The sequence below is a fragment of the Lissotriton helveticus genome, chromosome 8 (genome assembly GCF_964261635.1).
Source record: "Lissotriton helveticus chromosome 8, aLisHel1.1, whole genome shotgun sequence".
In the NCBI taxonomy this organism is placed as follows: Eukaryota; Metazoa; Chordata; class Amphibia; order Caudata; family Salamandridae; genus Lissotriton; species Lissotriton helveticus.
Window position 1 is genome coordinate 316,177,784 of NC_136069.1, and position 144,179 is coordinate 316,321,962.

Consider the following 144,179-nt stretch of genomic DNA (forward strand, 5'->3'; position numbering starts at 1 on the left):
TCTTGGCTAGGCCAGGAAGGATGTCTGTTGCACAGTGTCGTTCAAAAACATTATTTGTTCAGGGATAATGAAGGCTCGAAATAAAGCTTCTATTCCCTGCAACTGACACTCTTTTGTGCCCCAGACAGTTTTTGTTTCAATGTTGTCACTCAAAATGTCAAAACCTAATGATGACTGCTGGGCATAAAATGCTGCAGAATACAATTGCTTATTATTAGTCAACATACTTTCATTCCTGTCTTATTAACATTTTTAAAGTAAAATGTTTCTGCATTTGAGACATTAAAACCTGAGAAGTATGGAAATGTTTCATAGAATGTTTTTGAACTGCCTTTTGGTGGCGTAGGACAATTTTCCCATTGATTGAAAGTATAAACATTTCTAGGGTTTGCAGATTTGTGCAAATAATGATTATAACAGTACATTTGTTCATAATCTGATGAACCTTTTAAGTACTCATGTTTTGTCAATTTTGCTGACATCTCTAAGTCTGACATCATATTATTAACAGTCTCAAAGTCCCAATCATCAGAAAATGTGCTGGGTGAAACAAAGTCACTCAAGGAAACCTTGAATTGATGTGGAATCTTCAGCAGCTCTGCAGGGCCAAAGATGTCATAATCAGTTCTGTCCCATGCTATACCACCAGGTATAGGAACGGCTGTGATGTTCGCTGATGTCAAGTCTCTTTGTTCACGATGAGATGATTTGTGTGGCTTGAGGAGCAAGCTGATGTTCTTACTTGTTGTGTCCATTTTACTATATTTTTTATTTATCACCATTCCCAAACTTAATACAGGAATTAGCCAGACTAGGAGAAAAAGTATGCCTAGCACAATCCAAAATTCAACCCACGGTGAAACAAGATAACTTTTTTCAAGTTGCTGAAAAATTTCTGTTACTTGTTCTTTGAAAGTTCTTTTTGTTGGCGCCGTTTCAGGCTCACTCGAATTCTCGGAAAACGTATCAAAGTTAATGAAATAGCCAGAGGCAGTTCTGTCAATGGTAGGTATTGCATCAGGATTACTTGAAATCACTGGAGCTACTGGATCCCTTGTCATGTTAGTATAGTTAGATGGTATATCATTGTTGACAGGTCTTTCTTGATGAATTGTTATTTGGGTCTCAAGAGGCACAAGTTCCATGGCTTTATTGCTTAGTCCTTCTTTTCGCACTGCAGATTCCTCAAAGGTGATGAGTCTCTCAGTTTGAACCTCTTGGATAGTAGCAAGATTTGGTCGTCTGCTACATCCCTGGAGTCCACTGGGCCTACTGCTTATGATTGGCCACATGATGTGGTTTTACCAGGTCGATATACTCAAATGTGTTCTCCTTTCTTCCAGCAAGGGGCGGCAGTAACACTGTTTTTGATCCGTGGATTGCTAGCACCGGTACTGGTTGTCTGTAAGAAGGCCCGAATTCCTTCTTATCCACAATCTTTTCGCTGACTAGATCTCTAATCTTTGGAATCCAGGCAGGCCTTGCTGGGATGGGTGGTTCCCCTTCAGTGGTCGTTGGCTTCTGTAATTTGTTGCTTTGACTTCTCCTTGTTTCATTTAAGTTCTGCAAAACAGCCAAACGGTCTTTGATATCAAAAGGTTTTTGTTCTACCACTGAAGTGTGATGATCAAGGTCCTGGACAAGCATTCTAGTACCAAAAAGGATTTTGTATGGAGTGGTTCCACCGAGAGAATTTCTTGGCAGATTATTTAGACTACGTTGGACACTTGGTCAAAATGTAGCGTGCAGACTGCGTATGTGCCGATAAAGACTCGCAAATCTTTTATAACAGTTCGGGCGTCAGCCGAGCGATGAGGCCACATCCAAATGAATCTTGAGCATGAATCCACTGCAACCATGATATATTTGTAGTTACCATCCCTCTGTGAGGGACCACAGTGGTCCAGATAAACGCATGCTAATGGTTTATCTGAAATTAAAAGGGGCGTCTGCGCCGGGCGTTTCACTGTTGAAACCTTCATCTCTTGGCAGATTTCACATTGCAAAACATAGTTTCTAGTCTGTTTCATCATGCGTGGCCACCAGTATCTTTGTTTTAATAATGACACTGTGGCGGAAACACCTGTGTGTGCAGAGGCGAGCCCTTCATGTGCTGCTAAAATTAGTCCTAATCTATGTTCCATGTATGGAATTACTCTATCCCCCACTCCAGGGATTCGAGCAAAAGGAACAGAGTTGGCATCAATTATGTATGAATATTCTAGTGGATATTTTTGAGGTAACGCTGCACCGCTGCCTTTGCTTGTGGCATTGACAGCTACCATTATTTCGCCATCTATTTTAGTTTTTGAACGAGTGATTGCAGCTATGGAAGCCGTTTGCACAGCTGCCTTCGCAGCTTCATCAGCCAATGAATTTCCTTCAACGTGAACGCCATCACGCTGATGATTCAGTGTATGGATCACGTGAGTCTTTTGTAGTTCTTTCTGTAATTGAACTACTTGTTCCCAAAGCAACTTATGCTTGCTTGTGCCACCTTTTGCGTCTTTGAAACCGTTTTGAATCCAGTTCTGCAAGTATTCATTGTAAGATTGAACGCAGTAATACGAATCGCACACTATGAGTGTGGGGAATTTGCGATCAGTATTTTCAAGCACCATCTTGAATGCCTGTAGTTCAGCTTGCTGAGCTGTACAATCTCAGAGAGATTGTGTTTTAGTGACCATAGGTCGGAATTTACCATCGTGCCAGCAACCTTTGACAATCGCGCAGCGCTAGAAGCTTGTTTACTCCCAATTGCGGGCTGTGCTGATCCGTTGGTATAAATTATACATTCGTATTGTTCTAGAGGCAGAATCTCAATGGGCAGAGGACATTCTTGTTTGCATTGTAGAAATTCTTGAGTTTTCAAATATGGGTCAAAAACATATTCAACGTCTGTTGCAGCAAGAGAGTTAACCCATTGTATCCATCTTGTATGTAAAGCCTTTGCAATCGGAATGCTTTCTTTCGTCACTGCCTCTAAGGCAGGTACAGGGTTAACAACCATTATGAGTTTACCCTGTGCGAGGGCTCTCTCTTTTGCTACTGCAGTTTTAACCGCTGTCAGAATTTTTTCTGTTGAAGTGAATTTCATTTCAGCTTGTGTGTACAAGTGTGATTTATAAGCAATTGGTACTTTTTCACCTTTATTAAAGGTTAAGTACGTGAATCTGCATCTTCCTGGAATTATTCTGATTACAAGATTGCGTCCGTTTACGCGTGTGTGTAAATGTGCTGTTGCTAACATATCTGTTTGCACTGAACGCAAAATTCCTGTGTGTTTTTGAGTCCAATTAGTTTTTTTTAAATCAGGTTTGATTAATTCGTAGAGAGGTTTAACCCTTTCTGCGTAGTTTAGAATCTAAGTTCTTCCGAAATTCAGGAAACCTAGAATTGACTGTAAGTTTTTCAGCATTTTTGGAGGTTGGAGCAGTGCACACTTTTCTAAAAAGTTGGCTGCCAGGCTTTTGCCTTCACTTGATAACTCGTATCCCAGAAAAAGGACGTTGAGGTGGGCAATTCTTGATTTCTTAAAGATGAATTTATACCTTTCAGAAGCGAATCCAAGTATAATGGTATTCACTCTGTTCAAGTGCCTGTCCAAGTCATCGACATAAGATAATGCCTCATCATCATACATTTGTAGTAACTCTGTTACTCTAGCTGAAAATAACCCTGGACAATTCTTGAATTCCTGGGGGAGACGACAGAAGTGACGCGGTGTCCCCATAATCGAGAAAGCGATCAAGTACCTGCTATCATGTGTAATGTTTTGACAGAAGAAACCGTTAGAAATATCTAATGTGGTTTTATATTTTTTACGCACAATGTTATTCCTTAGTGCTGCACTGTGTGCATTTTGTACTGCAAAAGTTTTGCAACAAGAGTTTAAATGTCTGTAATCTAAAACTAGATGATATGTATTGTCTGGTTTGGAGACAGGAAACAAAGGATTGTTCATTGACGAGGTGCATGTTTCAATCACCCCTTGGTATTCAAGTTGATCTAATGTCTCCCTGACCTGTTTTTTAGCTTCTTGCTTAACTGGATACTGCCTCTGTGCAGTTGGTTGTGTTTTTAACTGGATTGTATGGTGAAGAGAATCCTCATCCCATCCTACATGATTTTTATACAATGCTGGAGCCTGAGCTTCAAGTCATTTTCTGGCATAGGTGTATTTTAAGTGAATTGGAACATGATTTGAGAAGGCTGGCATAATGATGTCTTCGCCATGTGGGCACTCCCTGACAAATTTTGGTGGCCAGTTTTTTTTCAGCTAGAAGAATGTCATAACCCTTAGAGAGCTTCTCCCACAAGAGTGCTCTTACTTTCCTAGTTATGTCCCCCTCCCTCCAGAGCGTTACTTCATATAACTTATGGCGTACACTAACCCTGGTATCAGCTCTTTCAACTTGAATGTACTCATTCAAGTCCACTGTCTCCAGATGATCCTTCAAAATCTTGCGAGCTACGGTGACTTCTGCTGCGCTGTCCAGCATTGTCTGGCCCACTCCCGTTTTTGAGTTGTGTCCTCAAGATCCTCGGCATGTCTGATTTTTAGACCTGCTACCTTCTTTTTGGTGAATTGGGTTTTCTTATTTTTTGGAACGTGTTGATATTCTTTAGACTTCACGCATTCTTCCTTGTGTTCTGACTGTCCTCTTCTTTCCGATTTTGTGAGGAAGTCTGAAAGGTACGAGAGGAACGTGTATCAGTATCTTGATATCTATCGTTTCAGAGGATTCCTTTTGAGGTGACCTTCTTTGGGACTGAGAATGCTTCTCTTTAGAAGTTTGTTTAGAATTCTTCCACTTCTTTTTAGGAGTAGTGTGAGTATTTTTAATAAAGACCTTTTCAGGACTTTCTGTTAGTTGGGGTTTGACTGGTTTCCCACCCAAACTATCTCTACCTAGTTCTTCAAAGGATTTTTCAATTATTCTGGCCAGTTCATATGGTTGCTCAGTTGCATCAAATTCTCTTAATTTTTGGCGGATCGCCACAGATGCTGCCTCACCTTTAATATTAGCTAATATTATAGCTGAATGTCCGAATGAGGTCGCACACTGCTCTTCACCCGCTGATACCTACTACATCGACCATCATGCTCCGGGGTCACACGCTGATGGGACGAGCAGTGTGCGACCTCATTCGGAATTAATATTATAGCTGAGACCTGTTTGAAATCTCTCAGTAATTTCATACCCAGATTTAAAGCAGGCTCTTCCCCCTATTCATTTTGAATCTGTTTCAGGACATCTGGTATAACCGCCATAGACGGAACCCCATGTGTTTTTGTGTAGATTGCAGTAAACACTGTACCACAAGTGTCACAGTACTCCAGGTGTGGTGTGATCCCCATTGGTGAACAGATTGTTAAAATTCTGTGTTTCTCATGAGGGGTAGTATCGGGAAATACTGCCTCGATTTGAGTAATTCTTTGAGCTATCCAGAATGGAATTTGTTCCCTTTTTGCGGGCAACTTACCAATGACTGATTGTATAGTTTGTGGTGTGATTTTATTTGTTTCCCCCTGGTGAGGGGTTTGTTGTGGAATCCTTATAGAAGGTTGGACTGTTACAGTCCGCATCACATATTGAACCAATTGTCTATGTATTTTGATTAGTTGTTTTAGTTGAACTAATTGTTCCGTGTCTGACATTTCTTCAATGGCAGGATGTGGTGTATAGCTGGCTAGTACCGGCCATGTTACTCCTGGTCTACCTAGTGGACCGAGCCTGGTAATGTGATTTTGATGTTGTAGGGCACCTTTAAACCAGAGCGCATGCTCTAGGTATGTTAATGGAATTTCAACATCCTCAAAAGGAGTGTATTCCATTGGTTGTTCCTCTACTTTGTAGAAGTGAAACACATGTGATACTGGATTTGCTTCAGGGAAGAAAATCCATGAATATAATACTTCTGTCTTCCGATATTCATGTGCCTCTAAGACAAAAATTACCCTACCACCTCTTGGTGATAGGCCATTTCTTATAAGCTTTATAGTGATGGTTTTCCTTAAGTTTTCCGGGATGATGATAGCATCCGGGCCAGTTTCTTGGAAACCTGTAACGTCTAAGCCCGGATGAGTTGCAGTTCCTGCAGCTCCACCGGTTGCGTTATTGCCGTTGTTATTCGACATTGTTTAATGAAAGTTTGCAGAGCAAGTTTCAAGGAGACAAAGATAAGGTGCACAATATTTTGGAACACTTTATCCTTCAACGTTGAACAAACCAAAAACTAATACATAGGATTTTCGTCCTACTCAGTTATGGCAGACATTTAATCCTTTTACCCACTCCAGACATCTATTGGAGTATTTTAAGGGAAAAAGAGGTCTCTGTGAAAAGCACGACTGAGATACTCTAGTATCTAGCGTTAAATTAGTGCCTTACCAAATGTTGGGCGCCATGTAGTGTAGTTCCTATATTCCCAATAGATTCTGCGCATTGGAATAATATATCCTATAGATTTGACGTAGGACTTATGTCTACTAGGTCTCTATCGAATATATTAGACTTAATTGTGAGTGCCAGCTAGCTCAGAGATCACTAGAAACTTTCTCGATTAAACAAGAAGGGATTAGTTTCAGACAACCACATAAACATGACAACTTTGTTTCCCCAAGGATAAACGTATCTTCAGAGTCGTGGAAACAATAGATAGATATTTTACTCAGTCAATCGTGCATGCTTCGTTTTATCAGAGGTGCAGAGAAATAGTATTTATTGAAGTCTTCTTTCTCATGCAAGAAAAGTGAACTGCTACAATCGTAATACAGGCTGCACAGTATAATGCGTACAGCGTGAAGAGTATTATAAACTAATACTGTAAAAGCATTGTATGGTTTCTAAACCATAGATAAATACATACATAAATAACAAAGGCTAAAAGTACTCAACTGGTGCTTCTAAAATACGCCTATCCCACTGTACCTAATCTAAGTCTAGTATGAGGGAAGAAGGCAGTGTGGTGTAGCATAGGTTTAGTTTTCTTTACCAAGAATCTATCCAATATTTCTCTTAGGGTCTAATCAGCTCCGTACCTTGGTTTTAGAATGAAGGAGTTCTGGTTTCTCTGTCTTAGGACTCGATTTCCCAACACCCCGCGAGGGGAGCTTGGAAATACTGGAGCTGGATTCTCAGAGACAGAAAGCACAGCTTCTCGATCAGTGCGTCAGCTGGAGGGTCGGCCTCCTTCAGCACTAGCTGTAGCGAGCTGCGTCGGGCAAGTAGATAGTCGAGCTGCATAATAACATCATCAAAGAACCCTAAGGGAATGGTAGTTGTTTGAAAACTCCATGAGTTCTTGGACAAATCAATATTCAAGCAAGGGGATGTCCCTGACTGCTGAAGCCGATTTTTCCAAGAAATCGTTGTGGCTTTTTGGAACGGGTGGAATTAGCCATGCCTGTATTTGGACTGCATGGGTTATGTCTAAATAGGGTTATGATTTCTATGCGTATATAAGGACAATGTGAATTGAACCTATATAAGGGCATGAATCGGGAAATTTCGCTCGGATCCTAAAACGCCATACAACAGGGTGGTAGGCCCAAACCAGGAGCCCCTCCGAGACCCCTAACAGCCAGAGTGTTTAACTTTCGAGATCGAGACATTATCCTGCAGACGGCGAGGTACAGTCCCCCCTGAAAGTTGATAACTATGAAGTCGCCTTTGTTCCGGACTTCACGGCCAAAGTTCAGGCCCAACGTTGTAGCTTTCATGCAGTGAAAAGAGAAATTTGCGACCGTGAAGTGAAGTATGCAATGCTATTTCTGGTGAGGCTGAGAGTGGAATCTGATGGCAAAACGTGGTTCTTTGAGTCACCGGAGGAAGTGTGGGACTGGATGGAAAGATGGAGCAAAGCTGGAAGCCAAAGAAGAGACCGTGCTGGCAGATCTGGCCAGCAAAGGAGCAGCCGTACAGAGGCGCTGGGTAACAGTTCGGCGGAAAGGGGCAGTCCAGCCACGGAGCAGGAATAAGACAATCATTGTGGGACTTAGACATCGTCGGACCCTGCTCGCAGAGAAAGTGTGGTGGGGAAGAGACAGGATTCCAGATACGACCTCATACAGGACACTGATGGTGGGCGCTGGTGATCTGTCAAAGTATTGTGGACCTCACGGACGTGTTCCACCCAAGATTCGAGTGATTAAGTAATGTGGATGGCTAAACTCATAAATTGTGATATGTATATGCAGGGGAGGGACTGACTGACCCCTTGCATTTTCAGCATTCTGGGGGGGAGAGAGGCACTCTGCCATGTTTGGGAGTGGGTAGTTTTAAATCCACGGGCAGTGGGGCAGGGAGGGGGGACTGGGAGGAAGGGGGGGTGTTTTTGCGTCAAGTTAAAATGTAAATGTAATGTTTTGCTATGTGATGATATTCATGTTGGCTTCGGAAGTGACAGTCACGAGTATGACAGAGTTGCTCTCGCTGGCAAGCTGCGCCATGACGTATTTGCCGTACTGTTGACCTATCAGGTTGTAGATACTAGCATGCTATGGGATAGGGGTTGACAGGGAACTAGTACTCTCTGCCCTATCTTGGAACATCAACGGATTGGGTGACAAAATAAAGAGGGGTATTGTTCAACAATGTCTAAAAAGACAGTCCCCGGATTTTGTGCTGCTGCAGGAAACCCACTTGGTGGGTAATAAAAGCAAGGCTCTTAGTAGGTGGGGATACAAGCTCCTGGTTCATGCTGACTATACCACTGGCTCTAGAGGTATGTGTATCCTGGTTAAAAAAGGCAAGCCCCTGATTATACAAAAGACATGGGCAGACCCGGGGGGACGGTTTGCTGTGGCCAAAGCCCAGTCGGAGGGGAGAGCTCTTAATGGATCACTGACTAAATATCGAGGGACAAAATATAGACTACCCAAAATATAGATTCCAGAATATCGACAGACAAAATATCGAATTCCTATCTACAAACAGGTAAGTACCAAAATATTGACCCCAAAATATCGTTTATATATATATACATTGTAAAAATATCGAATTTCTTAAAATTAATGTAAAATGAAAAAAATATTAAAAATAAATAGCTAAAATATACTTAAAAATACTTAAATTACCTTAAAATTATTAAATAACTAATTTAACTTATATAAAAAAATACAATAATATCTGTTAAAACATATATATATATATTAACATAATATTAATAAAAAACTACACAATATTATTACCGTAGGATAGCGGAGGTGTAAAATTTACTATTCCCACTCCTAGAAGTGCAACAGTAGGGAAAGCGTTGGATAGCGTAGGGGTAAAAATTACTATTCCCACTCCAAAGAGTGCAACAGTAGGGAAAGCGTTGGATAGCGTAGGGGTAAAAATTACTATTCCCACTCCAGAGAGTGCAACAGTAGGGAAAGCATTGGATAGCGTAGGGGTAAAAATTACTATTCCCACTCCAGAGAGTGCAACAGTAGGGAAAGCGTTGGATAGTGCAGGGGTAAAAATTACTATTCCCACTCCAGAGAGTGCAACAGTAGGGAAAACGTTGGATAGCGTAGGGGTAAACATTGCTATTCCCACTCCAGAGAGTTCAACAGTAGGGAAAGCGTTGGATAGCGTAGGTGTAAAAATTACTATTCCCACTCCAGAGAGTGCAACAGTAGGGAAAGCGTTGGATAGCGCAGGGGTAAAAATTACTATTCCCACTCCAGAGAGTGCAACAGTAGGGAAAACGTTGGATAGCGTAGGGGTAAAAATTACTATTCCCACTCCAGAGAGTGCAACCGTAGGGAAAGCGTTGGATAGCGTGGGGGTAAAAATTACTATTCCCACTCCAGAGAGTGCAACAGTAGGGAATGCGTTGGATTGCATAGGGGTAAAAATTACTATTCCCACTCCAGAGAGTGCAACAGTATGGAAAGCGTTGGATAGCGTAGGGGTAAAATTTACTATTCCCACTCCAGAGAGTGCAACAGTAGGGAAAGCGTTGGATAGCGTAGGGGTAAAAATTACTATTCCTACTCCAGAGAGTGCAACAGTATGGAAAGCGTTGGATAGCATAGGGGTAAATGTTACTATTCCCACTCTAGTGAAAATAAATTAATATAATTCACATAATTATCAATCAATCAATTAATAAAAATTAATTATCAATCAATAATTAATTAATTATCAATTAAAAATTAATTAACCATTTGTTCCAAATAAATACCAATAAATTAATTAACATATTTAATTATTTATAATTAAATTCCTTCCCACCCTATTCCCCTATAAACCTACAACCCGCTACAGAAAATAAATTAATATTATTCACATAATTATCAATTAATCAATTAATAAAAAATAATCATTTAAGGATTAATTAATTACCAATTAAAAATTAATTAACAATTTAATCAAAATAAATATCAAATAATTAATAAACATATTTAATTAATTATAATTAAATTACTTCCCACTCTATTCCCCTATAAATTCACAATCCGCTACAGAAAATAAATTAAATTAATTCAAATAATTATCAATTAATCAACTAATAAAAATAATTATCAATTAAGAATTAATTAATTACCAATTAAAAATTAATTAACAATGTATTCTAAATAAATACCAATTAAGTAATTAACATATTTAATTAATTATAATTAAATTACTTCCCACCCTATTCCCCTATAAACCCACAACCCGCTACAGAATTAAATTACACAATAATTAAATAGCATAAAATTAATTACTTAAAATAAATTACAAAAATATGTACACTTTTCACACATATACTAACATAAAAAACACTTTAAAAATGTGATATTATTAAAAATTCGATATTTTTAATAAACTATATTATGTACTTCCATATTTTGACTGTCTATATTTTTAAAATCGATATTATATTACTTACCTTCAAAACGATATTTTTGATGTCTATATTCTGTCCATTCGATATTTTGTCCATTCTATATTTTGGACTCGATATTTTGGTGTGTCTATATTTTGGAATCGATATTTTGACCGTTTACCCTCTTAATGTGGTTTCAGTGTACCTGCCATTGGCACTGGGTAAGGTGGCTCTGGCAGACCTTGGTAAAGTGTTGACCGGACTCCCTGAGGGCACCTTAATAATGGGCGGAGATTACAATATAACTATGGATGATATGATCGACAGATACCCACAGAGACAGGGGGCAAAACCAAATGACCTTATGGCAGAATTCTCTGCGGCAATAGGCCTCTCAGATGTATGGCTGGAGTTACAATTAACAAATTCCAAGTATACCTACTTCTCTAGTGTACACGGAAGTCTTTCCCGTATCGACTACTTCCTAACATACACGGCCCCCATAGGTAGATTTAGGCACCCTCAGATGTTGCCCAGAGGCATATCAGACCATTCCCCTGTTGGGATTGAGTTCACTCACGGGGAGCGACAGACCCGAAATACTATAGTTATTAACCCATGGCTGTTGAAAATACCTGACATTAAAGAAGAACTCTGTATACAAACAGGGAACTGTCTGGCTGAGAATCTGGGATTGGTAGACTCTGCACAAACTATATGGGAGGCATATAAGGTGGTCATAAAGGGGTATGCTTTGTCATTAAAAATGAAATATATAGCGAACAGGCGCCAGATATTGGTTCATTTGGAGGAGGAACTCCAGGGGCATGAGGCAGAGCACGCAAATAACCCCTCAGGTGATACACAACATAGATTGAAACTGAAACACGACGAATACAGGCTCAAGGCCCGTGAACTACTCAACATAGGTTGTATGAACTGGGAGATAGGGCCGGGAGGACTCTGGCATGATTGGAAAGGAGGGAGCAGGGTACAAGGTGGGTGCCTCGCCTAACGTCACCAAGCGGGGAAGTCCTCCAGCACCCCGAAGATATCGCGGAGGCATTTGCAGGTCACTTCGAAAAACATATATATTCGCCCTCCACCGGATAAACGGCGGAGGACTCACGTCAGCTTTTGGCGGATAGTGATGTGCCAGCTCTCTCGCAGCTCGATAGGGATGCACTGGACGTGGATCTGACAAATGAGGAAATTCAAAAAGCTATTGGCCATATTAAGTCGGGGAAAGCGATGGGGCCAACTGGCACCCCCTTGAGTTCCTCAAGGTCATGGCCTCTCAGATCGTCCCACATTTGCGGGCGATGTATGAAGAAAGTTATGAGAGGGGATGTCTGCCGGCAGACCAACATGTTTCTAGTATTGTTGTTATTCACAAGACGGGGAAGCCTGCGGACGACTGTTGCTCATACAGGCCTATCTCGCTGATAAATGTGGAGGCAAAGGTCTTGGCGAAAGTACTTGCCACGTGCCTTGGAACGGTGATCTCCTCCTTGGTACACCCAGATCAGTCTGGTTTTATGCCAGGGAGAAATACGGCTCTTAACATTCGCCGACTACATAATGTGATGGCACGCAGGGACTTTTTAAGGGAAGACGCAGTTATATTGTCCTTGGATGCCTCCATGGCATTCGATTCTATTGAATGGCCATATTTATTTGAAGTTCTCACAAGGGTTGGACTGGGCCCTAAATGTATAAGATGGGTGAAACTGCTATACACTGACATACAGGGGCAGGAGAGGGTTAACAACTATACATTCCGTATGTTCACACTAAGAAAGGGCACAAGACAGGGATGTCCACTATCCCCATTGCTGTTCTCACTTATGCTGGAACCCCTGGCGGCCTGGATCCGTCGAGATGTGATGGTGCGGGGCTTCTGATGGACACTGGAATGTGAGGTCAGAATATCCTCATATGCCGATGACATATTGCTATACCTTGCCTCCCCATACAAGTCCATACATACTGTTCTCTACTATTTTTGTAAACTTTGGGAAGTACTCGGGTATGCAATTAACTGGGGTAAGTCTGAGCTGTTTGTGTTACATGGGCAGTTCCCCCATCTCCCCAAGGACTGCAAGCTAGTAGTCGCAGTGGATGGATTTAAATATTTGGGAATCTTTGTTACATTAGACCCAGCTCTCTTCTACAGCCAGAATTTGGGGACCCCACTGGCCAGGCTGCGAACCGACGTCAAACACTAAAGTTCGCTCCCTCTGTCTTTAGTGGGCCGTGGTGCCCTTATTAAAATGTTGGCGATCCCGCGATTTCTATATATTCTCCAGAACTGCCCGCACCGAGTTCCGGATGCGTACTTCGTAGCGGTTGAAGGGGAGGTATGCACGCTGTTGTGGGATGGTAGGGCCTCTAGATTCACTCTACAGAAACTATCAAAAGGGTGGTACCAAGGAGGGATAGCGTTGCCTGACCTCAGGTTGTACTACTGGGCCTCTCAGTTGGTGGCCGTGAGTAGTTGGATATATGCCCAGCCAACAGACCTGGCCTATGCCCTGGACAGATACCAGATGGATCGCTCGGGCTATCTGGGTGCCTTATATTCCTGTACCAAGAGACAGAGATATGTTGGTCCAACACTGCACACAATACACATCTGGCATCTGGCAAACTCGCGGTTGGGATGGGTTAACGTGCTCACCAAGGTAACGCCATTATGGTATACTCAGAAACTAGGCATGCTGTGCTATCAACCAGGGTTTGATGGGTGGGATATGATAGGCATCTCGGTAGTGAAGGACTTGATTAAAAAAGGGGAAATACTCAAATTTGAAGATCTCCAGAGGATCTACCAGATGGCTCCGGGAGAGGTATTTCGGTACCTGCAAATAAGGCATGCCTTACGGGCGGCCTTCCCGAGTGGCGACGACATACCGCCTCTGGAGGATCGCTTGCTCGATGGGCCACTGCAGCCGAAAGCAATATCCTTGACGTACAAAAAACTTAGTAATAATTTACCGGAGAATTATGGCAAACTCAAGGAGCAATGGGAGAGAGATCTGGGCAGATTGAAGAAGAGGATTTGTGACTGGCTCTTATGTCACCTAGGGAAGCGGCCATCACGCTCAGATTTAGACTGATACAACTTAGGATTTTACATCGGTCGTATATGACGGGGACAACTCTTGCCAAAATAGGGGAGAGGCAAGATGACCTGTGCTTGAAGGGTTGCAGGCTGCCGGCTACCTTCTATCACATACTGCGTGAATGCACGCCGGTATGCGGTCTCTGGGAGAGAGCCACGAATCATATGAAATCTGCACTGGGAAAGACGGTGGCCCTGACATCCCGCCTGGGCCTGCTAAACATATGGGCGGACTCGGACCTGACTGAGATTGAACAGCAACTGGTGACGCTGGGGTACACGTTGGTAAAAAGAGAACTGGCTAGGGGGTGGGGGGAGCGGCACCACCTGCTGTATCAGTATGGCTGAAAGAACTGGATAGATGTATGATTGCGGAGAAAGAAGTATTTATAACCAGGGGTGCCCGAGAAAATGGGATAAAAAATGGTCGAAATGGAACACCTACAGGGGAGAGTTTTGTGTATCACCCATGGTGGAACTAGAAATGCGCAGGAATGTGGACAGAGACGTAACTTCTTAAAATGTCAACTTTCTCAACTTCTGTAACATATATGATGATGAGTGTAACTTGCTAATAACATGTGTCAATACTATATGATTGTCTGTCACAAACCTTTATCAATAAAAACAATTAAAAAAAATTAAAAACCTTAGAAATTCACTTACAAAACCAAAGGTTACAGGGACGTTATAGTTAGCAAATAGATTTCAAATATTATAGTCTGGAAAATGACTAACATGTTTCAGGCAGTTTTTAAGAATAACATTATGTTTGTGTTTGGATATTTGCCTTTATGTAGTTCCCAACCATACAAGATAATGTTTAGCAACATTTGGCCTAGCTTTATGAATGCGATGCAACATTCCTATACTAAATCCTTTTTGAGCTATGAGGAGGGACATCCAGTGACTTTGCAACAAGTTGAGCGGTCAGCTTCTTACTTCAGATATGGATTTTAGCTTCTTGCCAACAAACCTCAAATATCATATAATGTGTCCTTGGTCTGGCACTAGTGGTATCAAGTCAGCATTATCAAGGAAAGCTCTCTTCCATCCCTCGTGGCCCACATCACACTAGGCTTTTCTTCTGCAAACTAAAACACAGCAAAATGTATGGTTTGAAAAATAGGTGTATTCCTCTGAATTCAGATTGTAAACACCAAAGTTCCGATTCACTGCCTTTATTTTATAGTTGATAGAGTAGAACTACAGTAGCAACACTCACATACTACAAAATGTAATATACAATCCTATGGCCAGAGACGTCTGCCTTTTGCTACCACTGTCTTTTCTGTGTAAAGATCCCCACGACAGCAACATTGAACTCCTCACACATAGGAATACGTTTTGGTAGTGAATGTGAGCGGACCAGGGGAAATGTGGAAAAATGGGGAATAATTACTCAGCAAGGTGAGGGGCTTCAGGAAATTTAGGGAGGATTTTGGGAGGGATAAGCTGATACAAAGAACAGACACACAAAAGACTAAGGGCCTGACTAATATCTTGGGGGACTGGTTACTTCATCACAACAGTGATGTATTTGCCGTCTGCTGAAATATAAATCCCATGGGATATAATGGGATTTATATTTCAGTGGACGGGATATCCATCACCGTTGAGATGGAGGAACCAGTCTGCCAAAATCTAAATCAGGCCCTTAGTTTTTTGTGTGTCTATTTCACACTAAAGACTAATTGCAGGTCAGAAAATACTCTTCTAAAGTTACTACTGTTCTAAACAGTCAAAACAGACTCAAATGTTTTCCATCCCAGTCCTGGAGTAATTCAGGCACCACACAAGGCCAATGTAAAAAATTGGAGGACATAGCACCAAAAAGCGCAAAGCCTTAAATGTGGATATCTGGTTGTGCAGAACCGGGATTAAGTCACAAGTTCAGGTCGACTGCTTCAGAGAACAGGCCAACTACAAGGACCCAGTTAGGCCTGCTGAAAAAAGTGCCTTGTATTCTGGTTTGCAGAGTGTTGCGAGGATCCGCATCGAAGATGTGTCGCGCAATTGAAGTGATGCATGAGTTCTGGGTTGTGGTGAGGCTACGATGCGAGGCCCTGCACCTTGTAGAGGATTCCGTTGACGAGAGCTTGTGATGCGAAGACTTACATCGAGGATGCATTGTGTAGTTCAGATGATGCATCCTTTCCAAGAAACTGTGAGCCTGTGATGTGGGGTCTGGCGTCAAGGCTGTTGTCAATAAGGGATGTGAGGGCCTGTGATAAGGATGCATCATGTAGCAGCAGTTCCAAAGAGGCTGTGGCCGCGATGCAGGTCTTTGCAATGGGTCCAATCGATGCAGCAGCGGTGATGTGTCGGTTCTGCTCTGGGTAGCACCACGCAGCAGAGAAGATGCGTCGCTTCCGCTGGATCCACAGAGGCCGTAGACCACCTTAGGCCCACTTACAAGGATCCAGGACTGGGGTAGCACCACTTGGCAGGGTAGACTCACATCTGCTTGAGTCCAGGTGCTGGGGCCAAAATTGTTCTGACCCTAAGGCTCAAGTAAGGAGACCAGCCATGAGCCCTTTTAGCCCCTCGTGTGGTCCTGGTTTCAACAGATGCAGGCCCAGTCCTTCTCACCCAGGCAGGAGGGCAGCAGGCATGAAGTCAGCACAACAGGACAGCTCTCCTCTAGAGCAGCAGTCCAGAAGAGTTGCAGTCCTTTCAGCGGCACAGCAGTCCTTCTTCCTGGCAGAGTATCTGGCAGAAGTGTACTGAAGATTTAGTATCTGAGATCTAGTATTTATACATAGTTGTGCCTTTGGAGGTGGGAAGAATCTTCTATGGGCATGCCTTGAAATGCACAGGTGCCCTGCCTTCCTGGCCCTGTCTCCAGACTAACTACAGGGGATATGAAGCCCTTTGTGTGGAGGCAGGACAAAGCCCATTCAAGTGTAAGTTGGCTGAGTCCAGCTCCACACGCTCATCCTGCCGGTGATGGCCTATCCAGGCACACCTCAGGGCAGTATTGTGTGCGGCTGACGAGGAGGAATACACAAAGCCCAGTTATCAAGTATACCCAGTGATGTGACCCAGAGACAGGCTAGAGACACCAAATGGCTAAGGCAGTAAAATGCCAACTTAAAGTTTGGGCTGGACTGTTCCTGTGGGGAACAGGTTCAAGACTGATTTGCATTGTGGGATGGTAGGGCCTCTAGATTCACTCTACAGAAACTATCAAAAGGGTGGTACCAAGGAGGGATAGCGTTGCCTGACCTCAGGTTGTACTACTGGGCCTCTCAGTTGGTGGCCGTGAGTAGTTGGATATATGCCCAGCCAACAGACCTGGCCTATGCCCTGGACAGATACCAGATGGATCGCTCGGGCTATCTGGGTGCCTTATATTCCTGTACCAAGAGACAGAGATATGTTGGTCCAACACTGCACACAATACACATCTGGCATCTGGCAAACTCGCGGTTGGGATGGGTTAACGTGCTCACCAAGGTAACGCCATTATGTTACACTCAGAAACTAGGCATGCTGTGCTATCAACCAGGGTTTGATGGGTGGGATATGATAGGCATCTCGGTAGTGAAGGACTTGATTAAAAAAGGGGAAATACTCAAATTTGAAGATCTCCAGAGGATCTACCAGATGGCTCCGGGAGAGGTATTTCGGTACCTGCAAATAAGGCATGCCTTACGGGCGGCCTTCCCGAGTGGCGAGGACATACCGCCTCTGGAGGATCGCTTGCTCGATGGGCCACTGCAGCCGGAAGCAATATCCTTGACGTACAAAAAACTTAGTAATAATTTACCGGAGAATTATGGCAAACTCAAGGAGCAATGGGAGAGAGATCTGGGCAGATTGAAGAAGAGGATTTGTGACTGGCTCTTATGTCACCTAGGGAAGCGGCCATCACGCTCAGATTTAGACTGATACAACTTAGGATTTTACATCGGTCGTATATGACGGGGACAACTCTTGCCAAAATAGGGGAGAGGCAAGATGACCTGTGCTTGAAGGGTTGCAGGCTGCTGGCTACCTTCTATCACATACTGTGTGAATGCACGCCGGTATGCGGTCTCTGGGAGAGAGCCACGAATCATATGAAATCTGCACTGGGAAAGACGGTGGCCCTGACATCCCGCCTGGGCCTGCTAAACATATGGGCGGACTCGGACCTGACTGAGATTGAACAGCAACTGGTGACGCTGGGGTACACGTTGGTAAAAAGAGAACTGGCTAGGGGGTGGGGGGAGCGGCACCACCTGCTGTATCAGTATGGCTGAAAGAACTGGATAGATGTATGATTGCGGAGAAAGAAGTATTTATAACCAGGGGTGCCCGAGAAAATGGGATAAAAAATGGTCGAAATGGAACACCTACAGGGGAGAGTTTTGTGTATCACCCATGGTGGAACTAGAAATGCGCAGGAATGTGGACAGAGACGTAACTTCTTAAAATGTCAACTTTCTCAACTTCTGTAACATATATGATGATGAGTGTAACTTGCTAATAACATGTGTCAATACTATATGATTGTCTGTCACAAACCTTTATCAATAAAAACAATTAAAAAAAATTAAAAACCTTAGAAATTCACTTACAAAACCAAAGGTTACAGGGACGTTATAGTTAGCAAATAGATTTCAAATATTATAGTCTGGAAAATGACTAACATGTTTCAGGCAGTTTTTAAGAATAACATTATGTTTGTGTTTGGATGTTTGCCTTTATGTAGTTCCCAACCATACAAGATAATGTTTAGCAACATTTGGCCTAGCTTTATGAATGAGATGCAACATTCCTATACTAAATCCATTTTGAGCTATGAGGAGGGACATCCAGTGACTTTGCAACAAGTTGAGCGGTCAGCTTCTTACTTCAGATATGGATTTTAGCTTCTTGCCAACAAACCTCAAATATCATATAATGTGTCCTTGGTCTGGCACTAGTGGTATCAAGTCAGCATTATCAAGGAAAGCTCTCTTCCATCCCTCGTGGCCCACATCACACTAGGCTTTTCTTCTGCAAACTAAAACACAGCAAAATGTATGGTTTGAAAAATAGGTGTATTCCTCTGAATTCAGATTGTAAACACCAAAGTTCCGATTCACTGCCTTTATTTTATAGTTGATAGAGTAGAACTACAGTAGCAACACTCACATACTACAAAATGTAATATACAATCCTATGGCCAGAGACGTCTGCCTTTTGCTACCACTGTCTTTTCTGTGTAAAGATCCCCACGACAGCAACATTGAACTCCTCACACATAGGAATACGTTTTGGTAGTGAATGTGAGCGGACCAGGGGAAATGTGGAAAAATGGGGAATAATTACTCAGCAAGGTGAGGGGCTTCAGGAAATTTAGGGAGGATTTTGGGAGGGATAAGCTGATACAAAGAACAGACACACAAAAGACTAAGGGCCTAATTAATATCTTGGGGGACTGGTTACTTCATCACAACAGTGATGTATTTGCCGTCTGCTGAAATATAAATCCCATGGGATATAATGGGATTTATATTTCAGTGGACGGGATATCCATCACCGTTGAGATGGAGGAACCAGTCTGCCAAAATCTAAATCAGGCCCTTAATTTTTTGTGTGTCTATTTCACACTAAAGACTAATTGCAGGTCAGAAAATACTCTTCTAAAGTTACTACTGTTCTAAACAGTCAAAACAGACTCAAATGTTTTCCATCCCAGTCCTGGAGTAAGTCAGGCACCACACAAGGCCAATGTAAAAAATTGGAGGACATAGCACCAAAAAGCGCAAAGCCTTAAATGTGGATATCTGGTTGTGCAGAACCGGGATTAAGTCACAAGTTCAGGTCGACTGCTTCAGAGAACAGGCCAACTACAAGGACCCAGTTAGGCCTGCTGAAAAAAGTGCCTTGTATTCTGGTTTGCAGAGTGTTGCGAGGATCCGCATCGAAGATGTGTCGCGCAATTGAAGTGATGCATGAGTTCTGGGTTGTGGTGAGGCTACGATGCGAGGCCCTGCACCTTGTAGAGGATCCCGTTGACGAGAGCTTGTGATGCGAAGACTTACATCGAGGATGCATCGTGTAGTTCAGATGATGCATCCTTTCCAAGAAACTGTGAGCCTGTGATGTGGGGTCTGGCGTCAAGGCTGTTGTCAATAAGGGATGTGAGGGCCTGTGATAAGGATGCATCATGTAGCAGCAGTTCCAAAGAGGCTGTGGCCGCGATGCAGGTCTTTGCAATGGGTCCAATTGATGCAGCAGCGGTGATGTGTCGGTTCTGCTCTGGGTAGCACCACGCAGCAGAGAAGATGCGTCGCTTCCGCTGGATCCACAGAGGCCGTAGACCACCTTAGGCCCACTTACAAGGATCCAGGACTGGGGTAGCACCACTTGGCAGGGTAGACTCACATCTGCTTGAGTCCAGGTGCTGGGGCCAAAATTGTTCTGACCCTAAGGCTCAAGTAAGGAGACCAGCCAATGAGCCCTTTTAGCCCCTCGTGTGGTCCTGGTTTCAACAGATGCAGGCCCAGTCCTTCTCACCCAGGCAGGAGGGCAGCAGGCATGAAGTCAGCACAACAGGACAGCTCTCCTCTAGAGCAGCAGTCCAGAAGAGTTGCAGTCCTTTCAGCGGCACAGCAGTCCTTCTTCCTGGCAGAGTATCTGGCAGAAGTGTACTGAAGATTTAGTATCTGAGATCTAGTATTTATACATAGTTGTGCCTTTGGAGGTGGGAAGAATCTTCTATGGGCATGCCTTGAAATGCACAGGTGCCCTGCCTTCCTGGCCCTGTCTCCAGACTAACTACAGGGGATATGAAGCCCTTTGTGTGGAGGCAGGACAAAGCCCATTCAAGTGTAAGTTGGCTGAGTCCAGCTCCACACGCTCATCCTGCCGGTGATGGCCTATCCAGGCACACCTCAGGGCAGTATTGTGTGCGGCTGACGAGGAGGAATACACAAAGCCCAGTTATCAAGTATACCCAGTGATGTGACCCAGAGACAGGCTAGAGACACCAAATGGCTAAGGCAGTAAAATGCCAACTTAAAGTTTGGGCTGGACTGTTCCTGTGGGGAACAGGTTCAAGACTGATTTGCATAGGCCTGGGTCCAAACTGGAATGGCATGGTGAGAAGCAAAATGAGGGATTTAGGCCCAGTCTGTGTACTGGAGGTTAATGTTTGGCATTGTACAGCATTCCGTCCATCAATTGTTCTTTTTGCATTTGTCACCCCAAGTGGGACTGGTATGCCCAGATTTAGGTCCTTTGCTTGCAATGCCACTGGAGTCAAGCTAGCATGGCTGATGAAGGGTGATACACCGAAACTGGTCCAAGGATGCTTGTTTCCAATACAGAGAGGACCTGGCCTGGCAGTTTGGGCTGGACTGTTCCCATGGGTAGCAGAGTCAGGACTGATTTGCATATGGCTGGGTTCAATCTGGAATGGCATAGTGAGCAAATAAACTATGGATTTATGCTCAAATCGCTGTACTGGGGGTGAATGTTTAACATTGTACAACTTCGGTCCATCAATTGTTCTTTTCGAACTTTCTCAAATTGACATTCGCAAAAATGTAATGAAAGTCTGACTTCACTATACGTTAGAAGTTTTCATTACAATTCCAAAGACATCAAACATGAACTGGTTAACTGCTCCCATTTGGAATTTACAGGTTATTAAATGTGATAAGGTAACTCCAATGCTATCCTAAGGGAGAGGTAGACCTCCCAGTAGTGAAAAACGAATGCAAGAGTTTTTTCACTACCAGGACATGTAAAACTTAAAAGTACATGTCGAACTTTTTAAATACACTTCACCCTATGAGCTATCCAGGGCCTACCCTAGGGGTGACTTTTATTTATAAAAAAGAAAAGTTTATTCCTGGCATAAGGTTTATTTTGCCAGGTCGAGATGGCAGTTTAAAACTGCACACACAGGCTGCAATGGCAAGCCTGAGCCATGTTTAAAAGTGCTACTTAAGCAGGTGGCATAACCAGTGCTGAAAGTACACTAGTAGCATTTAATTTACAGGCCCTGGGTACACATAGTGCCACTTTACTCGGGACTTACAAGCAAATGAAATATGGCAATTGGGTATAAGTCAAAATGATCTTATTTAAAGGAGAAAGCGCAAGCACTTTAGCACTGGTTAACTGTGGTAAAATGCACACAGTAATAAGGCCAGCAAAAAAGGGTTGAGAAACCAGGATGGTAAAGGCAAAACGTTTGGCAGTGACCCTGTATAAAGGACCAAATCCAACAGCTAATCAGTGGCACTGTAACTCACTCCTGTAGATAGCAATGGAGGCAGGAAATTATATATATATATATATATATATATTTATATATATATATATAAAACAGCAACTCCTCTCGTATATCAGTTGGCAGCGAAGAACAGGAGCCTAGACCCTTGATCACATGACGCGTTTCACAGTTGTTGGCCAGCTTTTAAATCATTTTTTTGCATTTATCTTAAAGTGACAAGTGCAAATTGGATGCAAGGTACATGGACATAGTAAAAATACTGTTGCAAGGGCGACTGATTACAATTCAAAAAGCAATATTGTTCAAGTATGATGTTATAAATATCTTGTTATTAAAAACACAATTGTCATAAATACATTTTATAGACAAATTTGTTATGTTTTTAAAATGTCAATGCTTAATAGATCTAAAACAGCCACTATTGCTAAAAATCTTAATTATAGTGGTATAAAAACTCTTTGTTAAATGCTCTTAAAATGCTGTGTGTAAAGTAAAAGCATGGCTAGTTCATAAAACATCACGGTTTAAATACCAAAAGTCACCACTAGGGAGATTTTTTGAAGTTTGATACACTCATTTCAGAGATCCAATATTGTTGCTAAACTTCAGAAAAAATGTTGCTATTCGTTAAACAATATTGTGTTTGCTAGATATATATTGCCCATAGCTGTGCAATCATTATACCAATGATAATAGTTCTCTATTAGAAAATCATTGCGTTATTCAAAAAAGTGCAAGTGCAAAATTATTAAACATATGATGTGACGTGTGTAATTCACCTTTGTGTAAAAAAGCGAAAACCTATACAATTAACTGTGACGGTTATAAAAGGGGGCTATTTGCAATTTTATTGATACCGTGCTATGACTAATATTTAAATCACAAAAGCTTTTGTCATTGTCAAGTATCAGAGGTAGGTATAAAGATCCTCTGTCCCATTAAGACCCAAGGCTGCTTACTGTCCAATTCCAGGATATATCTAATTTCTGGCTTCCTGAGGTCCTTTTCCCTACTGCCTGCTCTTTTGTTTGGTGGCACACAGAGCCAATTAGAAAATATGTAAGATCTTTGGGATCTCCACTGTTGGAATCCTTTTTTTTTTAAACCTTTATTTTTTGATTTTATACAAGATACAAAAAACAGAAATCCCCCCCACCCACCACACAGGCATCATTAAAAAACACAGTATTACATCAATCGATGGACTCATTATGGCATTCTGCTTAAAAAAGACCACATCTGTAATCAAGGAAGTCCGTGTCACTGTTGGAATCCTTAAAGTGATGTGCCACTGGGTAGGCCTGATCGCTATTTTTAAAACCCTGATGTGCTGGAGTATCCTTTTGTGGCTCTGAAGGATAGTACTCCTTACATACCGTAGGCCACACAGACACTCCAGCACATAGGCCACATATTCCGACTTGCATGTCAGGCTTCTGTATATGGGTTTGTCCTGGTCACTGAAAGGTGTTCTATTGGAGGATTTATTGACCCAATATTGACACGCATTGCGGGATCTGCATTTGAAAAAGCCCTTTCGTTGTGAAAGCCACTTGGTTTTGGTATAGTTCCACGGATCATTGTGGACTAACTCGTCTCTCATTGAAGGAGCTTTATTATAGGTGATTGCTGCCCTAGTGGGTAGTAAATGGCCTATAGTTGGATCGCTTAAAACAAGGGGCCAGTTTTTCTTGATAATGTTGTTGATGGTTCTCGCTTGTTTACTGTAACCAATGATAATTCTGAAGGTTTCAGAATTTTCATAGTTGTTTGATTTAATGGGTCTAGTTCTATTTGACCCTGTCTGTGGTGTTAATAGAGATTCTCTTTTGATACTGTTGCTTTTAGATATCGCAGTTGAAATTGTCTTTTGAGAGTAGCCTCTGTCAAGAAACATTCTTTGACTGGCTAGTTGGGCATCAGTAAGGCATCGTCATTGCTGCAAATGCGTTTTAATCGGAGCATCTCACCATAAGGTATACTTTGTATTAGATGTTACGGGTGAGAGCTCCTAGCATGTAAAACTGCATTTTCAGCTGGTTTTTTGCGATGTAATCTGGTGGCAATTTTCCCTTCCCTGATATAAACCTGTACATCAAGAAAGTTGACTGCTTGATCACTTACGGTGGCTGTGAACTCTAAATTGAGGTTGATAATATATAGGTTTTCAATGAATCTTTCCGCCTGTGGCTGGGCTCCCTGCCAGATGATGAAAAGATCATCGATATACCTTAGCCAAAGCCTGATGTTTTTGGTGACTACTTCCTCATGTTCTTTAAATAGGACCAGCTCCTCCCACCATCCCATGTGGATACATGCATAACGAGGGGAGAAGCTGGCCTCCATGGCTACACCTTGTAATTGTTGAAATAAAGTATTCTGGAATATATAGATGTTATTATTCAAACAGAATTTGACCATATCTCTAAGCATTTTACTGTGATGTACAAACTCAGGTGGTCTCTGATCAAGATAGTGTGTCAAAGCCTTCATACCATCTTTATAGAAGTATAAAGTGAGGAAACATCCAACGTAATTAAAAGATAATCATTGTTACACTCACAATTCTGGATTTTTTTATAAAAAATCTCCAGTATCCCGGATGTATGAGGGTAAATATTGTAAAAAGTTTTGAAGGAAATAGTCTACATATACGGAAGTGCGCTCCAGGAGGCTGTTTCTTGCTGAAATAATCGGTCTTCCTGGCTGTTTGGCGGGGTCTTTGTGTATCTTAGGGATAAAATACATGATGGGTGTTACTGGATGATCATTCCGCAAGAATATATATTCCTGTTGCGTGAGTAACCCTGCGTTCTTCAATTTCATCCTATATGTATTGTATGAAGTCCTATGAGTTGCCTGGTCACATTTGTGGTTACATTTGTGATAACATTGCCTATCCAGGAGCTGATTCATTGCTTCTTTAATGTAGTCCGTTTTGTTCCATAAGACTAGATTATCAGAGTTGCGAATAATCAATTCCGTGTTGGATTCGAGTTTTGTCATCAGTGAGTGATATTGGATGTCCGTTTTGTTTTTCTTTGTTCTAGTCAACCTCTGAACTTTGTGATTCAGTTTCTTAATCTCACTCACTATTTGCTATTGAAATATTTCGATTGCGTCGCTAGGCGTGATTGGGCTGAAGCTGGAGCTAGGTTTTAAAGGTGTTGCTTCAATACCCCGATCTTTTTTGTTGTATGGAGGGGCATTTTATTCTTCAAATTGTATGGAGGTCATATTTTCATCCAACAATTCTTGCATCGTTTGGAGAGCAGGCATGTCAGTTACTGTAAGGCCGAAAGGAGGAGACAGCTGTGGAAGTGTTTCTTGTTGTTTGCTAATGTTAGTCTCAAGGGATTTATTTTGTAAGAAGTATTTTTTAACTTTTAATTTTCATATACTTCTGTAAATATCCATGCGAGTTGAAACATAATTAAAAGAACTTTCCGGACAGAATTAAAGTTCTAACGATAATAATTGCTCCTCCGCTTTGGTCAAATCGATATTTGCCAGATTTATTACAGTTGGACTTATTGTTGAGTCTGTCATCTCCAATTCCGGCATGTTTGTTGTCCTCGTTTTTTGGGTGCGCTTGAATTTTGCTGCTGTCCTCTCTCAGCGTTTTGTAGTTGATTTTTTACTTAAGATTTCATTTGAGTTCTGGGGAGCAGGGTTTGCCTGTGCTCCCAGCATAAAAAGTCAACTTTTTTCACCAGTGACATTTTGACTGGTATTTGTTGTGCAGCATGACTTCGGAAATCTTGTTCCGTCTCACTCTCTATCGCGGAGCTGAGATCCGAGGTAGGAGCTGCATCTGTTTGAGCTCCCCCACTTGTCATATTCGATTTTGTTCCCTGGGGCACGCCATATTTAGAAGCCTTGATTGAATCGAATTTTCTCGCAAATGTAAAGTGCGACCACACTCATATATATAGGTATCGGACAGCTCCGGCCCGCCTCCAGTGCTCGCCAAGCCAGTGGCTGCTGCCAGGCGCAGCTCGTGACTTCACGGTGGAGCCGCTCTCATTGCACAGCGGCTCACAGCCCGGCGGACACCTACATGGGGGGCTCGAACGTTATAGGGGACCCAGGGAAGGCCTTGTGGACTATAAATTCACCCCAGGCGCAACCAACCGCCACCCTGCACCTTTGACATTAACATTTCTGAATCACATGGGCTGGATTTCTGCTTGCTTACCCACACATAGTACATACCCTAATTTGATGGCTTCTGGGAACTGTAGTTCATTTTGCTCTGCAGTGTGTACACGGACATGTGATCTGGGGCAAGGTGCACTCCGACCAATAGGAGTGGAGCAACCATTCAAAGGAGCGGGTGGAGCAGCATCCTGTTGTTTAGCGGCATCCGAAGACGGCTGTAATGCCGAAATGCATCATGCCCGAATTTTCCATTAAAAGTTTTCCTGGATTCCCCTGGGCTTCATACTTTTCTTTATTGGAGGAGTCTGCGGTGAGATATATATATATATATATATATATATATATATATATATATATATATATATATATATATATATATATATATATATATATATATATATATATATATCTCAATATATATCAATATATATATATATATATATATATATATATATATATATATCAATTCAAAAGAGTTGCCTGCTGTAAGAAGAGCCAAATATATGTTATTTAAGAAAATATTAATCAACTTTATTGAAAAAAAATGACTTTTAAATTATTTTAAAAGCAATGTAAACTATTTTTTGTAAATTAATTAGATATATAACTTTTAGTATTAAATCTTTTATTGAAAGATTGCAGCACATAGATAAACAATATCATCAATTGCAGCCATCACATCACCCCCAGTAAGACAAGAAAAAGAGGGCCTACATCAGAACTTTAACAGACAAGAAAAAGTAAGATCAGACCAACAAAACCCCCCACCCTTCCCTACCCCCCACCCGTGTTCTAAGTCCACCATCCATAACATTCATACCGTTGCAACTCTCAGTCTGCCTTCGGATGCTCAGTATTAGAGAGGCGAAGTGCCCGGAGGTATCGAGGACACGTGACCTCATGGAATTCCGAGGCCAGTAGGGACAAGAAAGGCTGCCATAGCTCTGCGTACCTGGACCCCTACCCTGCTAAGGTCAGGGAAGCTTTTTCATCCTGAGCACATGCCACAGTCGGTGAAGCCAGCCATTGAAGGTAGGGATGTGTGCGGTGCGCCAATGTGTGAGGATATTTTGCATTGCAGAGCCCAGTGTGATAGCAATTAGACGGCCTCTGCGGGAGCGCAGAGGATATGTGAAAGGCTTCGGGAGTCCCAGGAGAACATATGAGGGGAGGCACTGGATCTCAGAATCAAAATGCGCATCTACCTCATCCAACACCTGCTTCCAATAAGCTTGGAGGTGCACACAATCCTAGTCGTCTCTTTGGTATGATGAGTGGTATGATCCATCGCGTGGAGACGCTGCGGGGTGTAGTACCAATAAGTTGCTATTTTAGTGAAAGTGTCAGTAAGCCCCATGTGGTACGCGGAATGCCTCACCCTATAAAATATACCCTCCCACTCCTTACGGCTAAGTGTCCTACCTAACTCCCTTTCCCAGCGCGCCTTGCCAGCACTATAGGTATGGGCATACCTAGCCAGTAGCATTTTATATAAATCTGAGATTAATTTTTCGTCCGTCGTGCGGGTAATCAGCCAGCGTTCATAGGGCAGGAGGTGCCTATCGGCCACCAGGCGGACATGCTCACTAAGTGCCCAGTGTCGCACTTGAAGGTAACGCAGTCTCTCAATCTCCGGCATCCCATGCGTTTGCTGAAACTGAGTGAAAGGAATCATTCCCTCCAGTGAATACATGTGAAAGAGGAATCGGCAACCTGCCGGTCGCCACCTCTCATAGGCCACTGAATTGGTACCCGGTGTAAAGTCAGGGTTGTCCATCAAAGGGGTGAGTTGTGACGGAAAAGTAGTAAGTTCGTGTTTAAGATTAGTTTGGTCCCAGACTTTTAGGGGCACTCGCGTAATGTGGGACATACAAAGATTGGGAGGACGATGCTGTTTCCTGAGAAATGGAATTTCCTGTAGGTGGTGTCCGGCCACGGCTTGATCCTGGAACAGCCAATGTTTCTCGGACTCCCATCTACTCCACTCCACTAAGAGACGCAATTGAGCTGCCTGGAAGTAGAGCAAAAGGTCCGGTTTCCCAAGTCCCCCGCCCTTCGGTGGGAGCATCGCCAGTCTTAGTTTTAGTTGCGGTTTACGCCCATTCCAGATGAACTGGGCCAGTTCCGCTTGGGTCTGCTGTATCCAACCCGGTGGTGGCCAGAGAGGGATAGTGCGAAATAAATATAAAATCTGGGGAAGAACAGTCATTTTGACTGCAGCTATATTGCCCAACCATGACAGCGGGTAGTGTTTCCACCGCCCTAGTTCCCGCAGAATTTTCTGTCGCAGCAGAGTATAGTTAATAGTGACTGTATCGGAAAGTGAGGGGGCCAGTTGAATCCCCAGATACGGGATAGCCCCTGTTGCCCATTGAATGGGAAATGAGCTTTGCAAGAATTCTCGGGTGGATGCGCCCAAAGATTGCTCAAGGGCCTCCGACTTGCCCATGTTAATTTTGAAGCCGGAGGATTGTGCAAAGAGGTCCAGATCCGCAAGACAGGCAGGCAGGGAGTCCCGTGGGTTAGACAATGAAATCAAGACATCATCAGCGTAGAGGCTGATTGTATGAACAAAGCCCCCACATTTGATCCCTGCCACCTGCGGGTTAAGCCGCAGTTTCTGCGCTAGGGGCTCCAGGTAAAAGGCGAAAAGGAGGGGCAACGGAGGGCACCCCTGCCGAGTGCCCCTCTCAATGGGGAATCGAGGAGACATGTGCCCATTAACTCGAACCACCGCCGTCGGAAACCTGTAGCAGTTCAACACATATGTGCGGAACTTTGCACCCAAACCCGCCTTCACCAAGACTTTCTCCAGGTAAGGCCAATGCACCCTATCGAACGCTTTTTCAGCGTCGATAGATAGCATTAATAATTCTCCACTTGTAAGAGTCGCTCTCTCAATAAGGTGCAGAGCCGGCTTAGTATTGTCTGAGGTTTGCCGTTCCGGGATAAATCCTGCCTGTCCGGGTCGACCAAGCCACCCATATGAGGCTCAAGACGGGCTGCCAGTATCCCCGTGTATAACTTAAGATCCACGTTAAGAAGCGAGATGGGCGATAAGCACCACATTGCGACTTATCCTTCCCCGGCTTAGGGATTACAGCTATGGAGGCCTGTAGGAGGTCTCCCGGTATTGCCCCAGGCTCTGAGAAGGTGTTAAAATGGTGCGTGAGAAGTGGGGCAACTTGTGTACAGAAGGTCTTATAGAATATGGCCGGAAAACTGTCCGGACCTGGTACCTTGGCTACTTTAAGGCGCGAGATGGCAGAAACAACCTCCTCCAGCCGGATGTCACGCTCGAGATGCTCAGCCTGCTCCGCCATGAGGGTAGGTAGTGGGCCGGAGGCAAGAAAGGCCTCTGCATCCGAGTCCCTCAAGGGGGAACTGGTATAGAGGTCAGTATAAAACTCACTGAAAGCCGTCGCGATGCCAGGGTCGCCAGACACGCACCGGCAATCCGGTCAAAGTATTTCCCGAACCATTTGTTGCTGGCGAGCCTCACACAATTTGTGAGCTCCCGCACCTATCCCCACCCGTATAATAGGCATGTTGGAGTCTCAGCGCCGCAAATTCCGCCCTATCTTGATCAATTGCTGCCAATTGCTGCCTCACTGCCTTAAGTTGCCTCCATATGCGCGGAGCCCCTGTGCGCAGGTGCATTTGCTCCAACTCCCTCGTGCACTGGCTGAGTTCTCCCCGTTTGCGATTACGCTCAACATTATCTGCCGCTGATATTGCAATATGTCCCCCCGTAGAACCGCTTTCAATGCTGCCCATTGTGTGGCGAGTGTGGTGTCTGTGTTGCTGTTGTGATTAAGGAAATCCGCTATGACGCACTGTATTCTTGTGACTACCTCCGCGCGGTGTAGTAGAGTGTCTCTAAGTCGCCATGTTCGCTGTGCGTGCTGAATTGGTGGGAAGGCCAGTACTACGGTCACCGGGGCATGATCAGAGAGGGAAGCAACCCCAATCTCCACCTCCGTTGCCAATGCCTGCAGGGAAGCCGACGCCAGCAAATAATCCAGACAGGCGTATGTTTTGTGGGCATTAGAATAATAGGAGTATGAACGTCTCTGAGGGTGAAAGCTGCACCATAAATCACTAAACCTAGGTCACGAAGATGGACCAGGCCCTCTGACGAGAGAGCGCCAGTTTGCGAGGAGCGCTGACATGATCTATCTAGAATGTTGTGAAACACCAAATTCAAGTCCCCTCCCAACAGAATGTGATGGTCCGGAGTGACGGTAGCATCAGTGAGGGCCGAGTGAAAGAACCTCTCCTGACCCTCGTTAGGGGCATAGATTGAGCCAACAGTGAACACGTGTTCCCCCAGAGCAATCTGTTATGTCAACAGCCTCCCCTTTATCTCAGCCTCCTTCTGTATGATCTTTCCCTTAAATCTCTGGGCCACCAGAATAGCTACACCTGCTGTCTTGTTGATGCTGAGGAAAAATACTGATGCGGGAACTTTCGGGATCTAAGGCGGTGACAATCTTTCTGCAAAAGGTGCGTCTCCAGTAGAAGACAGATGTCTGCCTTTGAGTGCTCTAAACAAAAAAGGACTGCCCTGCATTTCACCGGGTTAGTCAACCCCCTCACGTTCAAAGTGAGGACCCTGAGATCCGTGGACATCTACCACACCCTGTGGAGAGGAATCTAAAGGGCCGCACTAGCGCAGCAAAACCTAAAAAACAAGGGCGCCAGCAGTTCCAGAAGGACCAGGAGTTGAGCTTCATTCAAGACCCCAAGCATACGGTGGACAAGGAACACTAAACCCTCCCGCCTCCCGAAAATAAACCCCTCCCAACATGAAACCCAAAGTTCAAGAGCACATTGTCCATCATCCGTAGGTGATTGGGAATATACAGCAACGGGGTCATCCGATCAATTCGCAATAGCCCTCCCCGCCGCCGACGTCTAGGGCAAGAACACAAGCAAGTAAACAGCCGTAAGAAAAAGTAACAGGAAGGTCATCTGGAGTGAGGCGAGGTCAGACCAGATAAAACTGCCTCCACTGCGGCGTGTTGCCCATCTTTAATCTCGGCTGTAGGAAGCTTCCTTAAGCGGCGCCTTCTGCCCTTCTGCCGCCATCGGGGTCTAGAGTCCTCTGGTTCCACGGTATGCCCTGCTGACTTGTCCTCTTCAGCCGGGGGGTGTATACCCAGCAGGCGGCATGCTTCCCTCAAAGACCGGAGCTGGTGGAGTTTATTGTACAGTTTAAACACCAGGCGAAAGGGGTGGTCCCAGCTGTAGGAGATGTTGTATTGCTGTAAGTACGCTGTGACAGGTTTGAAGGTTCTGTGCTTCTGCAAGGTAAGTGCAGACAAGTCCTGGAATAAAACTGGGGATTGATTTCTGAAAGACAGGGGGTGCAATTGCCGTACTTTCTGGAGGATTTCTTCTTTTGTGCGGTAGTCCTGCACGCATGCCAAAATGTCCGGTAGAGGAGCCGACGGTGAGCGCGGGGGACCTACTCTAAGTACTCTGTCCAGTCAGGGTTCTGACTCCAAATAGCGCCCCAAAATGTGATTGAAAAGTTTGCTCGTGAATCCGAACAGGTCCTTGGTATCATCGGCCAGCGTAACGTCCCGTATCTGGATGTTGTGGCGACGAGAACGATTCTCTAAAACTTCCAGGTGCGTTTGTAGATCTACCTGTTGGTTGTAGATCCGCAATATCTCCTGTTGCAGCGCCTCTATTTCGGTATCTCTCCCGTCACTCTTGGTCTCCAGCTCTCCCACTCGCTCCCCTATGCCATCCATATCTCTGCGCACCTCTTTAATCTCCTCTGAGAATTCCTTCTTTAAGGTATGAAATTTTTCTCTCAGGGTAGTAAACGGCGATTCCAAAAAAGCCTTGGTGATGGGTTCTGAGCCATCCACCTGATCCGAGGCGGGGCGAGCAGCGCTTGCAGCCATGTCTTTTGGTTGCTGACTCGCCTGGGCCTTGGCAAACAAGTCCTTTACAGTTTTATCTTTGCGGACCCTGGCGGTGGACATATCGTTCTCTGTGCACTCCAGGAGTCACCTGCCAGGCTCACCCCTCCCTGGTGCCACTCAAGAGACCAGGTAAGCTGCTCACTCTCCCCAGCAGTCCTTCACGGCCAGGGGCTCCACGACAGACCTGCTCTTGGCACCAGGCAGTGTGCTCCCCGTAGCGCTGCAATTCAGCCCAAAGGGCCACAAATCCACCACCTGGCACTCCCCAAGTCTTCTGGTGAGCCGACCCCACCCGGGTCACCACTCAATACACTGAGCCACACCACGAGGCACTCCGACGCTCACCACCGGCCCGTCATTCGTCTCCCGTTACCTCGGGAGCAGCAGTCCGCTCCTCGAAGCTGTCCAGTACCTCCACCACTGGTCGCACTACCCTCCCAAGGCTGCCAGCCTCGCCTCCCAGATTCTAGGCTAGGCCGTCTCCACCAGCCGCCACACCGTCGCCGTCAATTCACCCAAGGCTACTGGTGCCTGCCTCCATGGCCCCCAGGAGGTTCTCCAGGCTCAACGGGTCGCTCAGAAATCATTAGAGCTGCCTCCACTCCCGGCCGCCGACAACCGCCACTCACATCCAAGGCAGAGCCCCCAAAGCGAGATTCCCACGAAGCAGCGCTTCCACTCCCCACACAGCCGTCTAACTCCTCATCCTCAGCTGAAAGGGCTGAATACACCGTCCAGCAATCAATGGTATTCCAAGCACTGCCACAGTCCCGTACCACTCAGCCACCCGCTGCTCTCCTTACCGGTATCACCAGGGGGCCCCCTGCAAACAAGCTCCACAACATTCCTGGGTCCCACCGTGGCCCGCTCCGTCAACAGGCAGATCTTGCGGCGGGCCCGAGCGCGGGCCGCCGCCAACCAGTGCTGCGGTTTTTAACTCAGGCCTCGTCGTTCTGGGCCTCTTCCTTCAGCAATGGCACAGTCAGAGTCCACGACTATGCCCGCACAATCCGGGCGGAGGGGCTGCCGCAAAATGGCAGCTCACCTCTGCCACTCCAATGCCGTCAAAGGATCTCGCCGCCAGGAAAACTCCAAGGCTCCCCAGGCCGGGCGACCGCTCGGAAAGCCGGGCCCCCGACACCAGTTCCCTGACACCGCTGCTCACCGGTGGCCGGAATGCGCCGTGGATGCTGCACAGTCCATCGCCGTGGACGCTGCACAAGATGGTGGGCGATCCGGGATTGTCGCAAGGCCGCAGGCCCCGTCCGCACGGGGGGGAAGGCCTAAAACACCCTCTCTCAGCAATTGCCGCAACGCGGCTCACCGTTCCAGCCACCAGTCTCCGGGGCACCCGCTCGGCAGGGCGTAGGACGGCGCGTCCGGTCACACGGCGCTCTATCTGAGTGCCCAGGCCTCGCAAGTCGTTCCCCAGCCACCGCTCCGATCCACTGGCCTGTGAAAGCAAAAGGAGCCTTCCGGGAGCCGGTCACTGAGCCAGAACTGCTCCTGCCAGGTCCCGGGGAAACACCCCACCAGCAAATAGGGCCGACTGCAGCAATTACGGCCGTTAAGCCGGTGCTAATATAGGCCGTCGGCGGGAGCTCCAGAGCAGGACGTCTGCTAACGCCGCCATCTTAGCCACGCCCAGATGAATAACTTTTAAACAAGTTTAATAAACATAAAATGAGAATAAAAATAATGTTAGTGAGGGTGAGTGACTTTAAAAAACAATATTGTATACAAATTAATGTGTACACATGAAATGAATGAAGGAGCCGAAGATGACCCCATGATGGGGAAAGCTTTGGGGCGCTGGGACAGCACGGGAACCAAAAACTATGCTCTAGCTAGCTTCTTATTGAACTGCTCCGATGCAGAGTTGCTGGAAGAATTGGAACAATTATCTACAGGATACAACAATGGAATCAACACGTTGTTACCAAGATTTATAGCAGATTGCAACTTTCCAACTATCACCATTCTTACATCTATCAATTCAACCTTAGTGACTGTAACTAATGCCCTGACATGGCAGTCCAACTAATTAAAACTGCAAATTGATTTAATTCAATCAGTGGCAAATTCGATACCAATATTGACTCACACATCCTCATTCTTAAATCAAACGTATTAACACTCAATCAACTTTTCACCAACCAGAATTGTTCTTGTATGCTGATTGTCGATAAATAATGTACTCTTCTGGAACTCCTGTTGTTCCCTTTGGAAAACCTAAAGAACATAATCCTGCACAAACCAACAAATGTAAATTCAGCAAACCTAAATCAGGAACCTACTAGTACTCAGTTGCTCTGGCAGAAGAGAAGCCCCCTACTTGGCCTCAAATGTGGAGGCAACTATAAAGCACACCTGCCCCATTCTGACAGCCCCTCGGTCCCTGACATTGATCATACAGGCTTTGATACAGACATCAGACCAGAGGCTTCACAACGAACACTCACAGCAAATCAGGCACAGCCCACTCTGCATGAGCAGAAACCACTCACAAGAAGGTAAAAAAAGGCTAAAGAAAAACAGAAACTTGCAGATACCACTGGCCGGAACTTGGGCCCAGTGGCCGCAAAATCTCTTAATCAGAGCTCTCTGCAACGACCGAAAAAATACCCAATGTTGGGCAAATAATACACAAACTCCAGGCAAAGCAATAGCAAGGCCATCACCTGTAGACGTACTTGTAAAGCGCATGTATGTAGACGTACTTGTAAAGCGCACTGATACTCCTGAGTGTCCTGGCGCTGTACTCATACCGCTAGGGAACCCTTCCTGGTTTTTCCCCGTGAAATGTCCACTCCTGGGCATCCCCAGGGTGCAACCAGGCATCCCTAGAGCTGTAGGGGGCCGTTGTGGAGACTAAGCAAGCTATTGCCAGAGTTGCAGCGTGGGGCCCATGCTTAGAGTAGGCACCGAGGCGAGAAATTAGGTCCGAGGAATTATGAGCCCAAGATCTGCCAAGACCAGCCAAGGCAGAAATTGAACCCTGGTCCCGGGCCAGACCTCTGCATCAGGGTCTGCCGCTCTAACCATTGAGCCCCACTTCTCCACCATTGAGCCACACTTCTCCACCTGGTACTGGGACTTCAAATGTATGTTCAGGAAGGGATATAAGGTTGTGACGTCTGTGGGGCAGGATGCCCCTGACACCTGGCAACTGGTCAACTTTAAGAATGGGGGACCGAAGACGGAGAACATGGCGGCTAGCAGCAGTAGCTAGTCGGGCGGCTCCGCAACTCTGACGGCATTTTCACAGCGTCTCATTGTGTTTTCCACGGCAGTATATTTCCCCGAGTGTCGGAATATGTCTAAAACAACTTGGGCATTTGCGAGGGCTTTTACCGGTGCAGCTCTGTTTTGTTAAGGCGTTTAATGCATCGCGTGGTACTGGGAAAGATCTGACAGCCTGTCCCTCGGCAGCCTCCGGCAGTACGTGGTACTCCGCAGCGCTCTGCAGGTCAGACTACACTTCCATTGGAGTTTTCTGTGTTTCCTGTCTTTTCTTGGATTCGGCGGGCTCCCAGGGCAAGTTCCTGGTGGATAGGAGGACCTGGCTGGAGCAGGCAGCAACACCAGGGCGGAGGCATTGTTGTGCACAGAAAAGAAGGTGAGGAGGTTTCAAGATTTCGGTGTGGAAGCCGGGGGGACCCAATGGTTTAGAGCCACGGTAGAGGTAAGGAGAGGGCGTAGTGCAGTTTCTAGAATCTCACATGCAGGCAGAGGCAGGGGGGTAAAATACACATATGGACTACAAATCCCAGAATCCACCAGGGCAGAGAGTCAAAAACAGGTCGATAGTACTTCACCGACTGGAGCAACAGAGGAATCATTTGATTTAAGAGGTGACTTACAAGGTCCACACGGTTTAAGATATTGTTTAAGAAGCAGGAAACAAGACGAGGTGGTATCCTAACGCTCAAAATTTTCAGCTCCGGCGAAAAAGGATATAATACTCCCAAAAAATAAGGTGCCGCTTTCTATAATTAAACCACCCCTCTCCACTAAAGCTAAGGGAAAACCGAATAAGAGGAAAGATGGTTTAAAAAATTCACCCCTTGAAGTTCGCTAAAAATAAAATAAAGCCCCCTCCGTCACTTAAACAGTACTTTAAGGTGATACCTCCTATTCTGGAGGTAAAACCATTAACTGAGGGTCTTACCTACGCAGACTCTAATTTCCCAGAAGGCCTTTTGAGCCTTAGTGGCCCAGGAAGATATAACGGATAGGCAGAGCTCAGGGATAAGTGACAACTTTCCTAGTACACAAAGCGGCTCAGCAGCAGCTAGCGATGAAGACTTATCTTCTAAGGAAAACAAGGACACCCTGTTAATTATGGAAGAAAAGATCTGTCCGGATTTAATGCCAGATAGCTTGGGTGTTGAATTATCGGAGGAAGATGAAGATGATAAGATCCCGAATGATCAGTCGGTGTTGCGAATTCTGCAGTCTTTAAGTCAAGAAATGAGGAATGGGTTCAAGGTCTCTCAGAAAAATCAGCAAGAAATTAAAACGCATTGCGAAAAATTAGAGGAAAAATTTGAGGCATTAGCCGCTAGAACGACTGACTTAGAAGCTACAGTCACAGACTTGAAAAAGTTAACCTTGCAACACACAAAGAAAATAGACGATATAAGACAAAGGGAGCAGGGATACCAGGAAAAACTGGAATCAATTGAAAATGCTCAAAGGAGAAATAATCTTCGCCTCCTAAAAGTACCAGAAGGGGCAGAGGGGGAAAACATCGCGGAGTTTGTAGCTAAGTTAATCAAACAAGCCACAGTAATTGAAATGTCAGAGCAGGACATAATTAAAGACATACAGAGAGTACACAGAGACCCATATAGATTAAAACCAAATAAAACAAGGCCAAGAAAGATTCTGATTCATTTTTTAACCTACTCCCTGAAAGAGGAGATTCTAAACAGGGCTTTAAAGAGCAATTCCCTTTCAGCAGAGGGGATCACTTTTCAAATTAGATCAGACGTCTCCTCAATCACGGCGCCCAGACAGTGGGAGCTAGGCAAGTTACTTGACTCATTTAAACAGCAGGGCGCAACGGCACAGCTGCAGTTCCCGGCATCTTTAAAGATTATGAGAGTATTTAAAAGAGTGGAGGAAGCAGAATTTTTTTACTACAACTAATCTCAGATTCTGCTCAGGAGGCTGGTGTGGTATAAAACATTAGTTTGTTTTGGAGTTCTTGAGTGCCTATGTAACTCTTTCGCTTTATTGTCCCTGCAACTGAAGTGAAAATGTTATATAGGTATACAGTCAGATAAGAGAGGGGAAATTAAATCATATATAAAAGAGACAAATACATTATATAAATATGTAAATAGGTCGTCTGAAGTCAGGAGGGGAGCCTCAAGGCCAGAGTAGGGCAAAGTAGAAGAAGGGGGGTTCTCCAGGGGAGCACTAGGGAGGGTAAAGGGGAGGGTTGGGGGAAGGTGTGCACTGGGTAGGGAGCATATGGGAAAAAAACACAAAAAAAGTCCGAATCGCCTAATTGTTGCATTACATCATAATTTCCATCCACGAAAGAAGAAATGGCAATGTGTAAGCTAACCCAGGATATATATTTAAAGGTCTTAACGTGGAATATAAATGGTTTAAGGGTAGTTCATAGACGAGAGAGGATTTTTCAATATCTGAAAGATGCACCAGAGCAGGTCTTTATACTCCAGGAAACTCATCTCACAGAGGCAGAGTTGAGGGAAGTCTGTAGCAAGAAAAAATGGATCCAAGAGGTGGGTTATACCTTTCAGCAACTAACCATAAGAGGGGCAGCTATTCTGGTTAAACAAACCCAGCCGTAGTAGTAGAGAAAACTAGAGCTGACAAAAGGGGTAGATGGGCTATAGCTACGATCAAATTCCACTCCCATAAATTCACTGTCGCGGGGTACTACGGCCCGAATTCGGATGACCCCACTCACTTAGAGAAATGTTGGAAGAGCTGTTAGAGTTCAAGGACCCCCTAGTTTTAGCGGGAGACTTTAATCTGGTCCTGGATCCCCAAACGGATAGAACTTACAGAGCTAGTTTTATGTACAACTCTAATGCAAGGAAATTTTTGGTAGACGCTATGCGCCAGCTAGGGTGGATAGATATTTGGAGAAAAAAATGGGGATCAAAAAAAGTGTATACATTTCATAACAAGAGGTTAGGCCACAAATCAAGACTAGACTATTTCTTAATCGCAGAGGAGCTCGAGGATAAGGCCAAGGAGGTTAACCATGTAGGAGGCCACCTCTCAGACCATTCAGCTGTCTCTTTAGTGTTAAAGCTCCCGCGACAGCAACATAGGAAGAGGTGGACTTTGGACCAAACCATTTTGTTAGAGGACGATGTGACAAAAAAATTGATAGAGGAGTCAGAGAACTTCTTTGAGCTGAATTCAGGAACCGCCCCAATTGAAGTTGTTCGGGATGCTTATAAGGCCTTCTTGAGCGGGGTGATCCTGGCTATTCAATCTACGAGGCAAAAAAGATTTAGTGCTAAAGTATCTGAAATAGAAGTAGAAATAGTGAAGTTAGAACAAGATCTATTAGCTCAGAAACATAAGTCCGAATCATCTCTCATACAAAAATTAGCACTATGTAAATCTCAATTGGAAGAAGTTTTGGATGCTAGACTCCGGAAGCGGTGGCAAGTTAGCTTTCTGGCACGTTTTGAATACGGGGAAGCGAGTGGGAAGCTGCTGGCTTGGAAAGTTAAAAAAGATCAATCTAGGAATAGAATTAAAGAGGTGCTGTCCGATATCACGGGCCAGATTACAGAAAATGCTTCTGACATAGAAGAAGCTTTTTTTAACCACTTTGAACAAGTTTATAAGGAGGATTTGTCTCCTCATGATGCCTCAATTGAAGCATGGTTGGAGAAGTATGCAGTTCGGAGACTTGAGGATGAAGCAGCTAAAAACCTAGATGGCAAGATAGATCTGAGGGAAGTAGTCGCTGCAGTTAATACAAGCAAGAAGGGCAAGGCTCCAGGTCCTGATGGGCTGCCAGCAGAGCTCTATAAAGTTTTGTCCCCAGTCATCGCCCCAGTCCTTTGCAGACTGTTTTCTTCTATTTATGACGAGGGAGGGAATATCCCCGCGTCTTGGAATGAGGCAACTGTGGCGTTAATTCTCAAACCGTCTAAACCTGGGGCACTATGCGAATCTTACAGGCCAGTCTCTCTGCTGGATCTCGATTACAAAATCTTTGCCGGGATCTTAGCAGAGAGACTGAATGGTGTTGCGGATAAATTGGTGCATGGGGATCAGAAGGGGTTTGTCAGAGGCCGATCTATTCAGAATCTGATCCAACCACTAGCGGGAGCTATAGATACAGCATCTATATACAAATTGCCCTTGGCTATTATCACACTCAATGCCGCTAAGGCATTTGACCGTGTCAATTGGGTCTATCTAAGCAGAGTATTAGAAAAGTGTAATCTGGGAAAAAAATTCTGTAGAGCCATATCTTTGATATATCAGCATCCCACAGCCAGAGTATTGATTAATGGGAATCTATTAGCTCCTATTTGTATTAAGAGAGGGACAAGGCAGGGATGTCCTCTTTCTCCCATGCTTTTTAATTTATACATTGAGTCCCTGGCGGAGAAGATTAGGCAAGATACGAGCATTGCGCCTTTTAAATTTAGAATCTGGGTAAAAAAGTGTCATTATATGCGGACAATATGATGATATACACGTCGGATCCAGTACGGGCAATCCCGTTAATATACACTGCAGCAATCCATTTTGGTCAGCTCTCTGGATATCAGGTTAACCAGCCTAAAACAGAATGTATGCTCTGGAATGTGGAAGCTCAGCTCCCTATAGTAAAACATGAGATAAGATATCTAGGAGTTCAAGTCACCCAGGACATCGCAAAATTAACGGATAGAAATCTAGATAAAGTGAATAAAGAAATTACCGATTCATTAAAGGGATGGTCTCTGCTTCCCCTCACACTAATTGGAAGAGTGAACATTATAAAGATGATGCTTCTCCCCAAATTGATTTTTCTGTTTCAGAATATACCCCTAGCCTTCAATGAAGCGAAGCTTAGACAAATTCATGCTAAATTTAACTCCTTTGTATGGGCTTCAAAGGAAATTAGGATTTCGTGGAGGAAATTGAGCAGGAAAAAAAGCAAAGGCGGCTTGTGCGCCCCGGATATGAAGATCTATGCATGGACTCTTCTACTTAAAGCGGGGATTTTGCTTTTTAATAGCCCAGACAGATCAGAAGTAGGCATAATGTTTACGGAAATGCTAGTAGGAATCCAAGGGGGATCAAGTGGTTTCCTATATAAATATGGGGACCCACGCTTCTTTAAAAAAGTACGATTGAAGATGCTGAGAGACATGGCTTTTACTTGGGCTAGGATAAGGAAGGCCCTGAAACTTACATATTATACAGCCAAGTCTCCTATATGGGATTCTCCTGGTTCTCTAGAGTGGACTAAAGACAGTCTCGCAAAGCCATTGGTAGACGCGGATATTAAGTATTGGTATCAGCTAATGCTTGAAGGATCGCTTATATCTTGGGAAGAAATTTCTAATGCGACTAATAATAACTTATCTAAGTTCAAATACTTTCAAATAAGGAGCTGGAGTCAGGCTGTAGGATCACAAGTAGGAACAACCAGCGACTTAGAAGATTTGCTTCAAGGGAAGAACAATCCTTTACTGGGCCATTTTAGAAGCAGAAGACGGCGACTTCACCTTGCCAGCTCATCTGTGGGGAGAACAGGTCTCAGGCGTCGATTTGGAGAAGTTATGGCAAGTATCTTTTGACATACTACATACTACAGTTTCTCTCGCCAATTTAATACGCAATCACTTCTTTTCTCTTCACAGAGTCTATTGGTCCCCTGCTAAGCTTGCTAAATTTTCGAAGAACAGTATTCCCTGTTACCCAAAATGTAAGATGGAAAAGGCAGATGATATTCATATGTTTTTAACATGTTCGGTCTTGCATAATTACTGGTGTGCGGTATCTGAAGGTATGGGAAGTATGTTGAAGCTAAACATACAGGTTAGTACTTTACTTATATTTTTTGGTATTTCTTTGAACTTTGAATTACTCTCTCGAGATGTCAACAAGTTGTTGTTCTATCTAATTATCTTAGCTCGAAGAGAAATCTGTAAATGGTGGATAAAAGATACCGCACCAACATATTTAGAGTGGATTAATTCAATTAAATATACCCTGAAATTAGATAGTATAAATTGGAAGAGTAAAAAACATTTTTGGATCCCGTGCATTTCCTGGCTGGACAAACTTTAAGAACAAGGTCCAATGATTATGCCTTTTTGTGGATTGATGTACCCTAAGATCAGTTCCATGGTGGTCAGTTAGATGAACTGAATTGATTATTATGTCAGTTGGGTATCTACAAAAAGCGCTCCCAATAAGATCTTCGAGGTTTGTAAGTTCTCCTGGGTATAACTGCTATCAGTGGATGGCAATGGTTGTACGAACTTCGAGAATATCTTAGGCGTATGAGGACTAAAAAAAAAAAAAAAAGAATGGGGGACCAACTGAAGAATTAGTCAGCAAGTCCCATTACCAGTTACTAACCACCTGACTAACATCGTAGACAAATCTACTCCACAGTGTTTTAGCGTACAGAGCAACAGTACTTCTCAAGGCAAATCAGTCACGCGTACAAATAAAAATCAACACACATTCACAGAGGTACATCTACAGGAGGAAAGCCCAAACCTTACCGCACAAAGAATACGTTACGTTAAAAATATTTATACCGCGCGCGTTCACCAACGGTTTCATGGCGCTCTTTGACAAGATACGGTTGCCAGGGAGGAGGGGTTACTCGAATGCTGACTGGAATAGCAGAGTTTTTAGCAGTCTGTGGAAGCAGTCATAGTTGGGGCAGAGACGAAGTGCCGTTGGAAAGGAATTCCAAGTGAAGGAGGCCAGAAAAGAGAAACTCAGTCCTCCATGCTTTTTCCGTCTGTATTTGGGTACCGCAAGGTAATTGAGAGATGTTGAAGGAGAGCTCTGTGGGGGATGTATCGTGTCAGGCAAGATGAAATAAAGGCAGGGGCTGAATCGGAGAGGGCCTTGAAAACGGTACATCCAAGCTTGAAAATACAGCGTTTGGAAACAGGGAGCCAGTGAAGATTGCGAAGAAGGGGGGTAACGTGCTGATGTTTGGGCTGGCGAAAGATCAGGCGGGCAGCTTGATTCTGCACTAGTTGCAGCCGGTGGAGGTGGAAGGCAGGGATCCCCGCATACAGAATATTGGCATAGTCGAGTCTGGAGGTGATGAGAGCGATGATGACAAGAATCAGGGCCTCTCTGGTGAGAAACCTACTGATTTTGCGAATCCGCCTAAGATGAAAAAAACAGGATGAGGTGACTGAATTAATTTGTGGTCTCATCGAAAGATCTTCAGAGATGATCACCCCCAGACTCTTCACCGTGCTCACAGGAGTGGGTGCCGTCCCTAGAGATTGAGGCCAAAAGGTGGTGTTCCACGGATTAGTGGAACCCCCCACTAGTACTAGCTCTGTTTTTGTGGGGTTCAATTTCAGTTGACTGTGATACATCCACTCTGCAATGGCCAACATGGTGGACTGAAAATTAAGACAGGAGAAAGGGAGGGAGTCGATGGGAAAGATTAACTGAAGGTCATCTGCGTAGTTGAAAATTGTGACCGGGGTGTTTCGGAGGGAAGCTAAAAGGGGTTGCAGATACAAATTAAATAGTAAGGGTGATAACGCAGAGCCCTGAGGGACCCCGCAGGTTAAGGATGAGTAGGATGCAGCAAAAGTTTATAGGTGGACTGCCTGAGATCGGTTGTCGAGAAAAGATCTAAGCCAATCGAGGGCTACCCCCTGGATGCCAGCATTATTGACACGGTCGATCAAGATTACATGATCGACCGTGTCAAATGCTGCCGACAGGTCCAACAGGATAAGGGCCTGTGAGATGTTTTTGTCGGCACCTTTCCTGAGGGCATCCATGACGGCTACTATGACCGCCTCGGTGGAATGGAGGGGTCTAAAGCCAGCTTGTTGGGCATCCAGGAAGGAGGATTTCTCGACAAACGAGCTAAGGCATCGGGTTACATGCATCTCCAGGATCTTTCCTAGGTAGGGAAGGAGGGAGATGGGTCTGTAATTGCTTAAAATTGTGGGATCCGCGTTAGTTTTTTTTAAGATGGGTAGAACAGCTGCCTGTTTGAAGGAGCGAGGGACTTCTCCAGTAGCTAAAGAGTTGTTGAGCAAGGCTAGTGGGGGGCCAGGGCAGGCCAGAAAGGCCTCTCTCAGAATCTGAGGGGGGCAACAGTCATTAGGTGAGCCTGAACTAACTTTGTGGAGCAATGAGGAAAATTCTTTTAGTGAGATTGGCGGAAACTCTGTCAGCCGACTGGTGTTCATGGGGGGGAGAGGAGGGGATAGAGGAGATGAAGGAGAAGGAATGTTGTTTTTAATGATAGAAATTTTGTCAGTGAAGTAAGAGTTGAGGGAGTCGCATAAGGATTGGGTTGTTTGGGGTTGGGGTGTGACCCTGTCAGGGAGGGAGAGCTCGTTGACAATGGCAAAGATGTCTTTAGCTTTGTTGTTGGAGTCCATTATCTTATGGGAAAAGTAGGCGGTTTTAGCTGCCAAAATCGATTTTTTGTAAGACTTTAAGGAATCTACAAGGACGATTCTGAGCTGAGGATCGTAGTTGCACCTCCAACGGCGCTCAGCTTGTCGGAGAGCAAGTTTGTCCGCTTTAAGTTGGTCAGAGAACCATCGCTGGGCGTCATGAGGGCGCTTGGCTTTAATTGTTTTAAAAGGGGCAACTTTGTCGCATGCACGGAGTAGCCATTCTTCGAGGTGAGCAGCCTGATCGGCTACCAAGATCGAGGGTGTGGGTGGAGAAGAGGCCAGTAAGGTATGAAAATCAGCCAGATTTGCTTTTTTCCAGTTACGAGCAGAAAGATTCTTGACAGGGGGGGGAGGACAGAAAGTATGAAGATGAAGATAAAAGGAAATGGAGCAGTGGTCGGACCAAGAACAGGGAAGAACAGAGGGAGGGGAAATATCGAGATTGGACGTCCAGACTTGGTCTAGGATGTGGCCCTTGTGATGGGTGGGAGTATGAACGTGCTGATGAAAGTTCATACTAGTTAAAAGCTCAGTAAACTCCGTAGAAGACTGACTTTCGCGGGCATCCGATGGCCAATAATTGAAGTCGCCGATAATCATGATGTTAGCATGATTAATCGCGAGTTGCGAAATGAAATCGCCGAATAGTTGGGGGAAGAGAGGCATGTGTTCAGGGGGCCTGTAGGCAAGAACACAAACAAAAGCGGACTTGGCTGAGGAAAATTTAAGGGAGAGGCAGTCAGATTTGGGAATAAGTATCGCAGTCAGCTCTGTAAATTTATGTTCAGAGCGGATGATGGCCGCCACACCGCCGCCGGTCTTCCCGGCAGGCCGGTTGGCTTGCATAATATAATATCCAGTGGGAATAGCTGCGAGGATATCGGGGGCTGAGTCCTCGGTGATCCACGTTTCAGTAAGGAGGAGAATATCAATGGCGCTCTGGTGTAGTAGTTGAAAAATCTCCAACTGATGGCGTATTAAGGAGCGGGTATTCAGGTAATACACTAGTAATGAAGCGGATTTCTGAGAGGGGGAGGGGTAAGGGGCTGGGGAGGAGTCGTGAAGGGGAAGAGTGTCTAGAACATAGGTGTCGGAAGGAATCAGAATGCCACAGAGTTAAGTCTCTGGAGGTCAGTGGAGGAGTAAGTATAAAAATGGGCAGTGCGACAGAGCCCTGGGCCCGGTCGGCCGCGGACGGGCGCAGACGGGCTTGACTTGTGCGCGACTTAGGCGCGACGTCGGCGCTCCCGCTGCGCTCGTCCGCTGCGCTTCCACCATACCGCCATTATATACTGGAGGTGAGGGAACACTAGACCGCTAACCTGCGATGAGTAGGTGCAGGGCGGAAGTGTTGTCGCGAGCAGGAAGTGACGCTCCTCAAGCTGACCCTCCGCACAAACGGCAAAAAGCCGGGGCGGAACGGGGCCACGAGCGAGTAAAGTACAGGTAGGAATGCGCTTACAAATGTCACAGCGTAAATACACAAATAAAGTTTTAAATGAAGATTTCCAACGTGCTATTAAAATCAGCAACTTTTAAAATTCAACAGCATCCACAAAAACACTCATCCGCAGCCTACATCGCCGCGTTTGTCAATGGGCAGGAGCTGGAAGCGAGAATTAAATACCACCAGGCTCGGCAGCACTAGACCGCTAACCTGCGATGAGTAGGTGCAGGGTGGAAGTGTTGTCGCGAGCAGGAAGTGACGCTCCTCAAGCTGACCCTCCACACAAACGGCACAAAGCCGGGGCGGAACGGGGCCACGAGCGAGTAAAGTACAGGTAGGAATGCGCTTACAAATGTCACAGCGTAAATACACAAATAAAGTTTTAAATGAAGATTTCCAACGTGCTATTAAAATCAGCAACTTTTAAAATTCAACAGCATCCACAACAACACACATCCGCAGCCTAGATCGCCGCGTTTGTCAATGGGCAGGAGCTGGAAGCGAGAATTAAATACCACCAGGCTCGGCAGCACTAGAACGCTAACCTGCGATGAGTAGGTGCAGGGCGGAAGTGTTGTCGCGAGCAGGAAGTGACGCTCCTCAAGCTGACCCTCCGCACAAACGGCACAAAGCCGGGGCGGAACGGGGCCACGAGCGAGTAAAGTACAGGTAGGAATGCGCTTACAAATGTCACAGCGTAAATACACAAATAAAGTTTTAAATGAAGATTTCCAACGTGCTATTAAAATCAGCAACTTTTAAAATTCAACAGCATCCACAACAACACACATCCGCAGCCTAGATCGCCGCGTTTGTCAATGGGCGGGAGCTGGAAGCGAGAATTCAATACCACCAGGCTCGGCAGCACTAGACCGCTAACCTGCGATGAGTAGGTGCAGGGCGGAAGTGTTGTCGCGAGCAGGAAGTGACGCTCCTCAAGCTGACCCTCCGCACAAACGGCACAAAGCCGGGGCGGAACAGGGCCACGAGCGAGTAAAGTACAGGTAGGAATGCGCTTACAAATGTCACAGCGTAAATACACAAATAAAGTTTTAAATGAAGATTTCCAACGTGCTATTAAAATCAGCAACTTTTAAAATTCAACAGCATCCACAACAACACACATCCGCAGCCTACATCGCCGCGTTTGTCAATGGGCGGGAGCTGGAAGCGAGAATTAAATACCACCAGGCTCGGCAGCACTAGACCGCTAACCTGCGATGAGTAGGTGCAGGGCGGAAGTGTTGTCGCGAGCAGGAAGTGACGCTCCTCAAGCTGACCCTCCGCACAAACGGCACAAAGCCGGGGCGGAACGGGGCCACGAGCGAGTAAAGTACAGGTAGGAATGCGCTTACAAATGTCACAGCGTAAATACACAAATAAAGTTTTAAATGAAGATTTCCAACGTGCTATTAAAATCAGCAACTTTTAAAATTCAACAGCATCCACAACAACACACATCCGCAGCCTAGATCGCCGCGTTTGTCAATGGGCGGGAGCTGGAAGCGAGAATTAAATACCACCAGGCTCGGCAGCACTAGACCGCTAACCTGCGATGAGTAGGTGCAGGGCGGAAGTGTTGTCGCGAGCAGGAAGTGACGCTCCTCAAGCTGACCCTCCGCAGAAACGGCACAAAGCCGGGGCGGAACGGGGCCACGAGCGAGTAAAGTACAGGTAGGAATGCGCTTACAAATGTCACAGCGTAAATACACAAATAAAGTTTTAAATGAAGATTTCCAACGTGCTATTAAAATCAGCAACTTTTAAAATTCAACAGCATCCACAACAACACACATCCGCAGCCTAGATCGCCGCGTTTGTCAATACCTACCACAGACCCCTGGTTATGCATCCTACAGCTAACCTTGCAAATGCAACTAGGTGCCATTGCCCATTTTCCTTCATCATGTAACACCGCACAACATCAGACAAGTCACTCCCCTAGAGCCACATACAGTTCGAGGGGTGGCCCTAAATCTCAGCCTTCAGATTGTGGGACCCTGAATGAAACAGGACCACCCAGTCCAACTCACGATCCTGCTGTGCCTCAAACTATCTTTTGTTCATAGTATATTTCTAGAGGGGCAAATTATATTTTAAACAGAGCAGACGTTCTTTCCCTGTTCCAACATATACCTACCTTATAACATCTACTATCTGAGGTCATTCACAGAGTCCAGTTAGAGCCTTCTTGGCATCACACGCTCTCGGAGGACACTATAGTTACCTGGCGATCCCCATCGCACATGACCTTGGTACTGGAGGATAGACAAACATTTAAAAAATGGGGTATTGACAGTTGTGTGATAAAACCACAGAAATATATTAACATATTAGATAAATCCAACCCATCACCACCCACAGTGCACCCGCGTACAAGCATTTTGATGAGCGCACATAGTTTGGTGAACCACAGCACGCTGTAAGACTCCAACATGCTGGTCAAGTTCTCTCAAGACCATGAAACTTTGAGCATATTGTTCGTGAAACCTCCACTGGGGAAAACTCATGACTGGAGCTGGTTGGAAGCAAGTCTATCAGACAAACCCACAACACTTACCTAATTCACTTTAAACATATGGGGCAAGCCGTCATCTGGGCCTTCTTACAGGGTCGCTCTCAAGAACCACGATATGACAAATAAATCAGATCTTATATTAATATCTTGCAAAATAGCAGGACTACATCATATTTCCTCGCATCCCGAGGCTATCCTGTTTATAATGAGTGCTGATAACAAAAGCCTACAGGAAACCCGAGTGGCTGAAGCAGTTGCCTTACAGGGGTTTCACAAATCAAGGAAATCAGCTTTGAAATATAAACACTTTGGGTGGGTCTCAAACTGCTTGTCAATTTACATTTCCACATTACTGAACCATGTCTTGAGCCCAATTGGAACAGATAATCCAACACTTCAAGCATTAATACTCAAAGGAATATCGGCAGAAAACAAATGCACATCTTACTGATTAAATTATCTAATCTCGACCAACAACAATCTTTTGACACACAAACACCCCCCAAGCCCAACTTCACTGGCAAAATGATTGACTGCCTATCCACTGATACTTTATTCACCTTGCATCCTTCTCATTTTTCACCAAGATAGACCAACGACTACCATTCAGGAGCACCTGGACACTGGATTATGGGTATGCAGTTTAAAATCTGCAGGATAGTGACAACTTTCCTCAAATAGTAGCAAAGTGCCTAGCTACACCTCTGCTCTTAAAAGCAATGATCTCCCTATACTGCATGTAAAGGTAGGAAATGGAAACAGGGTGACCTCAGAAATACGGACGTCTCAAGGGCTTAAACAGGGATGCGTGCTGGCCCCCACTTTGTTCAATCCTTACACAGCAGACCTTGTCCTTGCATTATCGAAAACCAGATCTGTTCCGTCAAGGATTGAGTTCTAGAAAGAACCTCTATTACAGTACGCAGATGATCTAATCATCTTGGATCACACCAAAATAGGTATCCATCAGGCACTTGACCACCTGAATCTTTACAACCAAAATATCAAATCGAGGGCAAATGATAAGAAAACTAAGGTCATGGTTTTGGGCAAATACAAAACCAAACTACAGTAAACATGGAGACTTGGCTCACTAAAATATGGATTATTAGGAGAATGATTTAATGAAAAGGCAAAGTTAACACACTTGACTAAGAAAACATCAGTGGTTATATTTGCTATATGTAAACTTAACAGCTGACTATATAGTCCTACAGCCAAAGGGATCTCAAAAGTTGTTCAAGCAAAGTTACAGCCAGTTATTTCTCATGGACATCAAGTGTACCCAGGGGAATTTTTCACCACCATTGACAGACTGCAATGGAAACCTTTCAGAAGAATGTTTAACCTGCCAAGTTATGCATGGCAGTCATTACTGCAATTAGAGTTTGGACTGAACAGTCAAAGTTTAGATTGCAAATATCAATCATTAAGTATTTTACCTTGTTGATCGCAGCCAAACCTGGATCCCTCAAGGAAGGAAGTCCTTCTCAAGTTTTTTAGGACATCAGAGAATCCTTGGTCAACATACTTAACAATTGTGGCTAATGACCTAATCATTGAGCTTGAGTGACTAACAGCAACATACTCACCTCAAGCGATTAACATGGTTATTAAAATACAGGTTCTGTCCAAGGAAGCTGATCTGGAAAAGATTTAGAATGCTCCATACACCCAATCATTAATATACTCTTTTGCTACACTAGAGAAACAGTCCTACTTAAAGAAAGCCTTAAATAGAAACTGTACACAGTTATTATTACATGCTAGATCAAAGGTCTTGCTGATACTTCAGAATCTATTCCATTTACCAAAGAATCTGGACCCAATTGCCTGCAGGTTTTTTGACTGTGGGAGAGATCTATGCTACACTTTGTATGTTGCTGCCAAGAATTTCTAACTGTCCGTCGCACTTTGCTGAGGCCGATGTTTGTATTCGCTGACCATCTCAACTTGAGACACTGTCTCCAAACCAATCGACCGACCCTGCTAGCGCGTTTTGGCAAGTTTGTAAAACTTGTGCATATGGCATGAAAAAGTTAGAAAAAATGGTTGCTACCACAAATCTACATTTTAAACTCTTAATTTTATGGACTTTTTAAAATTACTTTTAATGTTTTGCTTTTACTTTATGATAGTATTTAAATGCCTTTACCGTTTTTTCGATTATTATGTATGACCTTATTGTTGCTCTTTAATCATGATGTATGCATATTTTTAATCTAATGCATATTGCTTATTGTACCAATTTCTAGGAAACAATAAATTACTTACTTACTTAAAATATATTTAAATTAGGTTATTATTTAATACACATTTATTTTGAAGAGTCAATGTGTATTTTATGATTTCTAGGTTGATAATAAATATGTTTAATTAATTGGCATTGTACATTAAAATATTTTAGGGATCTCCACCAACAGGTGAAAAGTTACTAATAGTAACTCTACACTAGTAAATCCTGTTGTTGGAGGCCCCTCCCCCTCAGTCAAGGAGGTGGAGAAATGTAAGCCTATACCTTAGTGTGAATCACCATTCGGAAATGGTGGATAGCAAAAAAAATGTAGTGTTTCACATAGGTGTAGAGGTAAATATACACATGAGTATGCAGTATCCTGCATTTGGTAATGTTATGTATTTTACTGCTCCTGCTCAGCCTGGGCCTGTGATCTGTGCCCAATAGAATGTTGGAGTCTGATGATGCCTCGGAATGTTGGGATACTGGGAGCTGAGGTGACAGTTAGGCATGGGCTGAGCAGCTGACAGGCTGCTCCTGGTGGGGCTCTGACTTACAACTTAACTACCTTATGTCCTGAACCTTACTACTTGTTATCTTTATGAATAAAACATCCTGAATTACAACCTACTTGCGTGGACATTCATCACTACATTTATTTGGCGACGAGATGGTGACGTACCTATGTGGAACAAGCGGATCTAAGGTACATGGCGAACACAGGTGACCTGGATGGCGCAATCTACAGAAACTACGGTGGAAACAAGAACAATGTGCACAAGAAGAGGTATCCACAGCAAAGGAAAAACTGCGTACTTGAAACAAGGATGTTCTACACAGAAAAACTACAACGACAAAAAGGAAGAATTATGTTCCTCACAGAAAACGAAAGAAGACATCAACACAAGTAAGATGAAGCATAACGCCGTTGAGCCCCACCAGTGTCCTCACCACCGGACAGCTCTAGCCCAGGCGTTCTGTGCTCATCTACATTACGTACTTTACTCTGGTAACATCTACTGCTTGTCCTGTCAAACACATCAAATCTACAGGCAGACAATTAATCTCAGTCACTGGTCCAGTCCCAGACTCACAATCTACGACCTTGTGGATTTACAACTACAATGTACCATGTAATGGAGTCATGTTGCTATCTACGTTGTGTGATCCTGTGCACATCCTGCTGAGTTGGGGTTGCTGTGTATTTTCACGTCAGAGTGCTGAGGGGGCAACTTCTAAGTCAAGTCAAAAACCACTTTATTCGATTTAGTTAAAAATCATAAAAGCATACTACAATCAATTAAAAAAGGCAATTCGATTTCATAAAAAATTACATACAGCAATAACAATTTGGTACACAGTTTAAAAACAGCTGAAAGAAAAAGGTAATTATTAGCTAAAATTACAGGTACAAAAGACACATTTCATCCTCCAGAGCAAACCCCCATATTACATTTGCAATCGCCTCATCCTAGTCCTAACAGCAGCAACAAGATAGTTAGCCACGCTGAACATAACCAAAGGTGAATCCAACATTTGGAGATACAGGAGAGCTGGTTTTGCCTGAAGAAAAGCTTTGTCCTTCAATAAAGGCACCAAATACTTCTGTCTGGGCATATTGTAAAAATGGCAGAACAGCATTAGGTGCATATTATCTTGCAGTGAAAAATTGTCACAATTACACACAGGTGCATCCTCTTGCTTGTACCAACCATGGCTGTCACAAAGAACCGTATAGATCTGGTTAAACCGGAATTTTACCAGAAGCCACCTATGAAAAGGGATGTTTACTAAGGCAAGATACGGTTGTAAAGTTAGGCAAGTAATAGTCAAATAATGGGCTCTAACCGTGGGCTTTATAAGTTGGTGTTCCTCTCTCTCCAAGGTCTTCACTTTAGAGAAATTAAGCTTAACCCAATCAAGATCAGATTTTTTCAAACCCAGAGGGGCGGAGAATATCTCAGGACGTCCAAGTTGCAAAGAACACTTAGGAATGTATGACAGCCAAGCAATATCTTTAAATTTGTCCAGTTTTAAACAGTCCATCAGTATTTTGTGATTTAGACCTAGGTTGTTATTGATCCAAATCCTAATCCATAAAAGAATAGGTGCCATTGAAAGGATATCAGTAATATACCCTATACCAAGCTCCTGATGAACTGAGAATGTGGCTGTCGATTGGGAGAGCCCTAGTATAGACCTAAGGAACTTATTTCCTCCCTTTGGATGGTTTCACTATTCACATATCCCCACAGACCTGAACCGTACCTGGCTATTGCCAAAGTTTTTGCCCTGTACAAGCTTAATAATGCACCGCTCGGCTTACCTCCGAGTCTCCTAGAAAAACTTAAAATTGCATTTGCCGAGCTCCTCACCGCTTTGGTTTTGGCTGTAATTTGAGGGAACCAGCTACCCTTAGTATCAAAAATTACACCAAGGTAAGTAAAAATTTTGACATTAGTGATCACTTCACCATTACAATAAAACGATTTGGTATTGTTTTTGACAGCCCCGAATGCCATAACATGAGATTTAGAATTGTTTACCACTAAATCAAGTGAGGACATAAATTCGCTAAATGCATTTAAAAGTCTCTGCAGGCCTAAAGGTGTCCGAGCTATTAAAGCAGCGTCGTCCGCGTACAGGAGAACGGGGATGCGAGTATCCCCTGCACACGGTGTGTCCAAAGTAGCAGTTAAAAGGTTTTTCTCTAATGAATTTATGTAAAGAGTGAACAGCATGGGGGCAAGGATGCAGCCTTGCCGTACACCCCTGCTCGATTTGAACCAGGCTGTGCGATTTCCTTCTTGGTCCATCCTAATCGATGCCTTTAAGTCTTTGTGGAGTTCAGCCAGAAAGTGTACAAGAGGAGGATCAAGTCCCAATTTTAACAGCATGGACCACAGCCGAGCTCTGTTGACTAAATCAAAGGCCGTGGACAGGTCCATAAATGCAACAAAAATTGACCCCTTTGTTGCCGTTGAATATTTTGAGATTATCAAATGACGATTTAAACATTGGTCCTCTGTACCTCTTCCTGTACGGAACCCATACTGGGCATCTGTTAGAATGTCATTTTCCAAGGTCCATTTGTTAATTCTTACCAGCAAGACTTTGCCCAGGACCTTCATGGAGGAATCCAACAAGGATATGGGTCGGTAACATTTGGGGTCGCTTCTTTGACCTTTTTTAAAAATAGGGACTATGATTGAACAAGCCCAGGTTTTTGGCAAACCCCCCTCAAGTACGCAGTTAAAAACATTGGCTAATATCTCTGCCCACATCCCTGGATTTGATTTATAGAAATCCAACGGAACCCCGTCTGGACCGGGAGCTTTATTTACAGCTGAGCCTTTTATTGCAACCTCCACTTCAGTTTTACTGAAATTTAGCTTGGGTAGAGAAGTTGAAAAACAAGGTGAAAAAGATGTCTCAGCCATTTCATTTGTCCCGTATATGTTAGAGAAATGTTTAAGCCACTCTGCTTCAGGGATATTTACTTCAAGATCTATGTTATTTGATTGGGCAAATAGGGGATTATTAATTATAGACCAGAATTTAGAGCTTTGTTTGAAGGTAGTAGAATCCATTAAAGAATCCCAAGCTTCCTCTTTGATGACCTTTTTCCGAGTCTTAACCGCCACAGCATAATTCTTTCTCAATTGTGCCACCAGTGCCTTGTCTCTGGGGGAATGTTTAAGCGCTTTCAACAGAGCGGAGTGTGCCTTGGAGCATGTGTGATCAAACCAACCAAAAGCTGGGGCAGGACCCCTCTTTGGTCTAGCTGTAAGCTCTTCTTCCACTCTAGCACAAATAGCCTCAAAAGCACTAACTACCTCCTTCCCCCCCATATCTAAATCCCTACATGTCACAAGTTCCATTGCCATATTTTGCTCAATTAGGCCTAGAAAGTCATCAGGGCAAACTTTACACCATTTGAGACGCCTTCCCTGGTCTTTACTCCTTACATCCTTCACAGAGGTGGCCCTCAAGGCCCCTTTGCTTAGACCAATGGAAGCGTCCATGACTAGCGACACCGGGTTATGATCACTGAACCCGCTTACTATGGCATTATAAAACAATACATAGCGGAGAAGACCCGGGGACATAAAAATATAATCAATGATCGATTCACTTCCCCTCGCGTTATAAGTGACCACACGATCCTTTAGGTCTGAAAACCCTGGTTCGAATAAATCATTAGATGATAGCAAATCTTCCATTGCTACACCCTTAGGGCTGTGCTCGAAATGTGGCAACGTCGTATGATCTGGGCCAGTATCATCCTCGATCTGACAATGTAGCCCACACAAATGAACATTAAAATCCCCCATCAGTATGAGTTGAACAAAAGTGGTTTGTTTTGACATATAATTAGTTAAAAAAGAAGATAAACCTTCTAGAACAAAGTTTGGGGGACCCCCCTGCATAGAATTGTAGCAGTTTATTGGTACTATCTTATTATTATCTGCCTGGTTGATTTCCACCAACTGAAAATAATGTGAGGAGCTGGGGATTTCTTTAACAATACCTGCTATGTTGACTGAAACTAGAAACAACAGGCCCCCTCTATCCCTTCCCACCGTGGAACTCTGCGCTTTGACAAAGAACGATATATAGCCATCCACCCAGAAAGCATTATCTCTTGCCCAAGTTTCCTGTAAGGCCACTATATCATGTTCTTTTAACTTTTGTAGCCAAATCGGGTCATCCTGCTTAGCGCGTAAACCCGCAATGTTCCAGGAAAGTAGCCTGATATTCCCCCTGCCCAGATCTAAAGGGTCATTATCGGGTGCGGTTGCTGTGTTACATGATGGGTCAATAAAAACATTATCGTTACAAGGGGCATTCAAGCTTTTATGCTTATGCTCTAGTCAGTCAATATCTATTTGATTTGTTAGAGCCGAAAATCTATTCGACAAGAATAAGTCGTTGGTAGGGATATTCCTTACAATATTAGCTGTGCCACCAACCCTAGGTTGCTTTGTCATCCATTGGTTAACTTGTAGAGGTGAAATAAGTTTGTCTTCAGCCCATACATTATTAATATGCTGTGACATAGTATTCTCTCCGCCACCTGACATATATACTGGGGGATAGAAATAGCCAAGGGGCATCGCGCGTACACCCTTGCCTACTGGGTCCAGTGGGGAACCATCCCAAAAGAGACGGCTGGAGACATTTCTAGATTTAAAATTAACTATTACACAGTCTCCTGCTACACCTTTCTTAGTTGTGCCCACCCAGTTAACCCTTCTTCCTGTCAAAATGTTGTCTGCGATATTACTTTCACCCGTGCGCGGAGGGAGAGTCTGCTCTTTGTAGCGCCTCCGGGCGCGAAGAGTGCGGGCGGCAGGAAGTGCCCGCAAAGCTCGCTGGGAGCTGTAGTCTCCAGCCGCGTGGTTGGAGCTGTGGCGGCGAGACTACAGCGTTCCCCACCCAGGAGCTGGCGCTGGAGCTGCTGTCGGCGTGATGGCGTGCTGGCCGGTAAGCTCCTTGCTGGATTGTCCCCCCGCTCCACCGAGGGAGCGTCTGCTCTTTGTAGCGCCTCCGGGCGCGAAGAGTGCGGGAGGCAGGAAGTGCCCTCAAAGCTCGCTGGAAGCTGTAGTCTCCAGCCGCGTGGTTGGAGCTGTGGCGGCGAGACTACAGCGTTCCCCACCCAGGAGCTGGCGCTGGAGCTGCTGTCGGCGTGATGGCGTGCTGGCCGGTAAGCTCCTTGCTGGATTGTCCCCCCCTTCTACAATTCAAAGATTTCATAATTCACCCCATGCATCACCTACAGTGTTCTTGTGCTTGGGAAACGCATATCTGCTGTAAACTCTGAGAGACAACGTTTGAGGTAATCGACTCTTTAGACACTGTTCATGACTTTCACTATAAAGGACTGCCTACAACTGTCTGTGAAAATGTTCATACTGTGGTTCATTAGGATCTAATTTTCACCACCCTCTCTGAAGAAAATGTTGTGTGTGTCTTTTCTTCCTCACCCCTTTGAACTGGAGGCATTTTGCACCCTGTCTTCATTTCGTCAGTTTCTACTTTATGAGATATTACCGGTGGGCAAGTCATTTCTTTGTTGAATTTTCTCACACCTCCGACACGGAGTCTTTGGTCGTTTAACGGCTGCTTTGTGTTAGTTTACATGCGTGTGTAACTCACTTCAGACTGGATACCGCGCGCCTCCCCATCCGGATCATCTGTGATGTCATACAGACCTCCGCTGTAGTACTGGCAAAGTTACACAGTTTAGTGCTTGTACGGGCCTTGAGCCACCCGGCGCAGGCGTCAATACGTGCCGCCATCTGAATGTTATCTAAATCAGCCAAGGAGAAAGAGACCCATGGCCATCCTCTACTCTTAGGCAAGAGAATGAGGAGCACTGTAAATGGGACTGTGGCCTATAGTGTGAAAGCCCAAGAAAGGACCACCCCCGCGTAGAGGTACAATGCAGTGCAGAGTAGAAATGGGTCAAAACCCATAAGACGCCTTGTGTGAGGGTGAATATGTAAAAGTAAATGGGACTGTAACCCATAAGACGGTCCCCTGTGTAAGGAAGAGAACCGTAAGTATCCGGTGTAGGCACGTACATGTGCATCTTTGTCTGTAGGGCCCCATATATTCATATACTGTGGAATGTGTTAATGCATGCAAATGGCTAAGTAGGATTGCAATATCTCTGTATCCAATCTGAATGTTATGGTCTTAGACCTGAGCTTACATTTAATAATTGTGGGAGTTGAAGTATTTGCTTACTTGAGTTGCACAGTTTATACTTATTTGTAAAATGAAAGTCCAGTACTGCGTGCTGTTTTGGTGTACACATGGCAATATGTAAAACGCTGAATGTGACATGTTAGCCCTGGACAGATGCATGCACTAGTATCAGTGCTGCATATGTATCATTACAGCAAAGAAACTAAAAATGGAATTAAATATTGAGCTAGAATTAGATGGAAATTTAAGTTTCCCGTACCAAGTGTATGTATTACATGGGTGTTGATAAAGAAAAAACAAAGGTGGTGATGGACGGAGCGTTGACAATACAAACACTCACCCCCAGTCAACTGATCTGGGTTTAATCCATCACCGTTCTTTAGCTCACTCAATATTTAATAAAAAAATACTCAATAAAAAAAATATATATATATTTCAGTTTTTCCGGTCTGAGTAGATCCTGAATCTAGCTAATCACAGCTACTTTGTGACAGCAGTGGGAAATAAAAGTTGTTTTACATGGGTGTTGATGCCATGCTATTTTCTTGAGATCAAACATAATATTCTCTTCTGAGTGACGAAAAACTATGTGAAAATGAACAGTAAGCCAATTAATCATTTGTCCATCTGTTGGTCTCTCTATGTAAACGTCTTGTAAAAATTCAGGCTGTTGAACAGTTTCTGTCGGTGAGTGAATATTATTAGTGGAGGCCCAGATGTGTGGGTACGTTACTGAGCAATCCTTAATGTAGGCTAAGATTTGCCTTCGATTTATCACATACCCATATTTCTCATGAAAGATTAAGAGCTTTGTCTCACACAGGCTTTCACTTTTCCGAATCACTATAAAAAGCCCTCTTATTCTGTTAGGTTTGCCTCAAAGAGAAAGCCAGTAGCATGTATAATAATAATAATAATAATAATAATAATAATAATAATAATAATAATAAAGTAATTTGTAGAGCGTCTAGTTACTTCTAGCGAAGTGTCCCAGCGCTAGGGTCTCACTCATCAAGAGTCCTAAACGATTCAGCAGGCCACCTGAACATCCAGGTTTGTAGACTTCTGCGGAACAATATTTTAGTTTTTCCGGTCTGAGTAGATCCTGAATCTAGCTAATCACAGCTACTTTGTGACAGCAGTGGGAAATAAAAGTTGTTTCACACTACTGTGGAGTCAAAAAAGGAAGCCGTGCTTATCCTGTGTTCCCCACCACGCCCCTGTCTCCAGAGACCAAAGTGAGGTGGAGTTTGGTGACTGGCGGTCTCCCCCGCCTTCCCCGGCCTCTCTGAAGTCTCCACAGACCTGAGGGAGACAGGCGAACCCGCGTGCTGCTGTCCCTCTGCCAACCGCCACACTCTTCTGTCCGCGCCGGTCTCTGCAGACCTGTGATGAGATTGGAATTTCAAGCCGCGATGACAAAGCTCTCAGAGGGCCTGTCAGCATGGCGGCCATATAGTCTGCAATATAGAAAGCATGGGTATGGAGGAAGGGGAGCGGGAGGTGCAGAGGGCTGATGGGGTGGTTGACAGGAGGCCAGGTATTAATGTTTTATATTTGGGTGCAGGAAGAATAGGAGACAGAGTGGTGTGGGTGTGTGTCAGGAAAACAGGATTATTTTTCAGTGTGATTGAGGTGAGGGGCAAATGGAGATGGCAGGAGGCAGAGTGTTATTTTATGTTACTGAGTGTAACGTTTTTAAAATGTGGGTGGTGGAGGGCAGGGTTGGCCAGAGGGTGGGGAGGTGGGTCCATCTGTTGCATGGATGCTTTTATGTCAGATGTTCTTTGTGCAGGGTTATCAGTAGGTCTAGTTGCCTGCATGCCCACACATCGGTGCATGTGCCGGTCAGAACCGATAAATCTAGTGGTATTTGCATATCATTGTTTTTGTGTTGTAGTGTGTGTGTGCATGGATGTCTGTACGCGTAATTTTCTGTATGTGTATTCACCTGTATTTGTGACTAATGTCAGCAGTGTATGTGACTCTGTAATTTCCCTTAAGACAGGAATTGTCAAGGTTTCTTTTTCACCAATAAGAGGGAAATCTAATCTGAATGACAAGACGATAAAAGTATTCTAGAAAGGTACATTTCTGCTTACACTTGCATTTATGGGAGGAGGGGCTAACGTTAGCACTTGACCCCTAATTGTATCAGTGAGTCCAAGATTGATGTGATTGACTTTTAACTTTTTATTAAAGCCTACTGAGTGAACCAACACATTACGTCCTGTTGTGAGTTGATATGATCCACTTCTCTTTCATATTGTATTTATATTCTTTCAAGCCTTCTCTCTGCCCTTAACAGGATATTCATTATCAATGTTTGCACATGTCCTCCTCTAACCTCTCAGACCTTCTTGTTTGCTTCATATGGCATCCCTCTGCATTAATCCATTCCGCTATATCTTTCAGCCAGTCATCTATTTTCGGGCACCGAGGAGAGGGGAACATCACTTACAACGCAACTTTTACCACGCAGTGCTTTTACATCGCAGCTTTTACAACACAAACCATTACAACGCATTGCGCTGGGGGGCGCTCTAGGATAGGGAATATATTTAATTTACTATCCAACACCTTCCATACTATCCCCGGGGACTGGAGTTGGAATAGTAAATTAAATAAATCACTATCCAGAGCCTAAAAGCACTATGCGTTGTAATTGTATGCGTTGTAAAACTCACGTTGTAAAAGCATGCAATGTAAAAGCATGCGTTGTAATGTCGTACATCCCCGAGGAGACAACCACCTCATTACAATTCTGCATTTAGCCAGTGCTAAACCGATGTTGAGGAATTTCCTGCTCAACTTTTTTTTCTTACAAGAAGGGAAATGGCCCAAAAGACAAAGAGTCATCTCCCTGGGGACCTCCCACCCCGTAACCAGGTGGAGCCTATTGACTATTGAGCCCCAGAATCCATCTACATCTGGGCACCTCCAGATCATGTGTAGGAAATCTGCCCCCTGCATCTAGGGCAACTTGATGATTTCTCAGGGTTTATGGAAGGAAGCCGCTTAGGCGTCAGGTAGACCTGATGTATTATATTGTATTGGAGTAGTTTAAATCAGACAGTGGTGGATGTGGACTTAACCCCATCTGTATAAGTTCCCAAGTGTGTGTGTTAAGAGGCAACTCCAATTGTGACTCCCATTTATCCTGTACCGAGAGCACTGTTGTGGGGGTATCCTCCCTTAGTGCCCTATAGAGGTGGGATATACGTTTTACGGGTAAGTAAACATTTAAATAAATAAAACGAATTTCGTTGAGTACACTGCATCCCAAAATGCGATGCAGTGCGCGCAATGAAATTCGTTTTATTTATTTAAATGTTTACTTACTTGTATAACTCCGTAATCCATACATTACTACCCCCACCCTGCCCCTCCCCCTCCCCACGTCACCGCCCTGCATTTACTCCCACTGCCGGGCAAGGCTGCATGCAGACTATGTTAGGCATCCACCTTGGTGCTTTCGATCCCATGATTAGCACATCAGGGAGTGAGCATTGTCCGTTCAAAATCCCAGTAACCTGCGTTCCCAATTTTCATGGTCATCCAAACAATGGATTGCATGTTGGAGTTGCAAGGCCAAGAAGTAGTACTCCAAGCATGGGACCTGAAACCCACCACTCCTCCAGGTACGTCTCAATGTTGCTAAACTAACCCTCCGTCTCCCTTTATTCCATAGTAGCTCCATTATCAGTTTATATAGGACCGTAAAGACATGTCTCACAATGTCAAATAAGGTCCCCTGGAAGAGATACAAACATCTGGGCAGAATTACCATTTTAGTTAAGGCTATTTTACCCATTAAGGATAGCTGCAATGTATTCCAGAATTTTATACGATGTTTCAAGCTTTCAATAATCCTGACCCGATTCTCCCATTCGTAATCTTGTGCCCCATGAGTGACCGGTATCCCCAGATAATGGACCATTTTGGTCTCCCTTGGGAGATCCAGGAGAGGCATATCTGTTTCCTGTTTAAAACATGGTTGCTCTCAATGTTGCACTATGTTGAGTTTCTTAATTTCCAATCTTATCTTGAAGCCATCTCTCAGGTTGTGGTCCTGGTGTTCATATAAGGAAGAAGGAACAACATCACTTAATCCACGTTTACATCGCCAGAATCTTGTATGGGCTGGAGCAATTTTCTTACTTTTATGGGTCAGTTCCACTCCAGGCCCAATCCCATCAGCTGCGGGGTCCCCCAGGGCGCCTCACTGAGCCCCACTCTTTTCAATGTCTATATGTCATCTCTTGCTGACATTGGAAGGAAGTGGGGCATCGGCATCTGCTCTTATGCGGATGATACGCAGCTGATGGTGACTATGGACGAAGGGCCTGATATAACTAAAACCAAGCTACATGACTGCCTCTCCGAAATGGCCCAGTGGATGCATGCCCACTGCCTAAAGTTGAACACAGGTAAGTCAGAGATTCTGCTGTTTGGTGGTGCCAAACGTGTATGGGACACCACATGGGGGCCACCCTCACTGGGGTTGGCCCCCACCCCAAAGCAACATGCCAGGAACCTGGGAATTATCATGGACGATGACCTGTCCATGAAGGATCACGTTTGATCCCTTTTTGGCAAGGGCTTTGCCATTCTAAAACTCCTAGCCAGGATATTCCCATGGATACCCCTGGATTGCAGACGCTCAGTCACACAGGCCCTACTGGTCAGTCGCCTGGACTATGGCAATGCGCTATTTGTAGGGATGAATGAACATCTGTCTCTCTCCTGCAGGTCCTGCAAAATCTGGCGGCCAAACTCATCTGCAACAAGGGCAAACTAGACTCGGTATCGGAACGCTTAAAGATACTCCATTGGCTACCGATGCGTCAGAGGGCCGCCTTTAAACTGCTTAGCCATGCCCACAGGGCTCTACATAAAACTGGCCCCACAATTCTTCAAGGTAAAATCGAATTCTATGTCCCCACCAGGAACTTACGTTCTTCTCAATCAGCTCTGGCTAAGACGAAACGCATCTACAAGGCTAGAACAGGTGGTCGCTCCTTTTCCTACCTGGCAGCAAAAAGGTGGAATGAGCTCCCTGACGACCTGAGACATACCACAAACTATCTCCAGTTTCGAAAAAAACTGAAAACCCACCTCTTCCCCAAACTCTAGCCTTTCAGCATCCGCCATCAGTATTTACTATCTGGTACAAGCGCCATGATATCCCTTGGGATGAGTGTTGCGCTCTATAAAAACCGCAAATAAATAAATATTGTAAAGAGGACATCGGAGAGTGATGTGCTGTATGTTTAGACATTAATCTATTTTTGCTTTACTTTACTCCTCACATCTTCAATGTTCGAAGAAAACTTTTGGTCAATATTTATATGTGAATGTACTCCAAATAAACTAATGTTGTAGAGGCAATTAAAATGATGTAATATTGAAATCTTGCTTTATTATTGGCCCACAACAGGCAAAAATCTAAATGGGAATACTCTTGACAACACCTGAGATGCTCCTCATCACATGCACAACCCATGCATGACTGTGCCTTGGTTGCAGGTTAAGCCAAAGAACTAGAACAATGTGACACCAACTAACAGATTGCTTCTGTGGAAAATATATCTTCTAGTACACAGCAGTTGTTTTTTCTGAATTGTGTGATAAAGAAATATCTAAAGTTTCAGGAATAGTTTCAGGAGTAAACATAGAGCTGTATTCTAGGTTTGTGTACCGATTTGAATGAAAAAACACCTGAGAGAATAACATTTTCTCTCAAAGACCATGCACCAACTCCAGGTAGGAGTTCAGTATGACATTGTGTAATCACCTTATGCAAGAATTTGGATTACTGGATGACTGGGGTATGATCCCTGGTCAAGCAGCAAGCAGAAGTCTTGTCAGGGTAAGACACAATTAAACCTCAAATTAACCTGTGCAAATCCCTGTGGCAGCTTGACACACAGCTGTCAGGCTTAACTTAGAGGCAATGTGTAAAGTATTTGTGCAATACTTCAAACTGTAAAAGAGTGAAAACACACAACAAAAAGTAGCCCACAACCGTATTAGAAAAATAGGGCGATTTTTAATATATAAAAAAACCAAAAACAACAAAAATCCAATTGCTAGAACCAGAGATATTGAATTTGAAAGTTCTTATGGAAAATAGCACCAAAATGCATAAAGCGCCAACTGTGGATATGTGGTTGCGCCGGACCCGGACAAAGTTGCAAGTTCAGACTGACTGTGAGGGAGTGTTGGCTGGCTACAGGGACTCAGTTAGGGCCAATGAACAGTGTACTGTAAACCTTGGCTTGAGGAGCGTTGTATGGGTCCCGGTTGAAGATTGTGTTGTACAGCAGAAGTGATGCGTCTGTTCTGAGATGTGGCGTGGCTGCCGTGCGAGGCCCTGTTGCATCAGCATCGAGGATCCCGTTAACATGGGCTTGTGCTCTGAAGCCCGGAGTCAGAGATGCGATGCACATTTGGGGTGATTTGTCGGGTCCGAGGAACTGCGAGGCTGCATTGTGGAGTCAAGCTTCATCATCAAGGCTGCCGTGGAGGCCCTGTGCCAAGGATACATCGCGCAGTGACAGTTCCTTAGGCGATGTGGTCTGTGGCCGTGTTGCAAATCTTTGTGATGGGTCCAATCCAAGCGGCAGTGGCGAGGCATTGATTTTGCTTGAGGTTGCTCCGCACGGTAGAGGAGATTCATTGGTTCTGCTGGATCCACACGGGATGGCAAAGCACCTTCAGCCCCCTTCCAAGGGTCCAAGACTGGGCTGGACCTCATTGGCAGGGTAGACACACAGATGACGGAGTTCAGGTTCACATTCAAGGTTGTTGGAAGCCTGTTAGGTCCCAGGGGCTTCAGATCAGAAGGCCAGCTATCTAGCCCTTGAAGTCACTCTGGGTTTAAGTGATGTAGGTCCAGTCCTTCTCACCCAGACAAGAGGACGGCAGGTCAGCACATCAAAGCAGGAGTCCAGCAGAGTACAGTCCAGCAGAGTGGCAGTCCTTCAGTATCACAGAAGTCTTTCTTCCTGGCAGAGGATTCACTGGTCCAGAAGTGTACTGAAGTGGTGGTATCTGCGGTCCGGTATTTATACCAAGTTATGCCTTTAAAGTGTGGGAAAAGCTTCTAAATGTTTCCATTTGAAGTCCCCTGGCATCCTGCCTTCCCTGTCCAAGCTCCGGATGAAATATGGGGGTATGACGCCCTTTGTGTGAAGATAGGGCACAGCTTATTCAGGTTTACATTGGGCTGTACCCAGGTCCTCCCTCACATCCTGCCAGTGATGGCCCATCCAGGCACACCTAAGTTCCTTATTGTGTGTGACTGTTTAGGAAGGATACACAAAGCCCAATTGTCAGCTACACCCAGTCATGTGACCAGAGACAGTCTACAGGCACTAAATTGGTAATGCAAGAAAATGCCAACTTTCTAAAAGTGGCATTTTCAGAATTACAATTTAAAATACGACTTTTCCATAAGTTAAGATATGGCAATGGAAAATCAGACACCAAATATGGGCTGTTTATCCCTTCCCATTTAGAAATTACACTTATAAAATGTAATAAGGCAACTCCAATGTTATCCTATGGGAGAGATATGTCTTGCAGCAGTTTCTCACTACCAGGAAATGTAAATATGTCCTACTTTTGAAATACATTGCACCTGGAGAACAACAAGGACCGCAACACCACCGCCCTGCTGGAAAACCTCGCCAACCTCGGACTCAAGCAACTGGTCAACACCCCCACCCACTACGCCGGCCACACGCTTGATCCCGTCTTCTCTTCCAGCAAGTACATCACCTTCAGCCACGCCACCGGACTCCACTGGACCGACCACAGCTGCGTCCACTTCATCTTCAAAAGATCCACGACCCACCACCACCCGCAACAGGTACCTCACAGGAATAGGAGCAAGATCACCGCAGACCAGCTCACCACCTCCCTCAGCCAGAGCCCACCCGCCAACACAACGGACCCCAACAAAGCAGCCCGCAACTTCACACAGTGGCTGACCGCCTGCGCCGACGACCTCGCGCCACTAAAGAACCCTCCCAGCAGACCCAGAAGCAAGAAGGCATCCTGGTTCACCGACGACCTCAAGGACTCCAAGAAGACCTGCCGCACGCTCGAGAAAACCTGGCTCCTCGACCGGACCACCGACAACATGACCGCCCTCAAACACGCTACCCGCAAGCACCACCAGCTCATCCGCACCACCAAGAAGAAATCCCTGAAGGAACGACTGGACAACAACGCCCACGACAGCAAAGAGCTCTTCACTATCGTCAAGGAGTTCTCCAACCCCAGCACCGGCACCAATGACATCACTCCGTCACAAGACCTCTGCGACTCCCTCGCCTCGTTCTTCCACCGCAAGATCGCCGACATCCACAACAGCTTCGGCGCCCCACCCACGCACCCAACCGTCGAACCAACGCCCCCCACCGCCACCCTTCGCACCTGGACCACGGTGACCAACGAAGACACAGCCCACACGATGAACACCATCCACTCCGGATCACCGACCGACCCCTGCCCACACCACGTCTTCAACAAGGCCGACTCCACCATCGCACCCCAACTCCGGAACATCATCAATGCCTCCTTCAACACCGCCACCTTCCCGGAGAGCTGGAAGCACGCCGAGATCAGCGCCCTCCTAAAGAAACCTACAGCGGACCCCACCGATCTCAAAAACTTCCGCCCCATCTCGCTCCTCCCTTTTCCTGCTAAAGTCATCGAGAAGATCGTCAACAGACAGCTGACCGCCTTCCTCGAGACGAACGGATCCCTCGACCCCTCGCAGTCCGGCTTCAGAGCCAACCACAGCACCGAGACCGCCCTCATCGCAGCCACCGACGACATCCGGACCCTGCTCGACAAGGGGGAAACAGTGGCCCTCATCCTCCTGGACCTCTCCGCTGCGTTCGACACGGTCTGCCACCGCACCCTAGTCCAGCGCCTCAGCAACATCGGTATCCAAGAGAAGGCACTGGAGTGGATCATCTCGTTCCTCGCCGGAAGAACACAAAGAGTCCGCTTCCCCCCGTTTCGCTCCAAGGCCACCGAAGTCATCTGCGGCGTCCCGCAAGGATCTTCACTCAGCCCCACCCTCTTCAACATCTACATGAAACCTCTCGCAGCCATCACACGCCAGCACAACCTCAACATCATCTCTTACGCCGACGACACCCAGCTGATCCTCTCCCTCACGAGAGACCCCGACACCGCCAGAACCTGCCTACACGAAGGGATGAAAGACGTCGCCGAGTGGATGAAGGACAGCCGCCTGAAACTGAACTCGGACAAGACGGAAGTCCTCATCCTGGGATCTTTGCCCTCCGCCTGGGACGACTCCTGGGGGCCCCCAGCACTGGGCACCGCACCCAAGCCAACCGACCACGCACGCAACCTGGGCTTCATCCTGGACCCCTCCCTCTCGATGACCAGACAAGTCAACGCCGTCTCCTCATCGTGCTTCAACACCCTGCGTATGCTTCGCAAGATCTTCCGCTGGATCCCGACCGAGACCAGGAAGACTGTCACCCAGGCACTCGTCACCAGCCGACTGGACTACGGAAACGCCCTCTACGCCGGAACCACAGCCAAACTACAGAAAAGACTCCAGCGCATCCAGAACGCCTCCGCCCGACTCATCCTGGATGTCCCCCGACGCAGCCACATCTCCAGCCACCTGAGGAACCTGCACTGGCTCCCCGTCGACAAGAGGATCACGTTCCGGCTCCTCACCCACGCACACAAGTCTCTCCACGACCTGGGCCCCAAGTACCTCAACGACCGCCTGACCTTCTACACGCCCACCCGCCAGCTACGGTCCACCAGCCTCGCCCTCGCAGCCATACCACGCATCCGAAGAGCCACCGCCGGAGGAAGATCCTTCTCTTACCTGGCTGCCAAGACTTGGAACTCCCTCCCCATCCACCTTCGGCTGACCCAGGACCATCTCGCCTTCAGGAAACAACTCAAGACATGCTGTTCGAGCAGTAGCATACCCCTCCCCACAAGCGCCTTGAGACCCTCCCGGGTGAGTAGTGCGCTATACAAATGGCATGATTGATTGATTGATTATGCCCTCTGGGCTGTCTAGGGCCTACCCTAGGGGTGACATATGTATTAAGAAGGAAGGTATTGGCCTGGCAAAATGTTTATTTTGCCAGGTTGAAGTGGCATTTTAATTTGCACACACAGGCTCCGCAATTGCAGGCCTGAGACATCCTTAAAGGGATACTTAAGTGAGTGACACAATCAGTGCCACAGCCCCACTAGTAGCCTTTAATTTACAGGCCCTGGGAACATTAAGTGCCACTTTACTAGGAACTTTTTAAGTAAATTAAATAAAATATGCCAATTGGGCATACGCCAATATTACCATGTTTAGAGGAGAAAGCACAAACATTTTAGCACTGGTTAGCAGTCCCAAGACCAGCAAAAACAAGGTCAGATGAAATGGAGGTGAAAGGCAAAAAGTCTGAGGGAAGACCGCCCTAAGGCTGACAGGTATTATACCTTAATATGAACGTCAAGTGCTAAAATCAGATTATTGGCACCAATAAAAAACTGACATTTTGACTAATGACCTTATTAATATATCTGTATGTATGTCTGTTGTGTTGTGACCTTGACAAAAACAGGCTTGAAGGTATTTCATTGGAATGCTCACGTGTCAATGTTGCATCGGAAGCCAAAAGAGGTGGCGGCTGTCCAATAACTAAATAAAAGAGCAGACCAATCAACCTCCATGATTTCTTCCACCTAAATTAGTACTTAGAGAACCAAAACATTTTACAGAATGCTCAAGTTGCACCTGATTTAGAATATGAATATAATCCAAAGATGAGCACACTTCCAAGTAATTATTGACAAGGACAGAGGTCAAATACAGTCCTCACCTTCACCATGGAACTTCTAATTCCAGTCCCAGTGAATAACCACATTGTTTAGTTGTCCGATCTTTACAAGACCATTTATATTTCATGCTCTTGTTCTGTGAGACTCCTTCCTCCCCTTTCAAGTGATGCTTTAGCCTACAGCTACTTAAGATAGGGACTAGGTCCACAACAATTACTCCACATGCATGCGCTGTTACATCTTCTTTCCTTGTTTTGCAGCGTTGTGATTGGTAAACACACAGACTCCCCATAGCAAATCACAATGCTGTAATGCAGCGTTGTGATTGGTCTGAGTGCCATGGTTCATGCTCAGACAGGGGCTGGGGGCCTGGGCATGTTCTCCACCCAGGCTGTAATGCATCCTGGGTGGAGAGCATGCACAGTGCACATGATGTCTTGGCCCTCCTGAGCTGGCCGGTCAAAGAGTCATGTGCACTTTAGAGTGCTGCAACCACTCCTCCTCCTCCCCAATGTCAGGGGAGACAAGCCACACCCCACCCGTGACAATACTAAAAACAAAATAATAATAATTCCAGTTATTAACATTTTAATTTTTCATTTACACTGCTCCATGAGCAGTGGGGTGACACTACTCTTCCTTAGCGGAGGAGTCGTCACTGTTGAAATTACCACCTTAAATTCTGCTGGTGGCCACATTCATTGAAACATATTGTTGGGATCAAGAGGGAGTCATTTTGAGTTTTTTGTAATGGGAGATTATATGAATGTTGATTTTTGTTTTGGTGGAATGCAGTGCCCACATTTCCTTCGACATTCAGTGCACTCTATTCATTATTAGTTAGTAGAGTATGTGCATGGGTTGCGAAAACATACTGCACATATTTTACCTTCACAGCTTTTAAGCAGCAAAAATATTTAGGGTTGTACCAACATAAAATGACCATTTCATGTTCTGGCCCTCCAAATCATTCTTGCAGTGAAACCCATTTAAAAAGAAGTTTCAGCCTGAACTAGCATTTTATTGTTGGCAAAAACTGTTCACCCTGTCACAAAGATGTCTATCCTTGCCAGTCAACTCTACCAGCCATACAATAAATCTCATTAACTCTCAGAGGGATTCAACCATCTGGCAGGGACAGTCAAGGTGTTTTGTGATGGGAATGGCATACAAAGTGATGGGGTCCGTTTTGGTACTGGCAAATGAACACAGTGAGTTGGGTAATGTGGAGGGTTGGCACGGGTGTGGGTGCCGTAAAAGGATACCGGGATAGGGATAATATTGAGTGTTTGGAAAGAGATATTAGACGCTACAGTACTAGCAGATTAAGACAGCCACAGGGCAGCGGATTGGTTGATGGCGGTGTGATGGGAAAAGAAAAGAAAAGGTGTCTCCTGAATACCAGGGTCAGAGACAGAGATAGGCTGCTGGCCACTGGCCAGGAAATGGCAGGAAAATATGTGGCCTGTGGACTTGTGACAGAGATGCTGACAGATGATGCGTGTCAACAAACTGGGACAATAGCAGGGTGTGGCACATGAGCTGTAGCCAGCTTCTTATTTTTGTGTTCTAAGTATTTACCTTCGAGTCCCAGCAATCAAAGTTACTGTGCCAATAATGTGGACTAGTTAAAGGCGTTTTTCATGGCATGAATCCATGTTTTCAATATGTGGTCTATGTAGGTACTGAGCGTGGCTATAAGAATGGATTATAGGGTAGAGTTTGAGTGTCAAGGAAAGTGATAGACTAGCATGGAATAGCACCCCAAGAATATATATTCTTTGGATTGCACACTTCATGCCTTTCCTCCCTTGGGATTACGATACACAGTTTCCAGTAGAGTTTTCATGCCAGCCTTTCCAACATGGAAACCCTCTCAGAAAGCATGTTTAGGGGCCCCTAGCAGGAAACCCTTGTGTGCGCTGCCTCCTGTTGGGGGCCGAGGGGGCACCTATGGTACCCCCTGTTAATCCCTCGACCCCGTGGCAGGGATTAACACCACCTTCCATTTCCCTATGGGAGCATGCACTACGGCCGGTTTATAGACGTAATAGATACTCCCAATAGGGAAATGTTGGAATGCGACCCTATTAATCCATGCACCCCAGGGTGCCTGCCACGGGTGCAGGGATTAACACCACCTCCCAATTCCCTATGAGAGCATATACTACGGCCGGTTTACAGCCGTAACAGATGCTCCCATAGAGAAATTACGGAATGCAACCCTGTTAATCCCTGCACCCCGTGGTGCCTGCCGTGGGGTGCAGGGATTAACACTACCTCCCATATTCCAATGGGAGAATGTACTATGGCCGGTTTACAGCCGGAACAGATGCTCCCATAGGGAAATGTCAGAATGCGACCAAATAGTGTTCGGCTGCATCCTAATCAGGTGGTCTGGACCGCCGACTGGAGGTCGGACAGATCCGTTTACAAAAGACATCATAATCGCCCCCTAAGTTTATGTTTTGTGCATATAGTGTATTATATTTGCATTCATATAGGACTCGATTCTCATGATGAGGTGTCGAAGTGCAGTGCAGAAGGGTGCTTGTTGCAAGGCGGTTGCTTTGTAGAGCGACTTATGCAAAAGGTGTTTTATTATTGGGTTTGATGACCAGATACGTTCCCTTATCTTGTTATAAGTCGCTGCATCTTGCTTAATAGTGTAGTAAAAAGATTTAGAGTCCTTTTTTATAACACACTTTATTGATTTTATTTTTGCAGAGAAACCAGAAATAACAACTAACTCAGGGCTGCAAGACCCACGATTCAGATACCAATCGGTACATACATAGGGGAAAAAGCCGTTACCATAGGTTTTTACCACATTGTACCTTTACCACGCATGTTTTTAGAACGTATATGCTTTTACAACATATGCCTTTACTACACATTTAAGTGAGTTTCGTGGGTTGTGGGGGGTCTCCCCCACAAATTCATTGTTTATATATATCTATACTAATATAATAAAGAGAGAGCCCAAACCTTTGAGGCGGGTAATCTCAGGAACAACAGCACCAATCACAACACCCAATACAGCGTTGGAAAGGGCAGTTGCAGCAGAAGGACATAGGCTATGCAGACGCCCACCATATACATTTAAAAGGTAAAAGAACCATGCCAGCAAAGTAGTCCCTTGTGGGCAAGTCTGAGTTGTGCTGTGGGCGTGTGCTGGGGGCGTGACAAACGCTGGGGGCGTGTGGTACGTTCCGCCCTTCATGCCATGTCTCATATTATGTGCTAATCCCACCCTGCTCCCTTTAAATACCCCTGCACCCCATAATCATAACCCACCCTTACTCCCTAAAATACCCCAACACCCTTAAACACTAACCCATCTTAACCCTATAAATATACCCTGTACCCCAAAATGCAAACGTATCCCTAAACCCTAAAAATACCCCTGTACCCCAAAACCCAAACCTAGCCCTGAACCCTATAAATAACCCTGTACCTCAAAACCCAAACTTACCCATGAACCCTAAAAATACCCCCATACCCCAAAACTCAAACCTAGCCCTGAACCCTAAAAATACCACTGTACCCCAAAACCACCCCTGAACCCTAAAATACCCCTGTACCCCAAAACCCAAACCTAGCCCTGAACCCTTAAAATACCCCTGTACCCCAAAACCCAAACCTACCCCTGAACCCTAAAAATGCCCCTATACCCAAAACCCAAACCTAGCCCTGAACCCTAAAAATACCCCTGTACCCCAAAACCCATACCTATCCCTAAACCCTAAAACTACCCCTGTACCCCATAACCCAAAACTATATCTGAACCCTTAAAATACCCAAACACCCCAAAACATATACCTCAGTACCCCAAAACATATACCCCTATACCCATACTTACCTTATCCAAACAAAAAAAAACATGCTTTTACCATTCATGCATATACAACGAATTTCTTTGTAAATGTATGCGTGGTAAAAGCATATAAAATGTAATGCCATACGTTATAATGGCATTGCGGAGTCTTGGTACTTTCGTAATGAAAGTATGCGGAGTGATGGTATGTGGAAAGAATGTTGCGGAATAATGGGTGTTTACCCTCCCCGGTAAGTACATTGGTGGCACGGCGGCCCACATCTCCAGCAACATACTCATGTTTTTTCACCACCCATTTGAAAAATGCACAGGTCTCTCTCATTGATGGCCTGCACCGACATACACTTTTAGACACACCTCCCGCCACAAGTTCTAGAATTGCGAACTTTAGAGCTGGGGAGCTACGTTCGAATCTCGGCATCAGCTCAACATCCTGTGTTCCAGGCAAATTGATTTGTCTCCCCGTGCCTACCACAAATGAATGTGTTCTTCTGTAATGTAAATTGTGCTCATGCGATGTTGTCGAGTTCGCGCTATATAATATTGCAAGGACAAATAAAGTAGGGAAACTCAAGTTCACACACTACTAAACGCGCACTCTTAAGTGCATCAGCAGTGCACTGTGAATCGGAGCGTTTCACAGGCCTGTCACAGATAACAAATGCTATCAAAACGAAATCCTACAAAACAATATACTACTGCCCTGCAGCAATTCATACCCGTACAACGTTGGGACGGGCTGCTAGTAAATATATATATAAACAAAAATGTGTGGTAAAGGCATACATTGTAAAAGCACATACAATGTGAATAAGTGGAGGTTAAAAAATGTGTGGTAAAGGCATGCAGAGTATTTCCCAGCTTTGTTCCGTCATATAACCCATACATAGCATACGTAGCAAGGAAAGTGACAAAACTAGAAAAATAAAGCGTCTATCTCTGAGGCAGTAACAGGCAAGTGACTTTACTATTAAGAGTGGGAAACCATCTGCCACCTGTTAGTAAGCTCATCCAATTTGTTCCTTGTCACTGGACCACGCCCCCAAATACTTGCATATTTATGAAGGACCCTCACACCTTGTAAGATTTACTGTTTCTGAACTTACAATGCATTGGTGTGCCTGCTTGGAAAGTTGAGAGAGTGCAGTGTATCCTACATAGGGAGTTGTCTGTTGTTGTCACTGCATTTCTGCAAATTTACATCTGCCAATATACATTCAGAGCCAGATGTACTACAGTTTTTAGCAGTCGCAAATGGAAAATCAGGCCTTTTGTTACTGCTAAAAAGGGTAGCATGTACATACTCTATTTTGCGAGTCGGTAACCTATTACCGACTTGCAAAATAGGGTTTGCGAGTCGCTATTAGGAAGGGGCATGCCAAGGGCGGCCCTTCCTTATAGCAAGTGGCAGGGGGATGTACGATTGTTTTGCGACAACAAATTGTGTTGCAAAACAATCTCAGTTTGGTGGTAAGCCAGTCGTAAACGGGAAGGGGTCCCCCTGGGACCCCTTCCACTTTGTGTTTGGCAGCGAAAATATTTTTAGGGAGCAGGCAGTGTTCCTGTGGCCTTTTGTTACTGCTAAAAAGGGTAGCATGTACATATTCTATTTTGCGAGTCGGTAACCTATTACCGACTTGCAAAATAGGGTTTGCGAGTCGCTATTAGGAAGGGGCATGCCAAGGGCGGCCCTTCCTTATAGCAAGTGGCAGGGGGATGTACGATTGTTTTGCGACAACAAATTGTGTTGCAAAACAATCTCAGTTTGGTGGTAAGCCAGTCGTAAACGGGAAGGGGTCCCCCTGGGACCCCTTCCACTTTGTGTTTGGCAGCGAAAATATTTTTAGGGAGCAGGCAGTGTTCCTGTGGCCTTTTGTTACTGCTAAAAAGGGTAGCATGTACATACTCTATTTTGCGAGTCGGTAACCTATTACCGACTTGCAAAATAGGGTTTGCGAGTCGCTATTAGGAAGGGGCATGCCAAGGGCGGCCCTTCCTTATAGCAAGTGGCAGGGGGATGTACGATTGTTTTGCGACAACAAATTGTGTTGCAAAACAATCTCAGTTTGGTGGTAAGCCAGTCGTAAACGGGAAGGGGTCCCCCTGGGACCCCTTCCACTTTGTGTTTGGCAGCGAAAATATTTTTTGGGAGCAGGCAGTGGTCCTGTGGACCACTGCCTGTCCTTAACTACTGAAAAGAAAACATTTCTTTTTTTTCTTTTAAGCGCATACTGTTTTCCAGACTGCATTTGAAAACAAAAAGCAAATACAGACAAGGTGGTCTTCTGTCCTCAGAAGGCCACCAACCCTGTGATTGTAGTCCAAGCCCAATGGGTCGCAAATTGCGACCTGCCTTATGAATATTAATGAGGGTGGTAATTTGCTACACCATTGGGAATCGCTAAATGTGTCTGAGACACATTAGTAAATTCCGTTTTGCGAGTCGCAAATTGCGAGTTACAAAAATTAGCAGTTTGTGACCCGCAAAACAGAATGATCGTACATTTGGCCCTTAGTGTAGCTTTGTAAAGTGAAAGATAAATGCATGTGCCCAAGCATGTGGTCATTGTGGTGGTTTGGCTCCCGCTCTAAAGTGGGTAAGAATATTGGTAAATAGTTCTATATGCTGGTTGGTGGGAGCCTCCATCATCGGGTTAGGAAGAGCCAGCACTTAACTTCCTTCCTGAGTTCCAGGCAGCCTTAGATGTTTCTTATTTTTGCCAGGGGAGAGTTCAATAGATTTCACTGCTTTATAGAAAGGGAGATTCCAACATTTCGTCTCCCCTTGTAAGGGGGTGATAAACCATTCCACCAGCGGGGGCGTAACGTAGTCCCTTGCAGCTCTGGTGGTGCAGGTAGGCCTCTACCCTATCAGGGGCCTCCAAAACTTGAGGGAGGCCCCGTTCATTCCAAGACCCATGAAAATCTGTGAGATATGGTCGAGTCAGAGGCCCGTGTTACATTTTGGAATTTTACTTTAGCCTATACTCCTGGACCTGGCCAGCCAGCGAAATGCTTTGTGATCTGGAGAGGTGTTGGCCTGTAAGGCGAAGTTGTCTTACTGCTGCATTTTAGACACATGCAGCTTTAATAGTGGTTTTGCAAACTGTGTGTTGAGAATGTTTTTTTTTTCATTTGAACAGGAAGTATATCATGATTTGCTCTTTTTGCATTATTCTCCCATGCAAATGAAAGTCCACATTTTCCTTTGCACCACGTCATACTATTGAGGTGGGTACAGGTGAAGACAGGGAAATGCCACGAAATTAGTTCTTCCCCGAATGTTCCTCATGAGAGGTGGTAGGAGTGTGGTAACAACGACCCCCAGGCACAAGTTACACGCACCTCTGGGGATCCTCGATCCCTCTTCTAAGCCAGGCTGTCTGGTTTCAAAGGAATGCAGAACACTGGTTTAAATGGGCCACTGTGTCTTTCACTGCTGCACTGTTCCCAGTGCATGGGCAAGGTTGCAACACGTGAGACATACCATTTTGTTTGCATTATGGCGGATGTTCCTAGTCTGTGTCAGGCCACTGATATGTCTCTCCATGTTGTTAGTAGAGCTACTAATGTACCACTGTTCTTACCCTTTCAATATTCTATGCAATCCAAAAGCCATTTCCTGAAGTTTATTGAACATGTCTCTTCAGAGAGTATCCAAGAATTCAATTCCTTCACATGCTGTCCTTGCAAATAATTTCATACCTGCATTAGTGCTTTATGTTTCCTGTAGAATGTATGATGCAAGCTCCTGTAACATTTTTATAGTCAAGCCTCACCTTCCCCAAAGAACTTTGAAGAACGATTGTACTCTGAGCACTTCCCCCACACATTCTGCACTACGTCTTGTTCATTTCAGGACAGGTGCACATTTCAGGATTGGGTGAACATAAGAAAACCTACCTGAAGAAATGCATCACGGGCAAACTTAAAATAAAGAAAGGTGAACCTAAAAAATATATATTTTAAGGAAAACTGTAGAAAAAAACATTAAAAATACATACATTTTCATGATTATGTTTTTTAAAAAGTATGTTGGTCTTAATTAAAAGATGTAAAGCTTCAAATTAGTGTTGGGTAGAGGTTAAACATAGGTGTGGAGGTAAATTTAGGGTTAGAGTTAGTATTAATACTGGCCTTAGTATTAAGGTTATGATTAGACTAAGGATGATTATTTGCCTTATGTTTGGCATCAAATTGAGAGGGTTCAGGTCAGAAGTAAGGTTAGGTTCCGGGTCAGAATCTGGTTAAGGATTACGTTTAGGGTTAGGTTTAGGCTTAGCATTATGGTAAGGGTTGACTTTATGGATGTTGCCACGCATCTCTGCCATTATGAAATTCTTCATTATTTAGTCCCTAATTATAGCCGGCCTAACAGCAGATAAGAATTACAATTTTTAGAATTTTGTAATGTATATTCATCTTTTTGGTGTATCTCAGAAGGTCTTCTTTATTTCTAAAGTTTAGAAATGCAGAGAAACATGGGACGGGCATAAGTAATGCTCGTGATCACCCACTAGATCATTACATTACACTTCCCTGGTATTTCCTCTAGGAAATGATGACTAAGGCTGTTTTGAATTCCACAGACCATGGTATCACTGACATCTTAAGAAGAAATATGTGTGCTATTTCGAAAGGTCATGCATTGTGCCATATTTAGTCCAGGTGAAGCTGCCAAAACATGGAATGTTTATGTAGAGGAATTAATAACGTATATGGATGCTGAAACAAGGACCAACATTAGATAAACTGGCCTCCCCCTCTGCACAAACGGCAATTTCTGTAGGCTTAATTTGTCACTTTTTGTTTTTCATAAAAATACGAACAATACATTCCCCAACACCCCCTTGAAATTCAGCAGTTAAGGAAGGTTATGTGCGTCAATCCAACTTAATTGCGGTCACCCAAACGTTCAAGATATGTTTGTGCCTGAAATCACTTCTTGTTGCTCAGATTTTGTACTGACAGTGCAGGTAAGAAGAAACAAACAGGATCGCTAATGATAGTTGGACTTAAATTAAAGATGTTCTTGCTTGACACCCAGCTGTTTTTAATGCGTAACTTGTCTGAAAATTAGACCTGCCATTAAACTGAACATCTTGCAAAAATAATTTATTCATGTAGTGAGCAAAAAATTTGCATTTTAATAAGAAATGCTGAAATGCTGTACATAGCAACAGAACGGCAGTACAAAAGTCCATACCCAGTTAGGTGGTAGCAGGTGGATTTTTGTATTTTAGATGCATTATAAGCTTTGTTTGGGAGTCAAAACAAAGGCTAAGAATAGACAGGACAGATAACCAAGTATACACTTACATATGTACATTAGGGAGTTACGGTAGAGCGTAGGAGGGCAAGAGTAAGTGGGTAAGAATTTGTTGTGACCACTCTCAGTCAATAGTAGGTGAATGGATAATTTCAAGAGTGGGAAGGGAGGAGCTGGTTCAGTGGGAGTTGGTTCCAGTGGTATGCACTGAGCAGCTTAAAACTGTGAATCATGAACCAGCACAAGGGAGCTGTATGGGAATATAACAGACATTTGATCAGCCAAGTAAAGGTTGGGAAAAGGAATATATCTTGTTACTCTACGAGATCGGCAGCTGGGGGCAGGGCCATAATGTTCTAGACCGTGATACCAGACACCTCTTGTGGCATCTGGTGATCCTGAATGACAGATGTAATCGAGAATCCATTCTGTCAGTTCTAAAATAAATACATCAACTAGTATTGTCTTTGTTGAGACTTTTCAGTGTGAAGTTTCCGACAAATTATTTTTAATGCAGTTTTTTTCTGTTGAAAGCTTTAGTCCGATATCTGTTGATCTCGACAACAAGCTCCTGATGTCCACCACTTTCATGGAATGTTATTATCATATCTCGACAGCTGTGAACATGGCCCCTCTGTTTTATGCTTCCCGTATGTCTGACTCACTTAGCTCCCTCTTCTCTATTTCTGTAGAGAACCTGCTATAAAGATGTGTGGCAAAGAGGATCATGTTCCTCCATTCTGCCTTACTGAACTTTTGAAGCTCAAGGTGTGAAGAAATAATAACTTTATCTTGAGAAAAGCGCTGGAAGCAAAACGTGAAAGCAACAGTTTAAGTATTTTTCTATTTAAAATAGTTTGCTGATCTGTGATCACTTCATTTTCTAATAGACAAAGTTGGCCCAAACAATTTGAAATGCTTCTGTACAATTAAAATCATATACTTCTGATGTTAAATACAGAACATATCGTAAAGCTAATGGGATATTAGAATACACATGTATAGGTTAGAGCATGGGTACTCACAAACTTTCTCTCGGGGGCCAAATTTACAGTGTGGTTTGTGGCCGAGGGCCGCACCGGTGGGGGCGGGGTCAGAGGGGGAGGGGGCAAGGCTAAAACAATAAGAAAACTTGTGACCATGAGGTTGCACACAGTTCCCTGCAGCAGATGCCTTCATCCACTGAGCCACCAGACCCAGCATAAATACATCTCTCTCTCCCTCCTGCCCTCCCTCTCCCTCTCCCTCCTGCCCTCCCTCTCCCTCCTGCCCTCCCTCTCCCTCCTGCCCTCTCTCTGCCTCCTGCCCTCTCTCTCTCCCTCCTGCCCTCTCTCTCTCCCTCCTGCCCTCCCTCTCCCTCCTGCCCTCCCTCTCCCTCCTGCCCTCTCCCTCCTTCCTGCCCTCTCTCCCTCCCTCTCCCTCCTGCCCTCCCTCTCCCTCCTGCCCTCCCTCTCCCTCCTTCCTGCCCTCTCTCTCCCTCCTGCCCTCCCTCTCTCTCTCCCTCCTGCCCTCCCTCCCTCTCTCTCTCCCTCCTGCCCTCTCTCTCCCTCCTGCCCTCTCTCTCCCTCCTGCCCTCCCTCCTGCCCTCTCTCTCCCTCCCTCTCCCGCCTGCCCTCCCTCTCCCTCCTCCTGCCCTTCCTCTCTCTCTCTCTCCCTCCTGCCCTCCCTCTCCCTCCTGCTCTCTCTCCCTTCTGCCCTCTCTCTCCCTCCCTCTCCCTGCTGCCCTCCCTCTCCTTGCTGCCCTCCCTCTCCCTCCTGCCCTCCCTCTCCCTCCTGCCCTCCCTCTCTCCCTCCCTCCTGCCCTTCCTCTCTTTCTCCCTCCTGCCCTCCCTCTCCCTCCTGCCCTCTCTCTCCCTCCTGCCCCCTCTCTCCCTCCTGCTCTCCCTCTCCCTCCTGCCCTCCCTCTCCCTCTCTCCTGCCCTCCCTCTCCATCTCTCTTTCCATCCAGCCCTCCCTCTCCCTCCCCCTCTGTCATCTCACTGTGTGTGTGTGTCTGTCTGTCTGTGTCAGCCTTCAGCCCGGGCTGATACAGCTTCCTCAGCGCCGCGCACACACAGAAAGATCCCTATCTGGCAAGAAGTTTCTCATGACGCCCTTCTGATAATTATAGGAGTGTCCACGCGACTGTGAGTGAATGGACACCGCATCAGGGTCATTAAGGGGGGGGGGCAGTGAGACAGCAGTCCATCAGTCGCACCAAAGTACTTAGCAGGTCTTTAAAAGACCATTTACATATTATTGAGGCTTTGTTGTAGCACCCCTGCATCTCCACTCTAACAATCATCTTGCCCGGCCCCACAGAGCAGAGGCTTTGTCGTATTTCACCTCTTAGCGCCCCTGCATCTCCACTCTGCTCTGTGGGGGCCGGAGGAGAAGTGATTGTCAGAGTGGAGCTGCAGGGGCGCTAAGAGGTGAAATACAACAAAGCCTCTGCTCTGTGGGGGCCGGGGCAGCAGTGATTATCAAAGTCTCCGAGTCAAGCACTGCTGCGGCGGTGTTTGCCAACACTAATAAATTATTTTTTTAAGCGCAGGTACGATTGTCTCGAAGGTCCGCGGGCCGCCAAGGAAGGCTTGCCGGGCCGCATCTGGCCCGCGGGCCGTACTATGAGTACCTCTGGGTTAGAGGCAATGGGATGTAAGGATTTTAGCTTAGAAGGTGCTTACAAAAGGGCAGCTCACCGCCTGCATACTTAAAAGGAGCAGGCAAGACATGCTTGTTGCCCAACTCATCACCTTGATGACCTAGGTTTCTGACGTCCTTCCGTACAAATACTTTTCGCACTGCTTCTCTGGCTCACCTCCTAGGGCCTAACATGACAAACATGGATTTGTGATCCATGGAAATGCCCAGTCACTCACCGGTAATTTCCATTACGCCGAATCCTGGTCTTCCCGATCCATTCTTGAACCCATCCCTCCCTCCCTGGTTTCTGTTTCTGGTTATTGTTTTTTTGTTTTCCTTTCTTATGAGTTTCTTCAGTATTCTCAGGACGTCACAGTGACGCGCCTCCCTTTTTTGCGTGCTGGGTAGGCAGCGCCCTATTGGGGGAAGTATTTTGACCTAAACTAGGTAATAGTTTATTAAGAGCAGGAGAACTGCTCATGCATAAGGAATGGGCTGGGAAGATGGACGAGGAGGTAATGGAACATAGCACCCCCTTCATCAACATCCCTTCAGCAGATTCACTAGATTCTCATATGCTGCTGATAGAAGATTTTTCATCTGAAGGTCCTCAATGGTAAGGACCAGGAGCCTCATTTATGAAAAGTGACGCATCGCTGCGAGAAAACAGCGATGCGTCACTTTTCATTGCGCCCTCCTTGCGACCCCAATGATGCGTTATATTTACAATATGACGCATCATTGCGCAAGGACTTACAGATACGTCAGTATTTCTGACGTATCTGTAAGCGCAAAAGTGACGCATTGCTGGAGTGTGTCACAAAAGTGACGCACCTCCAGCAATGCGTCTTTTCACATGGGGAAAGCCCCATGTGAAAGGGCTTGCGTCAGTCTTACGCCTGCTGTGAGGCAGCCGCAAGATTTTGACGCAACAGCGTCCTAAAAGTGACGCAGTGAAATCTCATAGATTTCACTGTATCACTATTACGAGGCTTTTTGCGGGGGAACGCCCCCTCTGCATACATTATACCTGACGCAGGTATAATGTAGCGCAGGGGTTTACAAAGTTACGCATCTGGTTAGATGCGTCACTTTGTAAATAGTACGCAACAGGAGGCATGTTTTACGCCGCCGATGCGTCACAAAAAGTGACGCACCGGCGGCGTAAAAGTGACGCAGGGCCTCATAAATGAGGCCCCAGATTCACAAAGGGCCTCCACACTTGTGGCAAAGGCCTCACAGTTGTGATAGGACCTCCGTACTACAGTTTCCCATTGCAGGGCCTCCTGCCAAAAGAGCGGCCCCCGCCATGACTGCGGGGTCTCCGCCACAAGTGTGGAGGTTCTTTGTGAATCAGCCCCTCAGTGTGTGGATGCCAACAGCTGGAGACTATCTACATGCAGAGGCTTCTTAGAAAATTCTGTTCTTATTGTACTGGGCAAAAGGTGGCTTTACAGGGCCTAATCAAAGCTTGTGTACACGGTGTAGCAGTCCACCATGTACCCAAAGCAGCAGAGATAGACCAATGTTCATGCACCCAAATGGTAAGAAGTCTTTCAAAGAAAGTTAGTTTTGATCTCTAGATGCGCTCCATGGGATGGTCTAAACAAGCGGGTCTGCTTGAGCCCCCGTGCTAGAGAATTATCTTGGGGGATATATAAATGGTGAATGGTGGCGGATCCATTTTGTATATCTTCACCCCTGTTTCCCAACTCCCCTCACAACTATGGGCAAAATAATTTATACACACACTTACTTCCTTTTCCTGCTCTCACTGGAAGCTTAAGACGTAAGTTACACTTGCTTGTCAGCACCTGTCACACTGACAAAAACAAGAGGCTGAAAGTCAAACAGGAGCTACACAAAAATATATCTTTAATTATGTATTTATGGTGATTTACTTAGAGGAGAACTAAAGGAGGGTAGGAGGAACAGAAGGACAGCCTCTCATGAACCAAACAGAGAAAAGACAAAAATCAAACTCCTAAAACAGGTCCACAAACAATCATGTTTCTTAAATTAATAAAAACTGAACATAAGTGAAAGAGTACATTATCATCCTAAATCAACGCGATTATGATATGCAAGGAAGCTAAACTAAAATTACAGAAAGTAACCGGCATAAAGTCAATATTATTCGCCAGTCTGCACACTATGTGAAGGATCCACTTTCATCGAGGGTCAAAAGAATGCATCAACACAGGGAGCACAGATATTCGGAGTAGTTGCCAATTCCTATTATTGAGTACACCCCACATTACTATCAGTGAATGTAAACGAACAAGCAGCCAACACAATTCCCTGGAATATATTTAGGAAAGAGATGAGAAGAAGATGGTGAAACGTGCAGATGGTGGGATCACGAAGTACCGGACTTCGCAACCAGAGCCTTGCCCTTGGCCTGGCTTGAACACAACACCTAACCCACCACCTCAATAATATAAATTAATTCGCAAATTTAAATCAAACTGATAAACACCCACCCGCACTAAAAAAATCACTTGAATCCCACACCCTAAATAAGGCATATGCATGCCATATCACAGATATCCCCAAAAACCTGGTTTTGAGACAGTTGAGTCACAAATCCGGGAAAGGTGTTTCTGCAGGGATGCAAAATGATTCAGAAAGCAGGGATACGGGAAAAAGAGAAAGTGCCAGAAAAAGACATACATATGCACACACTTGGGGGACTTTATGAGATGCAAACCTAGCTGTGAAGCAACTGAACAATTGGGTGCTGTACAGTTATTGGTAGATACTAGTGTATGGAAGAACTAGGGGAGAAAGACTCAGGATATGGCGAGAGTAGGAGTATGGGGTTGGACAGGACAAGTGGATATGGTCCAGTAGGATTAGGATGAGGGGTTGGGCCTCCTTTAATTGGGTGAGACTGTCAAGTCTAGGTGTTCAAAAATCAATAGGCTAGGCTTTGGTAATGGATTATGCAATTCAAGTTTCACCTACTCTGCTGCCACCAACAACTCATGCATTTGTGGGTTTCTTTGACAGCAGAGTGGGGAAAGAGTGTAGAGGACCTCTTCTGTGGAACACTTGTCTTATCAAATATTGTTGGAAAGGTCGTGGTGCAGGATGTGGCCTACGTCATGCTCTACTCTAGTCAGAAAAAGGATACTTGCTCTCTTGGCAAACGTGAGAAAAACAAGAGAAAGGCTGCAAGTACACTCTACAACCTACCATAATAAAACACTACCATATTCAGAATTATTATGATGCTCTTCTAAGGAAAGGCGCATCACTTGTTACATTTATAGAAGGTTGCATGCATTGATTCCAATTGCTTTTTCTTGATAATTATACCAAAATAACTCTCTGCTAGATTACAGTGAATACAAAATCCAGCAGCAAGACTTGCCCTTACTTGGAATTAAAAAAACATCATACTAAATGTCCCCAAAGAGCATTCCACTAGTTATCGCTGGAAACTAGAATTAGTTGTAAGTTATACTCACCAAGCGTTCTTGAAACGTCTGTGGGAGGAGAATTACCTGCAAAGGGATGACAAGTGGTCGGCCTTATTTGAGACATGAATAAGAAACAACCGCAGGCAATTCTGGGCACATATAAATTCAATGCATTCAGGAACCTTGGTTCAACAGGACAACAGTATACCAAAATGCACCTGGGAAGGTCATGCTCCAGCGCTCTACTGTCAAAATCAGGAAAACAACCAAACAGCCAATAATCTTTGCAGTAAAGAGTGTGCTGGTTCACCATTAGGGTCCGCTGGCTACTGTGGCTTGGATTCTTGGTGCACAAGACTTTTCATGGCTACTGGATAGCCAGAGTAAATGGGTCCACATGTTGCCTGCAAAATAGTTCAAACTGGTCATAGATTAATGGTCTCGTTGAGTGCATCTCTACAGTGCCTGCTGCTTCATGGGTCTGATCACCCATCCTGGCAAGGATCCACCCGCTGACCACTGCACAAAAAGGCTCTTGCTCATGTCCAGGATAGTACATGATGCTGGACACAGAAGCAAAACAATATACAAGCCTATTATTAAATGATCTAAAATCTGAGCTGATGATCACAACCTATTCCCCTGGTCCCAAACAGGACTGAGAGACAACTATTGCACAGATGACAACAAAATGGCCCTTTCAATTCAAGCGAAAAGGCATGTGGCACTGACTACCCCATAACTATTTGAGTTATTCGCTGACTTTCAGAACACATGTGATACAATAAACTGCAACAAACCATGCTTCAAACTGAAAGAGTGGGCGTTAACAGCATTCTGTGGACGGCCATTAAGGCATTATACACTTGACATGCGGGTCTGAGTAAAAATAGTTAATGGCTCTTCACTAAGTAGTAAAACAGGGCTGCATTCTATCCACACTACTTTTTAATTATTATGTGGCAGATATGCCACCAGCCTGCATAGTAGCAGAGCTTGCCCACCAAAACTAGGTAGGAGCCACAATTATCAATGTAAGTGAACAACAGTTTAATTTTAGATCAATCAGGGACTGGCTTACATTCATTGCACCAGTTTGAGTCTAATTGTGCCAAAAATAATCTAACAGTAAAACATGAAAAATTCAACGTATTGCACAATAGTAAGATGATGACCTGGAAGTTGGTGGATAAACAACGAGAAAATGCATTCAACGGATTCCTGCAAATACCTGGGTCTATGGTTCAGTAGGCAAGTGGAAAGAAATACAATCTAAAAAAGGAACCTGTTGTATGCCTTTGATGACGCTGGGATTCCTAACTAGATTTTCACCTTACCACTCAGAGGAATCCTCAGGTCGACGTTTTCTTAAGTTTGCATGGAAGTGTGAAGGACGTTCTTTAATTTCAATACCCTTTTGACCAATTCCCAAAATCAATACCTTTTAATCTGAAGGACCACCAACTCCAAAGGAAAGTTTAAAAATGTATTACAAAGCCAAAAATAACTGGACATACAAGCACCTCAGCAAGAGTTTCAAGAAATAAACTGGCACTAATACAAACATAATCCTACGCAGGAGTCTCAGACAACTCAAAATAAAGAGCAAAGTTAATTCAAGCAGCATCAGGCATGCGATCACAGTGCCCACTGGAAAACTCGACTGCATCTGTTCTGGTGTGAGAAAAAGAGATTAGTCTATCCCTATACTAACTCTAAAGTGGCATCCCTACTTAAGATACCTCCCAGGCAAGAGAAAAAGGTGTCATACTACCGAGCTCGTTCTAAGATGCTCCTTATTTTCTCCTGCCTAGTCCAAACTAAGACCCATGTCTAACTGCACATCCAATTGGACTGCCTTAGACAGGACCCAGTCTAAACCCGACTGACCCTAACCCTAGCTTCCCTAAGACCGAACTAACTCTCCACCCTCAGGGCACTTTCCCTAATACAAAATCCTCAAAACAATGGGTACGCCCATGACACTCCTCCTTCAGCAGGTACAGCCTCTCGTACTTTTCCAGTATCGACCCTTCTTTTTCCAAAACCCGTTGCTGTGTCCTTGGATCCCAGGCACCTTCTCCGCCAATTGTTGCAAATGCACATGCCAGCGCACTCCCTTCGTCTTCACTCCTACCAGTCTAATTTCCAAACAATGGCTCATTCTACCCAACGATCTACATGGCCTTGCACCTGCAAAAGAAATACATGAGAACGAATCCCTCTGCACGCCCCAAGTTACAATTCAAATTCAACTGCAACATAAGCTTCTTTCCCAAGGTATATTTCCAACTCGATATTTCATGTCAGGCTAAGAAAACCAAAGTTAGGCCTCAGCTAGCGTTTCTGTGTCTCAGGCCTTTCGCTTTTAAATGCATTTTCTAATACGACAACATAAGCATTTTATTAATCAAACCTAACATTACATTTCATGGTAGCAAACATTATTCTCATGTGAAGCACTGCAATTCTCATTAAGCTGCCTACACGTGCAACTTTAATATGGCACGTTTAGTCTCAATACACATTTTACACACAGATCAATTCATCCTAAGTCACTTAGGCATTATTCTGTCAACTAAGCACTATATTAATCGATAAATGATGAGCATAATTCTATATATTGCAAGACTCTCGATTAGTCCTATATTTCTAAAATCAAACATTAGTATGGCCCTCTAAATATGCGGGTGCTGACTACGGGCAGTTATGATGCACCCCTACAAATTTTCAACTAACATGGCGCTCTATCACTTTACTGAAAATAGTAAACAGCTTATCTGAGCCCACACTGAAACCATTATTTGACATAATCAAAGCAAAACACATGCTATCTCTAAATTATGGGTGAAAAATCTTCCCAGTTCTTCCTACCACCATCAATGTTTTAGGCATAAATTTGGCTGGCATTCAACCTTGCAAAACAGCAAATTTGCGAGGCAGGGAGAATAATATGTTTTTGGCAGAGCTATAGGTGGGAATGGCATGACTTTCCTAAGACCTTTCCTATGGAAAAACTATGGTCGTGCAAAGAACTAAAAAGATCACATCTAGAGGTCATGAAAAAATCTACTGAAATCCTTCAGATGCTCGAAATATGGGAATCAACAGCAATCTGACTACAATTTAATTCATTATAATGAAACAACTGCGTTTTTTTCTCCTTTATAATTAGCAATTAATCTTTGTTTCCCCTTTATAATTAACAATTAATATTGTCCCACTCTTAAGCACGACAGCACTTTATTACATCCTTCCACCCAATGCTCAGTCCAACCCTACCAGAAATAAGAAACCTCTCTCAAACTAAAACGTCAGCTCATGAGATTAAGATTTGAACTGTTTGACCTGGGAGAGATGAGACAGGCATGGAAAACGTTTGCACCTGTAACAGTTGCCATTTCTGCCCTCATAGGAAGGAGTTTCTAGCTCATGTAATCTGTTGCTCTCAAGGCTTTGAGGAGGAGCAATCAAAATGTTTACTGTCACTTTTAAGACAACTGAATATCAGATCTTGTCTGCTAGCTATGAAGGAATCTGTTTATCCATTCAGCATGGAATTGGTTCGTAGCATTGCGATTTTTTTAAGGGGATCTCAGCTAAGAAGGCAACTACAAGTCCAGTACAAACACAATGACTCAGGCATGCAATCATGAGTAAAACTGATTGTATGTTAATGTTTTTTACTCTCCACTTATTAACAGGTCGATTGATTTATATTTTGTGCTGGATTAATTTAAAGACACAATATTTATTTATGTATTATAATTATTACTATTATTATTATTATTATTATTATTATTATTATTATTATTATTAATAATAAACAGTGGTCTAGGGTACATGCAAAAATGGGCCATACATCACTTTCTGAACAGAAACGTTCATTTAGCCAAAGCAAAGATATCCGTGAGCCAAAGTTAAAAAGCCTTAAACATGGGACCAAATACCTGAGAGTCATCAGAGCACAACTTAACTATCTACTCTTCTGGAAACTGCTGAAAACTGGGATGTTCACTTAATCATATGACTGAGAGCTGGGACAGACTGACACAGACACAGCACCGACCTCTGACTACCCAACTTCCCCATGCTACCCCATTGCTAACTTCCTCCATCCTTATCATTGACACAGTGGATATAAAACTCTTTATGCCACTTGTTAGACCAATAACTACCTGTTCCCTATTTACCTTACACGTGGTTTTCAGCCATTGTATCCCAGCAACCTTATATTTAAACGTATGCATGAAGTTGGATGTGACATGCTAACTATTTAAATTCTAAATACATTAGTATATATTTCACCATGACCTGCCAATGTAGCACAACATGGAAAGACAGGAGAAGAAGGAGGAGACACACGGGGCTCGTTGGTAGTGCAGATGCTTAGCGACCATTGATATAGTGAAACTGGTTGATTTTTTCTTTTCTAAACTTCTGGAAGTCAAGTTCATAGAGTGTAGCACCTTTAAAGTGGAAAAAACAAAAAATTTTGGTGGTAATTCACTTCAACAAACTTTGGGAAATCTTTGCAAACAAGGCCATCACAGCTCCTCTTTAGGATAAAGCAATACACAGCACAGGCCTAGCCTACCTGAACAGCGAAGTATGTTTCCTCCAACACTCCAGGCACTTCCACTCAGACGGCCTCTCATCAGTGCATGTTCCACCTATACACAAAATCAGGTCAGGAGGTTGAGCCTTCTCATACATTACTCTTAAAGCATGAAATGAACTTCCACACCACATTAGGGCCTCCTCCTCTCTTCTTGAATTCCACAAGAAAGCTGAAGACCCTGCTCTTTGAATAAGTGCCCTTGATGCTAATCTGACACACCTGCAAAAGCACCAGTGTTGGAAATGGCCCTTTTTGCAGGGTTATCCCCAAACTTTTTTGCTTCTTCCTCCTATTTTTTTTTCTGACCTGTCAATGTTGGCTATAGGACTCTGGGCACTTTACCACTGCTGATCAGCGCTAAAGTGCATATTCTCCCTGTGTAAATTGATATTGTGATTGGTTCTTCCTGATTGGCATATTTGTTTTACCAGTAGGTCCCTAGTAAAATGCACTGAGTGTGCCAGGGCTGGTAAATCAAATGCTACGAATGGACTTGCAGCACTGATTGTGCCACCCACATGAGCAGCCCTGAAAAGATGTCTCAGGCCTGCCACCGCTGTGCCTGCACACAGTTTGTTAACTGCCATGTCGACTTGGCAAGTGCACCCACTTGCCAGGGCCTAAACTTCCCTTTTCTTACATATAGTTCACCCCTATGGTAGGCTGAAGTTACCCCCATGGCCAGGGTGCAGTGTATGTGAAAGGTAGGACATGAACTGGAGTGGGTAACATGTCCTGATAGTGAAATACTGCCAATTTTGTTTTTTATTATTGAAAGGCTATTTTGCCCCATAGGACAGAATGGGGAATGATTTGTAACATTTTACAAGCATATCTTCCCATAGAGATAAGATAGAACAACCATTTGCAATGCAATAGGTCTTGCATTTGCGACCTTTGGAACAATTGGCATTGTAAATGATAATGCCTTTTAGGTATGTGTTTCTGCAAGACGTGCACAAAGACTAAAATCTGTACGTTTAGGCTTGCATTTACCTTTGGATCCTTTTTCAGTAATACTTCCTTTCAAAAGGCTAGAGCTTGATTGGTAGATAACATGTTGTGACCCCACTCTTTAAGAAATGTATACTGTATGTATGTCAATTGAGTGTAAGACTCCATTAGACAACTGGAGCCAGGCTCATTCATATGCACACATTTGTTTTTTTATGATCTGCTGCGTGTAGTGCATTTTAGGAGTAGCTGTGACACTCAACTGACAAAACAAACAATAAAAGAAATGGCATACTGTAACCACCTATATCAGTTAGGAACATGGGGGGACAGTTTTGAAAGCAAAATTGGGTTAAGTGTAATTATAAAACCTTTCACAGCCATCTTTTTCTAAGCCTAAATGGAAATCCTTGCTTTACAGCATGACAAGGGTTGAACGTAGCACCTGGGGCGCTAATATTTAAAATTGCTTAGTGGCTAGAATGATGAGGTGCAAAGCTCTGATTTTAGATGCAAGTGAAGGACATTTTATGATGATATCCGAACACCTGGCACATAGAGGTTCAATACTTATACCCATTTGACCCTATTTTGTCAGGCTTTGCTATAAATATGCACTCTCTCTGAATAATAAAAAGAGCATTTCTCCCGGGTGACTGCCAAAGGGGAAACGTCTGCCTGATGTTTCTGTGTTCAATGCTTTTTGATCATTATATTTTCCAGGCTCATTCCAAACAAAAAGTTGTGACTTTTTTTCAACACAATGCAAAATGTAAAAAGTATTGCTAACACCAACTCTGCAATCTTTTTGTGGAGGAAAATCCAGCAGTCATTTATCAAAATTAAGTAATACGTTTAAATGAGGTCAATTCATTCCTATACTCGACTGAAAGCTTTACAGGAAGCCAAGTGCTGCCCCGAAAGATATGCATCCATTCATAATGGGGTTATAACACACAGGGGTAAACCCAGACAAATCAGTAGGACCTGGGTAAAGTACGGTATGTACAACAAATGGCCCTAGTGGACACAATGTTGAAACATTGTGTCCACTAGGCCCATTTGTTCTATTCATAATGGGACACTATGACACTTAATGTACCTGGCCCACCAATGTTTAATTGCGGTGTATATATTTTACACGAACAAAAAGAATTAAAAAAAACAAATGCTGTATCCAAAATACAAAAAAGGCTGATATTGGCATTTTACTAAATTGAGTTTCCAGCAAATGCCAAGATGTGTGCCAAGAAGTGACACTCTTCCACACAACTGAACAGACCAGCAGTACATAAAGAGCTCTTTTCTGAACTTCATTTTTGCCCTTTTATCTAAGCATCCAAAATAGCACGCCTCCCAGTATGGTAATCCGACTTTTTATAATTCACTGTTCCGTATATCAAGCAAGCCTTTAGCGGCCATATTTCAGTGATCCAATAGGCGAGATTTAGAAATCTTAAGAGGTGCCTCTATTAAAGTTGAACTCAGGAATGTTATTACATAGCAGAGGAAACTAAGCTGAGAGCGCTTTAGCCAGATAATTCACATGAAGGTCTAGGCACAGGGAAGTAAGTGTCTTGTCCATGGATTGTTGATAATGGAAGTTAATTTACAAGATACTTTCACACTCTGAACTGAGCCGAGCAAAACCAAGCGTAGCCTCCATGCTTCTCTGACATGAGACAGAGCAAAGCCTCTTGCGGTTCTCATTCCAGTCCCCAGCTCTGGTTTCTGCTCCTGATGTATGACACTCTAGAGACCCTAGCCGTTCCTTTGGAGAAACTGAGACAGAAGACGGAAGCGGTCGGCACATTCACATCGACAGTGGTTTTTAAAGCACACTAGGTCACAGCAGTGCAGAGTGAAGAAAAGCGAGGCGCATCCCTCCTTTTTAAAAGTGAAAGTGTTCATCACAGTGGTTCACAGCACACTAAATGACGGCACTGCAGAGTGCAGAAAATCAAGGAGCCACCTTTTTAAAAAGTGAAAGCGTTGATCTTGCCGTTCATCGCATTTCAAGATTGAGAAAGTGATACACAGCTTGCATCATCCAGCGCTATTTTTGTAAGCTAGAAGTAGTCCCCAAAGGAACAAATTATCAGTTAGAGCATAAACTGTAGTTGACCGATGCTCCTGGGTAGAAAACGGAAATGATGAAACAGGAGTGCCAACTAATAAGGAGGCAGAAAATAAAAGTGACCTGCGGGTGAACCAATGGTAAGTAGAGGCGGGTGTGAAGTCGTAATTGGTGAATACAGGAGGTCTTGCAGACAGCGCATGCTCTGATGCGCGCCCTAAAAATTGAGTTTAGTATCCCTGAACTCAGGATTTAATAACACATCTTTTAGTAAAGATGGTTTTTAAATTGTGTGTTTGAAAATACCACTTTTAAGAAAGTGTCTATTTTCTTGTTCAACCATCCCGTGTACCTCTGCCTGCTTGTGGATTGACTGTCTCCCATTAGAGTGACAGGGGCTGGGAAGGTGCAGTGGCTCTAGGAGTCTGGACGAGTAAGCACTAGGCTGAATAGGCCTGACCAACATTTGGAGTGGTGGGAGGAGTAGTACCTATACCTGAATAGGGCTGTGCCTGCCTTCCACAATGCTGGCTCCGCCCCCTGTGGTCTGTCTGGAGCCAAGACTCACACTGACAATGGATGTTGTTGTGCACTTGCAGAGTTCCCCAGAACTGGTTTGAATTGGGCTCAGAGCTCCTTGCACAAAGTGAACAAAGACATTTTGGTGTATAAGTATCAGACCCAAAACCCCAGACTTTAGATCATTCCTGGAATTCAAGAGGAACCTTTGCCATCTATGGAAGAGCTAATGAACACTGTCAAATCAGGATCACCACTGGATCCATGTCCTCCACTTATCCTTAAATCAGTATCCAGCCTAATAGCCCCAGTACTTACGAACATCTGTAACACCATGTTCCAGACAGGTGACTATCCCCCAATCTGGAAAAAGGCAATTGTAAAACCTCTTTTAAAAAAACCTACATTAAATCCTTTAGAGCCCAAAAACTACCGCCCTATTGCCTCACTCCCTTATCCTTCAAAAATAATTGAAAAGGCAATGAACCAACAGTTGTCGAATTACATCGATCAGAACGATCTACTTGACAACACACAATTTGGTTTCAGGAAGGGCCATGGGACCGAGACTGCTCTGATAAAAGCAGCAGAGGAGGTTAGGATAATCATGGACAGGGGTGGTGCAGCGATCCTGATACTTTTGGATCTCTCTGCGGCTTTCGACACGGTCGATCACACCATCTTGATCGACCGTGTCGCCGCCATTGGCATCCAGGGTAGGGCCAGAGCAACTCTGGCATCCTTCCTAGCCGAGAGGGTGCAGTCCGTGAAGATGGGGTGCTACTGTTCTCCTGACTTTACCCTGCCTTGTGGAGTTCCTCAGGGCTCCTCGCTAAGTCCGACACTTTTTAATATCTATGTGTCGGACTTGGCGAGGGTAATTAAGTCATTCGGTATAGGTTTAACATCATATGCCGATGACACACAACTGGTCCTGGAGATACACAAAAATGGAGAAGCAGTGGCAGCGAACTTCCAGGACGGTATGAAGGCCATCAGTGTCTGGATGAATCAGAATTGCTTAAAGCTAAATTCTGACAAGACGGAGGTGATGGTATTTGGTGAACTGACCCCGTCTTGGTCCCCAGTCTGGTGGCCTCCGGAACTGGGAATTCCCCCACTTCCAGTAGCTAAAGTGAGAAACTTGGGTGTGCTTTTCGATAATAAGCTAACCTTTGTCAGCCATGCCAATGCAGTGGTCTCAGCCTCCTTCTTTACCTTAAGAATGGTAAAGAAATTGCTTCCATTTCTTCCTCCAACTGCAGGTAAGACCCTAATGTCCACCCTGGTACTATCTAAGGTGGACTATTGCAATGGCCTATTGCTTAACGCACAGGAGCAAGTTTTGAGCAAATTACAGCTTGTTCAAAACGCGGCTGCAAGGATTCTTACGGGTACGTCGAAGTACTCATCCATTTCCCCCATCATTCGTGAGCTCCATTTGTTACCGATAAGAAGCCGGATAAAGTTTAAGGCCATGTGTATTATTCACAAGGCCTTGAACAACAATGGACCAGAATTTTTCAAAAATGCAATTAAAGTATATAATCCCAGTCGAACATTACGTTCATCTTCAGCCCAACAGCTCCAAATTCCATGTACAAAAAAGGTAACATGGGGAGATAAACGTTTTGTAGTGGCTGCCTCAAAATTATGGAATCAGGTCCCTCCCCATATTAAATTCAACTCCTCACTACTATCATTCCGAAAGCATCTCAAGACCTGGCTTTTCAACCAGTAAGCTGTCATTAGAATCCTCTGAAATCTGCGAACTCTAGCGCCGAGACACCGAAAGGTATTTGCGCGCTTTAGAAATTTTATAAATAAATAAATAAATAAAATAAGGGAGAAGAGCTGGAGAGACTGAGGAGAAGTATTGCCCTTGAAGTGTCTGGGGTTGGCCTTCAGTTGCTGTTTCTGCCAAGGGAAGGCTGTGTGCTGTGTCCCCTCCATGAAGGAGATCTCCAAGGGCCTGAAGTGTGCTGGCCTCCTGCTCTGAAGTCTCACGGACCCAAAAGACTTCCTGGAAATCTCCTGGTGCTGCTGGAATCTGCCATCTGTGAGTCCTCCCCTTGCCTGAGGTGCCTCCTTCCAGTTACAGGACCTCCGAGGTGGGTTTTGCAGCTAATCTCCGCAAGAACTGGTGTGAAGCATCCCAAAGCCGTGCAAAGTCTCTAGGAACTGGAGCCACAGTACGTGAAGCCTCGTCGAGTCTCGCAGGGCCATGCAAAGTCCTGCTGCACAGCCCCCAGCACCGACATCGGACGGCACGAAGCCTCTCAAAGCGACGCATCACCTTCGGTGTGTCATGCATCGTACTTGTGCACCAAGTTTCCACGCATCACCCACAGACCAGAACCGTTTTGGATTTGAAGCCTCACTTCCCCCTACAGTCTGGATTCAACGCATCACTTCTCCTGTGTGCAGCAGAACTGTCACCTCACCTCCCCAAGGACTCAGGAACTGACGCATCTCTGTGTTTTCGAATGCTTCCTTTCTCCGCGGCTGTTTGGCTTTTGGAACTTTGATGCATCTACAGGTACTATGGTGAAAAGTCACGCATCCATAGTTTTCTATGGTACAAGTTCTTGAAACCTTTTGAAAGTCATATTTATAACTGTGTATGTTGGACTTTTGTTGTTTTGGTCTTGTTTAGTTTAGATAGAGATACTTTTATTTTCTATACTGGTGTGGTGTCCTTTTGTGGTGTTTTCACTGTGTTACTGTGAGTGTTGGTACAAATACTTTACACATTGTCTTTGGGATAAGCCTGTCTGCTCATGCCAAGCTACTGAGGGAGTGAGCAGGGGTTATCCAAAGAGTGTATCCCCTTACCCTGACTAGAAGCCAGGGTCCCTATTTAGACAAAGGTACCTACCTCTGCCAACTAGAGACCCCCATTTCTAACAACCAGTATACCCTCACACGTGATAAGGTGCTATAAATATACATAAAACATAACAAGTTGTTCGATATGTAAACAAGATGACCCGTATTGTTACCTAAAGCCCACACTATTGTTGATCTGTGGTCAATCCACGATGTTGGGATCTATTTGATTATATTAGAGAGGCAACATACATGAAGAGTATACAAAAAAGGAGTCCCTCAAATAACAAAGCAAAACAGATAAATTCTTTGTCTTTTGTATCTTTTTATTCTTTTTCTTCATTACTATATGCAACATGCGCAGACAAAGCGTTTCTCCCTATCATGGGCTTACTCGGGGCATAATCCAATGGAGAAGACGTTGAAAACCAAATAAAGTCATGAGTATCGACAAGACCAGGGGACATCCAGGGTACACTTGATCAAGGTACAATGTCTTTTGTCGCAAAGGGAATTTTGGCAATGTAAGCAAAGTCAAAACCAGATACGTCGGGTCAGTGTTTTTGTCTGGGCAGTGGGGGGCTCATCAGGTGAGCCCTCAGAAGCAATCACCTGCAGGCTTCACCTGGGGCCTGAGTTGAGAGGTATCGGACGCTGGCCCATCTGGGGTGGGAATCCCCTGGGGCCACCCAGCGATGTGAGGGCAGGCCCGAGAGCGGTGGTGGCTGTCATCCACATTCCCAGGCAGCAACTATGCCCAGGAAGGGGCAAGGCACCCGCTGCGGGGATGAGGTGCGGAGAAGTGACCTGACGGGCCATGCAGGGCCATGTGGAATGTGCTCATAAGCCACACAAGAACATCCAACAGATGCCCAGAGGTACTGGGCATTGTGGCGCCCGTGAAGCTGAGGCATTTCCCCCATCAGCAATACCCAGAGTGAGAGAGTTCCTGGCAGGGATATGAGGCAGGTACCCGAGGGCCACAGGAAGAAGACAATCCCAGAGATCCAGAGGGACAGGATGTGGCAGGGCCTGTTGTGCAGTGACATCCCCCTGCCTTCTCCCCTAAGGGTTGTTAAGAGGAACACAGCTCTGGGGGCTGGAGGGCCTTGCTTTCCACCCTCTCCCTGCTTCCACTTGGCCCTCAAGGCAAATGGGATAGAGCAGCCAGGAGACCAAGGGAGGCCGCACCGGATGAGGTAGCCCGGTACACAGAACTAGCAGAGCATAGAAGGTGGCAACCTGAGGCAGAGGTTGGTGTGTGTCAGCCGGGGGTTGGGAAGGCATGCTGGTTGGGAGCGGCAACAGGTGGTAAATCTTCACTGAACATTTGGGACCTTTGGCCTGTTGACTCCAGAGTTGTAGCCCACCCAGGGAACACCCAAAATCATCACAAATTGAATTGGGGGGTACTCACAGTTGCCCCTCACCCAGACATTTACATAGTGGATACACCGTCTCCTGTGGTAGGGTGCTGGACAGGGCCTTACCTAGTGGCCACCTACCCTCTCACTACTAATTGAGTGACGGTTGGAGTTTACCACCTTACTTTAGCACCTGCATTACCCTGTAAACACCCGATGGGAGCTGAGGTTCAGCTGGCGTGATGGTCAGGGACGAGGGCCCAGGCCCCACAACTGTTACACTTCATTCACCATCCCTACTCGAGCATCACGACACCTGGGGAGCCCAGCAGCGCTAGCCACTGGCACTAATCATCCCAGGGGTCAGACACCGGCTTGACAGCTCTTTCAGCACAGGATTCCAGAAACTGACTATCCTCTGGGACCCCCTGTCATGCAGCAATGGGCAGATTGTGGTTGACTGGGCCTACATAGGCATCCCTGGCTGCTGACCTATTGACCATTTTACTGGATACCCCAGTACCAGGTGTCTCACAACGCCCTGTGGCGCCTGCTGTGGATAGCTGTACACAGTCCTTTCGGCTATAGAGAGATCATGGCTCTCCATGGAGACCAAACTAGGCTCTCTGGTGGTTGAATTGGGCTTCCTACATGACGCTCACTAAACATGTGTAGACAGGATGATGGATGGAAAGAAAACACTGGCCTTGTTGCAGCCCCAAACCGTGGATAACCAATATGCTATTCAAGATCTCTAGGGCCAAGTGTCCGCACTCTATGAGAGGGCTGAAAATGCTCAGCGATGTTTCCAGAGGAGCAACATCCATATACTGGGCATGCCGGAGGGAGTCGAAGGCCGTGACTCGCTTGGATTTGTGGAGGACTGGTTTAGGTCCTTTGTAGCTGTATCGAATTTCACCCTGTTCTCACTGGAAAGTGTCCACTGGGTGCTGGTGCGCCAGCTCCCCCCAGGGTTGCCACAATGTCCGATGTTAGCTAAGCTCCTCAACTTTAAAGAGTGAGATACCATTCTGAAGGCAGCTAGAGTGAATGGACCTTTGAAACTCAAAGACAAAACCATTATGCTCTTCCCTGACTACACCCGGGCGGTGCAACAACAATGAGCTTCCTTCTTGGAAGTTAAGAACAGGCTCTGACAGCTGGGCATTCAATATGTTCTGCTGTTCCCAGCTCGCTTCAAAATGTTCATCGATGGTGACTCCATATTTTTGTCCGATCCCAGGGAAGCCTAGGAGTAGACTGACAAACATCAAAATGAGGCACATGCTAGACCTACGGGTGGCCCCCCTCGCCTTCCCTAGAAGGAACGAAAAGAACAGAACCGGTCCGGTTGGGGCCCTTCCCCGATATCTCCACCAATGAATTCTCCAGCCATGGGACAAATTATTGAGGATACATGCCGAGCCGTCCAAGCTGCGACATCCCAGGGAGACGAAGCTAGGACTTCAGACAGAGAGCAAGGGCCCCACATCTTCTCCTCCTATGAGGACTCCATTACATCAGATGGCTCCAAATGGGAGTTACAATTTCCCCCCACTGGTGACTCCACAGACCGGTGACAATATAATATATCTTCCCCTGTGAACAGATTCCTCACATATCCATAGCTAAGCTCAGCACAAAACAGTTGTAGACAATCAGGGCGATTACATACCTGTTCTTCGTCCCCAAACGCTCAGCCACCACCCCTCTTTACTAAATGGTTAACTGCTATATTCTGTTTGGGAATACCGCCATTTGCGGTAGACTCCAAGAGCTGTTGTTTCTGTAAGTTGATATGATCCTGCGTTCTGTCCCCCAATGATCCGGCCATGTAGGCAGGCATTACTTGCTCCACAGAGAGTGGGCAGTGGCAATGGTGGAACCTCAGGGTACACCTCATGCCTGGGACAATTACACACCACCACACACGGTATGGGTCTGTTCAGTAAAACAAGATTCCTCACCCTGAACGTGCGTGGCATGCACACAGTGCAGAAGCGCAGTCCTGTATACTCCTACATCAAGTGACAGTGTGTAGGCATAATATTCCTCCAGGAAACCCACACCACGGCTATGGAACTATAGAGTCTACAAAAGCAGTGGAGAGGGTCGGTATATGCCACCACCTATTGGTCATATGCGAGATGGGAGGTGATTTAGGTCCTCCCAGGGGTCCACTTCCCTGTGCTTGACACCATTGTTGACTAAGAGGGGTGCTTCGTACTGGTTGAGGGCCGACTTGATGGCTCATACATTATTTTGATGTGTTTTTACACCCCAAACACTGATAAAGGGCCCTTTGGGCTCCTCTCTCAAGCGTCCTAGCACACAAAGCCCATACACCATGGGTTTTGGATGGGATTATAACTGTATGCTCGATGTGCAGCTCAACCGCTCTCACCCAATACACACCCGCTCCTCCTGAGATACACAGGCAGAGTGCTTCATGGAGTGGTTTGTCAAAGGGCAATTGCAGATATCTGGAGGGCAAAACACCCGACCTCCCGGATCTGTTCCTTCTACTCAACTCCCAACGATATGTACATGAGCTTCGATCGCATTCTCTGCTCTGTCTCCATGCTAGACTTTGTCCAAAATGCGGACTACCTAGGATGCATAATCTTACACCAGGACGCACATGTGGTACATATGGAGTGGAATGCCCAGCTCCTCCCAACGAACACATGGCATTTCCCCTGGGACTGCTTGGAGGACCCAGTTTTTCATGACTCTCAGGAGTCACACATTCAATACTATTTTACAGAGAACCGCAATTTGGCATCCACAAGAGCTATGAAATGGAATGCCTTTAAAGTGGTCACCGGGGAAATCTGCTTGCAGGAGGTGGCTGGGATTTGTAGGACTCTTTACAGGGGAATCAAAGTCGCTGAATGGCTCCTACTCCGGCTGAAGAGAGTAGAAGAACACAATGCTTCTAAAGGTCCCGCCCTGGCCAAGACCAAAACACATCATGCTACAATCTTTGAGCACTTACGCTGCTTTAACTTCAATGCTTATGCGGCCAAAACACATCACTTGGATGACAAATCAGGTCACCTTGTCCCCTGACTGGTCCAACATGATACTCGCTCAAGCCCGATCTTAGAAAAATCCTTACCCATTTGCGATACCCTGTATGCACAACAAGACATTCTACATGTGTTTCCTGGGTACCTGTCCTCTATCTATGAGGTGTCCCCCTTCTGCCATGGAAGATGTGATTGCCTTCCTATTGGGACTTGGCTACAAATAAAACCCTGGAATTAGATGGATTGCCGATAAAATACTATAGCACTCACGCTGCAAGCCTCGCCCCTCACTATGTTTAATGAGGCCTTGAGAACTGGGAAATTACCTCTATCATGCCGGGTTGGCCTCTTTATATCCCTCCCGAAACTGACAGGGATCCTATCAGCCTGTCCTCCTCTAGACCAATTGCAATCCTAGGTGCAGACTATAAGATACTGGGGAAAATACAGGCGGAATGATATGCCAGGATCCTCCATGAGCTCATTCACCCAGATCAAAACACCTTTGTCCTGGGTCATAGTACATACCACAACATCAGGCACCCATTCCATATGCAAGAGCAGGCCCCGAAGCAGTTCCCTAACGCAGCTTGTATAACATTGTATTGGACCTTGAAAAAGCATTTAGATGGGACTACCTTTTCTAAGTCTTGGCCCGAATAGGGGTGGGCAAGCACCTACTAGTGGACACAAAACTACTATACACGAAGTCCACCTCCTGGAGCTGCCTGGGAAGACTCATCTCATCATATTTTTCAGTGGGCAGAGTAACCAGGAAGGACTGCCCTCTGTAAATGTAAATTGTAAATTTATAAATGTAAATTGATACTTGTATAGCGCACTACTCACCCGCAAGGGTCTCATGGCGCTTGTACGAATACCGCTGTGGAACGCATCCTGGCTTTCCCTGTGAGGTGTCCACTCCTGGGCACCCCCAAGGTGGAGGCCAGGCATCCTTAGCGTTGTGGGGGCCATTGTGGAGATTAAGCAAGCTATTGCCTAGAGTTGCAGAGTGGGACTCCATGATTGGAATAGGCACCGAGGCGAGAATGATCAGGTCCGTGGAATTTTTGAGCCCAAGACCCGCCGAGGCGGGGAATTGAACCCTGGTCCCGGGCTAGACCTCTGCATCAGGGTCTGCCGCTCTAACCAATGAGCCACGCTTCTCCACTACGCTACTCCCGATCTCAATGGAGCCCCTCACCATTCGACTGCTCTTGGAAAGATAGACCTGGGGGATCCCCATGGACTATATGATGCATGCTGTGTTCTTATATATGGATAACTTACTTCTCTGCCAACAGGATATCCGTTCCGATCTTGCTTCTGTACATGCCACACTCTATACATTCGTGCATGCAGCTGGACTCACTGGCGTAACGAAAAGTGAGGGGGCCTCCCTGGACGGTACTTAGGGGGGCCCCCTCCTGGCTCAATCAGGAGCTCACCCGCCCAGAGTTCAGTGCCGAGGGGGCCCCTTGGCGCTAGGGCCCCCCCCGCACCGTGTGGGCTGCAGGGGCCTGTGTTACACCCCTGGCTGGACTAGAGCTAAATCTTGTGTATACCTGTTGCACTACGGCATTACCCCGCTGGAGGTACAACTCGGGGAAACCCTGCTAATCTTGCAAGGCACCTCAGTCCGCTACCTTGGAGTGCATCTCTAATAGTCACAGGCCGACCTAGTTGACGGTAAACTGGGAAAAGCCCTATCCTCACAGAAAATGTGGAAAATGATAATCCTACCCCAGGTCCTCTATGACTTTGCAAATATTCCCACTATTACCCTACAGTGTTTCTTCCATGAACTGGATACCCTGCTGAGAGAACTCATCTGGGGAGACACACACCACCGAATTGCACTGAAAAAGTGGCAGCTTCCAGTTGGCAGATATGACCTTGGAGCCCCATCACTCGAAGCATACTAATTAGCGGCTTAGCTACAATTGGTGTCACGCTGGCTGGTGTTGTGGAAAATGGGCGAGACGTTCCTTGGGTCCGGTCCCCTTGCACCGGACATGATGAGAGGCTGTCTGCTCCCCAAGATAATACCCCCATCCCCATGGTCCATGCAAGTAACGGTAGCCAGCAAATGTATTGCCAGGGTTCATCTTCTTACTCGCCAAATCCCCCGATATGCCTGAGCGTTCCCCTACAGGGCCTGCCACGTTTCCCTGACAGTTACTCATGGGAAGCTTACTTCTTTGACATATTCAAATGCAGAAAGTACCACAGGGTGAGGGTACGCTTTACCGGCATGGCCCTTTTACTAGCAAAGAGAACCCTGACCGTGTAGTGGAGGGCGACGCCGGCACCAATGGCGTGGCATGGGGCAATGCATAGGTGGGGAAGAGCTGAAGGGGACATTCTCTGCTATGTGGAGGCCCGATACCTTCCGATTTCCATGGCATGGGACACTCTTCATGACCAGTTTCAACAGCTCAATCACTCAATCAGAGTTTGTGTAGCGAGGCTACTCACCCGTGAGGGTCTCAAAGCGATGAGCGGGAGGGCTGCTGATCCGTCTGGGCCTGGAAATTCAGTCAAAGAGCCAGGTCCTGAGATCCTTCCTGTATTGGGCCAGCAAAGGGGATTGCATGAGGTAAAGGGGCAGGTTGTTTCAAATCTTAGTGTCAAGGTAGGTGAAGGATCTTCCTCCGGGTCTGGTGTTGTGGATCCGTGGGACGGTGGCCAGGGCAAATTTGGCTTGGCAAAGTAGTTTGGCGGGTATGTGGAAGGAGAGGAGGTGGTTCAGATATGCTGGTCCTACCTTGTGGAGAGTGTAAACACCCAAAACCGGACAGTGGACCAAACAAACCAAAAACAGCACCAACCTCCAAATGTGTACAGACCAATCAGTATTAAAAAGAAAATAAATTTTGTGTGCCAGGCCAAGGATACCCCCTGTCCAAGGGCACCACTCCCACCGCAGAGTAAAGTATAATTGTCCCAAAATTTGGTCCGGCACCACTTTCAAAGTCAATTAAATCAGATCATATATCTTGAAATCCTTATTGAAGTGTAGAGTCTTGATATTTGTTCAAATGCTTTAATGTTCTTATGTTTTAAATACCACAATAAGCCGACGCGTTTCGTTCTGTACAACAGAACTTCTTCAGGGCTGTAATGTTAGAACATACATAAACGCAAGATGTAACACCAATTTTAAAAACAGTACTAAAATACATATAAATAGACAAATATATACATGTACATAAAATACAACATAACATATAATTATGCATTTACCATTGTCTTTTTTGAGGGCCATGACCTCACCGTCTTATACCCTTATAATAATCTCAAGGTACCATTAATCAAAGACTCTTATGACCTGAACAATCGATACTAATCTTAGAATATTTTGACATTACATCCAAAATGTCATTTAACATCCCAGTTCTATAGCACAATTATCGCAAAAATCCTAAATCCATAAAGAAAAAGAAGAAGTGGAACATACCGTTCTTATTATGTTCACCAATTGGCGGTAGTTCCTTGATATAACCATATATGTTGTGTATCCATAGAGCAAGCGGGCGCGAAGATATTCTTATTATAGCTTATTAGGCATAAGTCTCACTATTTCAGTACAAGAAACTAAAGGAGAACAATAAATGAAAGGGATTTTTCACAATCGGAGTGGCTACAAGTTCAGTCAATCAAAGTACAATAATTTTTTTCTCTACAATCCTCAGGTCCCGACCGTAAATAACCGTCTGAACTATGATAACCACATTATCAAAGAAGTATAAACATACATATGAAGGGGCCTACCTTGGATTGTATATAACTCCCTCTTAGTATGTATTATATGATCCCAAATTATATCAACAAGATATGATAGTCCAAAACACGATATTCCACAACAACGATCAATGACCTGTGTAGATTAAAAATTATATCCACATTAGCCCACGAGAGCAGCAACTCCTTTGTATATTTCTCGTATGTTTTTCACTCCCGGATACCTACAGCAGCCACATCATTATTAAATAAATTTCTAGTGGTCATTAGGGGAAGAGAGACTAAACTACTTCCCAACCAAATCTATTCATTGACGGTTACTTATATAGTGAATATTTTACATTATAATTTCAATGCTCACAGTTGAAATCTATTTGTATTTATCCCATAACCATAAAGATTTGCCCGAATAAAAACAACTAATGATAACTGCGCAATCCATTATATATTGCGCTTGTCCCGCCCCTTAACGTTATAATATCGCACATATTGAGAACACCTATATGTCCCAACTTACCTGCAACATTGGCCGTATACGCCCAGAAACCGATCACCATGAAAATCCACGATCTCCCGCCAATGCTTCGAACGCGGGGACAGCATCTGCCATAATTATCTCACCGCGCCCGGCCCCTGCATAACGTGCGTCGTGAACCACACCTCTCGGAAAACTGTGGAACATTGCCACTGATTCAAGAGTGCAAATAGGGCCGCCATATTAGAACGTTTTTTTGTTATGGTCTATTACCATTGACTAATGAGGGCATAACCAAATGGGATACTCTTCATGACCAGTTTCAACAGCTCAATCACTCAATCAGAGTTTGTGTAGCGAGGCTACTCACCCATGAGGGTCTCAAAGCGATGAGTGGGAGGGCTGCTGATCCGTCTGGGCCTGGAAATTCAGTCAAAGAGCCAGGTCCTGAGATCCTTCCTGTATTGGGCCAGCAAAGGGGATTGCATGAGGTAAAGGGGCAGGTTGTTTCAAATCTTAGTGTCAAGGTAGGTGAAGGATCTTCCTCCGGGTCTAGTGTTGTGGATCCGTTGGACGGTGGCCAGGGCAAATTTGGCTTGGCAAAGTGGTTTGGCGGGTATGTGGAAGGAGAGGAGGTGGTTCAGATATGCTGGTCCTACCTTGTGGAGAGCTTTGTAAGCATGTGTGAGGAGCTTGAAGGTGATTCTCTTGTTGACTGGGCGTCAGCGTAGTTGTTGAAGGCGTTTGTTTATGTGGCTGCTGCGGGGGATGTTGAGGACCAGTCTGTCTGCTGCCTTTTGAACTTTCTGTAGTATCTTGAGCGTTTCTGAGTGATGCCGGCATAGATTGCATTGCCGTAGTTGAGTTTGCTGGTGATGAGTGTGTGGGTGACCGTCTCTCTGTATTCTGTGGGGATATATCTGAATGTCTTTCGAAGTAGGCAGAGCGGGTGGAAGCAGGATGAGGATACGGCGTTGATCTGGCGGTTCATTGTGAACGAGGAGTCCAGTATGAACCAAGGTTGTATGTGTGGTCCATGTGGGTGGGTGTGGTAGCCAGTGCGGTGAGCCACCAGGAGTTTCCCAGGCTGAGGGTAGGGTCCCAGGATGAGAAGTTTGGTCTTATCTGAGTTGTGCTTGAGGTAGTTATCTTTCATCAAGGTGGCATAGAAGGCCGACCCACGCCCATGACCACGTCCAGGACCCCCACCAACCCTGATCAGAACTCCTCCACACCTAAACTGCACGATAACCCACCTCCCTTCCCTTCTTTTCCCCTCCCCCACCCCACCCCTCCACAGCACAGCCACCCAATCTCCCCTCGCAGCATCAGTAACGTCTGCTCAAGCGATATACTGCTGCCATTTTCTGTCGCAGACCTGCATGCCTCAAAGTCTGACTCTCTCCCTCCTCCCTCAGTTTAGGGGACAGCACTCCAGTTAAGCTGGTAGCTTTATCGATACACAGCTGTTTCAAGCCAGCATGATCAACGCCATACATATAGTCATATTAGCAGCTAACTGTTCAAAGTTATGGCCTTGTATACTTGTTATCGCTTTTCTACAGATTGTATCATGATAATGCGAAACACTGCATTTTCTCCTATGGGGGTATGTGCTACTATGTTTCTTCGTTTAGACAAATCCCAATCAAAGTTACAAAAAACAATTTGAGGATTTAAACAACAAGGTTAGACTTATTAACTAAAGCAAGGTAATTCAACCAGACGGAGAAAGAAAGCTTTGACGGCCAATGCAATGACAATGATCATCTGGGGCTCTCAGGTCTCAGGCAAGCTGTGAATATTCAAAAAGCATAGGCTTGCGTTGATCGCTATTATTGATGTCTCCTGTGCCACTCGGCACCCAGTTTAGCACTTGCAGCCTCACATGTTGCTGTCATTATGTTTGGATTTGACGGCCATCAGGGGCATAGCTTAGTCAGCGATATTTGGGGGTGGTGGGGTGAATCTTACATTTTCTCAGGGCCGGACTGGCCATAGCGGGCACCAGGCGATTCCCCGGTGCGCCGCACGGGTGGGGGCGGTTTTGTGCCCCTGGGGGCCATTTTCGTTACAGGGCCCATAGCTGCAAAATCGGCCCTGTACCAAAATCGGCCGAAAACCGGCCCGGCAAAGAGCTCGGAGGCACCTTCAACCCCCCGAGTGGGGAGGGTGGGTCGGCCGAGCACTTTGCTGGGGCTGGTTGTGGTTCCCAGTCCGGCCCTGCATTTCCTAACTAAAAATGCATGTGGCCACAACGTGAATGTGTGAGGTGACCAAGGTTCAGAATTGACTGTTCTTATGAGCAGCAGGATTAGAACTGATTTGCATTAGGTAGGCCTCTGGGGCTGATTTAAACTTTAGCGGGCAGATACTCCATCACCATCGTAACAAAGTATACCGTATCCGTCGGGCAGACCACAAATCATATGCCCACAGAGTAAAATTTACTCCTCTGATGCAAAACATCTTCCAACAGCCTGACAGAGTAGGTGCCATCAGAAGTAAGCCATTTGATTGTCCACTCTTTTTAGAGTAGACAATCAGGTAAAAAAAATGTTACTGTCTCTTACCCCTACATCAGATAAAACTCCCATGGGGTTGGGGTCATTAGATTTCTTATTTTTCAAAAACAGACTCTCACTTTGGGAGTTTGTTATTTGAAAAATAAAAAACTTTGGAAATATTTGATGGCCAGCCACCATGTTTCATGGCAATGTCTGTCAACGTTTTTTTACAGTGACAGGAACCGCCATGACTGTGGTTCCTGCCAATGTACAGAGATGTAGTCCTGTGGAAATCTCGAATTTTTGCGGGTTGAGTATAGGCAGTAAAGTCCCCTGGTACCCTGTCTGTCTTTACTCTTTGCTCTTTCAGCAGCTCATCAGTCCCTGCTCTATAGCACCTTGAGCCTGTGGTAACCTGGTAGGGACCACTTCGTATGATCTGGCAGTAGGGGCGAGTTCTTCTAGGACAGTGTGAAAGAAGTGTATATTATAATAATGCGTCTCTATTACAGTGCATGGACACTTTAGCATCCCCACACTTTAAACGACTTCTGTAGGCCGGCTTTTTTTGTTGCAATTATATGAACTCTAGCAGACAGCGAGAGCTGTCTCTAAACTCACCTGAAAAATAATTATTTTTACTTGGGTGTAATGTGTCGATTGGGGGCTGCTTATTTTCTCTACTTTAATCGTTTCTCTCATTCTCTGAGGTTTTACATAATTGCATTGGCTGTTTGTTGCAGTACTTTATGCAGACAAAGTTAGTTAAAATGTGCTTAACTTTAAGTTTTTGTGTTTTTTGTCAAAAAAGGATTAGTTACTCCTATGTTCGCGGTTCACATCATTTACTTATGATGGGCAGATGGACATAGAACAATTTTGCCTAACTTTGACATTTCTTATATAACCTTACTTTGTCTGTTTTTATCATTTGAAACTAAAAAAGGAAGATCGACCATGCATACAAATATCAACAGAATACCAAGTAATTTTGCTTAGGATACCTTATAGCCGAAATTTACAAAAACTATCTAGCAATCCGATAACGCCTACATTATGACAGCAAAATGCAGCACATTAAGAAAGCAAATATCTGCAAATCTCACAGGAAGCGATCATTTGCGGCCTACCACTATGCGTGGTCTATTTTAAGTCCGGAATATTTGGGGAAAGGCTAAATAACACGCCTCAAAATAGGACTCGTGACGCTTTTATTATTTTTAAATCTCTTTCGATTATATTTTGTAGTACACACTTACCCAAATGTTGTAGCTGAAGTAAGACAGGCATATAGCCTACCTGCGTCATCACAGCCCTGCTGCTCTGAGGGCGCAAGTGAAAAGCAACAATCAGCAATGCCATCGCGCTTTGGCGAAATGTGTTTAAGGGCCGCGTTTCAAAGCAATCTGTGTGTGCCTCTTGGGAGATGTAAATCACAAAAGACTTCAGAGTATGCAATGCCGGCCTCGCATGTCACGGATGGTATCTTAATGCGCCTCCTCTCACCCAGCTCCCCCTGGAAGAGGTTACCTTCAATATTTACTATCCACATGTCTCCCAGGGTTATTGTTCACTTGTAAATCAAGCATTAGCAAATATCTCCTTGAAGATGAGAGATTCGGGAATGTGCACTTAGAAATGCTTCAAAACAAGATGATGTTATGACCACAACAGAAATAAGCCGTGAATTCTGCGGCTCCCACATATATCAAAATGCCAAAACAAATCCCTGACTTTCTCAAGTGCCGATCTTTGTGATTTACTCGGATGTCCTGCTGTTTCTGCCTTTTTTTGTTCGTAGTTTCTTTCCTTACTTTTAAAATGTGCAGTTCACCTGCATCTGTCTCTGTTATCTTTAGTAAATACGTGGACTTCATTAAAGGATGTGAAATTTCAAGAGATCTTAATTTTTTTTACTGCTACTTTTATCATTCTGCATTATACATTCACTTGCATAGCCAGCACCGCAGAACTTTTTCCACATATGCCATATACTCTATTGATTAGTCTATGCACTTAATAGGTAATTAGTAAATAAACTTCTAATCTGTGGCAGCTCTTATGGTTGCACGTCAAATGTACTCATTTATTCTGTCTTTGGCCGTCTACATTGTCTCTTATTTCTGGATGTATTTATTGTCTATTCATCTAGGAATGGTTCTTAACCTTTTTGCTTCTGTGGATCCCCCCTTAATCATTACTGGCACCAGGGAACACCCCACTGAATCATTACTGGAATCTTGGGACCCCTACTGAGTCATTAGTGAAAGCCTGGGACCTCGGCCTAAGCAGTTTCTATGATTTGAGGCTTAAAATAATATATACAACTACAGAAACAAGTAACAAATACACAAATGTGGAAATATTTAATTTAATTAACAATGTTTTGATATTAATAGGAATGTATAAGCTATTGTATATTTATTTTTTAAGTCTAAAAGTTGAAACTAAGTGCTAGTCTCTGTCATTTCACTTTGTAATTTTTAAACCTAATACATGCTCTCGTTTTCGTGGCGCTTCAACGGAGGCCATCCATCGTCTTTGCTGTACTTGCGCTGCTCCCAAAATTCAAGCTGAGAATACCAACTTTATTTTAACTTTTCAATTTCAAGTTTCTTTATCTTCACAGAACGTTTTAAAATGTAAAATTTTACATTTTGCTTCTTTAAATATACGTTAATGAATCTGCAAATATTCTTTAGTTTAAACAGCAGTGGGCCCCTTGAGTAGGCAGTACGGGCCAGCATTGATTATGTTGTGAGCTCATAGTATCTCTTAGTTGCTTCCTGGTTACCATATAGGCTACAGTTTTCAGATCATTGCAAACCTCCTTCAATCCTAGCTCTTCCACCAATTGCCCGTTCAAATGAGTCTTTTTTACCTCAGAGCATTTTCAGGTCCCATCACTAGTCTCCCATCAAGTATTCTATTGAAATGTATCAATGTTGTTGATTCTGTTCACTCAGTAAAATTTCAAACGGAAATAAAATTTCAGTTGTAAGGCTGTATTACACATAATTAAAAAAAATATTTTATGCGGAGTTGCATCACTTTTGTGGCACAACACCAATGCTAAATCCATTTTGAAATTTACTATACCATGCAAAATCTGTTTGTATGCCTTTGGTTTAGTAAATACAAAGTAATGCAACATAGCGCACAGCACTGCCTTGCATTGCTTTGCGTCTGGTAAGCATTACATAGGTGGATCATAGGCATTCCCGTAAATCCACCATGTATTTTGATGAAAAACCCAGATGGACGTTCACCTGTGCCCTGAGTGCCCAACTGTACTGATGTCTTGATCCCTATTGCTGATTTTTTGTTGTCATAGGCAAATATGGATCAAACATGTACACCATTACACAGGCCTTTCTCATGGATTGCGGTCTTGTTGGACAGGGAGGGGCGCCCAAAATACTACCCTCATAGTGGTGGAAGGCTTCTGCCTTCTCTAGGAGTTAAGCGATACCAAAGGGGATGATGGACGGAGCATTTGAGCAAATCAAACACTCACCCCCAGTCAACTGATCAGGATTTAATCCATCACCATTCTTTAGCTCACTCTGCCACCCCAGTTCAGAAATGGCCATATGCAAATCAGTCTGACCCTGTGCCTCATGGGAACAGTCCAGCCCGAACTGCCACGCCATGTTTTCCCTAGACCAGAATCAAGCATCCTAGGACCGGTTTCTGGCTATCAGCCGTCATCAGCCAGGATAGCTTGTCTCCAGTGGCGTAGTGAGCACGGGACCCACATCCGGGCATACCCTTCCTATATAGGGCGAACAGCAAAACACACAAGATGATGGACGAAATGTTGCTAATTGGCAAAACATTCACCCCCAGTCAAAGACCTGGGTTTAATCCATCGTTATTTTGCTCACCACGCCACCCCAGTTCAGATATGGCCATATGCAAATCAGTCTTGACCCTGTGCCTCATAGGAACAGTCCAGCCCGAACTGCCATGCCATGTCTTCCCTGGACCGTAATCAAGCATCCTAGGACCGGTTTTTGGCTATCAGCCATCATCAGCCAGTCAGTCCCTTGCTCACTTTGCCACTGGATTCAAGCAAGCCTGGCTGAAGACGGCTGTAATGCCAGAAACCGGTCCAAGGAAGCTTGTTTCCGGTCCAGGGAAGGCATGGCTTGGCAGTTGGGGCTGGACTGTTCCCATGAGGCACAGGGTCAGACTGATTTGCATATGGCCATGTCTGAACTGGGGTGACAGAGTGGGCTAAAGAACGGTGATGGATTAAACCCAGATCTGTTGACTGGGTGTGAGTGTTTGATTGGTTCAGATGCTCCGTCCATCACCACCCCCTTTGTACCGCTTTGTCCGCCATAAGTTGGCAGGGTATGCTCAGACGTGAGTCCCTTGCTCACTTTGCCACTGGATTCACGCAAGCCTGGCTGAAGACGGCTGTAATGCCAGAAACCGGTCCTAGGAAGCTTGAGTCCGGTCCAGGGAAGGCATGGCTTCGCAGTTCGGGCTGGACTCTTCCCATAAGGCACAGGGTCAGACTGATTTGCATATGGCCATGTCTGAACTGGGGTGGCAGAGTGGGCTAAAGAAGGGTGATGGATTAAACCCAGATCTGTTGACTGGGTGTGAGTGTTTGATTGGTTCAGATGCTCTGTCCATCACCACCCCCTTTTGTACCGCTTTGTTCGCCATAAGTTGGCAGGGTATGCTCAGACGTGAGTCCCTTGCTCACTTTGCCACTGGATTCAAGCAAGCCTGGCTGAAGACGGCTGTAATGCCAGAAACCGGTCACAGGAAGCTTGAGTCCGGTCCAGGGAAGGCATGGCTCGGCAGTTCGGGCTGGACTGTTCCCATGAGGCACAGGGTCAGACTGATTTGCATATGGCCATGTCTGAACTGGGGAGGCAGAGTGGACTAAAGAAGGGTGATGGATTAAACCCAGATCTGTTGACTGGGTGTGAGTGTTTGATTGGTTCAGATGCTCCGTCCATCACCACCCCCTTTTGTACCGCTTTGTTCGCCATAAGTTGGCAGGGTATGCTCAGACGTGAGTCCCTTGCTCACTTTGCCACTGGATTCAAGCAAGCCTGGCTGAAGACGGCTGTAATGCCAGAAACCGGTCCTAGGAAGCTTGAGTCCGGTCCAGGGAGGGCATGGCTTGGCAGTTCGGGCTGGACTGTTCCCATGAGGCACAGGGTCAGACTGATTTGAATATGGCCATGTCTGAACTGGGGTGTCAGAGTGGGCTAAAGAACGGTGATGGATTAAACCCAGATCTGTTGACTGGGTGTGAGTGTTTGATTAGTTCAGATGCTCCGTCCATCACCACCCCCTTTTGTACCGCTTTGTTCGCCATAAGTTGGCAGGGTATGCTCAGACGTGAGTCCCTTGCTCACTTTGCCACTGGATTCAAGCAAGCCTGGCTGAAGACGGCTGTAATGCCAGAAACCGGTCCTAGGAATCTTGAGTCCGGTCCAGGGAAGGCATGGCTTGGCAGTTCGGGCTGGACTGTTCCCATGAGGCACAGGGTCAGACTGATTTGCATATGGCCATGTCTGAACTGGGGTGGCAGAGTGGGCTAAAGAACGGTGATGGATTAAACCCCGATCTGTTGACTGGGTGTGAGTGTTTGATTAGTTCAGATGCTCCGTCCATCACCACCCCCTTTTGTACCGCTTTGTTCGCCATAAGTTGGCAGGGTATGCTCAGACGTGAGTCCCTTGCTCACTTTGCCACTGGATTCAAGCAAGCCTGGCTGAAGACGGCTGTAATGCCAGAAACCGGTCCTAGGAAGCTTGAGTCCGGTCCAGGTAAGGCATGGCTTGGCAGTTCGGGCTGGACTGTTCCCATGAGGCACAGGGTCAGACTGATTTGCATATGGCCATGTCTGAACTGGGGTGGCAGAGTGGGCTAAAGAACGGTGATGGATTAAAGCCAGATCTGTTGACTGGGTGTGAGTGTTTGATTGGTTCAGATGCTCCGTCCATCACCACCCCCTTTTGTACCGCTTTGTTCGCCATAAGTTGGCAGGGTATGCTCAGACGTGAGTCCCTTGCTCACTTTGCCACTGGATTCAAGCAAGCCTGGCTGAAGACGGCTGTAATGCCAGAAACCGGTCCTAGGAAGCTTGAGTCCGGTCCAGGGAAGGCATGGCTTGGCAGCTAGGGCTGGACTGTTCCCATGAGGCACAAGGTCAGACTGATTTGCATATGGCCATGTCTGAACTGGGGTGGCAAAGTGGGCTAAAGAACGATGATGGATTAAACCCAGATCTGTTGACTGGGTCTGAGTGTTTGATTGGTTCAGATGCTCTGTCCATCACCACCCCCTTTTGTACCGCTTTGTTCGCCATAAATTGGCAGGGTATGCTCAGACGTGAGTCCCTTGCTCACTTTGCCACTGGATTCAGGCAAGCCTGGCTGAAGACGGCTGTAATGCCAGAAACCGGTCCTAGGAAGCTTGAGTCTGGTCCAGGGAAGGTATGGCTTTGCAGTTCGGGCTGGACTGTTCCCATGAGGCACAGGGTCAGACTGATTTGCATATGGCCATGTCTGAACTGGGGTGGCAGAGTGGGCTAAAAAACGGTGATGGATTAAACCCAGATCTGTTGACTGGGTGTGAGTGTTTGATTGGTTCAGATTCTCCGTCCATCACCACCCCCTTTTGTACCACTTCACTAGGAGTTAAGCAGCACGAGCTAGGTGGTGGCAGCATACCGTGTAGTGATCAGTAGGAGTGAACACATCCTTTAACCTTTGTCACTGGAGTTAAACTGCGAGAGACGGCGCTTTGGTTGAAGGATAATTCGCTGCAATTTAATGCAGGTAAGACCGAGGTGCTTTAGTGCTCAATGGACAGGGTTCCTTCTGTGCTGCCCACCTACTTTTGGCATACCGACACCTTGACCGCTGTTCGGCCAGCTAAAACGGTCCGTAACCTGGGCGTAATGTTTGACAACAAACTTACCATGGAGGCTCAGGTTACGAAAACGGTGGCCTGCTGCTTCGCCATTATCAGACCACTTAGGAAAATCTTTCCTTTGCTGCCCTCTACTGCGAGTGCACTACTGGCGCGTAGCACCATTCTTAGCAGACTAGATTATTGTAACGCTCTTCTGCTTGAGTCCCCGAAAAACCTATTGGACACGCTACAGAGCATTCAGTCGGCGACTGCCAAGTTAGCCCTAAGGTGGCCTAGAAGGTACTCTTCCTCTTCTTCCTTGGCTGAGCTGCACTGGCTCCCGTTGAGACAGAGAGTCCAGTTTAAGTCCCTCTGTTTGGTGTTTAAAGCCCTGCATGGGCTGGGGCCTGTGTCTATGCAGAGAAAATTTGTTTGGTATGTCCCTGCGAGAAATCTCCGCTCTTCATCGGCTAGACTGGTGAAGATACAGAGGTTTAGGAAAGTTAAGTCGGAGGGTAGATCCTTTGGTGTAGCAGCCGCTAAACTGTGGAACGAACTCCCTTTGGAGATCAGACAAGTCAGTGACATCCTTCCTTTTAGAAGGAGATTAAAAACCTGGTTGTTTCCCAAGATTTCGTTGGCTGTCTGCTTTGGGCACTCGTTATACTGTACTCTGAGTCTGCTAGCGCCAGGATGCCTGTTAGGTGACAGTGCGCTCTATAAATAAAGTAAATAAAAATAAAAAATAAACCTACAGGGTCACTTATTTTCAAAGATCTGATGCTGTGCGCTTAACTCTCCCTTGGCCTACTTTGTGAATGCATGTGCTGGATTTATATGTGCCTCTGAGTGGTACAGTACCTGAAGCATGTAGTGCTGTGCAGTGCACGGGGAAAAATGTATGTGGTGGGTGTATGTATACCTGTGAGTGGTACAATACATAAAGGGTGCAGTGCATGCATGATACATGCATGTGCTGGGTGCTTATTACCTATGAGTGGTACAATACATGTAGAGTGCAATGTATGCATGTTAAATGCATAAGGCTGACATATGTGTGTCTATGAGTGATACAGTACATGAAGGGGATACAGTGCTGGGCAGTGTGTGCATGTTAAATGCAAGTGCTGGATGTATGTGAGCCCCTTAGTTGAACAGTAGGGAGCATACAGCACTGTGCAGTGCGTGTATGCTGCATACATGCAATGGGTATATATATGAATGTGAATGCTGCAATACATGGAGGGCCTTAGGTTTTGTTCTGGGAGATCCAGGCCTGCATGGTGAAACATGGAGAGGAGAAAGAAAGAGCCCCCACAGACACATTTGTGTATTGCTGCATTCCTATAAGCTGGGTGGGAAACTCACTGGGGAGTGGAGAGTGAGACTTTCCCTATGCACTTCAGAGGGTGCTATTTGATTCAGTGAGAGGTCGACAGGAATGGGCCTGCACACATCTCAGGAAGGAGATGGGGCTGATAAGAGAATCATTAAGAGCAGGACTGGGTTCTCTGGGTTATCATTTTGATGCACATATCATTGTGATTGATATCCAGGTGTGAACTGTAGTCAGTCCGATGGTGTGAGTTGTTGGATTATCAGCTTTGGAGATGTTATGTTATGTTATGTTATTTTTATTTATACCGCGCACAGCTGCCCCAGCAAAGGGGCGTCCTGGCGCATTGATAAGGCAAACACAACATAGCACTAAAAAAAAAACAGAAGGGAAATGAGACACATCATAGGGGCTAAGCAAATAGAAAGGTCTTGATGGCCCGTCTAAACTGAAGGAGCTCATCAATGGCCCGGATTTGCAGAGGAAGAGAGTTCCACCAGCTTGCAGCCAGGACTCGAAAAGAGCGGCCACCAACTCTACTCAATTTAAAACGCGGGACCACTGCTAAATTCTGACCCAGAGATCTAAGAGTGCGCGAAGGAACATAAGAAATCAACAAATTCGCTAGAATTTGGGGGATGTACCCTTGAGGATTTTGAATGCAAGGTAAAGAACCTTGAATTTAATCCTCTGCTGCACAGGGAGCCAGTGGAGAGAGCGCAGGGATTTAGACACCGAGCACCGCCTAGGCAAACCTGTCACCAGTCGGGCCGCAGCGTTTTGAACTCGCTGCAGTCGAGAAAGTTCTGATTGGTTAATCCCCGCCAGTAGTGAGCTGGCATAGTCCAGCCGAGACAACACTGATGCTTGGACCACCAGTTGTCTTGTGGGTGCATCAAATAATTTGAGGATGTTTCGAAGTCCTCTAATAATGCCATAGGAAGAAGCCGCCACCTTCTTGGTATGTCAGATGAAACTGAGGGATGGATCAAGCCACACCCCCAAATTTTTTATCTCTGATGCTGGGGAGGGAGTCACACCCAAGTCCGAAGGCCACCATTTGTCGCCCCACAGTGCCACCTGTTTACCAACCACCATAATCTCAGTCTTCTTGGTGTTTAACTGGAGACAGTTGGAATTCATCCAGTCAGCCACTACTCGCAAACCATCGCAAAACCTGGGTGCCTCCAGATCTGAGTTCCCACTCAGTGTGACCGCCAGCTGCGTGTCATCTGCGTAAGAGACCATCGTCAGGCCCCACCGCTTGACGACCGCAGCCAGCGGTCTCACATAAAGATTAAAAAGGGTGGGACTCAGCGATGACCCCTGTGGGACCCCCTGGTCTAACGGGTAAGATGACGACTTACCGGGCGGGATCGCCACCTGGAATGACCTGTCTGTGAGAAAAGATCGGAACCAGCATAAGGCGAGGCCAGAGACGCCCACTTCCTCAAGTCGCTGAAGCAAAATCCTGTGCGAGACCGTGTCGAAGGCGACACTGAGATCTAATAACAATAGTGCCGCCGTCCGACCCGCATCAAGCACAGAACGCAGATGTTCGACCATAGAGAGAAGGGCCGTCTCCGTGCTGTGACCCGCACGGAACCCGTTCTGAGTAGGGTCAAGGATGTTAGCCCTACCAAGATGGTCTGAAAGAGTGGTATTCACGTGGGCCTCCGCAACTTTCGTGGCCCAAGGAAGTAAAGAGATAGGGCGGTAGTTTTCAGGTTTAAGGGGGTCGAGGGTCGCCTTCTTCAAAATTGGCGTGACTACAGCCTGCTTCCATCTGACGGGAACCACTTCAGAAGAAAGGGACAGGTTGATCAGAGACAGCACCGGGGTGCGACAGACCGGCGCCAAGATCTTAAGCTGGGCCGGTTTCAACGGATCTGCCGGAGATCCTGACTTGATTTTAAGGCTGAGAGAGTCAAACACCTCCATAGATAAGGGGGGAAGATGGAAAGACACTCCCCGTCACCTAAAGTGCAATCAACCCGCTCTAAAGTAGGGGAGCCCATAGGGAAAGTGCGATAGATGGCTTGTACTGTTTCGTGGAAGAAGGAGGCCAAGCCCTCGCAGTGGGCGTCCGAGCAGATTTCCGTCGCGGTTGCTCTCTTAGCCATCAGGTCCTTTAATACTTTAAAGATGAGTTTCGATGGATTAGCAGAATTCTGAAACTCATGGGCATAGAAGGAAGCTCGTGTTTGACACACTGCCGTGTGGTAGATCTTGATCTTAGCAAGATAACAAGCCTTCAATTCCGGGTCAAACGACTTCCTCCATAATCTCTCGGCTTGTCTACAGGCCCTTTTAAGAGATGCTAAGGCACTATCGTACCAAGGGCTGGGCTCCTTCCGACGACACTTGGACCAACACATAGGGATCAGAGAGTCGAGGGCCCCAGAGATCCACTCACAAAAGGAGTCATATCCACGATCAACCTCAGTGAGAGGGCCTAAAGGAGCCTCCTCAAGCAGATGGTAAAAATCCTCCAATCTTAATTTGTGCCTATGTCGTTTGAGAACAAGTCTGTCCTGAGATAGAAAAGGAGATTCAGACAAGGAGCATGCCGTTTTCACCAGCATGTGGTCTGTCCAGACCAGCTGGGAAGACCCAAGAACTCTAAAACCTTCTAAATTTGTGAAGAAAGGGTCAAGAATATGACCGCCTCTATGTGTGGGAGTAGTAATCAGCTGAGAGAGCTGTAGAGCCTCAAGATCCGCCAAAAAGCTCCTGATGGAGGGTAAAGAGGGGCAGTCAAGATGGAGATTAAGATCTCCCATAACACTGAAATTAGCGCAACCTAGTGCCTCTGTACTAATATATTCAGGGAGAGCAGCCCTAAAAACGGAGTCACAGCCCGGAGGACGATAAATTAATAAGCCAGAAAGGGTAAACTGGTGACTAAACGCAATTTTAAAAAGAGCGCCTTCACACCCAGAAAGTTTAGCGGCTTTCCACTCACAGGGGTAGCACCGTTTAGTGGCCATAGCAATGCCTCCACCTCTAGTCGCCCGATTTAAGGTAAAAATTTGCATAATCTGGGGGGAAGGCCAGGTTAATTATCGAGGAATCAGAGTCCTGGAGCCAAGTTTCAGTCAGGAAAAGCACATCAGGGGAGCCGTCAATGAGGAGATCATATACCTCCTGGTAGTGCTTCACCAGTGAACTGACGTTTAAGCTCCAGATACTCAGATCCCGCTGTCCTACCTTCTTTTTATAAGGAGTCAAAAGCCCCAATGAACGAATAAGAGAAGGGGGCTCCAGTGACCAAGCACCACAGCTACAATGATAGGGGCCACATAGTGGGTCCACGGGCGGGAGATCGCAGCGTATAAATCGATCCCGAATGGCCAGTAAGTCGGCCCTGTTGTAAATGATCGGAGGCGAAGTCATGATGTCCAGTCCCAGAGTTCCAGAGTCCGGCCGCAACCCGCGCTTCCTTAGCGCGGACGGGCGCAGACGGCCAGGACTCTGGCAAGACTCAGGCAAAGCGAGGGCAAACCCGCTGCGCGATCCCGCTGCGCGAAGAGGACTGGTTTAAGTAGGGCCTCCAGGTGAGGTGAGAACCGCCCCACCAGGACGCTCAATATGGCGCTGCAAATGCGTCACCGCCCCTCCCAAGATGGCGCCCAGAGAACAAACGAGGCAGAGCCCCAAAACCCCCAGAATCGGACCCGCTAAAGCAGCGGTGGACAATACAATTATGTGGAGGTAAGGGGACAGCACCCCGCTAAAAGCAGGGGAAATACAAACAGAAATGAACACAAATGAAAAACGGGTAATTTAAAAACAAACGCGCTACCCACACAGCGCTAAAAGCAGTGCTGAGCTGAGCTTCCAAGCAGGGCAAATGGAACCTGACAAGGCAGAGCGGCGAAAAAAAACGCCTTAAGTAGGGCCTCCAGGTGAGGTGAGAACCGCCCCACCAGGACGCTCAATATGGCGCTGCAAATGCGTCACCGCCCCTCCCAAGATGGCACCCAGAGAACAAACGAGGCAGAGCCCCAAAACCCCCAGAACCGGACCCGCTAAAGCAGCGGTGGACAATACAATTATGTGGAGGTAAGGGGACAGCACCCCGCTAAAAGCAGGGGAAATACAAACAGAAATGAACACAAATGAAAAACGGGTAATTTAAAAACAAACGCGCTACCCACACAGCGCTAAAAGCAGTGCTGAGCTGAGCTGCCAAGCAGGGCGAATGGAACCTGACAAGGCAGAGCGGCGAAAAAACGCCTTAAGTAGGGCCTCCAGGTGAGGTGAGAACCGCCCCACCAGGACGCTCAATATGGCGCTGCAAATGGGTCACCGCCCCTCCCAAGATGGCGCCCAGAGAACAAACGAGGCAGAGCCCCAAAACCCCCAGAACCGGACCCGCTAAAGCAGCGGTGGACAATACAATTATGTGGAGGTAAGGGGACAGCACCCCGCTAAAAGCAGGGGAAATACAAACAGAAATGAACACAAATGAAAAACGGGTAATTTAAAAACAAACGCGCTACCCACACAGCGCTAAAAGCAGTGCTGAGCTGAGCTGCCAAGCAGGGCGAATGGAACCTGACAATACTCCTGCTGTGACAGACTGCTTTTCAAAAGGAAGAGGGAGCAGAGGAGTGGACACTTTAAAACAAGCAGAAGCCCAACATCAAACGCCCAAGACTCAGGCCTCAATCATATTTGGTATATGGACTATCCTCCAGATTCATCATGCTCCTCTTTTGCGAGTCCTTAATAGCGATTATTAAGGAATCGCTATTAAAGACTCGCAAAACGGGATGCATGTAGAAATCGCAAAATTTATAGCGATTTCTACTGCTTCCTTATTTGCGATTTGCTAATTGCTAATCGCAAATAAGGAATGACTTCCCATTCATTCCTATGGGCCTTTGGCCCATAGGAATGAATGGGGAGTCATTCCTTATTTGCGATTAGCAATTAGCGAATCGCAAATAAGGAAGCGATTTCAAGGGTGCCAGGGTGTCCAAAGGACACCCTGTAGCACCCCTCAAATGGTAATTTACACTGGTGTTGCGCACACACATGTCCAAAGGACATGTGTGTGTGTAACATCCAACTTAGAAAAATGCACTAAAGTGCATTTTTCGAAGTTTTCGCTATTTACCACGTAGTCAGACTTCGAGGTAAATAGCGGCCCAAAATTGCGAATTCGCAATTCTAAAATGGTTCATGAATTGCATTTAAGGAATCTCAAATAGAGATTCCTTAAATGCAATTCCTCGCAATTTAGCGATTTAAAAATTTGCGATTTTTGCATTTGGGATGATGAATCCCAAATGCAAATAAAGCGCTCGCAAAGGGCCAGATTCGCAGAATCTGGCTCTTTGCGAGCCGATTTTTGCTTCATGAATCTGGCTGTATGAGTAGGGGATTTTGAGACCCCAAAAATAGTCATCTGTCAAACAGCCAGATGAGCTGCATGAGAAGGGGAAGCTTTGCAAGACTTCTGTCTGTAACCAGGCTTGAGGGCCAAGCCAGGCTAGTCTCCCTGCTTGGTGAAGGGGTCATCGCCAAGGAAATCCACAACCACCTTCCCTGTAGCCTGGAGCACCATTATCTGCCTGCTTGCCAAGACCAGTGTTATTAACAGACTGCACACTTTTCCTCTGAGATATCTCTCTCTCTCTCTCTCTCTCTCTCTCTCTCTTTCTCTCTCTCTCTCTCTCTCTATATATATATATATACATATACATATATATATATATATATACATATATATATATATATATATATATATATATATATATATATAGCTGAATCTGACATAAGGAAGGCTATGAGAGATACCCATTACAAGCATGATATGAGCATCTGTGTCATGATGGTGAACATCCAAAATATAATGCAGTCCCAGGCATAGCGGTGGTAGCCTTTCGCTTACTTTGTGCACTCATGACATGATAGTACACACTTCTGGTATAATATTGGACATGGCATTATGGTGTAAATTCTTGATATAACAGGGGTAACACTTGATAGAATTTGGTCAACCATGACATATTTGTGCCCACTGCCAACACAATACTGGCCATGAAATTATTACAGTAATCCTCGACATTCTGCTGATATCCGTAGTATGACGGTATTGTTATCAGTGATGTCATTTAAGATGTCATCAATGATGTCATGAGTGATGTCACTGACCATGTCATGAGGGATGTAATATATGAGGTCACAAGCAGTGCATTCCAATGACTTAAGTTATACCTGCTGAATTTCAATGGTTTTGTACGAGAGAAACCCGAGCCTAATTATATCGCCCCGATAACCTTTGTTTTTTTCCAGTGAATTTCTATGTTTTAAAAAAATTATATTTCCTAACTATAATGTTCCTGTAACTTCAGTTGCAGTTGCAAAAACAATCCGTGTTTAATAAACTTGCAGAGTCACAAACACCAACGTGTTTCGGTGCCTTGCAGCACATTTGTCACAGCATCGTTTGCTTCTTAACTTACATTTTTTATCGCATTAAAAAAAAGTGTCTTAATAAAGTTCAGCGACAATAACAGAGAACTACCACAAATAAATAAATTGATAGTGGCCATCTTTGAACATGCTTTTAGCTGTTCATAAACCACAATTTTGTACCTATTTTAATCATATGGCAAATGTTAACGGGGACATTTTTATGATTTGGTATCAATTTCATTTGGTACTTCCGTCTACTACAATAGAAGATTAACATTCAATTTTTATCTCAAAATGAATATCTTAGCCTCTCATATAAATAACAATCCAGATAAATCAGTGGGTTGGAGATATTAATCACAGACACCAATACTCTTAGTGATTACATACAGATTTATACAATTCATTAGTTCTTATGAATACCGCCCCAGTGGGCATACTTATCAGCATTGCACACTCTGATGCTGTGGATCTAGTGCTCTACAATATTATGAATTAATATACCTCATAAGTAATCATACCGCCCCATTGGTCATACAGATCATCATCAGCATTCCAAAGTTACAGTTGAACGTCTCTGTACCCTGCTCCCACACAGGCGCCAACAAAGGAAGAGGCCGCAAAAAATAACAAACAGGGGTACGAGGGGAGAGTGACAAGGAGCATCAGGAAGTAGAAGAATCCAGAATGTTAATTAATTTAACCAGTATTCTACTTGATAAAAATGATGACCGAGTATTATTATCGTTAGGTCTCTCCTTTTGCCCTGTTGCTGGTTTTAATAATGTGTGGACCAGAGGTGACCTTTTCTAAATTTACCCGCAAACTTAAATTGAAGAAATTCTTCAGTATGAAACCTGCAACCAGGGAAAGTAGAACCAATATTGGAGATTGATTGGAGGACTTATGATAAATGATTCCCAAGGGTTGGGAGTACTGCTAGCCCTGAAAAATCCACCACTGGGTGATATTAATGAAAGAGAACTATTAGAGTCCGCTGGCATTGACATTGGCGAAGAAGGCAATATGAATCTCAGCACCCAATTGAGATTTGTACCACCTACTCATAATGATGGGATTGAGTTATTTTCAGACTTGTTCAATACTGAGTTAAAAAGGATACAGAGAAAAGTTCATTTGAAAACAAGGGCAGCAGAACAGCAGGACAAAATGTTTAGACAAGTGATTAATAAATGGAGTAATGTGGAGAACTGTGTGGTAAAATGATCTGATAAGGGAGGAAATGTGGTCCTGTGGGATAAAAACATGTTCATGAGGGAGGCTTATTTACAGCTTAATGATAAAGCCTGTTATTCCAGAGCAGTAAGAGCGGAATACGAGAGAGTGAAAGAGGTATCCCTTTTACAGTTGACAGAATGGAGGGATGAAGAACTGTTGAAATGGAATGAATGGAAATATTTGAATAATGACAAACCGAAAATTCCAGTGTTTTATCTTATTCCCAAGATTCATAAAGACAGAAGCAGGCCACCAGGGAGACTTACAGTGGCAGCAAATGATAGTCTCCTTGAGAATACTTCGATTTATATCGATATGTTTTTACAACCTATTGTTAGGAACAATGGGCTCGATTCAGAGAACTAACTTAAGACAATATCCTAAACCTACTACCATGTTGGTATTCACAAAAGGCACTTACTCATTTTGATATTCACAGAAGGCACTTACTCCTTTTGGTATTCACAGAAGGCACTTACTCATCAATGAGTAAGTACCTTCTGCGAATACCAAAATGAGTAAATTACTCAAAATGTAGCGCCATTGCCCATCCCAATGTCAGATGGTTATCAAACAATGGGGAATTTCCAGTTATATTCAGCTCACAATGGTGCTTCTGTGCTAGGGATTCAAACTAGAGACAGGTGTAAAAATCTTCACAAGAGTTCAGGCCTAGCGGGGTCTTGCAGTCTAATTCCACAATGTACCTAGTTTCTAGATGGCCTCACGGTTTCTTCCCCTTCTAAGGGGGAAACAGCATCTATAACAAAGTACTTTAATAGCTGACTTTTATTTTCAACAGCATCTATAACAAAGTACTTTATAGCTGACTTTTATTTTCATGATGTTCTTTGAAATGCCGTGCAACCGAATAAGCGGCATCACTAGTGTTGATTGCCCTGATGTGCTGGAGTATCCGTTTGTGGACCTGCAATTTGGTACTACCAACATATTGCAGGCCACACAGACACTCCAGCACATACACCGCAAATCCAGTCTTGCACGTCAGCTGTTTGTGGATGACACGTGGAGTGTCAGAAAAAGGAATGTTGTCCTCAGTTCTGTTAACCCCGTGTTTGCAGGCTTTACAAGTGCAGCATTTTCTGAAGCCCTTACTAGCCTGCAACCATGTTGTATTGGCTATAACCTCAGGACTAGATTTGACCAAAGCATCGCTCATTGAGCGTGCTTTCCTGAAAGATATTTCCGGCTTGACTGTCATCAGGCCCCCAATGACAGGGTCATTGCGCACCAAGCTCCAGTTTTTATTGATGATCTTAGGGAGAGCTTGATGTTGTCTATTATATGTCAATATAAGTCTAGCTGGCTGGATGGTTGTGTTAGGGTCTGCTACCGGAGTTTTAAATAGTAGGGCCTCTTTCCTCAGGATGAGGTTGGCCTTCCTAATAGCGGTGTCTACTACTATAGCAGTATACCCTCTAGCTAGAAGCTGTGCTTTGCTAGCCTCCTGAGCTTGCTGGCATTCAGAATCAGTGCTGCTATTTATATATATGTATATATATATATATATATATATATATATATATATATATATATATATATATATATATATATATATATATATATATATATATTGTTAAACAATAACAAAGTTAAATGCAGCACTCTCCTGGGGTTTGTTATTCAACTTGCTTTATTCAAAAGCCATCTCCTCCTTCACCAACGTGTTTTGACCAGCAGGTCTTGGTCACAGTGTATAGAGTTAGTCCCTCTACGCTTTCACCTTTTTATACCAATTACCCAATCTGGCCTTTATGATGCATTATGGGAATGGTAGTTTGAATTACACGAAACACAAAGACATGTGTCACAAATAATAAATCTCAACATTTGATCATCAATGACAATGATTAGATTTCAATGGATATTATTTCAAATGACCCAGTTCATTTTCGAATATGCTGAAAAGCAAACATTATTTAAGTACTATTTTCAAGTAGTAAGACATGAGAGTTTCTAGACAGGATGAGCCACTTGTGTTAGTGATGGGTCCCCTGTGCCACGCAGCATTTTTTCATGTGATGGTGTGTATGTGACTTAGTGTACATTATCACACCTTTGGATTGTTGGCTCAGTGCCTTTATGCATGATCTGTTCTGCGCGCTGTTCCATAGTCATGTCTCTTGACAATGTGTTGCTTTCTACACTCTTATTATGGCTAACCCTTTTCATGTTGATGTTCACTATATTCTTTCTCAGGGATTCTGGGTCAATGTCAGTACTATTTCACAATTTCCTTATACTTTTCACTATGTTAAGTCAATTCTTTTAGTTTAGGTCTTCTTCAGATTTTTTCTTGTCCAGACATTCACTTTTTTCTGTTTGCCAATGAACGAGTGGTTGCTTTTAGAGCCACAGTTTCAGAAAAGACGCTCTTTCTGTTTATCTCTCCTATAAATGTAAGTACATTTCCTCGTCCCCATTCAGTCCTGTTGAAATCTTGGTCTTAAATCTGATTATCAGTCTTGATTCCAGACGTCTTAACTTAAGGCTCCTGTTTCCCCCTCTTTCATGTGCCAGCACTGTTGCAAGACCAGAGTATGTCATATCTTGCCCTGTTTTTCCTTCATGCGTCATTATATGCTTGGCCATCGCGTATGTTACATTCTTGTTTTGGGTTCCCCTGATGTGCTCAAGGATTCGCTTTTTTAAGGGGCCAATCGTGCTTAGAATGTAGCGTTTGCCACATACGCACTCTATCAAATATACTATATACGTAGTGTCACAAGTGATAGTTTCATTGATATCAAACATCTTACCTTCTGGGTCAATTATCTTCTTTCTGTTCCTGCTGATTGTGCAAGCTTTGCCATGGCTACATTTGCTGAACCCCTTTTGTAATCCTTGCAGCCATGATACTGGATTTTTCTTAACGAAGTATATTTGATAAAGTGCATATGTGGCAAACGCTACATAGGAAGCACAATATGCCCCTTAAAAAAGCGAATGAGGTGGCCAGATTTCAGCACTGGATGGATTATGAATCTGCAAACTCTTGATATGTTATTTTTTAGTTTCAGTGTCTCTTGCTGTCTATATTAAAATGTACACTGAGATTGTTTAAATTAGATAACACAGCCTGTATCTTGATTCAAATAATATTCTCTTTAGGAGGCAACAATTCTACTTTGATTGTGCTACTAGGTTGAATATATTACCTTTATGTATCAATCTATGTATAATTGTTGAGAATCTGGTCTTCAAAGCAAAGTTCACCTAGGTAACTGATTAATTCAAAACACTCAATCCAGGGGTTTTACACAAATTAGTATTTTAAAGCATCCAATAGCAACCAAACTGAATTCCATGAACTGTGTTCAATGCCACTCCACCATGAATTCGATATTGTTTATTTATTAATTGTTTTCAGTTGATTTCCACAGAACTATACAACCTATATAATGCATATAAAGCACATTGAACAATTTAAAAACATTACAACACCTTTAAAGACTATAACAAACATTGATTGCTTTTAGTTTATACAGTAAGACAATAATATAAATTATTGTTATTATATTACGTTCCACACAAAGGTATTTGCAGGAGATTCCTCTATTTTCTGGGCGGAACATGGAAGCTAATCGTGACATCCAGGAGGGACATTGACATACCTCCTAATCCAAATTTGATTTAGTTCCAGTTATTTTTTCAATGGTTAGGCCCTCATTCTGAGGTTAGCATAAAAAATACAATCTTATAGATCAAGTCTAGCCCTAAGATGAAGCTGCTTCAAACCTGGAATAGCAGAGTGTCAAATGGGAATCATCCTTTTCATCATTAAACAGAGTGCTAAATTGCTGGAAAATAGGAAAAGTGAATCTCTAAGTGCTTTCCGAGTTCATTGGCAAAGCCAGATCGTAATAATCCTGATGGTGTGTGGTTGAGATCATGCCAATATCATACCGCTTCAGGATCCCCCTGAAGTTTTAGACCTGCTTGACCTATATCAAGTCAATTACTACAACTTCCTTAAATCCCCTCAAATCCCTCAAATTCACTCTACTAATATATTCTGACATAGGTATAAATAGGCCCTCCTTGAATTTCCCTCCACTTTGACTGCTGTCTCAGTTTCCTTAGTGCAATAAAGGGCCACAGCTGAGATTTTTGCAATATGCACCCAAAGTAATGATATCACACATCTTCATTCACTTATAAAGTTATAATATGCCCATACTTATAGGCTTCGCTTTTGCCACCTTAGCATTGGTGTGGGACTTAAAGGAAAGCTTATTCGACAAAAGGACCGTTAGTCGATACCATTCAATTGGTTTTGTAAGGACATATCACCAAGAACTCCAAAGGTCATAACTGTATTCTAATGTTGAATATTCCACAAATTATATGTGTCAATATATACATATAATGCAGTTAACGGTGACTGGAGGCCAATTTGAGTTAGGTCTGCTAATTTTAGATTGTCTGCATCCATAACCACAATTAAAGCTGTGCCACCAAGAATTGGAGGTGATCATCCTATATTCTTTACTGAGCCAGCAAACGAGAAGTGTATAATGAAAATAAGTTATGCTGAGACATGGCACCAAAAAATACATGGTTCAATTCTCTTTGACTGAGTAATGCTGTGAAGTGAATGGGAAAGCATCCACCATCTTGCAAATTATAGTTCATGACATAATCAAGAAAACATTATTTTTTGAGAACTTTTATTAAAAACAGCAGGAACAAAATCTGCAACCTGACTAAAATCATAGGGGAAGGATGATGGAAGCTCGGGAAACAGTAAAGTGTTAAAAATATGATTGTACAAAATCCACCTACCTAATATTTTTTCCTCCAACGCTCTCTCAGCCTCAGCCTCTTCCCTCGACAAGGATTTCTCAGCCTCAGCCTTTCACTTCTCTGCTTTTATGGTCATTTTTTTAACTTCATTTTAAGCTTGGCCATCTGCAGCCTAATCTCCCTGTCCGCCTTGCTGTATGCCAGTTCTTCTTGGGGCAGACCTTGGGAGGAAACACTGCTATTTTTTTTTTAAAATATATTTTTATTTGCATTTTCAACCAACAGCTAGCATGTCACAATTAGTCACAATCGCGTCAAAACACCCACATACCACCCATCCCCGGAGACACTTCACCCCCCCCTTCCATGAACCAGGGAGGCACACGGGCTATTCGTAAGTTTCAATTCTGGGATTCTCTTTCCCATCCCCCCTGTCTTCCCCGAGGGTCGGAGACACAGGACCGGTGGCCCCCCAGTCCGGAGCCCAGTGAAGTCCAAAACCCGGGGTAAGCTAGTCAGCTCCCAGGCCACCATCCAATCCATGATATTTTCTCCATTTCCCCCATATCTTCCGGAACTTCCGGGGGCACCCTATCGCTTTGTATGTGACCCTTTTTGCCGCCATATACAATGTCCATCCCCCTCCTTTATTCTCCTAACTGGGGAGGTGGCGACGTCCCCCCATGTGGGTGCCACATCTCTTTTCGCTATCACTAATGCCAGCAGTGCAAAAATCAGCTGTGGGCGGCCCAAGTCAACATCACTAGGTATGCCCAATAATACGAATGTAGGATCTGGAGGGAGTGTTTCATCTAATACCTTGCTCAGTTCTCCTAGTACTTGTAACCAATATGTATGGATGACGGGGCAGTCCCATATAGTATGATAGAAGTCCCCCTGTGTCTGTCTACAGCGCAGGAAGTGTGGTTCGCTGGCTCGGCCCATTCGGTGGAGTCAGGCCCTGTCGAAATACACCCTATGTAATATTTTATATTGAAGAGTAGAAGGCGGGATTTAATCGCCACCTCTCTGTGGTGCATCAGGGCTGCCTCCCAATCCACTGTCTCTAGCGTTCCCAGGTTCTGCTCCCATGCTTCCCTCAATTTCCCCAGTCTGTCTGGCATGGTATTGTTCAAAGTCCTGTATGTTAGAGATACTACTTTATTGGGTATCTGCTCTTGCAATAGGCGTCCCTCCAGCGGGGCATAGTCTGGCAGGGGAGAGGAGAGCATGCTCTCAGCTGTCCAGGCACGTCGCAGTTGCACGTATTTAAAAATTTGCGTAGGGTGCAGCCCGAACTCTGCTGCCAGTGACCTGAAAGGTTTGAGTTCTCCCTTCGCCACCACACCACCTAAATTTGAGATTCCGATGGCGTCCCATCCTCCAAAGCCCTTAATTTTGTGGAGTTCCCTCAACCAAGTGCAGTGCCAGATCGGAGTCTGTTTAGTCGCCATTGTCTTAGTCGCCCTGTCCCAGACTACCAGCGTTATTTACGTGGCTGGAAGGAGACGTCTCCTACCTTGACCCCCATATAGAAAATGTAAGCATGAACGGTGTGCCATGGTGTCTATCTCTAGCCTATAGGAGGGGTGATCGGCGGAAACGTGAATCCAGTCGTGTCATCCGGTTAGGTAACATATAACAAAATATCGTCCGCATAAAGCGAGATCTTTTCTTCCCCCATGTCAGTTGGTGTAATTTGAAACCCCAGTATCTCCCCTTTCTGTCGGATCTCGCACGCCACTATTTCGATTGTAAGGGCAAATAGTAAGGGGGACAACGGGCACCACTGCCGGGTTCCCGGTCTCATGGGAAAGTCATCAGACAACAATCCATCCACTTTAACCCGAGCTCGGGGTTCCGCATACAGGAGTCCAACCCATTGTCAATATTTGGAACCAATGCCAAACTTGACTAGAGCCACTTCCAGAAAGGCCCAGTGTAGAGCATCAAAAGCTTTTTCTGCGTCTAAGGAGAGGAACATGTGGGGATCGTCATGGTCCTGGACCTTCAAGAGCCAGTTGTGGGTCCTCCTAAAGTTATGTCTAGTTGCCCGGTCTGGTAGGAAACCCGTCTGATCTTGATATACCAAGCCCAATATCACTTGGCGTAGGCGGAGGGCTAATATAGTCGTTAGGAGTTGACCTCTATGTTGAGGAGGGAGATTGGGCGGTAAGATGCGCAATCTTCGGGCGGCTTTCCCGGTTTGCGGATGGGGATAATCGTAGCCATCCTAAGATCGAGAGGCAGAATACCATCTTGGGCCGCGTCTCGAAACAGCGCTAATAGATGCACCGCCAGGAGGTCTGCCCCTTTCCGATAAAATTCCACTGAAAGTCCATTTGGACCCGGGGATTTCACGGGACGTAATTTAGTTATTGCTTCGTTAAGTTCATCCACCGTTATGTCCGCTTCTAGTCCCTCCCTCTCCTCATCATCTAAGCTTGGAGTTTGGATAGTGTCTAGATATGCTAATGTCTCCGCCGGGGAACCTAGGTCCCTGGTCTCATAAAAATCTTTAAAATAGGAAGCGAATGTGTGTACTATTTTTGCGTCGCCCTTTTGCGTCTGCCCCTGCTGATCCACTACACTTTCTATCCATCGGGCTTCTGCTTCCTTGGGGCTGAGCCAGGTCAAGAGCTTGCCAGACTTGTCTCCCACATCGTACAGCCTATGAAGGGTTGCCTGCGCCTGCGTTTTAGCCTCTTCTGTACCTAGGGCTCTGTAGCGCTGTTGCTTGTCTGACAATTGTCGGAGGACCTGTGAGTTCTTTCCTATAAGATAGCGCTGTTCTAGCATCAAAATGTGGGTTTCCAGAGTGAGTAGCTCCTCCTGTGCCTTTTCCCAAGCTTTTCGGTTTTGGGCCCTATCGCGGAATACTGTCTTATAGGCTTCCCACACTACAACCCCCGACTGAACCGAGCCTACATTTTCTGCAAAGTACACTTTTGTGTCTGCTCGGAGTCCCTGCAACACCTCCTTATTCTGTACGTCCCAAGCTGATAGCCTCCAGCTCCCCTGCCTCACCCTAGGTCTCCCTCCTCCCTTAACCAGCAAGGGGGAGTGGTCAGAGATCCCACCTTCCAGGTACTCAGCCTCATAGATGGTACCACTTGCACTCCTCTGAAGTAAGACATAGTCCAGTCGGGAATGAACCCTGTGTGCACCAGAATAATACGAATAATGTCTGCCGTCTGGATAGAGTCTTCGCCACACGTCCACTAGTCCAAGGGTATCCCTGAGCCTTGCCAGTTGAGTCGTCGGGGTGAATCAGTACAGTTCCACGAGCGGTCCAAGGGGGTGGACATGACATTGTTAAAATCACCTCCTATAATGTGTAGTGTACCCGGTGTTTCCAGTAAAATATTGGTCACCCCATGAAGAGTCCATGCCTGTAGCTTCGGAGGGGCATAGACCGACACTATAGTGACCTTCCGCCTCCCCCATGTGCATGTCACTCCAGGTATGTTCCCTGGGGATTCGTCCACATCCATGTTACCCTGAAAGGGGGGGATTTTTTAAGCAGGATAGCCACCCATAGGGAGCCCGTTGCGTAGCTCGTGTGTGCTAGGACTGTGTAAGTTCTCCTCACCAGGAACCTACAATTCGTGCCCTTGAGGTGGGTCTCCTGCAAGAGGACCACATCTGGGTGGCCCCATTTTACGTATGACGATACCAGTCCTCTTTTGATTTTTTCTCCCATGCCATTTATGTTCGTTAGTACCGTATAGGAGTCAGTCTCTGGCTCATTCGTGGAGGGTCTATGGTCAGTCAGTGGGCCCATAAGCATGAATAGTCATGTTATGCCTCGAGCGTGGGAAGCAGGTGAGTGTGTACGTCGCCGTGACCGTGCAACCGCCATGCAATAAACCATAACTAAATTGAATAAACGTAACAATAAAAACGGTTGTGTCCCCCATCCCCATCCCTCACCCCCCCCCACCCCACTTCCCCCCAATGTGGCATCCCCCGCCAGTCGCTGGGGAATTGGCCCTGGGGTGGTGGAGGTCTATCGCCTTCCCAGTCCCAACTTACACCACAAGTTCCAACTCTCGCAGCAGCCCCCAAGTCCTCTGAAGGAGAGCCTCCCTGAACAGTGAAGGCCCGGGAAAGAATAACTTTGATGCAGAAAAGGAAAAGTAGGAAAACAGACAGTTAGAAGAAGAAATTAATACAGAGCGAGGGTGACAGAGAGGAAGGACTGCAGAGAACCCAAGACTATAACTGCTCCAAGCCTCTCTCCTACAACTTCGTAAATGTATTCTAAAACTACGCAGGGTTCGGCAAATGGAACAGAGTGAAGAAAGAAAGGAAGAGAAAGAGGGGGGATGGGTGTCCAGCTTGCATGCTCCAGAGTTTCAATCTATGTCCACGGTCAACCTCGCGAGTCCTTTGTTATGAATGCGAGTCTGGTGGTTCTCCCTGTGAGGCCAAAGCATCCGTCGCTGCGTCCTGTTCCATTGCTAATATTTCAGCTGCCAAGGGGTGCATGGAGGGGACCTCGAACACCTCCTTTCCTGAGGAAGAGTCTCTCTGTTGTCAGCCTCTCCGTCCGGGCCTTGAGGATCAGAAAGATGAGGTGTGTGGGAGCCGGCCAAGAGATGAGAGTCTAATGAACAACCACTACGCCTTCTGGGTCGGCCAGTATCTTTTGATGCATGGGAAGTTGCCTCCATAAGTCGATCCTTGCGGGCTTGTTGGGGTCTCAGCAATCTCCGTGGACCCGGCGATCGCTCGGCCTCCTCCACTGTTGACACATTGTGGCGCGGTTGGACCTCCAGCCGTCTCAGTGCGGTTCGTTCCTCAAGCCAGTGCCATGCCTCCTTTTGGGTTTGAAAGAAATGGGATCTGCCTAGGAACATCACCTTCAACTTTGCAAGGGAAAAGTAGCATATATTGGATCTTATGCTCTCTCAGTTTGGCTTTTACGGAGTGAAAAGTATGTCCCTGTTTCTGGACCTATCTACTGTAGTCGGGGAAGATAATTATTCGCATATTTTCATGCCGGATCTCCCCAAGCTTCCTGGCTTCCCAGAGGATCATGTCCCTGTCCAAGAAGTTCAAGAACCGTACTATTACTGTTCGTGGCTGCGCTCCTTCAGGTGGTTGGGCCAGCAACGCCCTGTGGGCGATCTCTATAATAAAGCAGGTAGAGAATTTGTCCTTTGGGAAGGTACGTAGGAGCCAGGAGTGAGGAAATTCAGGCATGTTCGTCCCTCAATTCCTTCTCTAAAGCCCACAAAATGGAGGTTGTTGCGACGAGCTCTGTTTTCGCCTCATCCACACTCCACATAAGGTCTTTATGGGATGATTGCAACTCCGTCATGCCTTTATGCAATTCTTGTATCGTTTCCTTCACCTCTCCCAGCCTAGTCTCCGACTCCGTGACCCTAGCTGCTAAATTCCGCAGGTTCTGGCGCACATATTTTTCCCTCAAGTGCCGCTCTGGAGGCATGAATCGCCTGAAGGAGTGAGTCCGTGTCTGAGCGGGCAGGCGGTCGCTCCTCCGGAGGGGGGGTGATAACCTTCGTATAATGGTCCATCCTGCCCTGTCGTGACGGTTTGAGTTCTCTATCTTTACCCATATTCGCTGCTGTTGGGCAAGGATGCACAGGGGTTTCTCTTATTTAATTTAATACCTACAGGGAGGTGCTCAGCTCAGTCAGGCAGGCGCACCCAGCTCCGACAGGGACCTCCTGTGGCCCCTATTAGCCCCGACCCTGAGGTTGAGTCAGCCGGTCTAGGCCGGGGGGGGGCAGGGGGGAGAGGGAGGAGGAGAGGGCACTCCACGTCCGTCTCCAGGCACTCTCCAATCCGTAAGGGTCACCACTGCTCGGGTGTTCCTCAGTCCAAGCCCCCACGCACTCCATCAGCACCACAGGATATGGCGAGACAGAAGATGCCGCACATGGCGTCCCGGGTCCAGGCTCCAATCAGGGTCACCCCGACCCGGCTCCGACTGTGCCCCCAGCAGTTTTTATTCTTCTCAACGCCAGGCCGCCCGCCCCTCCGCAAGCACTCACCGCAAGTCCGTCGAGTCCAGATGGTCCAGGGACTCCGGCTGTCTCCCAGGGCCTCACTTCCCTGCAGATGGGAGTGAGGGGGGAGGAGGAACGGGGGCATCGAGGCCAGCGGCATGGGTCCAGCTGCTCACCGGTGTGCTCTGCCAGGCGGTCCATGTGGGTCGACGCACCTCTCAAGGTCGCCCTCCCGCGCGGGCCCGCATTCGGTGCCCTAGATATTTCCACTGCGGCCCGGGGCCTCTCCTTTCCCTTCCATATTATCATCCACTTCTGTTGCTGTAGCCAGACTCGTGGACTACCGCCCAGGCCCTCAGTGCCTTTTAGAGCTCCAGCTTTTTGGTGTTGCTCCTTGAGCTCAGCCACAGTGTAGAGATCCATGTTGGCAAGCTCAAGCTCAAACTCCATCCTTGCTGGTGTGATGTAAGGCACAACTGTCAAATAGAAGGAGGGGAGATTTGGAAAATGCAAAAGGCCAATCATAAAGAAATAAAAAAAATCAAAATGGAATCAGATTATTTATTAGGATTTAAGGGTAACACAAAATCACTATATGGCAATTCACAAACACAAGTCCTAATCTCACCCTTGGATGCAGAAAACTGGGTTACTGGTTGAGGGGGATGAAACCCTACTCAAGCAACAACCACAATCTTTGTCAGGGTGAGGTCACAAGCAAACCCTAAAATAACCTGTGCTTAACCCTCTGGTAGCTTGCCACAAATCGGTCAGGCTTAAAATGGAGGCAATGTGTAAAGTATTCATGCAGCACTACAAACAGTACTCAAGGGAAAACACAACACAAGAAATATCTCACACTAATGTAGAAAAATTGAGTTAAAATAAAAAAATAATTTGAGATCAAAATGACAAAAATCCAATCAGTGGAACCAAAGAAATACAATTTCAAAGATTTAAGTGAAAATAGTGTTTAGAAGCACAAAGCGCCAACTGTGATTATATGGTCACACCGGATCGGCACATAGTCACATGTTCAGGCTGACTGCGATGGAGCGAAGCTGGAAAAAGGGACCAGGTTAGGCCCGCTGAACAAAGTACCTTAAATCCTGGTTGTGGAGAGTTTTGAGATCCTGCGTCAAGCATGCATCATGCACCAGTGGTTCTGAGGAGCTGCGGGCTGTAATACAGAGTCCTGCATCATTGTCGAGGATGCTGTTGATAAGGAGGTCTGCGATGTGAAGTCCTGCATTGAAAATGCGTTCCTCTCCAGCAGTTCAAAAGAAGCTGCGGGGCTGCGATTCGAAGTCATGTGTCATTGTCGAGGCTGTCATCTGGGAGGGGCTTGAGATGCAAAAGCCTGCATCAAGGATGCATTCTGGGATGGTTCCATTGTGGCTGCGGGGATATGCGTTACGCTGTGTCGATTCTGCTTACAGGACCAGAGAGGGCTGGCAGAGCACCTTAAGTCCCATTTCCAAGACTGGGTTGGCACCACTTGTGTGGTAGGACTCACAGCAGACAGAGTACAGGTGCTGGGTTCAAGGTGGTTAGAGCCTTTTCTGTCCCTGAGGCTCTGATCAGGAGGCCAGCCAACTAGATCGTGGAGTCACTCTGGTTTTCCTGGGATCAAGAAGCAGGTCAAGTCCTTCTGACTTAGGCAGCAGGGCAACAGGGAATGCAGGAGGCAAAGGATGTGCTTGTGTTGGTTCTCCTCTCCTGTAAGCTCCACGGAAGAGTAAGAGACTTGGGCGATTTGGAGACATAGCCAAGATAGATGTTTTGGTAAAGCTGAAGCCAGATGTTTTATTGGTTTGTTGGGAGGCAGAATACCTCATAAATAGATAACTGTTACTAGAAAAAAGAGAGAGTTTGATGGATATTAACCAGAATAGTCATGTATTATTCTAATGGCCCAGTTAAACAGCCAGGAAACTGTGAAACCCCTGTGAGGTCTGAAGTGGCATGGACTGATTTAGGTTAGGTCACTGTCACACTCGCTCATCGTGACCTTCTTCACCATCAGCAGTCTCCTGGATTTCATCAAATGTGTATATTGTTGAGCTGTGCAAATTGTTAAGTAGGGGAGTAGGGGAGAAGGGCTGTATGTACAACCGCACCATTTTGATTTTGGGTCTTGAGTAGCTAGCCTGCTGCTGGACCCAAAGCTCTATGTACAGAGGCAGCCTTCAACACATGTTTACTGTTAAGAGGTTGGGCCCTTAGTCCACGCCAGTGACCGCAGGCTTTGCAATCGACCCTTTGAGGCTCCGGATTTCATCCTTAGGTTTCAGTCCTCCTGGTACAGCCTGTGCATCAGAGAGGTACAATTGGTAGAGGGGGGTTTGGGTCACAGGAGTATGCACGCGACCCTTGGAAGTGTGGCCTTTAACATTGCCCTGAATCTAAAGTGTTACTGCAGTGGAAATGTGTACGATTGTGTTGATTTACATACAGTACATTATGGACATTCACAGGGCACTATATGCTTTAATGTATACCTTAAGGCATGCTTCACTTACAGGACATTGTGGACAGCGCATAACATGCACATTTTCAATTTGCCTTCTTGTTAAAGTGCTATGGCAAAACTAATAGCCCCTTACAAGCAGCAAAAGTGGAAATGCACATACCAAGAATGCGTGATCTACTGAAGTGCATTGTGGAAGTCTCACTGAATTTACATTTCAATATTTGCACAACACATTTGCAAATAATGGTTTAATCCAACATGCTCAGTTTGTACTCGCACATAACAGTCACTATTTAGCAAAAGTAAGTGGCAAGATTGTTTGTCCTACCACACTGTTCACGCTTTACTTTGCCACTCACATGCAGTAAGTTCATTATGAAATCATTGTTTGTTGATTGCAACTGCCTCGGTTGGCTTCAAGAGGCAAATACTTTTTTCCAGCATTGAATGATTCAGAACGTTCTTAAGTGTCACCATTTTCAACACTCTTTTCTCTTCTGCTATCTGAGACAAGGAGCACAATACGGTTATCAATCAATGGAGCTGGATTGTGCCACAAAAATGTCCTATCACACCGGCGATATCAGCACATCAGAAAGTCTAGAGCTGCCTTCATTTATGTTTTGTTTTTATTCAACTCTTTTGCTTCTCCTTTTGACACATGGGTCAGAAATTGCTTCCTAATCATAACTGAATATTTGAGAAGGAAATGCCTGTGTACAGAAGGTGGGTTTATGTACACAAGAAACAGGGCTGGAGATGGTGATAACATTTATGTGGCTTAGTTATTTTGACTGCCCAGTGGATGGAATTAGAAAGCTAAGTAGTCAGTGGTATTTACGAGAAGTTCAAACGCTTGAGCTGCGGAATGTTTCTGTCAGGCCGCCATTTTGAACCAAATAGACAAACCGTAAACAATATCAAAGGTCAAAATGTGCTGGGAAGCGGCCAGAAAAATATCCAGACAATTACAAAGTTCTCCTTCGACCATTTCACACATGCTGAAAATGCCACAGGGTGCAGAGTACACAATAAGGAAAGGGAGACTCGAGACTTTGGAAACGACAAAAAAGTTAACACGCATCAACAATGGCAATCGATTTGGAATCAATGGGCAATACCGAATCGGTATTTACCGATTCGGTAAATACCGATTTTTACAGATTCGGTAATTCAATTACCGAATTTACCTAAATCTCCCTCCTTCTATTTTACCGATTCATAAATACCGAATCGGTAAAATTCGGTATTTATGAGTCGGTAAAATAGAATTACCTACATCTAGCCCCAAATGTTTAGAAAGAATAAAGAAAAGAAGCAAAAATCCAAATTCATTCTTGAAGCATGAGGCATTTAGCTCAACCAACAGCAATTCATTTTCAGCCAGCATTTCATTTTCTCACAGGACAGCCAACATTAAATATTATCTCCTTTGTGCTAGGCATATTCACGTGCATTTTTTCAGCATACATAAAACAAATCCTACATTCTACTATTTGGAACATTCATTCTAGTTGCCCATGAAGCAAAAAAACACAATAACAGTGTCTAATGTGATATTGGGTCATATTTTTTCTCAATCCCTTCTCTGCCCTAATTAATCTTTTTTATAAAAATTCTCCCTATATCAATTCGTGTTAGTTGTGTTACCTCCCATGAAAACGTAGAATGAGGATGGCACATGGTAAATTACCATCTCTTTTATATATTCTTTCGAATTATTTTTTTGCAGTTATTAAAAGATAGAACTTTGTATCATAATAACAAGTTACAGAGTTTCACTCATTCCCTAGATATCCGACGTTGTGAAAAGGTGCAATTTTTCACAAATGTCTTAATTCCTGTCGGCCAACCTCATAACCAATATAAGTATGCAGAATGATATTCCCCACCACAAACTACCAACCCAAAATCGCATCCACTGTTCCAAGGTGCAGCATCCATTCTCGTCCTCCACACCACCCCGAAGGGGCTTCGGGATGTCTCCGCTGGCAAGCGAGATCTCTCTTGCGACTATGAGTTGCAGTTGTGGCATAGTCCTCTCAGTATAAGTAATCCCCTGGCATGGTGTCTCAGGATATGCAAGCCCCCGGCATGGTCCACTCTTTATATGTAAACCCCTGGCATGGTCCTCTCAGTATATGCAAGCCCCTGGCATGGTCCACTCAGTATATGCAAACCGCTGGCATGGTCCTCTCAGTATATATAAACACCTGGCATGGTCCTCTCAGTATATGCAAGCCCCTGGCATGGTCCACTCATTATATGTAAACCACTGGCATGCTCCTCTCAGTATACACAACTCCCTGGCATGGTCCTCTCAGTATATGCAAGCCCCTGGCATTGTCCTCTCAGTATATGCAAGCCCCTGGCATGGTCCACTCAGTATATGTAAACCCCTGGCATGGTCCTCTCAGTATATGCAAGCCCCTGGAATGGTCCACTCATTATATGTAAACCCCTGGCATGGTCCTCTCAGTATACACAAGCCCCTGGCATGGTCCCCTCAGTATATGCAAGCCCCTGGCATTGTCCTCTCAGTATATTCAAGCCCCTGGCCTGGCATGGTCCACTCAGTATATGTAAACCCCTGGCATGGTCATCTCAGTATATACAAGCCCCCTGCATGGTCCACTCATTATATATAAACCCCTGGCATGGTCCTCTCAGTATACACAAGCCCCTGGCATGGTCCTCTCAGTATACACAAGCCCCTGGCATGGTCCTCTCAGTATATGCAAGCCCCTGGAATGGTCCACTCAGTATATGCAAGCCCCTGGCATGGTCCACTCAGTATATGCAAGCCCCTGGCATGGTCCTCTCAGTATATGCAAGTCCCTGGAATGGTCCACTCAGTATGTGCAAGGCCCTGGAATGGTCCACTCAGTATATGTAAACCCCTGGCATGGTCCTCTCAGTATATGCAAGCCCCTGGCATGGTCCACTCAGTATATGTGAACCCTTGGCATGGTCCTCTCAGTATATGTAAACACCTGGCATGGTCCTTTCAGTATAGTCAAACCCCTGGCATGGTCCTCTCAGTATATGCAAGCCCCTGGCATGGTCTCTCAGGATATGTAAACCCCTGGCATGGTCCTCTCAGTATATGCAAGCCCCTGGCAGCATGGTCCACTCAGTATATGCAAGCCCCTGGCATGGTCCACTCAGTATATGCAAGCCCCTGGCATGGTCCACTCAGTATAAGTAAACCCCTGGCATGGTCCTCTCGGTATATGCAAGCCCCTGGCATGGTCATCTCAGTATATGAAAGCCCCTGGCATGGTCCTCTCAGTATATGCAAGCCCCTGGCATGGTCCTCTCAGTATATGCAATCCCCTGGCATGGTCCACTCAATATATGAAGCCCCTGGCATGGTCCTCTCAGGATATGTAAACCCCTGGCATGGTCCTCCCAGTATATTTAAACCCCTGGCATGGTCCTCTCAGTATATGCAAGCCCCTGGCATGGTCCTCTCAGTATATGCAAGCCCCTGGCATGGTCCTCTCAGGATATGTAAATCCCTGGCATGGTCCTCCCAGTATATGTAAACCCCTGACATGGTCCTCTCAGTATATATAAACCCCTGGCATAGTCCTCTTGGGTTATGCAAACCTCTGGCATGCTCCTCTGTGTATATGTAAACCTCTGGTCAACCACAATGTTGAGTAGAGCCATTTTTAGGGGTAAGGTCAAAGGGGTGGCTAAGATCTCCTGCAAGAACCTCACTCATGGAGTTCCAAAAGGGACAAAGTGTCACACAGCTCGAAGCAGTATGGTGAAAATCTCCCTCCGCTATATTGGACTGGTATCAGGTAGAATCATTTCTTCTGTTTATTTGCCGAAGCAGACTGTTTTTGCCATGATGTATAGAATTTTGGATTGTAGTGATGCTCCCTTGTAAAGAAGACTGATTCCATTCTGTGCACAGTGGCGTAACGAAACTTGTAGTGGCCCCCCTGCAAAGTAGGTGCAGGGGGCCTACTGCAGGGGCTTTTATTACCCAACTGACTGTGCGCCATTAATTTAAAGAGATAGGCCTCCTTACTAATGAGGTGTCAAACCTCCATGGCAGGTCTGTAACTGATTGTTGCTTCTGTGGTCTCATTTCTTTTTGATGTTTTATTCTACTTGATGAAGGTGTGACATTAGGATATGTTATAGTAAATTGCAAAAGGGTTTTATCATACCGTTGTGTGAAGTGCCACACTTTAAGGTGCTTCTTAAATTTATCCTTGAACAAATGAAACTGAATAAGTTGTGTCATTAATAGCGTTTATTGGTGCTAATATTAATAGTTCTATGTACTAATTTTGAGATTCTATTTTAATTTTTTTTTTTTTTTTAAAACCTTTATTAGTAAGAGAAGGAATACAGTTACAGGCCTACAACCACTGGGGCCGGCCAGTCATATGCAGTAACAGTAGCACAATAAGACACAGCTCATCAGCCGACAACCGAAGGTCCGGCAGCAAAGAAGCATGACATTATCCAAAGTTCGTGGCAATAAGAGGATATTTAAAAGGTTTCACATTTTATATAAAGTAAACAACAAAAACGTAACCATAGAAAGAGTCGAGGCGGTACCTTGCAATGTAACGACTGTCTCATACGGCATAGGAAAAGGCGGACAATAAGCGGTGTTATGAAAAAGGAGAGATCCTGGGAGAAGGGGAGGACAGAGAGCAAGAAACATATCGTGCATTGTGGGAACTTAGGAAACCGAAACGTACAGTCAAGGAGATCGAGGAGTGTCGGGAGCTTCAATAAGTGGGGGAGCGCATATCTCTCCTCGGTATGAATTCCATTGACCCCATATCCTACCCCATTTCTTGGGCCTACCACGGGAAACATATACAACTTTTTCTCTAAACATGCACCAGTCCATGTTGTCTTCCCAGGTGAGAACTGATGGTGCCCTCTGAGAACCCCACAATTGAGCGATATCCCTTTTCGCAACCATGTTGCCCAGCGTGACCCATTGAGTCTGAGCGACAGTGCAGTCATTCGGCTCCCAGATGTTCAACAAACAGCGTCTGGCCTCAGGCAATAACTCAACGCCCGTCACCTCACCCATCACCGCATGCACTCGAGTCCAAAAAATCACTACCTCTGGATATTCCCATATGATGTGGAGGAAGGTAGCAAGCATACCACAGCCACGCCTACACAGCCCATCCGCGGATAACCCATATGCATCAATCGTGGACCCGTGACATAGACTCGGTGCAGAATCTTCAGCTGTACCAGTCTGAGACGCGCCGGAATCGCGACCTCTTTAGGAGAGGATGTCGCAGCCTGCCAGTCTTCATCGTCCAACTCCAGCCCAACGCCAGTCCAAGCACGTCGAAGCTGAATAAGAAGGTCCGAACGATCATTGATGAGCTTTTTATAGATAAGAGAGATAGTGCTGTCAGGAACGTATCCGTCTAGCACTCTGTCCTCCAGGGGAGAATACTCCGGGATCATAGATCCGGCTGGGAAAACCGATTCAAGGGCGTGACGGACCTGGAGATATCGGAAATATTCCGTATCATTCAAGTTATACTTCCGTTTCAATTCATCAAAGGTCTTAACTCCATTTTTGGCCCAGAGGTCGCCCACTTTACTGATGCCAATAAGGTCCCATCTATCGAAACCCTTCGACGTCCATAGTTCACCCAACCTCTCCCCGGCATATAGGGGGGTCGCCCTAGTCAGCCTACCTGTCCACCCCGTAGCCGCAGTCGCACTACCCCACACTCGCACCGCCACTCCAGTGGGACCCATCAGGTTCTTCCTGGCGGCTCTAGAATAGAGCGCTCTGTTATAATCGCCCCCGGGGAGTTGCCACCTATCCATCGCAAATGCGGGATTCAGAACTGGACCGTACATGGCATGATTAACAGCGCTCAACTGAGATGCCCAGTAGTATCTTTTAATATCAGGCAATGCTATACCACCGTCGTACCAGGGCAAAGTCAACTTTGCCAATGCAATGCGGGGCCGCCCGCCCCACACCCGTCTCCTCTGGAGGCCCTCAATTTCACGAAAATAACTGTCCGGCACCAGATCAAGCGTGTTTTGGACGGCATACAGGAAACGGGGAAGAGACATCATCTTGAATAAGGCCGCTCTTCCCAAGGGGGACAAAGGCTAACTACACCACGCCGCAACATCCGACCGAAGCCGGACAAGCGGGGGTAATAAATTCCGCTCATAGCGTACCACGGGGTCCAATGAAATATAGATCCCCAAGTATTTAAAGCCACCTCTAGAAACAGGTATCGGGCAAGCGCGGGGCAGAGAGGGTGAGTCTCCAGTGAGTGGGAAAATACAGGACTTGGCCCAGTTGATAACTAAGCCGGAGTTCCTTCCGAATAAACTCAAAACGTCGAAGAGGACTCCCAGAGACTTACGGGGGGAGGTCAGGTACAATAATATGTCGTCGGCATAGAGCGATATGCGATCTTCGAAGTCCGAGGACCATCGAAAACCCTTGAGCGGGGGCTCCCAGCGGGGGCTCCCAGCGGAGCCACGCAGCAAGGGGTTCAAGGGCAAGCGCAAATAGAAGCGGCGACAAAGGGCACCCCTGTCTCGTGCCGCGTCCTAGAACAAAGGGTTCCGAGGCCCTGCCGTTGACCACCACCTGAGCCAGCGGCTGCTCATACAGAAGCCTGACCCACTCGATGAACTTCGGGCCAAAACCGAATTTAGCAAGAGCAGCCCACAGATATGGCCACTCCACCGTGTCGAAGGCCATCGAGGCATCAAGAGAAACCAGGATGGCCGGCTCATTAAGAGACCCCGCCCTCGCCAAGACACCGAGAAGACGGCGAAGATTGAGCGCGGTATTCCGATGGGGAATAAAACCAGACTGGTCCGGGTGGATCAAATCGCTAATCACCGTGATCAACCGGTTAGCCAAAAGCTTCGCCAGGATCTTGGGTTCCGCATTCAAAAGCGATATCGGCCGATATGATGAACAGTGTTCGCGGGGTTTGCCATCTTTATGGATGACCACAATGGACGCCAGCCTTTGATCCCGGGGAAGAGACCCGAGGTCTCCCGATGCCGAGAACATCCGACAAAGATACGGCGCCATTTTGTCAGGGCATAGCTTGTACAGTTCGACTGGTATACCGTTCGGACCGGAGGCCTTCCCCGAGCGAAGGGAGCAGATGGCGAGCGCAACCTCATCAGTGGAAAAGTCCGCCTCCATAAGCACCCTGTCTGAATCTGAGAGGCTAGGCAACGAGAGATCACGAAGCAACAAGTGCGAGTCCTCCTCCTGCCTGTCCGAGACCGGCGCGTAAACGTTCCGAAAATGCTGGGCAAAAACCTCGACTATCTCAACCGGGTCCACCACTCGCGTTCCGTCCACTTTCCCAACCACAGGCACCACCCGATTCAATCTATCACGTTTGTCTAGCCAAGCAATCAACTTTCCCGCTTTATCCCCCACATCATACAAACGCCCCTGCTGCACACGATTCATTGCCTTGACCGCGTCAGTCACCAAAGCCCTATATTCAGACTGTTTAAGAGCCAAAAAGTGCAGTCGCTCAGGTGTAACCCCAGACTCCAACTGTTCCTCCAACCCAGCAATTTCAGTCTCCAAGCCCACCACCTCCTCATGTTTGCTCCACCTCTCGCTAGCAATCAAGGACAGAGTCTGACCACGAATCACAGTTTTATAAGCCTCCCACAAGGAGACCGGGGAGGACACCGACCCCTCATTCTCAGCAAAGTAGAGGTCCATACTGTGGTTCTGAAAATTCTGGACTCGTGTAATCATTCTGGACTCGAGAATTAAACTTCGTCGAAACATGACGAATTTGGTATCAAAAGACCGAGAATGACGAGCACACCATGTATAAATATTTTCAGCATATTCGAGTGACGATTTCACCTCAAAATCGTCATCAGCGTTCTGAACCCTTGGCTTCCATTTTATATACGACAGCCATCTTGTGTGTTGCCCTTTACATAGGCCGTAATTCAGCTGAATTCAATTCCACAAGGACACGTACTCCTTAATCGACTTTCCTATGACCTGTGCCAGTTGGAACCATTGCCCCAGGCCGAACTCGTTAGGTCAGTTCCCCTCCCAGTGACCGAACAAGATAGCATCAAGGCTCAACAAACCATAAAACCATTTCAGCGCGCACACCTGCCGTATCTCGCTCACATCTGTCTCTACTCTTTTTGCTTCACTTACTTTATGGTGGGGAGGTGCCTGTTTTATTGGGGGTCCACCGATATCTGATGAAATGTTGGGCCTTGCCGGGTGATTTGTTGTAGGCAGCACGAAGTGAAATATGTACATGTCATCATGACTCTGCTTTTCCTTTGTAAACGAAGAACTGTAAATAATATACTGCAAATTCGAAGAATGTTTGCCTGAAGCTGAATATTCTGTATAAAAAGAGAAGCCTGACTTTGTAAATTCGAGCAGTCTCCTGAGAATATACTTCCCAGTGTGTTGTACTTCTAGGACACTTGTTACCTTGGTTGCAGCCAATAAAATTGATCCTTGACTTCACCTAGAAGACTCTGAGTTTCTGTGGTCTGAATCAGGAAGAACCCGAGGTCTCTGGGTGTACCCTGACACCGCTGGGTTGCCGGTTCTGTGCCGGTTCTTAAAAACCCAGTACCTCAACTGGCGCCCAACGTTTGGGGCGATTCCAGTGGTACCAGCCCAGCCAGAGGTTCGTGAGGAGCTTCGTGTGAAAATTCCGGAGGACGGCCAACCACCTCATCGACCCCTGCATGTCGACGTGGTCCGAAGGTCTTTGCTGCGAGGTTCCCCGCTTCCCAACGGCTACAGAGGACTGCTGCCCTGGCTATCGCCCTGATTTGGACCCTTGAAGTTTGGTAGAGCGAAACACTAAGACGAGTCTTCTGGTGACGTCATCGATATCTCAGTTAAGTATAAGTGGAGCGTCTCCCAGTCCTTAGTTGGTCTTAGTCTTGGGTATCCTTTGGGATAATTGTTGGTACTTGCAAGCACCAAAACCGAAGGACTCGTGTATTCACGAGAAATATCGTAATCGATAATCCTTTGAAGTTTGGAACTAGACTAGAGAGCAAAGATGCCTAGTCTTAGACTTGGAAATTTGTTTTGTCTTGGTTGTAATAATAGGGACTCCCGATTGGAGGACTCATGTCCGGTTCCTCCGGTTGGAACTCCAACTTACGAGTTATATGTCAAACATGGGGTAGGCCCCATCACATACAATGAAGTGTGGATCAAATACACCAGAAAAGATGGTGTTTTAAAATGGCCCCAATATGGTAGTTTTGATACTGAAATCTTAGATAACCTTGAAGTTAAACTTTTCAAAAAGAAAGCCCGGCCGGCGATGTTCGACTCTTTTCGCCTATGGCGTAAAGAGGCCAAACAAAAGGAAATTAAATTAGCTAAGAAAAATAAGAGAGAAGGGGGACTTTCAGTAATGCAAGCTGCTATGCAGTTTAAAGACAATGAAGAGGAGCAGATGAGTGAGCAGTTGCACGGGCAACGTAAAATGGAAATGGATAAATGCTATCCAGTTTTGCCGTCTCTTCAGCAAGAGGCAGCAAAAGAGCGTGAAAAAGATCCATTAATGTCGCATTTATTAAAGTCCCCACCCCCCTATGCGCAAAATGCCACGGCACCCCCGCAACCTTTAGTTGTGCAACCTATGCCTCCTGTTCCTCCGCAGCACCCACCAGCTGTTCTTCAGCTGACTCCTGTCCCTACGTTGCAGCCTCCTCCAGGCCCACCGACCACATCTGCTCCACCTGTGCTTTCCACGATTTTGCCTACTGTACTTTCTACTTCTCCTAATGCTCCCTCTACGATTTTGCCTAGTGCTCCTTCTATTTCTCCTGTTGCCTCCTCTGCTATTGTCTCTGCCCCTGCCTTATCTCACCCCATTTTTCCACCCGTTCTTCCTTCAGTTTCACCTTCCATTCGGCAGAAAATGGCCAGCACTGTCACTAACCTTTTCTCACCTCTTTTCGGGTCGCCTACTACGACCCCTAACATGGGACGCAGACAGTTGCGAAGTCGACTGCCTGACTATCAAGAGAGAGACTCACTGAATCGTTTGGCACGGAAATGGGTTATGGATACTGTAAAGTATGATGTAGAGTCTGTCATGGAAGTCTTCCATCAGTGGG